Source organism: Vicia villosa, linkage group LG4, assembly GCF_029867415.1.
Source record: "Vicia villosa cultivar HV-30 ecotype Madison, WI linkage group LG4, Vvil1.0, whole genome shotgun sequence".
NCBI classification, from domain to species: Eukaryota; Viridiplantae; Streptophyta; class Magnoliopsida; order Fabales; family Fabaceae; genus Vicia; species Vicia villosa.
The window spans coordinates 191,977,910-192,122,088 of NC_081183.1; the positions used below are offsets into that span (position 1 = coordinate 191,977,910).

The 144,179-nt window shown below is 32.8% G+C and overlaps 12 protein-coding genes and 1 long non-coding RNA gene across 15 annotated transcripts; 10 read left to right on the forward strand and 3 right to left on the reverse strand.

The window, feature by feature from the left end:
* The first annotated feature begins 13,613 nt into the window (after positions 1–13,613).
* Positions 13,614–17,237, forward strand: LOC131594155 (abscisic acid 8'-hydroxylase CYP707A1-like). Its single transcript, XM_058866249.1, has 9 exons — positions 13,614–13,941; positions 14,132–14,468; positions 14,709–14,858; positions 14,942–15,196; positions 15,445–15,531; positions 15,750–15,828; positions 16,167–16,273; positions 16,358–16,476; positions 16,869–17,237. The coding sequence occupies exons 1-9, from the start codon at positions 13,742–13,744 to the stop codon at positions 16,969–16,971; spliced, it is 1,437 nt and encodes a 478-aa protein (XP_058722232.1). The 5' UTR covers positions 13,614–13,741; the 3' UTR covers positions 16,972–17,237.
* Positions 17,238–23,787: 6,550 nt separating this feature from the next.
* LOC131594156 (sterol carrier protein 2) lies at positions 23,788–25,072 on the forward strand. The gene is made up of 4 exons (XM_058866250.1): positions 23,788–24,131; positions 24,210–24,270; positions 24,583–24,685; positions 24,789–25,072. Exons 1-4 carry the CDS (start codon positions 24,003–24,005, stop codon positions 24,868–24,870), a joined length of 375 nt encoding a protein of 124 aa, XP_058722233.1. The 5' UTR covers positions 23,788–24,002; the 3' UTR covers positions 24,871–25,072.
* Positions 25,073–26,383: 1,311 nt separating this feature from the next.
* On the forward strand, positions 26,384–28,021 carry LOC131594158 (alpha-amylase-like). The gene is made up of 3 exons (XM_058866251.1): positions 26,384–26,540; positions 26,629–26,758; positions 26,862–28,021. Exons 1-3 carry the CDS (start codon positions 26,454–26,456, stop codon positions 27,920–27,922), a joined length of 1,278 nt encoding a protein of 425 aa, XP_058722234.1. The 5' UTR covers positions 26,384–26,453; the 3' UTR covers positions 27,923–28,021.
* Positions 28,022–31,958: 3,937 nt separating this feature from the next.
* On the reverse strand, positions 31,959–38,858 carry LOC131598599 (alpha-amylase-like). The gene is made up of 5 exons (XM_058871181.1): positions 38,770–38,858; positions 38,554–38,683; positions 38,305–38,466; positions 32,539–32,552; positions 31,959–32,472 (listed from the first exon to the last, which is right to left on the reverse strand). Exons 1-5 carry the CDS (start codon positions 38,848–38,850, stop codon positions 32,146–32,148), a joined length of 714 nt encoding a protein of 237 aa, XP_058727164.1. The 5' UTR covers positions 38,851–38,858; the 3' UTR covers positions 31,959–32,145.
* On the forward strand, positions 33,492–35,222 carry LOC131594159 (alpha-amylase-like). The gene is made up of 3 exons (XM_058866252.1): positions 33,492–33,635; positions 33,717–33,846; positions 33,950–35,222. Exons 1-3 carry the CDS (start codon positions 33,555–33,557, stop codon positions 35,005–35,007), a joined length of 1,269 nt encoding a protein of 422 aa, XP_058722235.1. The 5' UTR covers positions 33,492–33,554; the 3' UTR covers positions 35,008–35,222.
* A 5,860-nt stretch (positions 38,859–44,718) lies between the features above and the next one.
* On the forward strand, positions 44,719–46,163 carry LOC131596513 (alpha-amylase-like). Its single transcript, XM_058869180.1, has 2 exons — positions 44,719–45,277; positions 45,812–46,163. The coding sequence occupies exons 1-2, from the start codon at positions 44,816–44,818 to the stop codon at positions 46,061–46,063; spliced, it is 714 nt and encodes a 237-aa protein (XP_058725163.1). The 5' UTR covers positions 44,719–44,815; the 3' UTR covers positions 46,064–46,163.
* Positions 46,164–46,488: 325 nt separating this feature from the next.
* Positions 46,489–50,960, reverse strand: LOC131596512 (protein WEAK CHLOROPLAST MOVEMENT UNDER BLUE LIGHT 1-like). 2 transcript variants are annotated; one of them, XM_058869178.1, is made up of 5 exons: positions 50,816–50,960; positions 50,376–50,506; positions 49,427–49,908; positions 48,714–49,321; positions 46,489–48,602 (listed from the first exon to the last, which is right to left on the reverse strand). In XM_058869178.1, the coding sequence occupies exons 3-5, from the start codon at positions 49,878–49,880 to the stop codon at positions 46,755–46,757; spliced, it is 2,910 nt and encodes a 969-aa protein (XP_058725161.1). In that variant the 5' UTR covers positions 49,881–49,908; positions 50,376–50,506; positions 50,816–50,960; the 3' UTR covers positions 46,489–46,754. The 2 variants fall into 2 exon arrangements, with proteins under 2 accessions (XP_058725161.1, XP_058725162.1); XM_058869179.1 differs by lacking the exon at positions 50,376–50,506 and having other exon boundaries at positions 50,816–50,919.
* Positions 50,961–52,857: 1,897 nt separating this feature from the next.
* LOC131594160 (uncharacterized) lies at positions 52,858–53,606 on the forward strand. The gene is made up of 3 exons (XR_009281296.1): positions 52,858–53,020; positions 53,145–53,210; positions 53,477–53,606. It is a non-coding gene; the product is annotated as an uncharacterized LOC131594160 (long non-coding RNA).
* Positions 53,607–63,153: 9,547 nt separating this feature from the next.
* LOC131596514 (vacuolar protein-sorting-associated protein 11 homolog) lies at positions 63,154–69,067 on the forward strand. The gene is made up of 5 exons (XM_058869181.1): positions 63,154–63,672; positions 64,270–64,443; positions 64,586–64,909; positions 65,009–66,769; positions 68,138–69,067. The coding sequence occupies exons 1-5, from the start codon at positions 63,418–63,420 to the stop codon at positions 68,525–68,527; spliced, it is 2,904 nt and encodes a 967-aa protein (XP_058725164.1). The 5' UTR covers positions 63,154–63,417; the 3' UTR covers positions 68,528–69,067.
* Positions 69,068–69,211: 144 nt separating this feature from the next.
* On the forward strand, positions 69,212–71,071 carry LOC131596515 (hydroquinone glucosyltransferase-like). Its single transcript, XM_058869182.1, has one exon. It carries the CDS (start codon positions 69,571–69,573, stop codon positions 70,978–70,980), a length of 1,410 nt encoding a protein of 469 aa, XP_058725165.1. The 5' UTR covers positions 69,212–69,570; the 3' UTR covers positions 70,981–71,071.
* Positions 71,072–75,969: 4,898 nt separating this feature from the next.
* On the forward strand, positions 75,970–77,385 carry LOC131594161 (hydroquinone glucosyltransferase-like). The gene has a single exon (XM_058866254.1). The coding sequence runs from the start codon at positions 75,970–75,972 to the stop codon at positions 77,383–77,385; it is 1,416 nt and encodes a 471-aa protein (XP_058722237.1).
* A 1,638-nt stretch (positions 77,386–79,023) lies between these two features.
* Positions 79,024–79,392, forward strand: LOC131598600 (uncharacterized). Its single transcript, XM_058871182.1, has one exon. The coding sequence runs from the start codon at positions 79,024–79,026 to the stop codon at positions 79,390–79,392; it is 369 nt and encodes a 122-aa protein (XP_058727165.1).
* Positions 79,393–81,444: 2,052 nt separating this feature from the next.
* Positions 81,445–84,791, reverse strand: LOC131596516 (UDP-glucuronate:xylan alpha-glucuronosyltransferase 2). Of its 2 annotated transcripts, none has more exons than XM_058869183.1 (4): positions 84,428–84,791; positions 83,572–84,214; positions 82,329–82,809; positions 81,445–82,065 (listed from the first exon to the last, which is right to left on the reverse strand). In XM_058869183.1, the coding sequence occupies exons 1-4, from the start codon at positions 84,617–84,619 to the stop codon at positions 81,588–81,590; spliced, it is 1,794 nt and encodes a 597-aa protein (XP_058725166.1). In that variant the 5' UTR covers positions 84,620–84,791; the 3' UTR covers positions 81,445–81,587. The 2 variants fall into 2 exon arrangements, with proteins under 2 accessions (XP_058725166.1, XP_058725167.1); XM_058869184.1 differs by having other exon boundaries at positions 84,423–84,564.
* Positions 84,792–144,179: the final 59,388 nt, after the last annotated feature.

Genomic DNA, 144,179 nt, shown 5'->3' on the forward strand with positions numbered 1-144,179 from the left:
CGTTTTTATGTATTTTCAATACTTGTAACATATTTTTTAATTAAAATATATAAACTAGTTTTTAACTTCACCCAAAGAAAAATTCTTCATCCACTATTATTAATGTGTTGAGTTAATCACCATCCAGTCAAATCAATTAGAAAAAAATTAAAACTATATTAATCAAGTGTTGCATGTTTGTCAAAATTGAAATTACTTAATTATACTTTTGACCCCTTAACTTTTTTTATAATTTTATTTTTGTCTCTTATATAATAAACATTAATTTTAAATTTCTTAAAAACAATTAAATTAATCAAATTGATCTTTTATGAAGAAAAAAAAATCTTTAACCTACATTTATGTGACCATTAAGGTGGAAATAGGGCAAGCCAGATTACAAAGGTCTATAGTCTAACCTATTTAAGGTCAGTTCAGATTAGACCTATTTAATAAAAAGGTCAGACTTAAATTTTTTTAAAAGTCTATTTAATTAAATAGATCAGACTTAAATTATTAAAAAAGCATATGAAATATTATATATGTCAACCTATATTTTCATATATATTAAAAATAGGGTCTGATCTATATATGCATATATATTAGAAAAAGAAAAAGACTAAATAGACATACCTATATATATATACATATATATTAGAAAAATGCTAAATAGGTCCGACTATATATGCATATATTTGTCAGCCTATAAAACTTCTTAAATAATATGAATTATTTAGAAAAGTTTAATGAAAAACAGACTTTTAAATAAATTTTCAGGACATGTCATACTTTTTAAGAAAGTCAGATAAAAAACTATAAAATAATGTTTATTAGTCAAAATGAAAATATAACTTAAATTAAGGGATTAGAAGATTAATTAATCAAGCTAAAATAATAATGTGAATTTCACTTGACCCCAATTGAAGACATAATCATGAAAAAACTAGAACAACTTAGAAGACTTAGAGTTACTCCCATTTAATAGACAAAGTTGACATCTAAAGATACTCTGTCTTATTTATGCTAACCCTCCATTATAATGCATGTACTTCACCAAACACGTTGCATGTAACTTAACCCTACCAAAGAGCAGCGTGTCACCATTTCAGCAAAGTGTACTAATTACCATCTGCACTTTGAAGAAAAAAGTACACTTATATTTAGTTTTCTATTGAATAAATGAACATATTTTAAAATATAATTATATAATAATATTTGAAATATTAATTTATATTGAAAATAAGAGAGTTTTAAAAAGTATCAGAATTGGGGATGTACCCCTTAAATTCAAAAATAAATAAATATTTTTAAGATATTTAATTGATTATATAATATTTTGTAAATTTGAATATATTTTATTGCATTTAATTATTTTTAGTATTTAATAAAGCTTTTTATATTAACTTTTTTTTAATTATAATAGTTTTCCAACAATAATAGTTGATTTAAAGTTTCATATCTTAAATTATTTTCTTACAAACTTTTTTTATAGTATTTTTAAAATATATATAACGAAAAATATTTTATGTATTGTTGCATATACGGAATTGAACTGTAAATACACTAAACAAGTAATCAATAAAATCAAATTAGTATTCAATCCATATACAACATGACATTTTCTATTTAAATATTAATAAATAATTTATAAATATTTCATATTTTAAAACCAGTTTATACTATTCTGTTTCTATATATAAATTCTACTTGAATTTGTGTTAATTTGTCTTTAATATCTAGCAACATGACATTATTATATATAATTTGATTTCAAAAAATTATCTTTAATTATAATATATATTTTTCTGCAGTCCTAGAAAAAAGTTGGCTAAAAAACACAAATAGAAATAATAATCCTAAACTGTTTTAAAAACTGGACCGGACATCGTATATGTGAGGGTAATGGATTACTCGTTTATTAATCAAATCACTAGATCATTGGTCGAACTGCATGACTAAATCGGGTTAAACCGGATAATTCAGTTGAATAGACCGATCGTTATAACAAAATTATATAGGTGTAAAATCTGTCGAACCGAATAATTCAGTCTTAACAAAATATAACTAGCACATAATTTTTTTAAAATATCATATTATAAATAAATTCACAAGTTCATAATTTAAATTCAAATTTTAAACATAGGTATCAACATAATAAAGTAGTACAAAATTATAATGTATAATTGTAAACAAAGTTTAATCGCAACATAATCTAATTGAATTATTTCACTGATTTTTACGATTTACACTGATTTTGACCGGTTCATACCGATTCAATGATATTTCTGATCCAACATCTGTCCGATTTCCGATTCGACCGGTCCAGTCCAGTTTTTAAAAGTAAACATTCATTAAAAGAGAATAAAAGAAATAATTTAGAGAGTAAGGTCAAAATCCAAAGACAAAGGACAAAAGAACAATAATATAATATGTGAAGTATTAAATAAGTATATTTAACAATTATTAATATAGTTTATTGCAATATTTGACATTAAGTAAAATATTTGACATTGAAACACAAGTGAGTGTTTTGAGCTACTAGGCTTACTAAAGCAGCAAACATAAACCATATGATATTCAATGGTACTTTAAAAAGGAGGAGGATTCACTGTTGATTGAACCATCATTTTTTATCCTATCTTTTCTTACCAATTATAGCTACATATGTTTCAATAATCACAAGCTTTTGACCTTCAACAACAATGGTTGCAATTGAATTTTGATTTTCATAATGAATGAATCACATGTTGGTGGTGACTATCGACATTCAAAATTGTCCCACACATATGTTTCTACATATAGAATTCAGATCTGCTCCACTTTTTTTTTACTTTGATCTAGTCTATCACTTTAGTCAACATATGTTTTACACATGACTTAAAAAAATTTCAATCACCAACCCTACAACTTAAAGAAATAGTATTTATGTAAGAGACAATTCTTCATAAAAATAAATAAGTGGGTGTTTATTTCATTCTCTATTTTATTTTACTAATATTTACTATTTTATAAGATTATATATTTATTGTGTCACATTTATCATATATTTAATGTAAAATAAAATTATTATACATAAATACATATCACAAAATTTATTACATGAATAGTTTAAACTAAGAGTAAAATTAAAAGAAATTAATGTTTTGACTCATATGCACAATAAAAAAGTAGACGAAAAGTTCGTTTGAACGCTAGTAATATACAAATACTATATATAAAATACTTTTAAGTATCTCTTATATTAATATATATAAATAAAACTTATGTTTTATCTCATTCGAATAAAGGTTTTATCTCGTTTTTTAACTCCAAATTTCTACATTCTAAAATCTTTATTCTCTCTTGTATATGCTTCATCTATAATTTTATTTTCTGTTTTTTTTTATAAAATTTTCATGGGTCTTTTTCGAGGTCTTTCTACCATCATATGATGTAATTCTAGATCGATTTTTTATCGTGGAAATAGTAAATGTATAGTATAAAAATGAGTTGTTTTGTTCTGGAGGCGTCATGGTTAAGTGACCGTTTTGCATAATTTTGGGTAGTGTTGCAAAACGTCTTAAAGAGAGTGGTCTAGTTCGCGACTCAACCCGATAGTTTCTTAAGTGATAGTTTTTCAAAATCTTGAAACAACAATTTTTTAGACGTTTTCAAAATGTCATGGCTACAGAATAAATTATTGGTACTTCTACGACTGTTGTCTCTCACAAACCGTTCAAGTTTGAGGGAAGTCACTTCAAATGCTTGCAACAAAAGATGCGATTTTTCTTAACCCTTAAAAAGGTTGCCAAAGTTTTGAGCAATGGTATTTCTGTTGTTCCTTCTAGATCAGTCAAACAAACTAACAACAAGAAATATGTGGATTCAGATGTAACTATTAATTCTATTGAAATTGAATCTGCCACCCTGAATAAAGTGAAAGATTTACAGCTCAGGAAATAAATCACTATATGAAAAGAGAATGTGTATCTTTGTAAAAAAAAACACATTCTGAATGGACTCATTGATGATTTGAATGATTATTATAGTAACTACGAGACTGTCAAACAAATATGGGAAGCTCTAAAAAATAAGTATGACACCGAAGAAGCTGGAGCAAAGAAGTGTGATGTTATCCGCTTCCTCAAGTATCATATGGTTGATGAAAAGTCTGTGGAAGCTAAATGTCACTAACTTCAAAAGATATCTCACGAGATCATCAATGAAGGCATGCTCGTATATGTACAATTTCAAATTGTTGTTATTATTGACAAATTGTCCCTTGGTTGGAAAAAATTTAAAAGCTTGTTTCGTCACAAAATAAAAGAATTTTCGATTGAGAGTCTGATCACTCGTCTCCAAATTGAAAAAAAGAGTCTCATAGACAATATCATAAAGAAGAAGTCTTGGTTGGTTCTAACAACAAAAAGAAATTTGACACGGTTCTGAAGCTATTTGAAAAACCACTTAATAATCTGAACTATAATGATGCGAGTTGAATTAATAATGGGAACCCTTTTAGGGCCCCAATTGTTAGAAAACATCTACCACCTTAGAGAAATGACGCTCCTGTTTTCACTTACTTTAACTATGGAAAATAGGGTCATATAGCTAAGAGATGTAAGAACATGCCTAAACATGCTGCTAACTCTAATGCACAAGATAGTCTAGCCGATGGGCAATTTATTGTTATGATTACTAAAATCAACGTCATTGGTGGATCTGATGGATGACGGATAGACAATGGCGCCTCTCGTTGTGTCTGTTATAATTGTACTGTGTTCAAAACATACACAAATGCTAAAGATAAGAAAGTGTTGTTGAAGATGCTCACACCACAAATGTTGTTGGAATTGAAGACGTGGACCCGTTTGTTTTGACTTTTTTAAATGATTTTTATAATGTTGCATAATTTTGTGTAAAAAAAATTACAAAGAAACTTTTGATAAAAACTTTTAAAGAAATTTGGTTTAAATAATTATTTAAAATATTTTATTATTTTATTCAAACTTTTTTTAATATTAAAATTTTAAAAATTACTTAATTTCGAAGTTATTTCAACTAACTTTTCATAAAAATTATTTTTAAAATATATATTTTTTAAAATTACGATTTTTAATATGTTTTGATTTTCACTATATTTATGTTATAGAATGTCAAAATTAATCGTTCAATTTAGAAAAAGCGGTGTAAAATACTTTTATTAATTTTTTTTTTTAAAGATAAAAACAAACATGGTCTTAGTTTTAAAGTGGAAATTTTTATTTGGTTCAAAAGAATTTTAATAGAGTTTTTCTACTAGCATCATTTGTCAACAACACGCTTGGACCCACATGGATATAATATATGGAGCCTCGGAGATCTTAAGAATTCTGATCATAACTAGCTGGATGCCATTTCCTACTCAGCACCATTAAGATTCTATTTCACCAAAGTAATGTCCTTATCCAAACAAATACTCTTTTTATTTATCAAGGGGGAAGAAAAAAAACAAATAACTTTTTATACAAAAAATTTCAATTTCAAATATGATGTTGTTATTATATTATTTTAAAAGTGTGAGTAAGTTGTAGAAGATAAAAAAGTCTCATGATGACTGACTTTAAAATTCTAACATTTTTCAAAAATACAGTGTGTTTTTTCTGAAATATTTAAAAGGCAATTTTTAGTTTTTTAGTTTTTTTTGGGAGGTGAGAGGCACAAGAGAGAAAATAAGAATTTTTATAGAGAGAAATTTAGAGAGGTGAAAGGATGATTTCTTAGGATTACTTTTTTTAAAGAATTGAAGTTCTTTGGTGGTATCTTAAGGGTAGTGGGAAAAGAGAAATTTAAAGAAATAAATGAAGTAACTTTTATGATTCATTATTTTAGAATTGGAAGATTATTGGGTATTTAAGATGATTAAAAAAATACTGCTAAATATTTTTGGATATGTGTGATTTGTATACTAAGAGGGGTAGAAATTGAGAAATAGGGTAAAAAATAGAAGACATTTTTATGATTCTTGAAGACTATTTTCTTTAACTCATTTTGTAATTTTTTTTATCATCTCTCAAAGTAAAGTGAATTAAAGAGTTTAAGTGGATCGGTTTGATTGAATTAATAAATAAATTTTATGTATGTAGTCATCCTAGTATTTCTTCTTATTATTATTATTTTAGTTTTACTTGTATTGTTTGGGAGATTAATTAATTTTTTTTTAGAATTTTTATTTTGGTTGTAACTATTTTTGTCACACACATCAATGTTCTTTGTGTCGTTGAAACTTTTCAATTTCATACTAAGTGGTACTCAACTTGAGATAAAAGGGTTAAGTTTATAAGTTAGCATCATATGTTCTAAAAAAGATATCGAGAATTGTGTTGACCAAGTAACTCTAGACACAATAGACATAAATTGTTATATTTGAATTTTTAAAATATTGGTTGATAAAGACTTTGATTTTAAAAATGTTTATTTTATCATATAGAAGAAAGTAGAGAAGGAGCAACAAAATAAAACAAATAATTGAAAATGAAAATGTGGTGGGTAAAAATATCACACTAGAGAATTATTTTAGTTCGGCCTAAATCACTTGACCCACTCCAATTCTCAAGAGTTTTTCCTTGAGATTTCCATTAAAACAATTTGGAGTTTTTCACATGATCAAACTAAACAATCTTTCATAATAACTTAAGATTTTGTACAAGATCACTCCAAAAACCTTTGACAATCAAACATAGCTTTTACAAGGTTCAGCTCAGTAACCTTCACCTAAACTTTTCTTAAGGTTTAGCTTGCAACCTTCTAATCTATTACAAATATATTACAAGACAACTAAGTTTTTGAATAAATGCTTTTAGCATAACACCGGTACATAAACTCTTAGGTGAATCTTTCACTCTATTGGTATTAAGGCAACTCTAGTGAAAAAGAATTTTAGAAAAGAAAGAGAGACAAAATAATAGTAGAAAATTTTTATTCAGAAAAATGAAGTGTTTTGAAATGAGGATAAGTCTCCTTTATATAGGAAAAATGTGGCTAAAAGAGAAATTGATCCATGAGTCATTTTAATGAGTTAATTAATTAAACCTATGTATTAATCAATTAACCAAGTTAATATAAAAAAGTTTGAAGTTCTATGTCAATTAATCGGTTATTAGCCTCCTTAATCGATTAGAAGGTGTTACACTTTGATTTAATCGATTATGATAACATCTTAATCGGTTATACAATGTATTTTAGCTTCCTAATTGATTAAACAAGCTACTTACTAGTTCAACGCTTTCCTGAATTGGTTTTAAGAAATTTTATCAAAAGAGAGCAGGTTTGAATACATTTTTTATGTGTGTGCATTGCTTTAGTATCTCAATTAAACTTACAGAACTAAGAAAAAAACCTAAGCACGAAAAAAATTGAGCTTTCACACTCCCACCTCTTCAAGATCATAACTTTATAGCTTCAAGATTTTACATCTATAACTTCAAGATCTTAACTTCAACATTTTAATATATATCACATTTTCAAAGCTTCAAATATTCTTTAGATTGACTTTACTTTCTCCATCACTTTCAATAGGAACTTGATACATTTGATTGATAAGGCTTGTTATATATCTTTCTTGTCAAATTCCATCATCAAGAATCTTTGGAAGAGTTATCATGATCAAATCCATTTGATAGTTGTCACCATCACCTCAATTGGATAATTATCATTAATACAACCATTTGGCAGTTTCCATAATTGAAATTATTTTACGATAGTACATGCACAACACATAAAACCAAATTCTCCCTATTTTTGATGAGGACAATACATCTCTCATAAAGGTGATAAATTAGAAGAAATAGATAAAAAAATAGAGTGGTTAACTCATCTCATAAATAAATAAAAAGTAAAATCTACTCTTATGAGAGTATACCTTTCCCATTTCGCATTACTAAAAAGGAAGAATAAACAAACAACACATATGACCCAATAATTGCTCTTATAAAATAAATGAGTTATTTGATAACGACTTGTAAAAATAAACACAAAGAAGCACAATTAAGAAACATATGAGACCATTCTACTCCCACAATAGGCGACATACAACTTTGATGACCTTTTTTATCTTAATTTGTTTACTTAAAGCTTTAGACTTCTTTTTGCATTTTTCTTAAGTTAATCTATTTATAAATTCCTCCCTCTATTAATGAATTTGAAATAAAAAAGTATCAAAGTTCCTATATCATTCATAGACATTTCATATCAGAAAAATTCTTGCACAAGGACTCATTAGTAGCATTGCATATAATGTCGACATAAAGTTGCATAAGTAAAATGTCATGCTCGGTTTTTTAATAAAAAGTGTTGAACTAACCTTCCCTCTTTGAAAAACATTTTCAAGCAGAAATTTGCTCAAAAAATCATACCAAGCTCTAGAAATGTTTTCCAGTCCACTTAGTTCCTTTTTTCAGCTTGAAGACATGATTAGGAGAAGAGAAGTTTAGAAATCCGGGAGGTTGATCAACATACATTTCATCTTAATTGTGATTGTCAAGAATACATCATTTGCATCCATTTGGAAGAGTTTGAAAATTTAAAACGCAGGAAAAAGTTCAAAGTATCCTTATGGCCTCTAATCTAGCTAAATGAGCATAACTTTCATTGAAATCTATGTCTTCATGTAAATTGTATCCTTTCACAATGAATTTTTCTTTATTTCTTAAAACATTTCCATTTTTTTCAAACATATTACGAAAGATCCATTTGGTTCTATAACTATTTGTACCTGCTAAAATTACAAATGAATGATAACTTCTAGTGATTAAGGGTTATTAGAGGCTTTGAGTTTTGTTGTAATGTTGAGAGCTAGCTCGCGCAGGGGCGAGATTCTCAGTATGCGTGTAATTCTATAACGGAGTTAGGTTGTTCAACTCCACCATGATGATGTGATACTTATATGTGTATTGGGTCTGGATCTAAGGCTTCCTTAGAAATAACAACCATTTAGGGAATGGACATTTTATCTTCTGGCATTCAGAGGAGCATGATCCACCTCTTCCACAACTTCTTCCAAGTGGTTATACGGTGAGGACACGTCACTCCCCAATTCCCATGTTGGGAGACTTCTCGTAGAGGAAGGAGCGATATCCAATAAAAGGGCGACACATCTAATAAATAGGCAATTGATTTGATAAAGGGGAGACTGAGAATTCCTATATCAACTCATCTTTCATGGGAAAAGAACAATTTTCATCAATGAAAGCTTCATTGATGTCCTTTGGCTCAATTTGGGAAGCAAAAATCCATAAAGAGATTGTTGAGTTGTGACCCCTTTATAAATATCTAAAATAACATTCTGGATTAGGTGATCCTTTGTGGTATTCAATTCCTTAAGTAGATCATGATGGTCATTAATTGTTTCTTTTTTTAGTGATTTCTATTTGATTTTGGCATTTATCTTCCTCTTCATCTTTATCTTTAACTCTATCTTATAAGTTTTTTTCAAAATTCATGCATAATCAAACACTTTTAACTCTACCGATTTAGGGTTAGTTTCATCAAAGGTAACATGGACAGATTCTTCTATAGACAGAGTTATTTTATTAATAATTCTAAAAGCTTTACTAGAAGCAGAATATCCTAAGAGTAAACCTTCATCAACTTTAGTGCCAACATTTTAAAGATTATGCATCTCACTATTAAGAACAAAATATTTGCATCCAAACACATAAAGGTGAGAAATATTTGTCTTCCTTTATATAACTAATATGACGACTACTAATTTATAATTGGTCTTATCAATACACAATTAATTACATTGCAAGCAATGCTTACTCCATCATCCCAAAAGTACTTCGGAAGGTTAGTGTCATTGATTATCGTCCTCTCTAGCTCTTAAATAGATCTATTTTTCTGTTCCACTACTTCATTTTATTAGGGGGTTCGTGGAGCATAAAAAGTATGCTCAATTTAGTTTTCTCTACAATAATTATCAAATTCCATATTTTGAAATTCACCTTCGTGATCACTTTGGATATATGCAATATTTAAACATTTGTCATTTTGGATAACCTTGGATAATTTTCAATAGTCATCAAACATGCATCTTTCATGATATAAGAAAATTGTCCATGTATAGAGAGAGTGATCATATACAACTATAAAGACATAATAATTTCCACCAAAACTCATAGTTCTAGATGAGCCAAAAAGATCCATATGCAACATTTGTAAAGGCCTATTTGTCGAAATAATGATATTTTTTATTTAAATGAGGCATTGACTTGTTTACTCTTTTTTGCACGCATTGCATAATTCATGTTTTTCAAAATGCAAGTTTGGCAAACCGATTACTAAATCCTTGTTGACCAACTTATTTACATTATCCATTTGTATATGTGCTATTCTTTTATTTCATAGGCAAGATTCATCCTCATTACTCAAAAGACATACATCAATTGAAGAGATTTTATTAAAATTCATGGTGTAAATATTTTTGCTACTAGAGCTAGTAAAAGAAGTTTGATTTGATTTATATTTTACAACCCTGTATCTAGACAAATTAAAACTCACAATATTACTTTTGTCACAGTTGGATAACAATTAGAAAACTATCTCTTAAGCCAGCAACTAAAATGATACTCTCAATCGTTGGATCAAGACGCTTATCGATGGTATCATAGCCAATAATTCCTTTGGTGTTGTCACCTTAAGACACATGTCCTTTCATTTTTTGAGATAAATAAGAGAATAAAGACCTGTCTCCAGACATATGCTTTAAACAACTACTATAAAGGTATCATTTATCGTTTGTTATTGTAAAGCATTCCTGCATTAAAAGCTAAAGTCTTAACTCGAGGTACCAAAATCATCTCAGATCTTTTAAGGCTAGTTTAATGCATATTCTTTTTAGGTTTAAAACTAGGATCATAATTGCATAAATAAGAAGCATTGGATATATTTTCATTTTTATTTCATGATAATTTTTATATAAGTGACAAGGTGAATATATATTTTTACTATCAAAACTTTTCTTAATAAAGAAAAATAGAGAAATATGGTCATTTTTAATGAATAATTATATTTAATAACTTTGCATTTAGAGGTCTTATTTTCATGGCATATGTTGCTATAAATTTTAATATAATTTTTAAGTTCATACCCTTTACAAACTTTGTTATAAGAGACTCTTTGATTACCTAAAGAAGAGACAAATAAGGGGGGAAATGGTAGTGATTTGGGATGGGTTATATCGAGTTACCTCTAACACGAGAAAATGGACTTAACACCCCCCCCCCCCCCCCAAATCCTCTATGGGGACGCCATACCTTATTCTTCAATTAAATGATCATTATTTCTTTTAAAGATCATATATCAAATATACAATGTTCACCTCTATGTTGTCTTTTAATTTTGTTGTGTTTACGATTGGTATTAAACAAAAAAAATATCAAACTTGTTGTCTAGAGGAACAAGGACGAAGGCCATAACCACTATGATGGAAATAAAGAATGTTATCCGATGAATTAACCACCGTCATGAAGAAGATGTCTTTCAAAATGATCATCAAAAGTTTTAATTAAAAACGAGTAGAGCAAGGAAATCTTTGGATGAAAAAACCTTCGCGGGAAGATACATAAGAGAAACAAATAAACAAATATGACAACATTAAACAAAAAATAGAAACCACCAACAATAATTGTCTTGAGATATAATAGAAGGCCGAGACACAAGAGTCCAATACTACAAAACAACAACAAAATCAATAATTAAACTATTATACTATATCACTTTAACTAACAATCATATTCATGAGAAATGACAATAATATCATTCTCACACCTTTTATCTCTCAAAAAAGTTGATCCAACTAAGATAAATATATGTTCATAATCAAAGTTTTAACACGATATCATATTGTTTCGTTCTGGAACAAGAATTCTGGGTGTAGATCCTCGATGTGATGGTGCGAGCTGCTCCGATGTGGTGGTAGACTTACAAGATTAGCACTCTGATAATTAAGTCGGTTTTTGAATGAAAATTAGGTAAAGTGAATTATGCCTTCCTTTTATTAGGCATGAGGTCGGCCTAGAACACCTACCCCAAGGCTTGTTATGGCGTGGTGCATGAGAAGTCTTCTAAGGAGCCGAGTCTAATACATCTAACTATGTGATCATGTGTTGAGAAGTGGAAAAGGCTCTGAAACAACTTCATTAAATGTCCATCTCATCATTAAGACATTTCGCAGATTTCTTCGCATGTGGCCCTAGATCTATAGGTTAGGGCGTGATACTTCAGCCTAGAGCACTTTAGAAAAGGATAAAGTTGTAAAGGTTCTCACACTCAAAATAGATACTACCCCGTTGCTGCAATTGCACGGACTTAAAGTCGACGCGACACAATCCAGATTCGAAAAATAAATGAGTATCTTTCGCCACGCCCGACCCTAGGGGTAGGCAAACTTGGCCTTTGCCTAGGACCTCTTAATTTAATTTTCTTTTACGTATCATATTCAATAGTAACTTTTAGTGCTATCAATATCATTTAGTTATCATTGCTACTATTATTGATTTGTTCCCATATTTAATAAAGCGGTAATAAATAAATTTAAATATATTATACGCTGTTCAAATTTACTATACTGTATACATTAGTTTTACATCTGTTGTGCTCTAGTTCTTTTTCCTCTCCATTAAATATGTTAAGGTTTGTTAAAGAATATATTAAACTTCCGCCCATTAATTTATATAAATCATAAATCCATTAATGGTCAATAATTTATATAAACTTCTCACGCACGAATTTATAATTATTAATTTATATAAAAGTATAATCCATAAACAAAAATAATTCAATCAAATTACTGCCAACAAAATTATAAAAAATTTCAAAAATAATTTTGTATAACTATTTCTTATTTCTTATATAATAGACAAAAGAATCATTTCTATTTAAAAATTTATTTGAACAAAGTAATTCTTATTTATTACTATTAAAATATTAAATTTATTGATATTAAAAACAAAATTATTTCTATCATGAACAGTCATTAAAATATAATGACAAATACATCTACAAATTTTAAGAAAAATAACACATACACGCACCAATCAATATAATTGTTAAGAGCAGTGCAAATTCTAAATTTTCAACAATTAATCCTTCTTAATTATATAAAAAGACTTAATTACTTTTAAAATATGTTTAATTAAAAAACAAATTATTTAAAACCAACAATGCTGCAATAAATATTACATGAACTAATTTTATTGTCGGTTAAAATAAAATGTAAAACATTAATAAATAATTTTTCATCTTAAAATACTAAAAAAGTTAACTTTTAAACAATAATATTATTTTTATAATAATTATCATTATTATTTAAAAATTATTATAAAATTTATCTTAGGCTTCAAAATCTATTTGGCCGGCCCTGCTCTCAGCTTTATAGTTTCAAAAAAAATATTATAGTTAATTTTTTATATTATATACTTTATATATTATATATTTATACTATTATTGAATATTTAAAAAGAAATGAATACAAAATTTTAAGTCCTAAAGTTTTCAATTATCCCTCGTGCATCAACTCCATTCCTCGCTTCATATTTGCCACAAATGCTTTTAACAAACAATACTTCTACTTCCCACCAATTTTTAGATTTTTTTTATGTACATAGTAAACTAGAATTCAATTTTTCTTATCCAATATTCTCCAATCTTTCATGCTACATGATGCACCACTTCTTCTATATAACAACCCCTCTTCTCCCCTTTGTTTCGATGACTCCAAATTATTACTGGAGTTCAAAACCAAATGGATGAATCTTTCCCTTACATCATTCTCCTCTTTCTTCTTACTTTACTTACATTCAAGTTCTTTTCAAAACATAAAAATAGAGCAAATCAAACAAGTGCAAAACTTCCTCCAGGTTCAATGGGGTGGCCTTACATAGGACAAACCCTCCAATTCTACTCTCAAGATCCAAATGTTTTCTTCTTCACCAAACAAAAAAGGTGCTACATATTCTCTGCATCAGATAGACAGTCGCTGCAGAGTTTCTAACTCTGCCGTGACTGACCTTCTGATGCAGAGAATTCAAACACAAACACTCATTTTAAAATTTTTTTATTAAAATGTTTAAGCCTAAAACTCTCATTTTACTTGTGAATGTAACTAAAAAAACATTTTGGTTATTAATTTTAGGTATGGAGAAATATTCAAGACAAACATCCTAGGATGTCCATGTGTAATGTTGGCAAGTCCAGAAGCCGCACGTTTTGTATTAGTGACACAATCTCACTTATTTAAACCAACATATCCTAAGAGCAAAGAACGTTTGATTGGTCCTAGTGCTCTGTTTTTTCACCAAGGTGAGTATCATTTGCGTTTGAGGAAGCTTATTCAAAAGTCTCTCTCCCTCGATTCACTTCGCAACTTGGTTCCAAACATCGAAGCCCTAGCCATTTCCACCCTCAAATCATGGAGTGATGATGAAGATGAAGATGGACGCATAATTAACACGTTTAAGGAAATGAAAAAAGTACGTTATGTTTATCTTATATATATTTATAAAAAGTCGTATAGTTTTAAATTGCAATGTGATTTGATCGGAACTGACGATGAGACTACTACTGATTGGATTGATTATATATTATTTAATATTTATATTAAAATATTTTTTTTATTTTACTATAATTATTGTGATGTGGAATATGAAGTTTGGAACAATAAAGGGTCAATAATTAAAGGGTACTTCAATTTCAATATATATTTTTTGCAGTTTTCATTTGAAGTTGGAATTCTCAAAATATTTGGAAATCTAGAGCCAAGGTTGAGGGAAGAACTGAAGAAGAATTATTGGATTGTTAACAATGGTTACAATTCATTTCCAACTCAAATTCCTGGCACACAATACAAAAAAGCACTCATGGTAAGTAATTAATAATATTTCAAGAAATTTAATTGATATTTTTCTTAATTAATGTTATGTTTGTTAATTATTTTTTTGTGAAGGCAAGAAAGAGACTTGGAAGTATTTTAAAGGAAATAATAAGTGAGAGGAAGGAGAAGAAGTTGGTTGAAAATGAAAGAGATCTTTTGAGTTGTTTATTGAATTGGAAAAGTGAAAATGGAGAAATGTTAAGTGATGATGAAATTGGAGATAACATTATTGGAGTGCTTTTTGCTGCTCAAGATACTACAGCTACTGTCATGACTTGGGTGGTCAAGTACTTGCATGATGAACCCAAACTTCTTGAATGTGTTAAGGTACTATAAGATAAACTTTAATTTTAGTCCTTCTTTTTACGAGTTTTTGAGGTCGATCTATAATTGAAAATCGGAAGAATTTTTTTGGCAAAGTTGAATTTTTAAAGTGAGTTTTTGTCGTTGTTAAATTCGCGTCAATCAAGTCATTGTTTCAACCATTAAATCGAAAATAATTTAGTTTCAAAATATTTTGAAGCTTATTTATGTCAAAATTGATACTAAAATTTGTGGTAATGCTTGATTTGCAGGCTGAGCAGAAGGCAATTCACAAGCAAAATGATGGTAACCTACCTCTCAATTGGAATCAGATTAGAAATATGCCAATTACCAATAAGGTATATAAACTGATAATGCAAGTATCGTCTCTTTATAATGAATGTCTGAATTTCGATTAATAATCTCTGCAGTTATGTGTTGAGGATAACCTTATAAAATATATATCTGAAAACAAGTGCGTGAAGTATATTTTGTGATTATTGTGTTTATTAATATAAATTACATATTTTGATTTTGTTACAATTTGCAAGAACTGAATAATTATGAACTTCATCAGGTTTTGTTGGAGAGTATGAGAATGGCAAGTATAATATCATTTCCTTTTAGAGAAGCAGTAGCTGATGTAGAATACAAAGGTAAGAACAATACTTGCTATATTTGCAAAAATATTCTAAACTGGAATTATTTTTTGTTAAATTAGTGAACAATTTTTTTGTCAAATTATAAGATTATTGACTATTAAGTTTTTATAAGACCTGTGGTATAATTACGTATGAAAAAATTAATATTAACATTATTTAACTACGATTCAATTGTAATAGATATTTTATAAATATCTATTTAATCATGTTATAATCGGAAAAATGTATAGGTCTATGTTTGGTAACCTCTCTTAAACATCCTTAGGGACGGTTCTAATGATCATGCAGATGGAAAAAAATTATGACTCACTAACAATATTATGAAATTACAGGATTTCTAATACCAAAAGGGTGGAAAGCAATGCCATTGTTCAGAAATATTCATCACAATCCAGAATTTTTTCTAGAGCCTAAGAAATTCAATCCTTCAAGGTTTGAGGTATGAAGGAGTCAAAAATCTATATGATAAAAATTAAAATACTAAGAAACATGTAAATAAGTTTTTTTATTATTTTTCATATAGGTTTCACCAAAGCCAAATACTTTCATGCCATTTGGTAGTGGAGTACATGCTTGTCCTGGAAATGAACTTGCTAAGCTGGAGACCTTGATTATGATTCATCATTTGGTTACCAAGTTTAGGTATGGTTGATTATTCAAGGAAAAAGATAAAATGTTTAAAAGAAAAAGAAAAACAATTAATGGATTTATAATTATTATTATTAGCAACAAGAAAATCTATAAGTATTAATAATAATTTGGATGGTTCAAAGAAATATAATGAAACAGGTTTAAATATAATTTAATGGGTCATGCTAACCTGTGCCCTAAGGGCACATGTTAAGGATACTATAATTAGAAAAAGTCAAATATAATTAAAGTAATAAATTTATATTTAAAGTTTCGAGACATTGAATGCACATGTTTCAATAAAATATTTTTATAAATAGCTTATTAAAAAATAATCTAGGAAACATGTAACTGATGGTAGTAATTGTGATTAGTGAAAGATTAAAGTTTTGTTTTATGTATAGGTTGGAAGTGGTAGGATCACAATGTGGGATTGAATATGGCCCATTTCCACTGCCTTTGAATGGACTCCCAGCTAGGTGTTGGAGAGAATCTACCAGCAACTAGAAAAAGCATCAATCACATCATTGCTGAGAAACAATGCACTTTCAAAATACACAAATGAATCTCTTTTTTCCCCTTTCTATATTGAATATGTAATTTTTTTCATGGGTGGGCACTTCAATTTTTGCCCCTAGCTCTAAAGAAAGATTGGTAATGCCTATCATGAGAATTTGATAGCTATTGTTGAATATTGAGTCAAGAGCATTTTTTATTAAAGAAATACAATTTTAATCCAAGTATCAGGTTTTTGCATTTTAGTTAAATAACCATGATGATTTGATCGGATCAAATGATTCAAATTTAAGTTTAATATTTTAAATTATAAATAAAATATTAAAATCTATATTTTGTAGACCTTTAGGTCATAATCTGATAAACACCGATGTCTTGAATGTGTGAACTCATACTCTTCTTGAAGTCAGAATTCACTTTTGTAACGTAATTATATCAAAATACATTTATAGTAGGGACTCATATCAGTCGGTTATGGATGAGTTTGGGATAAATTAACTAAATCAAATTATTCAAGTTCAGAATAAAGGTTTCGAAATGAATATTGCAGTTTATATTTTTATTTGTTTATAAGTGAATACTAAAAAATCTATCTCTTTGGTTTCCTTAAAGTTCGAGGGATGACATAATCAGATTTTACTATAAAAGCACTCGTTTAACATGTTTTACTCTAATTCTAATTTATATGTTGCCGCCTTAAATTAGTACACGTCATTCATTGAGATGGATTACAAGACAGACAAAATCTTCAGTTATATCCTTGAACAGAATATTTTTTCTGCCCTTGCATTCTATCTTACATAATGATGTTGATGTTGTATTTTTGAAACAAATCTTTGTTAAAGAATGTTGAAAAAGTTCCTAATGCATTACTACAAATAACGATTTTGAAATTTCAGAAAAAACTCTTTCATATGGTATGATAAAAGTCATTTACTCCCAAAAGATGATTATCATTTCCTTTAAAAAGTTAAAAAAGGTATGAGGAAGATTAATTCTGACTCTACGGGTAAGGAAGTACAAGAGATGTTTGTCACACCAAGTAACCATTTCTAGTAGTTTCTCTCTTGGACAGAGATTTGACAATAGAAGTTGAAACTAAAGTTTACAATTGGAAGTATAGTAGTAGGACTGGTGGGCTTATCGTTGTCGGTATAAATTAGGTGAAGGTCGGTTGAGTAGACATGGTTGAATCTATAATGTTCAACACAACTACCTTCCTTTTCACAGTTTATTATCTGATCAATAAGTGATAGAGTAATGGTGATAAGAGATCCATTGACAAAAGACTGGATTACCTCAGCATCATTACTAGTTGGAGGCATTTAATCAAAACTCTTTAACGAGATTAATGTATATGGGACCTTGAAGAATGTTAAAGTAATCATTCAATTTTTGTTTGGAAATGGTTTTCCTTAGATAAAAACCTTTGTCTTTCAAGTCATCCAAATCAACAATCTATTCTTATATAATAAACAAAAGATTTTCATCCATTTTTGAAGAAAAGAAAAGACTTTGAAACTAGGTTTGAAGACACATAGAGTTGGAAATGAGACGTTGAAAATAGGTATATTGTTTAAATAGCTCAAAAGCCTCCTTAATAATCCAAAAGATATGTTACGTTTTGAAAATAACAAGCAGAATAATAAAGGAGTTATCCCTTCATGTACTCGGATAACATGATCATTTGATCAAAATTGAACTGTTCAAATTTAAGTTTTGTATTGGTAAAAAAATAGGTCTGCGTCCGGATGGCAATTTGGCTCATAATCTATGGGTATCCGCAAAAAATGTTTACAATGGGTAGGATAAAAACCTGTAAAATAGATATGGGTACGGACATGAATAATTTACACATTAAAATAAGCGGGTATGGGTGCAGACATGGGTATCTTACTACCCACCCTGCCTCATACCCGTACTACATATTTATATAATATCATTTATATAATTATATGAAATGCATGTTTATTAATATTTTAAAAATTATATCGCTATTAAACTATTACACATTTTAATAAAAGTGCTTATTTATTTCTTAACTCAACAATACTATTCATAATTTTTTTAACATTGTTAAAAAATTTAAAAGTATATGATATTTTGTAATTATTCGATTTAATTTTACTACAAACGCGGGTGAACGGGTACAGATGTTGAGGTACCCATAGGGTAAGAGTAGGAGTATGAACATTGGTGCCCACGCGGGCACGGGCTCGGGTACGATATTTTTTAAATTGCGGGTGTTGGGACATGTACCACAGTACCTTACCCAATCCATGTTTGTTGTCATCCCTATGCATGATGGACTTGAATCCTCTCATTCTATTTTCCTATTCATTTTTCTCCTTCCTCTCTCTCTCTCTCCTAATATCACTCTCTCTCTCTTTATTATTAAATATTTTTAATTTATAGAGAGTGTGAGATTAATAGAGAGATAGAGAGGAAAGAGATGAATGGAGAGAAATGAGAGGATCAAAAGTCGTGTGTGGTATATTTATAATGGTAGGGAATACTCATAGATCTTAGTAAATTTATAACAGTTTGAGGGTGGTTATGGCTTTGCCCGCGGCAAGGAGAGAACTAGTATGGTGGTGCTACAACATTTACGACACATGAGGTGAGCGGCTCTGTATGTAAGTGATGTGTGTAGGGTATTATGTAGTATTCTGCATAAGTTATGATTTTTCTCCTCTCTCGTTAGGGTAGAAGTATTTATAGAGGTCCTTGAGTCTACGGCTTAGAAAATCCTAAGAGGTGGTAACGTTTCCCCCTTGACTGAGGGAGGTTGCTGAGTACCTATTCTTCAGGAAGTCGTGATATGACCCAGTCTACATGACTAGTGGAGAGATAGTGGTACTGCTCACGTGTATATTCTAAGGGTGAGCACCCATTTTACGCAAAGGTAACACCTAAGCGTCACCCCATGGGGCGTAAATCATTATGTTGCCCCTATTTCAGGACTCTCACAAATATAACACTACACAATCCCTCTGGCTTCAGGGCTTGTAAAGAGCAAAGTATTTTAAGACTTCTTTCAGGTTTTGTCCTGCAGTTTAGAGCGAGCCTTTTGATAAGAGGCAGGATACATATTTTTAGATGTGGCCCCTTTAAATGGCAAGCAAGCCCCTTATCTTGGGGCGAGTCCCTCAGCTAAATGCGGCCTTTTTAATGGGAAGAAAGTCCTTCATTTTAGGGTGAGTCCCTCAGCAGAAGGCTACCTTTTTAATTGGAGGTGAGTCCCTCGGCTTAGGACAAGTCCCTCAGTTGAAGGCGTCCTTTTTAGTGGGAGGCGGGTCCCTCAACTTGGGAAGGGAGAATGTGGGAACAATCCCCCTCTACTGGGAGGTGAATCACCACTTCCATCTAAATACTTATGGTAATTAAACGTTATTGGGAGACGTGGAGTTTCACTTGATTGATTTAAAGACACCAGGATGCCACTCAATTGTGAAAACTTGAGGGCTTAATGAAGAGGACATGGGTAGAATTTAATGCAGCTAATGATGGTTTTTTTAGGGAACCCAAATTAATTCCTTCTTCTTACACGTGTCCCCGAGGTGTAGGAACTTTTCCACTTCTCACAGTAGTTACTTCCTTAAGTGAACACATTACTTACGCGTTTGGACTTCTTCAAAAGATTTGGTTCCTTGTTTGAGGAGACCTTGTTCCCTTTTTCCTTTCAGATTCCTTTTTTACTTCCTCAAGAAAAATACATTAGTCCTAGACAAAGCTCTAAAGCAAGAAAAAGGAAAGGGGATGGGGATGGCATTCACTCCTTCCTCTATGGCATAAATGATGTTATTCCTGTCCCTTTTCCCTATTCTTCTCACTTGGATTTAAAGATTAGAAGGAACACCAAATGTATTCATGTTCAGAACATAGTGTCTATGTATTCTAGATCTGTTATGATAAGCAGGTTTCGTGGGACATGATTTATTTCAATTTAAATTCAAATTTAAATCTTCATTTAAATCTGAATTAATCTTCTTCTAGGTGTCAAATAAATCACCTAAGCATATTGTTAAACTAATAGCAATAAAATCTGATCCAATCTTTAACTAGAGAATCTTCCAAAATGCAACAACAATGATCTATTGGGCAAGGCCCAAATGTTGTACCAACATGCTGGGATATCGTGTCCAACATGTGTCCCTTATGCACCTTCATACAACTTAACCAGCTAGATTTAATTTTCTACTAGAGTGATTTTCAAAAAATTCTAATCCACACAATCATATGCCTTCTCACAATCAATCTTATACATAAGAAATTCTAATTTTCCTTTCTTGATATGCAAGTAGTGAATAATCTCTTGAGCTATAAGAGAATTATATACAATACTTTGATTAGGGATAAAACTACTGTGAAGAAGACCAATGAGAGTTTTCAAATGGGATATAATACACCAAACCAAAACCTTAAAGACAAATTTATAGAGAACATTACATAAATTAATGGGTCTAAAATGACTGAGACTTTGAGATTCATTATTTTTTGAGACAGGAATGATAAGAGTCTCAACAAGATCACTCATATACAACCAAACTTGATTCTATAAGTTCTTTTTAATTGTCATATTTTATTTTTCATGTTTATTAAAAAAGTAAATAAAACATTCCATTAATTCAACTTAATAATTTCAAAATGTATCTGACATCTCAATTTTTATATTTAAATAATAAAATATTAAAAAAAATATTTTTTAATAAGTATTATTATTTTTCAAACAAGAATTATTTTCATCTATAATACTTTTCATTTTTTCATTATTTAAATTGATCTTTATCTCTTTATGTAATATAGTTTGGGTTAAATTTTAATAAAGTTGTAAAATTTATATTATATAAAACGTTAATAATGATAGTTTAAAAAATAATTTGTTTTTTTTAAAGGAACATTCGGTAAAGAACATAATAAGTATTTAAATAATAATCTTTTGGTAAGTTATATTTGAAAAGAAATAATAAAAGTTACTTCTAATAAAAGTTGTATGTTTTAGTGTCTTATGCAGGTCTGGTCTGGAGGAGTTTCAGCCAGGGCCGTCTTTGAGGGCGTGTAAGGTGGACTATCGCACAGGGCCTCAAATTTGTTACGATTAAATCGTAACTAAATAAAGCCTCATAAATCTTTGTCACTGTTAAAATGGTGATAAATAAGGCCTCTAATTATTTTGTCATGGTTGAATCATGACTAATCTACACAGGACCTCCAAAAAATTGAGACGGCCTTGGTTTCAGCCATTAGAGAAACGGTCTTAGAAGCAAGACCAAAGTTGGCAAGGAAGGAGTCATATGGTGGCGGTCTTTTGGTGTATTTGAAATCACAGGAATATAACACTTTTCAACGAAAAGGTTTGTTTGTAATATGCAGGATATGGTTTGAAAAATAAAATTAGAAGCATCGAAGTGGTTTATTAAAAAAGAAAATACAGTGTAAAATTATTTTACACTGTCAATAAATAAGAGCTATGCATCACAATAAATTTTATTTTTATTTTTAAAATATTGAAATGACACGATAAATATAAGAGTTTTTATTGACGGTATGTGTAAGATTATTTAAACTCTTATTATAAAAGATATTTTTCACTCAAACTGTAACCTTTTTTGAAATTCACACAACTCCTCTTAGTTGTTTCTCTTAAATTTAAGTTGGTTTAGAATTTCTTCTTTTTTCTATGTTGGTGGTTGTTTTATATGCGGGTAAGAACATCCCTTGTACTCTATATCAACAGAGCCGGCCCAACAAAACCTGTTATACTTGCCTTGTTTATATATTTTAAAAGGTGCTTGATAGATGTACTCTGATTGCACCATTTTGTATTCATAAGAGCTTGATATTTCATAAGCAAACTTGAACTGTAATGAACCACATGCCTATTATCCAAAGTTACACCACTCTTTTCAATATGTGCACCATTAGCTCTTCTGTGAATAAACTGAAAAACCATCTTGATCAACAACTATTTTGTTTTAAAACTTCTTTGGAAAGTACTTTAAACATTTTCCATTTTTAGATATTCCATTTAGATAATCCACATGGACCATGGGTCATGTGAGATTTTACCAAAGCTTCTTCGTTATCATAATTTTTCTCATCTCTTTCGAGATCAACATGAGTTTCTTTGTTATCATAATTTTTCTCATCTCTTTCGAGATCAACATGAGTTATCCTATGTCCATGAACACTACATATTTTTTTCTCTTTCTATTTGCATTTATATTATCTCATGTATTCTAATTTTATTTTTTATCTTTCATCTATACAATTTTAACTTGATTTTTTGAACAGTCTAGTTCGGCGAAATTGATTCGGTTATGCAATTATTTCAGTTTTTCGCAGTTGAAGCAATTTTATCCCAATTTTATAGACTTAAAAATTTGTTAATTCAAACTGAACCATATCAAATTACGGTTCGAAGTTAAACCAATTCAACCGACCGGTTCAATCTGATTTTTAAAACATTGCATTAAATAATAATAAAAAATTATCCAGATAAAATTTCCCTTAATAGTAAGCTATATATATTTTTTGGTATTAGTAATAACATGTTTAATAGTGAAAGTACTATTTTAATTACTATTATAAAAAATATTCATTTTTTAAATTTAATGTGAATAACTAATATATTTGATTTATATATTAAATTCTTAAATTATCCATCATTATACAATAAATTTAATATTTTATGTAATAGTAATAAAAGAGAGCTTAATAATATGATATTATGGATATTTAAGTGCGTGTCAGAGATGGTTGTTGAAACTCATTATTATCATTGTCATCGCTCAACGCCTAACACTTACCCCATTCATATCCGTATCGTGAAAGTAATGTCATTAAAACCGTTTCCAAAAATACTATTAAACAACTAATTATTTCCAATTAATTATTTCCATTTCCATAACACACACACCGTAACAGAAAAATCACAACCGATTATAAAAACACCAGTTACTGAAAAAGAAGCCATAGTTATCTCAATTCGGTAGATTTTGTTTTATTCAGAAGAAGAAGCCATGGCTGATTCATCCAACCTCAAATCTGAAGCCATTATCGACTTGATGAAGCAACATTTCAGCACCGATGCTGGCAAACAACTCGTCAAGAAAATTGGACTTGTTTACCAGTTTCAAATTGCTCCTAAGGTTTTTTAATTTTGAAATTTTGAAATTCTTTTCAATTTGACCTAATTTCTGAATTGTATTATTTTTGGGAATTTGTAGAAACTTGGAGTCGATGAAGTTTTCTATACTGTTGATCTCAAGAAAGGAGAGGTTACCAAAGGTTTGTTTCATTTTCAGTTCATTTATATGAAATTGTGGCTTCTTATGTCTATGTTTTAGGGTTTCTGCAATGGTAATTTTGACTGCTATTATGGATAATTGCAATCATAATGTCAAAATTTTATGGTTTCTGCAATTGCAATTTTGATTGATTATTGATAATTGCAACCATAATGTAGAGATTTTAGGGTATTATGCAATTGCAATTATGGATAATTGCAACCATACTGTAAAGATTTTAGTGTATTTGCAGCGAATTGGGCCCTTTGAATACGGTCAAAGTATGATTATTTGGGTCTGTGTTTGTATATAGGGGCATATGAAGGTGGAAAGCCAGATGCAACTTTTTGCTTTAAAGATGAAGACTTTGTTAAGCTTGCAATGGGAAAGCTGAATCCTCAGATGGCTTTCATGAGGTTCAACAAATTAATTAGAGATTTGTTTTCCTTTTTTTTACTGGCTTTATCTTTTCTTCTTTGTTTATCCATTCACTTGCTTTGCTTGTGTGTATGTTTACAGAGGTGCGATGAAGATTAAGGGAAGTTTGAGTGCCGCTCAGAAATTTACTCCCGATATCTTCCCAAAGCCTTCCAAGTTGTGAGCACTGAGCAGAGATGTCTGTTATAAAGCAATCAATAAAAATATATAACCCGAGGGGGGTATATCTATAGTTTAATACAACCAATTTCAAGAGAAAATAGTAATGGAAAATAGTGCTTTGGAAATCTTTCAAATGACTTTTATAATACTGTCTGTAATTGTATGTTTCAAGTTTTAAAGTAGTTGATCATTTATCATGTTAAGCTATCTTTTCCTTTGTTTCTGCCATCAATATATGGATCAATGCATCATGGAGCCTATTATTAAAGTTTATACTTGTGATTCTGTGAAAGCTTGTGAATGATCGATCAATTTTCAAACTATAATGCTGTTTCACAGCTGAAACATATTGCGGGGATTATAAAAACTAAACCTATCTGTCATGAGAATCTAACTTTGCATTTTGGTTTAGGAAATCTGATAATTGAAATAACCCTCTGTTCTGGTTTAACATAAGCAATGTCTATAACTGTAAACGGGTAATCATATTCTTGTGTTTGGATATGTTATCAAATGCGTCTCAACATTATTTACTTTAGTTTCAAATACATATTCAACATTACCAACTTTGCAGATACTAATACAAAGAACAATTTAATTGACGTTATATAACATTGGAGATCAGTCACTTTGAAATATTAAAACATGAGTAAATCATTGTGTTGGTTCTTTGATCTTTGAAAGTGACATGCACTGTCATAGTTGAAATTGTTCAACTAAGAAACATTAAACCTATTCCCATTTTGGTAAAGTTATATCGGCAAAATCTTCAATATTTTAATTGATTCTATATATTATCATGACGCTGCATGACACTTTCCACAATAGAAATCAGAATATACTCTTAAAATATTGATAAAATGAATGAATAGTTTGATGCAACATTACTGTTTTAAGAATGAAATCCAGTATTTTACTCCCAATCTTCCTTAATCAAAGCAACTTATGGAGCACGACACCTTTTAAAAGTACCATATCAGTTAAAAAAACATTCAAATTTTAAATGATAATACAATTTTTTTTTTTTTATGCATTTGTAGTGAAAAGACTACTTGACTACCTGACAAACTTTAAGCTCCCTAAATGTGAAACTATGACTCTCCTAGTTTTTGTTTCCCACTAGTTCCATACCTTAAACTATCCTTAGGATATTATCCATGATGATTTTCCAATGTCTTATCCGGACAAATATATCAGCAATTCAATCACACACAAAGAACCCCCTTATAGATATGGCTTTATGTATATTCTCATCAATATTTCACCAATTGTGAAATGACAAATGAGTATTACTTGAGTATATTTTTGAAATAAGAGTATTAAATAGAATTGAATTACTATATGATAATTTGGACGGAGGAAATAACTCCTATCCGTTTCTTGATTTTATTAGAATACTACAAATTATTATTATTATGATACTGTATTTATTTACTTCACGCAATAACCAGATTCTCTATAGAAGTTACAAAACCGCATACACACATAGTACATCAAAGTTCAAACACATTTGAACCAATGGATCCTCTATATAAGTGACACAACCATATACACACTTTGCTCAAACACAGCACATTTGAAGCAATGGATTCTCTTCCTTTCATCACTCTTTTCTTCTTCTTCTTCCTTTCATTTCTTCCTCTCTTAGCTTCTTCAACTTTGCTCTTTCAGGTATTTTTCCAACACAAAATATACATTTCATGAACAAACAATCTCATTGCATGTATGTATATATATATAATGAATGTTTTCTTGACAGGGATTCAACTGGGAATCAAGTGGAAAAGGAGGATGGTACAACTCTTTGAAGAACACAATTCCTGACTTAGCTAATGCCGGAATTACACATGTTTGGCTCCCTCCTCCTTCTCAAAGTGTTGGACCTCAAGGTTTCTTTCTACATTCTTCATTCATAATCAAATACTAATAGATACGTTATCATGAATCATGATCGATATTCATTATATAATATCGTTAATTGTTTGAATCTAGGGTATCTTCCTGGAAGGCTATATGATCTTGATGCATCAAAATATGGAACAAAGGATGAACTAAAGTCACTAATTTCCGCTCTCAACGATAAAGGAATCAAGTCTGTAGCTGATATAGTCATCAACCATAGAACCGCAGAGAGAAAAGACGATAGAGGAATTTATTGCATCTTCGAAGGCGGAACTCCAGATTCAAAGCTGGATTGGGGTCCATCTTTCATATGCAAAGGTGACACTACTTATTCAGATGGCAAAGGAAATGATGATACTGGAGAGGACTATCAAGCTGCACCTGACATTGATCATCTCAATCCACAAGTTCAAAAAGAGTTATCCGAATGGCTAAACTGGCTCAAAACTGAAATCGGATTTTCCGGTTGGAGATTCGATTTCGTCAAAGGTTATGCTCCTAGTATAACAAAAATTTACGTGGAGAACACTAAACCAGATTTTGCAGTTGGAGAGTATTGGAACTCACTTTCTAATGGTAATGATGGGAAGATTAACTATAATCAAGACGCGGCTAGAGGCGAACTTGCTAACTGGGTTGATGCTTCTGGCGGCGGTGTTGTTAATGCATTTGATTTTACCACCAAGGGAATTCTTCAAGCTGCTGTACAAGGTGAAGTATGGAGGTTAAAAGACTCAAGCGGAAAACCACCTGGATTGATCGGTATAAAACCCGAAAACGGTGTAACATTTATTGATAATCATGATACAGGTTCAACTCAGAGACTTTGGCCATTTCCTTCGGATAAAGTGATTCAGGGTTATGCATATATTCTAACACATCCTGGAACACCATCAATATTCTATGATCACTTCATTGATTGGGGTTTGAAGAATGAGATAACAAAATTGGCTGCAATTAGACAGAAGAATGGGATAAACGAGAAAAGCAGTGTGAACATTCTAGCTGCTGATGCCGACCTTTATGTAGCAAAGATAGATGACAAGATTATTGTGAAGTTAGGACCAAAGATGGACCTTGGAAATCTTGTCCCATCAAGTTTTAAGGTTGTTGCTTCTGGCAAAGACTATGCTGTTTTTGGGAGTGCATAAATGGAGGACAATGAATAATATTTGGTTTGTATTATAATACTGTATTTCTCTATAGAATATATCTTGTATGCAATGTAATGTACTTTACTGATTATGAATATAATATGATTTAGAAAAAATACAGTTTTCGTTCCTTAATTTTGTCTCGGGGTTCATTATGATCGCTTAACTTCTAAAAAATTTATTTTGATCATTTTACTCTGCAAACTTACATTCCTTTCCGTTTATTCCGTTAGTCAAAGTCAATCTATAACACCATCTGGCGTTGTTGATGTAGAATTCCACGTGGGTTACCGACGGAAAAATCCATCACTTGAATTTTTTCTGGATTTTGACTAATAATCTTCATCTTCTTTCTCAATTTCGCTTGCATACTTTTAATAGTTTAGAACCTATGCAATATTTTCCAAGTACTAAATGTTATGTTCAATGCAGATTCACATGTTTAAGTTAAAATCAACAACTAAAAGAGTGAATCATGTAGCCGTGGAGAAACTTAAAGTTTTCTTCTTCTTTAATTGCAGTTTTATGCGACAAGTTTAAATTAATTAAAATTAAATAATGAACTTTTATTCCTCTGAGTTCCACACCACCCCACCCTGTGGCGCAAGCTCGAACCCCCTTCGGCATCACCCCCAACTTCTCACCGAGAAACTGTTCCACGTTTTCCTTTCCCTTTTCATGTTGACACAGAGCTGTAAGCTATCTTCCATGGAAGACAACAAAGTTTCAATTTTTTTCTGATTGGGTATAAACAGAGCAAACACTCGGTGAAGCAATGCGCAGAGATCGCGTTTCTCACACAACCCCGATTCCGCCTCCTTTTCCTAGTTCTAAAGCCCAGATTATGCATAGAGAGAAATTAAAACGTGTTATGGGTATGTATGCTTTCCTTAATTGAATATTAATAAAATCATAATGCTTTGTTTAATTGATTATGAAGATAGAAATTAAAATGGATTATAGTGTTGTATATTTCCTTTAATTGATTATAATAAAGTTAATATGCTATATGGGTTAAAGGAAATACAAATTTTTTAGGTTTGAAAATTGAAGAATTTTGTGGATTTGATGAATTTTTTGAGTAATTTTCTAGGTTGTTTAATGAGTGTATTTGTTAGGTCGAGGAAAATAGAATTTATGGAAGATCAAATCTGGAAAAAAAACCCACCGATTACACAGAAAAAAAATGCCAATTCATATGCCACATGTGCCACGTTAGTAGATTCTAAGGTCTGTTTGCAGTAAATAGACGGAAAGGACGTGCTCTGTTTTTTAGACTTAAGGGATTGAATTGAACTTTTTAAAATTAAGGGATCATAATTGACACCGAGGCAAAGTTAAGGGACGAAAAAGATATTTTCACTAATATTTACTATGTTACCACTCTTTCCCTCCAAGTATTTGCTTGTCAATAGAAACATCTTTCTTGAAACTATTGCATAACTGTGGAACCCAAGAGGTAATTCACCAGTTGAATGGATAGATGATAACACTCATTCCCTCTAAGTGTTTGCTTCTCAAATCTTTCATGAAACTATTGCATAACTAGTGGAACCCAAGAGGTAATTCACCAATTGAATGGATAGATGATAACTCTTACATTTCTTTATCAACATCCATATTTGCAAGAAAAACATGAAAATTAAGTTGATATGAACATATTGATAAAATATGTATTTTTTTAAAGTATACTGATATATAAGTTTCACATCGACTATAACATGTAATGAATTATATATATATATATATATATATATATATATATATATATATATATATATATATATATATATATATATATATAACAATATTCATAGGGTTATTCTCACACGGTTGATCTCAATATCTTACATTTACCCGTCCTAACATCATGTTGTCCAATAGGTGTGTCTTCACATGCATGTTCCTAGCACTAAAACGCATCCTGCTTTAGGTTCAGGGCACCTTACAATATGGTTTGCATCTCTATCTTCCTCTCATTGAAAAATTTGTTTCCTACACAGATGCTGATTGGGGTGGATGTTCCGGCACTCGTCGATCTACTTCGAATTATTGTGTTTTTTTTAGTGACAACCTAATTTCATGGTCTTCCAAAAGACAACTCGGGCTTTCTCATTCCAATACAATGCTGTTACCTTAAGAAAATTCTTAGAGGCAAAACAAGACACGTGTCCTCATCAGAGGACTCCCTCATTCTAACAGGAAACCTGCACAAAAGTACAACAAAGCAAAAGTCGACAGTAGATGATGTCGAAATGGTTAGGAGTCGAAGCAAGAACAGAAGTCGAACCTGGAGGTTCCATACTTAGCAGTTTTTTAGATGAAGCGTTCGATAGTGGGACGCGGCATCGACATAAGACGGTTATCAGAAAAAATGAAGCGCGAGAGTTCAAAATTCAAAGTTTGAAATATTAAGGAAACAGTTACCAGACCAGAATCGTGTGCCAAGGGCGCCAAAACACAAAGAAAGATCCTGTGAGGCGGTTGCTGATAATTTAAATCTTAGCCGTAGATTGTACTAGGAGGTTACTTCATGTAAAGCCTATAAATAGGCCAGGATAATGTAGAAAAGTGTGTTCACTATTACAATCAAACTGTTTGCTTACACTATGCCCATTTTCCTCCCTTCAGGAAACAAGAGTTGCTAAGAGTTCTGATGTATGTGAATCACCATCTTTAATTTCAATGCAATCCTTTTACTTGTTAATCATATGCTTCGGAGCTTTCATTTGTATTGTGCTTTTCAATCAATATTTGTTCTGTCTTTTAATCATTGCTTCAACCAAGTAAACTGAAACTGGTTGTTGTCATCAGAAAACTACCCTTGAGTCGACACTATCTGGTGGTCACGAGTCACCCCCAGAAGGTCAGGGTCGGAGTAGTCACAATATCACCAAGTCTAAGTCTAAGTTCGCCCCGTCGGTCACGAGTCACCTGTCGGTCCACACTAGCAGTTAGTGTGGAAAAACATTGTATTTGTTACCAGCCTTAGAAAACGTTTCTTAGGCAAACACTTTGACGAAACAGATACAATCCCGAAGAAATTTAGCACGTGGTCTTAAGATCAACTGGTCGATCTTGCAAGTAACCCAGTTTCAAGACTTTGGGAGGACCAGCGGTTGTTTACCAATTTCCACAGTAAACAAGTGCAGAGGCTAATGTGGTTTCATAATCATATTGGCTCTGCAACCTTCTCTTAGAGTTGCATTTTTCTATTTTTCAGGCTACTCTTGTGTACTGTGACAATGTTAGTCCTATCTGCCTATCCCGCAATCTTATCCAGCCTCACCGTACAACCTCCCGCTTCGACTACGGGGGATGTGATAGAATATGTATTTATTTGTTAAAGTATACTTATATATAAATTTCACATCGACTATCGACTATAACATATAATTTATTTGTAAATCTCTCTATATAATAAAGTCTTCACATAGCTATTCTCACACTTTAATCTCAATATCTCTCAATATCTTACATGATATAATTTTAGTTGGATAAAGTCAATTTTAAAGTTTCCATTAATTTTTTTTATTGAAGTCCTGATAATTCAAATGCATTGTGGAAGCTTTTGAGTTTGTTTCATAGAAAACAACTTATGAGAAAAGCACTTTTGGAAGTCTGGAAATTCAGAGTTGCGAAGGGAAAATCGATTACCCCTATTTGAAAAATTGATTTCCTGAGACTAGAAGTATTTTATTTTTAGATTTTCAGTTGTGGAAATTGATTTCCTGCGCCGCGATAATTTGTTTTTCAGCTGTTTTATGGGCCGGTTTGGTTCCAAGTTCTCTCATGTAATATGGTCAATGTTAATGCCATTTACACTATTTTTCCTCAATTAGTCTCTCTCACTCATTATCTCAATATTCTTCATCTTCTCTAATTCTTCACATTTCTCCATTGATTCACCTACGCTTTGTGCTTCTTCCAACAATTTCAACTTCATTCCATTGATTCACCTACGCTTTGTGCTTCTTCCAACAATTTCAACTTCATTTCTTACAATTATAAAATAAAACTCGTACCAGTTGAATTGACATTTACAGTAAGAACTAGTAGTAACATAGTGAATATTACATTCTTGAACAAATAAAACATACATCATACAAGATTTTTTTTCTTAAACACACATGATTATCTTATACAAGTACTTAGAGTTAAGAATTAAAATGATACACATAATTTATAATAAACACCAAACACTATTATTTGTCTTCAATTTATTCACTCCAAACAGCATAGTCTTTACCAGAAGCAACAACATGGAAGTTTGATGGAACAAGATTACCAAGGTCCATCTTTGGTCCTATCTTCACAATAACCTTGTTGTCTATCTTTGCTACATAAACATCTGCATCAGCAGCTAGAATGTTCACACTGCTTTTCATGTTTATCCCATTCTTCTGTCTTATTGCAGCCAATTTCGTTATCTCATCCTTCAAACCCCAATCAATGAAATGATCATAGAATATTGATGGTGTTCCAGGATGTGTTAGAATATATGCATAACCCTGAATCACTGTAAACTGGTAATCATATTCTTGTGTCTGGATATGTTCTCAAATGCGTCTCAACATTATTTACTTTAGTTTCAAATACATATTCAACATTACCAACTTTGCAGATGCTAATACAAAGAACAATTTAATTGACGTTATATAACATTGGAGATCAATCACTTTGAAATATTAAAACATGAGTAAATCATTGTGTTGGTTCTTTGATCTTTGAAAGTGACATGCACTGTCATAGTTGAAATTGTTCAACTAAGAAACATTAAACCTAATCCCATTTTGGTAAAGTTATATCGGCAAAGTCTTCAATATTTTAATTGATTCTATATATTATCATGACACTGCATGACACTTTCCACAATAGAAATCAGAGTATACTCTTAAAATATTGATAAAATGAACGAATAGTTTGATGCAACATTACTGTTTTAAGAATGAAATCCAGTATTTTACTCCCAATCTTCCTTAATCAAAGCAACTTATGGAGCACGACACCCTTTAAAAGCACCATATCAGTTAAAAAAACATTCAAATTTTAAATGATAATACAATTTTTTTTTTTTTTTTGTATGCATTTGTAGTGAAAAGACTACTTGACTACCTGACAAACTTTAAGCCCTCTAAATGTGAAACTATGACTCTCCTAGTATTTGTTTCCCACTAGTTCCATACCTTAAACTATCCTTAGGATATTATCCATGATGATTTTCCAATGTCTTATCCGGACAAATATATCAGCAATTCAATCATACACAAAGAACCCCCTTATAGATATGGCTTTATGTATATTCTCATCAATATTTCACCAATTGTGAAATGACAAATGAGTATTACTTGAGTATATTTTTGAAATAAGAGTATTAAATAGAATTGAATTACTATATGATAATTTGGACGGAGGAAATAACTCCTATCCGTTTCTTGATTTTATTAGAATACTACAAATTATTGTTATGATACTGTATTTATTTACTTCACGCAATAACCAGATTCTCTATAGAAGTTACAAAACCGCATACACACATAGTAAATCAAACACATTTGAACCAATGGATCCTCTATATAAGAGACACAACCACATACACATTTTGCTCAAACACAACACATTTGAAGCAATGGATTCTCTTCCTTTCATCACTCTCTTCTCCTTCCTTTCATTTATTCCTCTCTTAGCTTCTTCTACCTTACTCTTTCAGGTATTTTTCCAACACAAAATATACATTTCATAAACAAACAATCTCATTGCATGTATGTACATAATGAATTTTTTCTTACAGGGATTCAACTGGGAATCAAGTAGCAAAGGAGGATGGTACAACTCTTTGAAGAATACAATTCCTGATTTAGCTAATGCCGGAATCACACATGTTTGGCTCCCTCCTCCTTCTCAAAGTGTTGGACCTCAAGGTTTCTTTCTACATTCTTCATTCATAATCAAATATTAATACATACGTTATCATGAATCATGATCGATATTCATTATATAATATCGTTAATTGTTTGAATCTAGGGTATCTTCCTGGAAGGCTATACGATCTTGATGCATCAAAATATGGAACAAAGGATGAACTCAAGTCACTAATTTCCGCTCTCAACGATAAAGGAATCAAGTCTGTAGCAGACATAGTCATCAACCATAGAACAGCCGAGAGAAAAGACGATAGAGGAATTTATTGCATCTTCGAAGGTGGAACTCCAGATTCAAAGCTTGATTGGGGTCCATCTTTCATATGCAAAGGTGACACCACTTATTCTGATGGCAAAGGAAACGATGATACCGGAGAGGACTATCAAGCTGCACCTGACATTGATCATCTCAATCCACAAGTACAAAAAGAGTTATCCGAATGGCTGAACTGGCTCAAAACCGAAATTGGATTTTCCGGATGGAGATTCGATTTCGTCAAAGGTTATGCTCCTAGCATAACGAAAATTTACGTGGAGAACACTAAACCAGATTTTGCAGTTGGAGAGTATTGGAACTCACTTTCCAATGGTAATGATGGGAAGATTAACTATAATCAAGACGCGGCTAGAAGCGAACTTGCTAACTGGGTTGATACTTCTGGCGGCGGTGTTGTTAATGCATTCGATTTTACCACCAAAGGGATTCTTCAAGCTGCTGTAGAAGGTGAACTATGGAGGTTGAAAGACTCAAACGGAAAACCACCTGGATTGATCGGTATAAAACCCGAAAACGGTGTAACGTTTATTGATAATCATGATACAGGTTCAACTCAGAGACTTTGGCCATTTCCTTCTGATAAAGTGATTCAGGGTTATGCATATATTCTAACACATCCTGGAACACCATCAATATTCTATGATCATTTCATTGATTGGGGTTTGAAGGATGAGATAACAAAATTGGCTGCAATAAGACAGAAGAATGGGATAAACGAGAAAAGCAGTGTGAACATTCTAGCTGCTGATGCCGATGTTTATGTAGCAAAGATAGACAACAAGGTTATTGTGAAGATAGGACCAAAGATGGATCTTGGAAATCTTGTTCCATCAAATTTCCATGTTGCTGCTTCTGGCAAAGATTATGCTGTTTGGAGTGAATAAATTGAAGACAAATAATAGTGTTTGGTGTTTATTATAAATTATGTGTATCATTTTACTTCTTAACTCTAAGTACTTGTATAAGATAATCATGTGTGCTTAAGAAAAAAAATCTTGTATGATGTATGCTTTATTTGTTCAAGAATGTAATATTCACTATGTTACTACTAGTTCTTACTGTAAGTGTCAATTCAACTGTTACGAGTTTTATTTTATAATTGTATGAAATGAAGTTGAAATTGTTGGAACTCGCACAAAGCTTGTAGGTGAATTAATGGAAAAAAATGGAGAATTAGAGAAGATGGAGAATATTGAGATAATGAGTGAGAGAGAGTAATTGAGGAAAAATAGTGTAAATGGCATTAATATTGACCATATTACATGAGAGAGAACTTGGAACCAAACCGGCCCATAAAACAGTTGAAAAACAAATTATCGCGGCGAAGGAAATCGATTTTCAGAACTGAAAATCTAAAAATAAAACACTTCGAGTTTCAGGAAATCAATTTTTCAAATAGGGGTAATCGATTTTCCCTTCGCAACTCTGAATTTCCAGACTTCCAAAAGTGCTTTTCTCATGAGTTGTTTTCTACGAAACGGACTCAAAAGCTTCCACAATGCATTTGAATTATCAAGGACTTTAATAGAAATTTCTTAATGGAAACTTTAAAATTAACTTTATCCAACTAAAATTATATCATGTAACATATTGAGAGATATTGAGATTAAAGTGTGAGAATAGCTCTGTGAAGACTTTATTATATAGAGAGAATTACAAATAAATTATATGTTATAGTCGATAGTCGATGTGAAATTTATATACAAGTATACTTTAACAAATAAATACATATTCTATCACATCTCCTGTAGTCGAAGCGGGAGTTTGACGAATGCTTACACTGGTCCGTAAATAATCAAAGAGAATTTTAGGGAGACCTTTGGTGAAGATATAAGGAGTCTGATGTTGAAAAGGAACATGAAGAACGCTGGCTTGACCACGAGCGACCTTCTCCCAAACAAAGTGAATGTTCATCTCAAAGTGTTTTGTACGGTGGGGCTGGATAGGATTGCGGGATAGGTAGATAGGACTAACATTGTCACAATACACGAGAGTAGTCTGAAAAATTGAAAAATATAACTCTAAGAGAAGGTTGCAGAGCCAATATGATTATGAAACCACATTAGCCTCTGCACTGTACTGGAATGAGAAAGCGTAAGTTGTCTTTTGGAAGACCACGAAATTAGGTTGTCACCAAGAAAAACACATTAATTCGAAGTAGATCGACGAGTGTCGGAACATCTACCCCAATCAGCATCTGTGTAGGAAACAAATTTCTTGATGAGAGGAAGATAGAGATGCAAACCATATTGTAAGGTGCCCTGAACCTAAAGGAGGATGCGTTTTAGTGCAAGGAACATGCATGTGAAGACACATCTGTTGGACAACATGATGTTAGGATGAATAAATGTAAGATATTGAGATCAACCATATGAGAATAGCCCTATGGAGATTAGTATATATATATATATATATATATATATATATATATATATATATATATATATATATATATATATATATAATTCATTACATGTTATAGTGGATGTGAAACAATATGTTGATATCAACTTAATTCTCATGTTTTTCTTGCAAATATGGATGTTGTTGATAAAGAAATGTAAGAGTTATCATCTATCCATTCAATTGGTGAATTACCTCTTGGGTTCCACTAGTTATGCAATAGTTTCATGAAAGATGTTCTATTGACAAGCAAACACTTAGAGGGAATGAGTGTTATCATCTATCCATTCAATTGGTGAATTACCTCTTGGGTTCCACTAGTTATGCAATAGTTTTATGAAAGATGTTTCTATTGACAAGCAAACACTTGGAGGGAAAGAGTGGTAACATAGTAAATATTAGTGAAAATATTTTTTTTTCGTCCTTTAATTTTGCCTCGATGTCAATTATGGTCCTTTAATTTTAAAAAGTTCAATTCAATCCCTTAAGTTTAAAAAACAGAGCACGTTCTTTCCGTCTATTTACTACAAACAGACCTTAGGATCTGTAGACGTGGCACATGTGGCATATGAGTTGGCATTTTCTCTTTAACATCTTTTTCTTTCGGTTGGTTTTTTTTTTCATATTTGATCTTCCATAAATTCTATTTTCTTCAACCCAACCAAGATACTAATACAACAACCTAGAAAATTACTCAAAAAAAATCATTAAATCCACAATATTCTTCAATTTTCAAACCCAAAAAAATTGTATTTCCTTTAACCCATATAGCATATTAACTTGAAGATCCATTTTGATCCCTCACAAATATTACACGAGTCATTTTGGTCCTTCAGAATAAAATAGATCCAATTTAATCCCTTATAAAATTTAACCGGGTCATATAAGTCCTTATATTAATATTTTTTTCAAACCGGTTTTTTCATAGTTTTAAACCGTGACTAGATTGCCACGTTGGATTTTATTTTATTTTCATTTTTAAAATTTTTATTTTTAATTTCATTTTTAAACAATTATAAATTAATAATATAAAAAAGCCAAAATTGTTTCTTATAAGGAGTTGAACTCAGACCCATGTGGTTAATCTTAAACAATTCTAAATTTAAAATACAAAATACAAAATTTGTATCAATATGGTCTCGAACCTAAGTCTCTTCAGATTAAATGATATTCAATTTAATAAAATATAAATTGATTTATCTATTTGTAAATGATAGTCACTTTACTAACAATAGAAATTGATTTGTCTAATTGTTATTGGTAGTCACTTTACTAACCGTAGAAATTGATTTGTCTAGTTGTAAATGATAATCACTTTACTGACAATAGAAATTGATTTGTCTTGTTGTAAATGATAGTCACTTAACTAACGATAGAAATTGATTTGTCTAGTTGTAAAGTGAAAATCATTTACCTTGAAGGAACTTGGATTTGAGACCTCATAGATAAAAATTTATGTATAAAATTTGTTAATATTAGTAGAAATCATGAAAATTACTTATTTAAAAATTACTTTATAAGAAATAATTTTGGCTTTTTTTTATATTAGTCATTGATAATTGTTTAAAAATGAAATTAAAAATAAAAATTAATTTAATATTTAAAAAATAAAAAATAAAAAAATCTAACGTATCAGTCCAGTCACGGTTTAAAAGTGTGAAAAGAACCGGTTTAGAGGTAGGAAAAAACCGATTTGAGAAAAATATTAGCAGAATGACTAATATGATTCGGTTAAATTTTGTAAGAGATTAAGTTGGGTCAATTTTTTTGTGAGGGACTAATTCCTCTATCATCTTTTCTCTCGGCTGTTCTATGGTTGATGACTATATCAGCTACAGACTTGATTCCTTTATCGCTGAGAGCGGCAATCAGTGACTTGAGTTCATCCTTTGTTCCATATTTTGATGCATCAAGATCATATAGCCTTCCAGGAAGATACCCTAGATTCAACAATAATAAATAACAATCATATGTATATCATATATATTAATATTTGATTATTATGAATGAAGAATGTAGAAAGAAACCTTGAGGTCCAACACTTTGAGAAGGAGGAGGGAGCCAAACATGTGTAATTCCGGCATTAGCTAAGTCAGGAATTGTGTTCTTCAAAGAGTTGTACCATCCTCCTTTGCTACTTGATTCCCAGTTGAATCCCTGTCAAAAAAGAAACATTCATTATATGCAAACATGCAATGAGATTGTTTATTTATGAAATGTATATTTGGGTTGGAAAAGTGTACCTGAAAGAGTAAGGTAGAAGAAGCTAAGAGAGGAAGAAATGAAAGGAAGAAGAAAAGAGTGATGAAAGGAAGAGAATCCATTGCTTCAAATGTGCTGTAGAAGGGTGTATGAGGTTATGTAACTTATATAGAGGATTTCATCTCGGTATTGCATGAAGTAAACAAACAAACAAAAAAAAAAAGAAACAAATACTAGGTTCATTAATGTATGTACATTTTTACTTACGTGTCGTTCTAACCATGTCCCATTTTTTTTTAAAAAACTTTTATTATACCTTTTTAATTATTATATTTTTTTTTCATTTCTTATGGGAAAATAGTTTTTTTTTAATTTCTTATTTTATTTTTTAACTCTCAAACTTTCTAATTATATATATTTTTTAATGTTTACTTTATTAAAACAACTTTTTAACATCTTTTATATAAAATATATATTTTTAGTTTTTTCTTAACAAAAACAAAAACAAAAATATGATTTTTAATTTTATCTGATCTCTTTAATTCTTACATTTTCTATTTTCTTATTGCTCTCTTTTAACTTTTATATAAATGGGTCAACATTTGAACATCTTTTAGTATAAAATATTCTATCTATTTTTTTTGACAAAAATAATGTGAAAAATTGGATTGAAACAATATCACGCCAAACACTATTATAATTTTATAATATAATTACCATAGTTAAATTTCAATATTATAATATAATATAACATTTATTTATATATATATCATGTAAAAAATATCTCTCTTAAAAAAAAAGAATAAAAGCAATATTAAGAGAAAGACTATTAAAAATTTATAATATTTTTATGTGTAATTTTCATAATTAAATTGTATGGTTATATTATTAAGTCTTATATATATACCCCTGTTAACAAATATTTTTCCATACACTTTTGTATAATTTCTTTTAGTAAATATAAACTTGTTTTTGTATAATTTCTTTTATATTGTATATCATTTAAATAATGTTTTTATTTTCATTAAAGCATTAGATTTGTTTTGTTACTTCTGAATTGAATTGTTCTAAGTTGTTCGTGACACCCACAAAACATAATCAAGAGATTCATGTGTTTTTTGTTTATCTTTGTTAAATTTTATCCTACAGAATATATCAAGTACACAAGGTTCACAAAACTCCAGTTTTTCGACCTTGTCGCCACATAGTAAATTTTGTTACGACAATTCGGTACGGCCTATTTTATTGACGTGGCCAAGTCTCTTATGTCATAGTTCAATCTTCAACACGAGTTTTATTGATTCCACATCGTTGAATTACTTACAACCTCGGCCTCAAAGGTATATAGGCCTTGCCTCTTGATGTCTCTCAAGACTTCCTTCGACCCCTTCATTACCCTTAGGATACTTTGCTCTCCTTTGAAAATATATTCTTTCTTGTCGAATTCACCAAGAGAAATCAAATTTTTCTTAAGATCAGCTACATACCTAATATCATCAGCCAACAACTTTCTCCGGAGTCATGTGCCAAGTGTAACCTGAGTCCATATTTCATTCCTTACTAGAATTTTTGCTATAAACCACTAGTACATCAGATGATTCATAATCATCTTGAACAATGGTCGCATTGTCATTGTCCTTGTCATCGCCATAACTCTTCAATATGTCAAGACACACTTTTCTGGTATGATTTTCCTTCTTACAATGTTAACATCGAATAACAGAAATATCACCACTATAAGACTTTTGTGGACCTTTACCATTCTTATTCTCAAACTTACCATCCTTGTTCAAGAATTTTCCTTTTACAGAAAATCTTTCACAGACGGAAGATGGCTTCGGCTCCTTTCTTTCGTTCAAATCTTTCGAGTACAAGGTTGATTGAACTTCTTCAAAGGTTAGGGACTCTCTTACATACAAGATTTCTTTAATTAAAGTAATCATGAGATCTGATAAGTGGTTTTTGCATCGTTTTTATTGTTAGTTTCACTTGGTTATTTTGTTACTTTTATCCGTTTTTCCTCGTTTTAGGCTTTGGTATTACTTCTTCTGTTGTTTCAGGTCCTAATATTAATTCTGGAAGTAAAGGGAATCGAATCGGATAAAATGTGAAGAAAATGTAAAAGTCGTATTTTTCCCATACAAAAACCAGGAAGCTGTTACGGCCACCCGTAACACCCATTACGAGCCGTAACAGCATCACGCCCTAGATCTCCCTTTTGAAGCTCTCAGGCCAAAAATCCATAGGCTTGTTACGGCGGGTACCCGTGATGGCTATTACGGGCTGTAACAGGCAGGAAAACTATTTTTGATTGTTTCCTTTTTCGGTTTGATTTGCTTCTCATTTGAGACCTTTGCACCGAGTTTATCCTATTTTTAATGGGAATTAATCTGAGATATTTCCTAATGTAATGATTATTGATCACAAATATTTATTTCCATGTTTCAAATAGGAAATAAAATCTCATAAGTTGTAAGGACAAAGAATCCAACTTTTATCGTATTTTTATTTTCACGCTCTGTAACTCAAGTCTCCATTGGAGCATTGGATCAAGATTTTATATATTCGAGTTTTATTTATCATTTCTTTACTATTATTTATCATGTTGTATTCTATTAAAAAAAATTGTATGTTCTATTCCTGTCCATGAGTGAGTAGTCCTTTAGGGGCTAAGGGTCATGAGACCAAATTCATGGCTATTTATATGATCGGTCTGAATATGATACGAGAATTAACACACGTTTATTCTTAAAACTTGAGATTTATTTTATTCAACCCTTGTTATGAAAGTAAAAGATTTCTCAGGTATTGATCGCGATCCGAAAGGACTTGTATCAATACCCAACAACAAGTTTTTAGATGACAGAGTTTGATGACGCGAAAGTGCTCAAACGAAGTTGAGAAACTTCTCATCTTAAAAGTTGTATCAAAATAATGATCACTGATCAACGCTTCTGCACGAGCGAAAGACGACGATCATTTTGTTCTTTAGAGATAGGAGAATGCGCTAGCGAAAGCATGCATTGTCCACAATAATCTATTTTTTATAATTCACGTAGAAATTCTCGTATTAAAACAAAAGTGATCATACAGAGATGCTTGAGTAAGGAATCGTGAACCTAAGCCCTGATTGTCTCATTATAATTTCAATTAAGCTATTTTCTAAAAGTGATTTTCAAATAAGTTGTTTTAACTTAAGTACTTTTTCACTTAAGTTGCCCCTAAAATACCAAATTTCGATCCCTCTAGATATACAAAGATATAACAGAGTTCAGTACTCAACCGTTGGTCCTTGTGGTTCGATGATCTTTTACTACTCTAACATTTTGTCGTACACTTGCGATGTGTCAAGATCTCTATAAAGAACAAAGCAACAACAAATCTTGATCTTCATCACTGATGGTAACCTCAATATTCTCCAGATCAAGAATCAGCTTATTGAACATATCTAGTTGTTCAGTCAAGACTTTGTCTTTACTCATCTTGAATGAAAACAGAGCTTGTTTCAGGTGGAGACGATTAACCAAAGATTTAGTCATGTACAAACCTCCGAGTTTTATCCACACACCTGCCGCAATTTTCTCCTTCAAAACTGTCGGAGAACCTTATAACCAAGGCTCAATACGGTGGCGCTGTGGGATTTTTCTATCATCTTGTCTTCTCCTTCTCTGTCAGGGTGTTGAAACACTTTTACAGGGTAAGTATTTGCTTTATCATTTCCACATGGATTGATGTGATATTACCGCTGTTCTACAGTTAATAATATTTTGAGTAAGGGTTTTGGAAAAGTTTTGGTAACGGAAAGTAACGATTGCATGAAAATTAGTTAAAGACGGTAAAAAGTAGAGTTTTGAATGATTTGAGAAAAACGTGTCAAGATTAGGTCTCATTAACCTATTTCATATATATTTGATTGATCAAGCGTATGAACTTATTAATGATCAATATAATCACGTATCCTTTCAATAACGTTTATCTCTAAAGAGATATCGTGAGTATTATCATATCAACCACTAAATGATCTCTCATGCCAACAATCAACATGATAATCTTTAAAGCTTGATACAAGTGATTATCAACTCACAAATCTATCTCTAGAGTTTGTTCATTGACAAATGAATATCTTTTAGGTCATGGTTTGAAACATATCTATCAATAGTGATTCAAATCAACAAATATAACATAAACAACAATATATTCATCGTATATTAATCATCAACCAGGTTCATACACAAAAGATCAAAAGAAATACATAATCTACAAGTTAACTACCTCTAATCTTGACACAAGAGAGATTTAGCTCTCCATAGACATGGTAACTTCAAGAACAAGGAAAAAGAGAAGATGATCAAGCATCAACGATGATTTCTCGACTATTAGTGCGAAACCGGCTTCGATTCTTCGATTTTTATCTTCAACAGTATTTTTCTCTGATATTTCTCTCCCAAAAGTAGGTGAAGTGTCCCCAAAATATCATATTTGAAATATATATAGTGCTAAAAAAGTCGCAGACCGCGCTTAGCTCGCTCTTACGCACTAAGCGCGCGCCCACTTGAAATTCTTAAACCGCCATAACGCGCTAAGCGCGCCAAACTGGGGCATAGCGCCAAAATCTCTGTCCAACCTGTTATGCTCGCACTATGAGCGCGCTAAGCCCGCCCTGTAGCATGTTGTTTTTCACCTTATTTTGCTTGAAATCCATTTTTAGGCCAATCCATGCTCCAAGCTTCCACAAAACACCTAAACCTGAAATTTCTTACCAAAAATTGATTATATACAAATGATTTACTCGATTAAATTCTTGTACGACAATTGACACTAAAACAAGGGAATTTTTCAAGAATTTGCATAAAATAGAATTGAAAAGCACAAATTACTAAACTAAATATTAACACATTTTGGTACCTAACATAGGGCATCATCCATCTTTTCTGATCCTTTCAACACTTCTAATGAGCCCTGTTGAACAAGAAGGGCTTGCATATTCAAGCGTCATAGACTGAAATCATTCACTCTAGTGAATTTCTCAATCTCATAATTTGTTGATGGAATCTTCTCCTCCACGCTCACCACACCAGTTTGTTGTAACGAGTGCTATCAAGAAAAATTATAACTATGAGAAAGATTGTGTTTCTTAAACAAACACGAGAAAACTTTTTAGTTTCACGAAATAGAGAAAAGAGGAAAGAAGAAGAAATCAATATTGATTATAACTGTTTTACTATTCACTTTCTCAATTAAACTTAAAAGATTACAAGTGAATAATAACAAACCAATGTTCTCTCAACAACCTCAGACCCCGTCTATTTATATACTACTAATCTAACTTAAACAATTTTGGACCAAAAGACAAACTCAATCCGACACTTGTATGCTTGGTAAATAATAAAAATGACATTTTAGTTAATACGAAAAATTGAAAAATGTTAAATATAAATACGGGTGACGGGACAAAATTTCAATTTTATGTGTTTATTGGATTTTAATTTATACTTAACTTTTTAGAAGTAACTTTTTCAAAAAAGTTGTAATAATTAGTATATATATATATATATATATATTAGGACAGGAATATTATTAATATTTTAAAATTAAGTAGGGATGCATTTAAATTTATCTAAGTATGCAAGAAAAGCGCTTTTAAATTTCTCTAATTTTCACTATCAGATACCACGAAATTACATACTCTAATTAACATTCCTTGAACCTAATCTAAGATAGATATATCTAGTAGGATCTATATGCTTACTAGTCAAACTTTCTCTTCAGACTTAGATAAAGACTTCAGCTTAGTCATAAAATTACAGTATCACTGAAAATTACAATTTTGTATTTTTCTAATTTTTATACCGCACAAGTAAATGTACTATTTTATCAAAAATAACCAGTAGCTTTTATATTTTTTTTATGACAAACTATATATAATATGTTATATAAATTATGACTTATCATTGAAATTTTGTAACTAACTATTATACGTATAGCTTTTGTAACTAACTATTATATCTAATACCAGGCGAGGATTGGAAAGGTGCACCTGACATCGATCACACAAATCCAAAAGTACAACAAGAATTATCAGATTGGATGAACTGGTTGAAAACAGAAGTTGGTTTTGTAGGATGGAGACTAGACATGGTTGTCGGATATGCTCCAAGGTTTGCAAAAACCTATGTGGAGAAAACATCACCTGATTTCACGGTTGGAGAGCTTTATCGAGGCGTCGAATTGGGTTCAGATGGGAAACCATTGGCTAACCAAGACGTGCACCGCGAAACTTTGGTTAATTGGGTAAAAGATGCCTGTGGTGTTGTAACTACTTTTGATTTTACAACTAAAATGATTTTAGGTGCTGCTGTTGAAGGTGAGCTTTGGAGGATGAAAGATGGTAATGGAAAACCACCAGGGATGATTGGAATAATGCCATCAAATGCTGTTACTTTTGTGGATAATCATGATACTGGTTCTCAAAAATTATGGCCATTTCCATCTGATAAAGTTATGTTGGGTTATGTTTACATTCTTACTCATCCTGGTCACCCTACAATTGTAAGTAACATACATAAACCACATTTCTCTACTTCTTTATTGAGAAGATTATATAGTTGAATATTGTATTGTTCGTAGATGACTCATAGGAAGAGGGGCACGGGACGGGAGAGCCGAGTTAGGGTAGCACGAGGTTCCCTCCCATTTGTTTGTTGTGGGGAGCAACTAGGGGAGGCAATAGTCCTCTACGATGGGTTAGGTTTTGAGAGTATGCTCCTCTCAAAGTTTATACAGAGATTTGTTCTGACTTTAAACGGACCCTCGCAATTGGACGGCGGTATTGGTCCTCTTAGATTAGTCCGTCTCAAGGCCAAATACCAGGATTTAAAAAAAAAGTATTGTAATACTCAAATCCTAATTGATTCAACTAATAATACACAACTACAGCTACTATGTAGTCGTAGATGTAGATATGTTCGGCCGAGCTGTGTAAACCAATATTGTGTTCATTGATTGTTATTTGAGTTTCTATTTTGTTTTTTTGTTACTATTTGATATTTTAACAGTTGAATATTGTTTTGTTGGTGCATGCAGTTCTATGATCACTACATAGAATGGGGACTAATGGATCCTATAAAGAAATTGACAACAATAAGGAAGAGGAATGGAATTACAGCTACAAGCAGTGTGAATATTTTGGCTGCTGAAGGTGATCTCTATATGGCCAAAATTGATGATAAGATTATTGTTAAGATTGGACCTAAATTGGATCTTGGAAACCTTCTTCCATCAAATGCAGTGGTAGCTACTAGTGGACAAGATTATGCTGTGTGGGAAATTAAGTGAAACATATACTACTGAATACTGATTATAGATTAAATATATGTATTTTAACAATAATTTGGCATTGATATTGCCATTGTATAAGAACCAAAAATAAATTCATGTGAACTATATATACAAATGAATATGCATAGATAGTATATTGAAAAAACCAAATCTTTGATAGATTTTAGATACAGTCTGATTTTAGTTTATAAAAGTGATATTTCTCACTTTACAAATCGGTTTTGTCAGATAAACACGGTTTTGTAAGATAAACGTAAGCTCAACCCTGACTAACTAAAATCCATAAGACCAGTAACTATCAGGTTTCTGCTATCGAGTCACACGGATCCTTAGCCTGAGGGAGGTGTCCTAAGTTAAATAAAAGATGACCTGAACATGTGTCAATTTATAAGTATGGAACATCTTATGAAAATTCATAATACTTGAAATATCAAACTCAAAAAGTACCTTTAATCAGGTATAATTTCACACAGATCTTTACAGAAGCCAAAACGGCTATACACAATACAGAAACATTCTTTTTCTTTTTTCTTTTTTTTTTTGTTCTTTTCTCACCAAGGTTGATGAACTTAATGGAAAACCATTCACAATACTGCAAAATCACTAACATATACAAGTATGGACTGTATGGTATACTCTTTCAATACATAACAATGCATTGTAGTTTCTCAAAAAGAAGTGATTACCCTTAATGAGTTGAATGTGATTTTCTTCTTGCAAAGAACATAAAAACCCGCGGAAAAAACGACTTTTTCTTCTTCTTTCCGTTTTTCCCATCCGGCGAAGATCCATTTTCATTGTTCGCACGAACATAAGACTTTTGACTTGAAAAGTGATGTCCATGAGAAATATTTCCCCTATTATTTTGTTCGAGTTTACCACTATGGCTTGTGTTCGGGTTTACTGCTTTTTGGACTGTTTCGCCGGCTTTTCTTCGTTGCCCGTGTTCGGCTCTCCACTTTCTTAATTCTTGTTCTGCATCTAATTTTCCTTCCCTTGCCTTCTCGGCTTTCCCCATTGCAATCTTCAAAGATTCTCTTCTAGCAGCCATTTCTTTGTTCACTTCATTCAACTTCTCCAAGGTTTTCGATTCGTTCTCCTTAGCTATATCAATCTCAGAATTCGCGGTCGCAACTCTCACATTGGCTTCTTCTTCTGCTTCATGAGCTTGTTTGGTAAGATTATAGTACTCCTCGACCGATAGTTTCACACCGTTCGATGAATCCACTTCTTTTTTGTTGTTGCTTCTAGCCGATTCGCTCTCTTGCAATGTTTTAATTGCTTTTATCGCCAACCTTTCAGAAGCTCTTGCAGCTTCGATCTCTTTTTGAGCTGCAAGTAATCTACTATTCATGGTACTTGCACTCGCCTTGGCTTGTTCGGCTTCCTCCTTTATTCTTCTAAGCCCTTCGCGAGCTTCTTCGGCAAGCAAGTTGGCCTTATTAGCCTCTTCGGCCGCTTCTTTTAGTTTCTTCGGCATTTCAAGGATTGTCTCTCTGCCTTCTTTTTCCTTCATATGAACGAAACTGATTTCCGTTTTGGTTTTGTTCAGCTCGGCTTCAATAGACGCGACTGTAACGGAAGCCATTCCTTCTCTTTGCCTAATCAACGCGAGCGACAATTTCTCTTGTTCGAGTTCTGATCTTAACGATGTTGCAGCCACCTTTAAGTAATTTACCTTAGAAGTAGCTTTCTCTATGTTAAGCTTTACTTCCTCAAGTTCCTTTTTAGCCGATGCAATTGCTTCTTGTATTTCGTTGTGTGATTTTTTGTCCTGTTCCGCTTTCGAGACTCCTTCTTCATTGCCGCATTCTTGGTTTGACTTTGATTCCATATACGCATTTAATTCGGATTTCAAATCGAGAAGCAGCGTAGAAGCTTTACTCAGCTTAGATTTAAGATCCTCGGCCGACAAAATTTTCTGGTTGAGTTTTTCTAATTCTTGCTCTTCTTGTTTAAGTTCCTTCTCCCAATTGAGTAAATCTTGATCTCTTGCCATGACGGTTCCTATTCGGTGTTCTTCTGCTTCCATATGCGCAGAATGTGCGGTTTCCAAAGACTCTTTTGTGGCAATCAGCTCGATTGTCAAATCTTCTACCGACCTTTCTACTTGCTTTGACGCAGCAACAGCCTCTTCGGCTCTGTTAATAGCTTCACCTTTTTCATCAACTAAGGAAGCGTATTCCACACGCAATGCATCAAGCTCTTCTTTCACCGATGAAAACTCGGTAATGGCAGCCGTATACCTGGCTTTCGCGACCTCAAGCTGCGCCTTGGCTGCCACACTGGAATCTTCGGCAATACCTTGCTCCATCTCTTCCACTCTAAGCTTTGCGAGTTCCGAGTCTTGTCTTGCTTGATGCTCTTCGGTCTGTGCTCTCTCTAGGTTGAGTTTTAGTTCTTCTATTAGTCTTTTTGTAGTGTCAAGCTCCTGAAGTGCTTGAACTTTTTCTTGTTCAGCCGCCTCCGATATTTTCCTGTACTCCGGAATCTCGTCGTGTGCTTTTTCAAGCTCTTGTTCAACTTGCTTGCGCCGCTGTAATCAGAGGACAATAAAGCAATCGAAATTGAAACAGCGAAAAAAGTGTTTCTTCATGAAGAAGTTATGTATTAAGGAGATTCTCTAGCACGATATAAAAACAAATACCTCGACGGTCACCATTCTATGAGCCTTCCAATCGACGATTCCTCCGAATTTAGAAACAGCTTCTTTAACAGATTCGAATGGAGATGCTGTATCAATTATACCTCTTTTTTCCTCGATTTTCTTCTCGTTTGTAGGTGAGTCAACACCTTCACCAGCAACATCCGAAACCTTGACTTCATTGAAATTTACATTTAGTTCTTTGCTATCATTCTGCAACTCTATTTTTTCAGACGACGAAGCCGATGGTTCAATCTGATTATCAACGACGCTGACAGTAGAATCACCATCCTTCTTCATCTTCACTAAATCTTCTAAAGATCCAGATCCATGTTCACTCTGATTATTGACAACACTGACAGTAGAATTGCCGTCCTTCTCCGTGTTCACTATATCTTCTAAAGATCCGGATCCATGTTCAATCTGATTATCGACAACACTGACAGTAGAATCACCATCCTTCTCCGTGTTCACTATATCTTCTAAAGATCCTGATTCGGATTCTGCAACTACAGGTTCTTGATGACTTTCTTCTGCTACATGAACTTCAGAATTTGAGGTTGAAACTAAGTTTTCTTGAGGTGCGTCAATAACTCCGTCTCGAGGTGAATCTGTTAGAATTTATTCAATAATTAATCGCAAACAAAACATGTTCAATACAAATATTATAACTATAACTATAATCACACTCTAGCGCAGAATTCAAATAAACAAACCTATAGGTTCAATCGGAAACTCTTTTGTTATAGAAGAGGATGTTGAGGGCTCCGTAATAAGATTATCAACGTTGTCGCCGCTAGCAGTAACAGTTGAACCACCGTCTTGTTGTCTGTTATTGATATCTGCAGCTATAGTTCCTTGGTGGATGTGTTCCATTTCTTGTGAGGTTGAAGTTGAATTATCTGTTGTAAGATATTCATCTTGTTTTATAGGTTGATCAACGGAAACATTCGTTGAGTTCGATTCTACTTCAGGGAAATCGGTCACAGCTGGAGAATGAGTGATATCATGTTCCGGTATTTTGTTATCACCGAGTGAGTCGATGGAAGCTTCAATGGAAGATTGATTATCGATCGGAGCTATAATATCAGTATTTTCTTGAGAGGTTTCGGCTTGAGGAGTTTGTTCAGCATTTCTTGAGGAGGTTGGTTTGTTTTCAACTTCCTCCATTGATTAAAAACTGATCCACCACAGGTTTCTAAAAGGCAAATGAAAACGAAAATCAATTTACGAAGAAATTGAAAGCAAAGTCGACATAAGCAACATGATTTTTCGGAGAACACTCAATTAGTATTTAGTATCCGAATTTAAAAAAAAAATGCATATAGCAAGTCGCAAAGTGAAAATTCTTTCTTGAACGAATCGAAGCAACAAAGTCTGTATCTAAATGGATTGGGTCAGCCAGGTCAACACGCAGACGAAGTGATAATAACCACTAAAAAGTCACGTACAATCGTGAGAGTCGCCGTTCAAAACCCTATTGATGATCAACATAACATATTAATATTTGTTTTTGACAGAAAATTCTATGGTTCCTAATGAAAAAAATTAAGCTAAAATAGAATAACAAATATGAACAAGAACATCATAAAGACTAAAATTTCTATAATTTGATACATATATCATAACATAAACATTGAGAAAACCAAATTAAAATTTTCTTACCTAAAATTAATCAGACAAATAAATTGACCCTTTATGCAATCTTTCAATTCTTAACCATAATAGGTTAACCGTTGACATTTTTCTTGTTGCAGGGAAAGTTCACCAGGAAGAAGATTTTACTCAAATTTCTTCTGAAAAACTCAAAAAATTGCTAGAGAATTATGAAACTATATGAGAAATAATAAAATCAAACTCTAGCTATGATTAATAAAAATTAAACACTAATCCAAACTTTGCAAACCAGAAAAAAATTATGAAAATAATATAATTATGAAAATTTTGCAACATGGACATGCAAAGAATGGATAGGGAAGGAATTGAGAAAAAAAAACAGAGAATTAAAAAAGATTAAGCAAAACTTGGTGCTAACAAAAAGAAGCACAAAAGAAAAGAGAAAAAAAATGAAATAATAACAAAAGAAGGAAAAGAAAGAAACATACCCTGATTAAGGAGAAACTAAAATTGATGAATGAAAGTTAGGAGAAAATATTGATCAGTGATAATTTGGAAATTAAAATTAGAATGAATTGAAGGAGGAAAAATTATGGAACTAAATTTAGAAAAATATGAAGAAAAAAAAGAGAAAGAGTCATTGTGGACCCTACTACCAAGTTGTCACATAATGTTGAAAATTGTGTTTTACTTTTCTTATAATAAGAAAAATATATTATTTTAATTTTTTATTAGAATTATAAAAAACTAAAGTTGGTTTTGTCTTTGTGTTATTTAACCAAAATCTCAAAGTTGGTTTTGTGCCATTACTTCACGTTTTACACCTTTTGTTCTTTTTTTTCTTTTTAAGAAATAATTAAATAGAGGAATATTAAATGACAAATTATTAGTTTAAATATGTTTTTTGTTTTTAAAAGTTTAACTATTTTGTTTTTTATCATGTTAAAAAAATATCACTCTTTAGATTTCGACAACTTTCCATATGCAATCACAATTTATTCCAACTGTGGTTGATTTAGTAATAAAGATTATTTTTGAATAGACTTGTTCTATGAACATTTTTTTCATACACCCTAGTTTTTCTTCTTAATAAATATTGAAGTTTATGAATATCTATCATATGTCATATCATAGTTGTTGGAATTTCAGTGGTTTGCACTTTGCATATCATAATTTATGATGGCTCTTTTTTCAATGTTTTTCATGATTGACTAATTATATTTTATTCTTTCGCTTTAAATAGGGGTGGACAAGAAAGCTTCAACCGACCGAACCCGGTCCGGCCCGTGTCTTTTTTTAGCTATTGGGTCGGTTCGGGTCGTCGGGTCATCGGATGGTTAAAAAGGGTTGGGATGGTTTACTTAAGTCGGAAACGGATGGCATTCGTGGGCCCGTCGGAATCCGAATCCGACCGAATCCAATGATGCTTTTATGGGCCTTCTACTCTAACCTTATTCCAACCCAGTTTAAGCCCATGTTCAACTTTTCTACTTAACCTTGTGATCTTTGTTAAACCCTAAATTTCAGTCTTCCTATGCAATCTGCGCCGCACTCCATTTGCACGGTTCCTAGTCCAGATCTTCTTCACTGTATTTCTGTTTTGGTGTTATGTAATCCACATATTTCATCGTCTGTTAATTTTTCGACTTCACGCCTCTATATCTTTTTTTCACCAATGATTTTTAATGTTATCTCAGATATTCAAAAGGTTAGATTTTTTCTGTGATTTCTACTCTTTTGTGTGTTTAAAGTCTACTGGATTCATAAAGCTAAGTAGTTTTGTGTACGTCTTTTTCCTTCTTGCAGATATGACCAACTTCTAGGGCATGAACGTACTCATGGAGTTTATCCAAAAGGAATGTTATAATGTAATTTCTTAATCTCATAGATATATTATGTTATGGCTTGATTTGTTTTTGTAACATGTGTTTTTATCTTTTATCAGTGTAAAATATGTTTCTTGTGTTTTTTTCCCTAACTGTAACTTAATTTTTTCAAAAACAGAAGCAGGGATTTTGAAGCGGATCTGAAGGTATGTGAAGCGGATCTGAAGGTTATGTTTGATTTTGATGATTTACTCATGATACAGATGATATACTGATGATATCTGTTGTGGATTATGTGTTACTGATGAAATACTCTTGTTACATTAAGAATTTTTAGGTATGTTATTATTGTTCATTGTATTTATGAAGTTGAATACTCCAACATGGGTGTTTAAGTTTATGATTTTGATATAGGGATTTGGTTTTGTTGGTGTTTGTGTTTTTGTGAGTTTGGCAGTGAGGATGAGGTAAGGATTTACACTACTGAGATTGTATCTACTGTTTCATATCTTCACAGCAAAGGCATTGTGCATTGGGATCTTAAACCTGAAAACATACTCATGTATTCTCATGGCCATGTAAACTAGTCTTTGATCTATGTTGTACATTTTGATTGTGAAAATTTTGTATCTGCCAATGTGTTGTTGTTGACTTGGTGTTGGTAATCAGTTCAGTAACCTTCATTGTGACTGATCTTATGTTTGTTAAAATTACAGGTAATGTTAACTGATTTTGGAATGTTGAAAGAGATTGAGGAATCTGAGAGATCTAACTCTATGTTACATAAAGCATAGTTTTGTTGGGTTTTTATTTTCATATGTTGAAACACAGTCCAGAATCCATGTATAAAGCAAGCATTTGATCACGGTAGGAAACATTATTTTGTTTCTCATGATAACTTTTGTAGATTGTTTTTACAATGTTACTTTGTTTCTCATAATTTCTTTTTTAGATTATTTTCAATGTTACTGATAACTTAATCTTATTACAGGAATCAATTCACCTATTATTGATGAAGATACACCTGTTATTGATGACCTATTAACTTTTAGCCAAGGTAAATACTTATATTTGACAATAGGCTGAGATATTAACCAGGCAAAATTGAAAGTCTTTTATTTAATTTCTTATTATAGATAGAAAATCTCTTTTATTTAATTTCTTATTATAAATCTGTGAGCTTATTAGAAAATCTCTTTTATACATGCTATTTTATTCAAAATTGTTATAATAAAACTAGAGATATAAATATTTATTTTTTCTCTGTGAATCCATGCTATATTTTCTATATTTATAATCTCATTAATTTTGGCTTTACTTCAGATAACACACGTATTGGAGGAGGAAGCAGGATTTCAAAATGGAGAGAATCTCATTAATTTTGGCTTTATGACAGATAACACATATTGGGACAACATGATTTATCTGATTTTAAACCTTAATCAATTTGGATGCTTGGATTTTATTGGTTATGGATCAAATTAAAGTAATTGATTGGATGCAACTAAATTAAAATAACTTTATTAAATGATTTAAATGAATTCAAGTAATTCAATATTAAATGATTAAATAAGTCCAAATAATCTTAATAATAATAAAATAAGCCAATTATTTAACTAAATTTTAAATTAAAAAACATTTAAACTTATCATTCCATTATTAAATTTAAATTAATGATGGTTGATGTTTATCTGGGCTTTATACCAAAACGACCAAATTCAAAAAAAAAAAAAGGTATCAAGCTATTTTTAAAACCTGGGCTTGAATTTTAAACCGGCCCAATTAATTGCTATATCCGAAAAAAACCGATATATGTAACCGAACCGACTCCATCCGAACCCGAAATAACCCAAATATGAATCGGTCGGGAATTGGGCCTATAAGCATCACCCGTGGGTTAGACCGGTTTGGGGGTTTGGGCCTGAACCCGAACCGGCCCGAACCGATGTCCAGCCCTAGCTTTAATATGTCAAATAATTTTTTAATTTATATTAAATATTTTAGGTTTGATTTTGCTGGTGCACAACATAATAAGATGAACAAGATGATGATAGAACAAGAGAAAAAATTGTAACTAACTTTTATTCAATTGAAAAACGGTTACAAAAATGATTCTACACTATTATCACACTACTAACAATTACAAAGTAAAAGCAATATATATTCTAAATTCATATTACGCCAAACTAACTAAAGTCCAACTCAAGACCCATTCAGAGCTACTAATCATCCCTTAATTCACATAGAGAGCTAAAACCAACAACACCAATTTCATCACTCAAATTGATGAAGTGTTCAGTCCTTACAGCTTTCGTCAGAACGTATGCAAGTTGCTTCTGGGTGCTCCAGTGCACAACTTCCAGCACTCTATTCTGGACTTGATTCCTCATAAAATGGAACTTTGTGTCAATATGTTTGCTTCTCCCATGCAACATTGGGTTCTTGGCAAGGCTTATGACAGATTTGTTATCAATCATAAACTTCACAGGCTTCATCACCCTGATCTTCAAATCCTGCAACAAATTCGACAATCAAACAGCTTGACACGTAGACAAAGCACCTGCAATATATTCAGCTTCACAAGTTGACAACGGAACCACTGGTTGCTTCTTGGAGCACCAAGAAATGAGACTTCCCAGATATTTAAAAAAAATTTGCAAAAGTACCTCTTCTGTCAACTCTATCACCACACCAATCAGAGTTTTAGTAACACATAAGTTATGACTCACATTCAGCTCTAGAAAGGACAAAACTCCAAACTTCAGGGTCCCCTCAATATACCTCAGAATCCTAATATCAGCTTAGTAATGTGACCACTTCGATTTGTTCATAAACCTACTCACCAATCCAAGAGGGTAAGAGATGCAAGGTCTCGTATTATAGAGATATCTTAGCGAACCTACCAACTGTTTAAAAGTTGTAGCATTTACATCATCACCCTCATCATCAGAATCCAACTCGTGATTCGTCTCAGCAGGTGTGATTGCATACTTGAAATTTGTCAGCTCGAACCTCTTCCGAAGCTCAAGTTCATACTTCAGCTGATGCAGAATGATACCCTTCTCAAAGTACAAAATCTCGATCCTTAGAAAGTATACCATCTTTCTTAGGTCAGTCATCTCAAATTCATTCATCATCACCTTTTTGAACTTGACTATCTCATCTTAACAGCTCCCTGGCAGCAATATGTCATCAACATAAAGACACACTAGAATCATATTGCCTCCAGATTCTGGACCACATCTAGAGTCTGGATCACTTCCAGAATCTCCATATGAGCCACCTTCAGAATCGCCTTCAAACTTTGATTTGCCTTCAGAATCTTCTTCATCTTGAGAGTCTCTTTCATACTATGACTCATCTTCAAAACCTCCTTTAGATTCAAACTCAACTTCAGAGTCTTCTTCAGGTTCTGACTCAACTTCAAAATCTTCAGATTCTAAACCTTTTTCAGAAGTTACCTCGGGTGTTAACACTACACCAGATTTGAATTGATAATTGCTCTAATCCCATGCTTCTGACTTGTTCACAATGACGTCTCTGTTGACTTCAGCTCCAGAGTTATCTTCTGATTTTGACTCATATTCAGAATCACAATCGTCTTCAGATTTAGAGTCAACTTATGATTCTGACTCATATTTAAAGTCTCTTTCTGATGTAGGAGGATTGTGCATATTTAAGCAATTTTAATTTTAATATTTAAGCAATTTCTGTTTTATTTGTTTTATTTAATTTTGTTTTGGACTAAAAGCCCATAAGGCCCAATAGGGTTTATTTATTTTCTGTATTTAAAGACCTTTGGCATGGCCATAAGGATTATCTCTTTTATTATAATAGAATCTAAAGTTTTCTTTATTCCTGGTGGACTCTAGAGCTTATCTATAGGGTTTGCGCTTGCAACCCTGTTTTCATTCAAGGTTTAGCGCTTGCTATTCCTTTGGGCGGCTTCCGACTGCTTCAGTTGGCATCAGAGCAGGTTTTCTCCTGTTCTTTTCATAGCTTGATAACTATGGCAGATCAACCGGTGACCAAAGTAGATCTTGATGGAATTACCACGGCTTTTACCGTGGCTCTAACTACTTTGACTGAACAGATGGCGAATTTAGCAAATCAAGCGAACAACGCCAACAACAATGGGAATCGATGAAGAGACAGGAGAGAAGAGACGATTAGGGTTCTACGGGGTGGAAACTGTGTCGAAGATTCGAGTTCTGATGAGGAAAAAACTTACGATGAAGAGGTTAATCGTGGGAATCTACAGAACATCCATGACTATCGAGTGAAGGCTAATATTCCATTGTTCTACGGAACTATGGGAGTGGAGGAGTTTCTTGATTGGCAGATTGACGTCGACAGGTTCTTCGACGTTATGGGTGTCCCTGAGAACAAGCAAGTCAAGATGGTTGTGATCAGGCTTAAAAGTATTGCAGCTGTCTAGTGGGATAAACTTGTTGTTCAAAGGCAGAGACAAAGGAAGAGGTCAGTCAAAACATGGAGAAGAATGAAACAATTGATGCTGGAGCGGTTACCGGAGGATTATGAGCATATTATTTATAATATGTACATCGAGTGTATTCAGGGCAAGAGAACCGTGACTGAATACACAGCTGAGTTCCTGCGGTTTTCTAAGCACAATGAATTGGGAGAATCAGAAAGCCAGAAAGTGGCTCGATACATCAGTGGCCTAAAGGGATCCTTGCAGGAGAAGATGGGTTTATAGACTGTATGGACCGTAGCTGAAGCATCCAGTTTGGCTTTGAAGGCAGAATTGATGGAGAAATCCCCTCGAAATTTCTCGTCTATTGAAAGGTACTCACCCCAAAGTAACTGTGAATCAGCAGGTGACAAGGAAAAGAATGCAACACCCCAGGATTCCAACCTTGGGAATAAGGGGGCTAGCAGCTCTAGCAGTGTGCAACAGGGTAAAGCACCAATTTAGAGGCTGAATAATCCATATGCTAGACCCGCTATAGACACATGTTATCGTTGTAACGGAAGAGGCCACAAATCGGATGTTTGTCCAACAAGGAGAGTCGCTGCTGTTGTGGAAGAAAGGGAGGAAGATGAAGAAAGAAAAGATCCTACAGTTAAGGAGGATGAGTATGCCGATGTTGAGTTTGCGGTGGAAGAATCTGATGAGAGGGTAAATTTTATGTTGCAGCGAATATTACTAGCATCCAAAGACGAAGGGCAGCGCAAGAATTTGTTCAAGACACGTTGTTCTATCAAGAACAAAGTGTGTAATCTAATTGTGGATAGTGGCAACATGGAGAATCTGGTGTCTAAAAAATTGGTAGATTATTTGAAGTTGTCCACAAAACCACATGAGAAGCCATACAACCTCGGTTGGGTAAGTAATGGCTCCCAAGTTCGAGTAACACTAACCTGCAGAGTTCCTATCTCCATCGGAAAACATTATAGAGAAGAGGTACTTTGTTATGTTCTTGATATGGATGTTTGTCATATTTTACTTGGTAGGCCTTGGCAGTTTGATAATGATATCACTTATCGAGGACGAGATAATGTGATGATGTTTACATGGGGCACACATAAAATTGCAATGGCTCCTGTTTTGCACTTTGATAAGAATCCAAGAGGAAAGAATTCTAGATTCTTGATGATGACGCAGAGTGAAAAGGAGCTTGATGAGGTTGTAAAAGAAATTGAATATTTCTGTCCAGTGGTGATCAAAGGGCTGATGAATGCTATAAAGGAGGAAACAACAATTTCAGAAGAACTGCTAGGGATCCTAAAGGGTTTCAAGGAGTTAACCGCAGATGAGCTGGCAAACGAATTGCCTCCTATGCGAGATAAACACATGGAAGTTAAAGTTTTCAATGTGAGAGAAGATGTGATGGCATTTCGGCGTAAGGAGAGGTTTTCAGTGGGTACTTACAATTATAGCAAGCTGCCAGATGAAGTTCTTTATCAAGAAGAGAACTCGCGGTCGAGTTCTTCAGAAGTGAAGGAGATTGATGTAGGAAGATTGTGCATATTTAAGCAATTTTAATTTTAATATTTAAGCAATTTCTGTTTTATTTGTTTTATTTAATTTTGTTTTGGATTAAAGGCCCATAAGGCCCAATAGGGTTGATTTGTTTTCTGTATTTAAAGACCTTTGGCATGGCCATAAGGATTATCTCTTTTATTATAATAGAATCCAAAGTTTTCTTTATTCTTGGTGGACTCCAGAGCTTATCTATAGGGTTTGCGCTTGCAACCCTGTTTTCATTCAAGGTTTGGCGCTTGCTATTCCTTTGGGCGGCTTCCGACTGCGTCACTATTAAAAGCTTTGTTTGGAGATTTAGTATCAAGTTGTCGATTCAGTTCATTAGCTCAGCCTATGTAAAAGCTCAATTTGGTTTGTGGTGAGTCGGTGTAAAACCCTGATTTGGTTCGAGATTAGCCTAGTGTAAAATCTCAAATTAGTTCGTGGTCAACCCGTATAAAACCCTGATTCGATTCGAAGGATAATTAGTTCAAAACCCCACCTTGGTTTAAGCTTTGAGACTAACCGCTTAAACCTTTGTTTATATTTAAAAGGAAGACTAATCGCTTCAGTCCATTATTCGTTGATTGGTTGTAAGTTAACTTGAAATTTCATTTTTCTTGTATAAGGTGGTTCGTGAGCTTAACCTTTTAAAAGCTCATATGCATTACTAATTACTCTCAAGATCAAGTCTTGGGGAGAGAATTATGTTATTTCATTTAGACCGAACCTCTAAAATTTATGATGTCTTCAATGTTCCCTTATTTTTCGCACATTTTATGTACATTGATTTTCCACTACTATTTCAAACATTTTATTAAAAATGTTGTTGTACTCTGAAAATGAAAATACTTTTGTTTTAAACTATCATTTTTCAAATTTCAACAATTCACCCCTATTATGGTGGAGTCACATGTCTAACAATTTTTCCAACTACATCTGACGATCTCCTTGTCTTATATACATGTCTAAATTGAAGTATAACCTGGTTTTAAGTTCCATTTTCCCTTAGGTGTCCTTCTAGGTTAGTCGTTAAAAAAATACCAGGTTGAAAATTACAAAGAGTAAAAGAAACTTATTTCATAGGAACTGGCTGGACTTGAGAAGACCCCACCATCCTGTTGATAAACTAACTTTGAGTAACAATGTATGTCTGACCTTAAGGATATGTTTGAATTGATGTAATGTGACAGAATGAAATGAAGTGGTATATCAGATTCTATTGTTTGCATATGTAAATAATGGATGAAGAAGAATAGACAGTGATGGAATCCATTCCATCAAATCCTTTTTATTTTCATTCCACCTAATTTGGGGTGCATGCAATGGATTTAGCTAATTTGTTCTATTTCCTTCCGTCAAATTGTAAAAAAAAAAAACACAACCAATAGATAGAATCCCGATTAAATTCCGCTTTACCATGTTTCATTCCGCCCCGCTCCGTTCTAGTTCATCAATCCTAACACACCTAATTACTTTAAACTGCTTACATAGTAGATGTAACAATACTGTCATCTAAATTGCCTTATTTGATATCAACCCCCTAACTTGTTGCCTCATTAAGAATAATAAATCTTACAATGTCACAAAATTGTTGAGAGACGTAATACATGATAAGATGTATCCCATGTCAAAATGATATATAATGAAATCATTATTCTATTTAATAATTTAACCTTAGAATAATGCTATTCTAACACTACATTCTACATCCAAATACTCGCATTAAGCACTGTTCATTTTTTATATATTTTAAATAAAATAATAATATTTATAAATAAAATAGTTTATGTTTAAAAATATTTGTTAACACAAATATAAAGTTTACCATTTACCAATTTTATTATTGCATTAATAAAAAAAGTATGATGTTAATCAAATATTTTACTTATAACTTATTAACCAAATTTAGTACTTCATTAACTAATAAATTAAATAATATTAACCAAATTGTGACATTAAAATATGAAATCTAATAATCAGTCTTTACACTCTATTGACTAATTTTATTTGTTATATTCCATATATTTTATAATTTAATATTAGAATTTGGTTAATAGAGTATAATGATGATTATTACACTTCATATGAAATAAAATAAGTTTTGAAATAGGTTAAGTTTTTTCTGAAATCTTGATATCCGTCCGACCTTGTGACCGACTAATCTAAGAGGATCAATCCGACCGTCTACTTTACCGATGTCTCATTTAAAACCAGAATAAAAGTATAAAACTATATATAGTGTAATACCCCGTATTAAATTAAATGCTCTAATGTTATTAATTGACACTGAGGTTTTATCAATTGGTACATTAGAGATACTTTTGGACATTAAGTTAGTAGTGTTAACTTAAAGATATTTCCTTATATCTTTTCCTTTTTGGTTTTCTTCTTCATTTTTTGCAACAAAAGAGAAGTTAGAGAGAAGAAGTAGAGAGAAGGAGGAGCAAGAAGAGAAAGGAGAAGAAAGCTTGGATCTTCATCATTTCTCCGCCGAATCGACTCATCTTCGACATCAACGACTCATAATCGAGGTGGGTTCTAGTTAGAAACTTATAGATTTGATTGTGGATGAGAAATCATAAGTTTGGATATTAGGGATTTCATAGAGAAAACTAGGTCTTGGACAAAATTCATCAATGTTCATGAATAAGTGCTTATAATCCATAAATATATCATCTATAGGTTGTATCTATGCTTTAATATGATCTGGAACAGGTTAGGATAGTTTTAGATGGTTTTGAACCATGGATTTTTGTGTGTGAAGCAGAGCTGAGAACTCAGTTCTCGCGCGCTTCGCGGCGAGAACGGGGCTGCGCGGCGCGAACTATGCAGGTTTTTAGGGGTTTTGATTCTGCCTTCAGTACGCGGCGCGTACAGGGGTTCGCGGCACGAACATTTTGGGAATCCTTAGAGACTTGCCACTGCCAGAGGTTGGCGGCGCAAACATCAGTTAGAGGCGCGAACATTGTTGAAATTATGAGGGTTTGCTTCTGCCAGAGGGTTCGCGGCGCGACCTAGCTGTTTCGATCGTAACTTTTGAACCGTAACTCTGTTTTAATCGCCGTTCGAAGCAGTAGTAGGCTAGAAGCGTGTACTTTCTAGTAGTGTAGGTTTTGGGAACAAAAGGAGAATTGTTTAATCGAGAGTCAGGAATTTGCTTGATTACTTGGGTTGGTTTTCGTTCGGAACCATGAGAACGTTATGCTTTTGGTATGATGCTTGTGTACTCTATAATTGTTGGTTGAGTTCTATTGCAGGTGGATTGGTAAACCTTTGTTATATATATATATATCAGAGAGGTTTGAATAACTTCATTGTTATGTAAATAAAGGTTAAGTGAGGAAACTAGGAATTGTTAGGTTGTGTAGCTTAACAAAGAAACCTAGGATGAGATCACCATTGTATGATGTATTAATCAGAACCGTTGTATTTTCTTTATTTCTTTATTTTTCTTTTGAATGCTAACATGCATTCTTCGTGCAGAGAGGCACTGTGCAGAGAGGCACAAATAATCTTGGCAGGTTTGATTCCCGCTTTTGTGTACGAATGGAACCTACGGGTAGAGACTTGTGATGGTGTACGGGCCATGTGAAGTGACGATTCATGGGGAAAGGCTCATGAGTCCGAATCCATTTCGTATGTCAAGATTTTCCAAAGGATCCATGACTCGTGCCACCTCCTAGACGTAGAAAGGGGACGGGAATATGGGGATGCCTTGGTATTGGTTTCCGATTAGTAATCTTGTGTTTGAGTTGTTGAACTCTAAGTATGATTCCATATAATGTTAGTGTGAGAACTCAAGGTCTAGTTTCTTTTATGACTTGAGACTTATAGATTAGAACCTTGTAAAGCCGAGAGGATCCATAGGATAGGGAACTCACTGAGATATTTTATCTCACCCCATTATATATTGATTTCAGGTACTACAGGTTCCGCGAAGGGTAAGGAGAAAGCAGTTTGATTTCCTTATTCCTTATGCTTATTTTGGACATGGCGAAGCTTCCGTTGTGGATTTTCTTTTGTGATCATTGTTGATCTAGTTCTTAGTATTTACTTTTGAACATCTTGTATGTATTATGCCGTTGTTAGAACTTTGTATTTTGGGCATTAATATGTATAATGTGTTGACTAGGAACTTATAAGTATTTTCAATACCAAATACTCGGATTCATGTATATGTATATGCTTTGATGTATGTATTTATATATGGGTGTTACATATAGATTAATCCAACACAAAATTGTTAGCACTTAAAAAGATTTAAACTCAAAAGAACCTTAAGAGAAGAAGAGTACTGTTAGAAATTCAGTATGATAATCCTGGATAACTTCAAAGAATCGTGTTCGTACACTTTCCGAACAAAGTATTTCGACCCTATTCTTGCCTAGGTTCACGAAATCTTTGTGGGGATAATTCTCGAAGAGCAATCTGTTTCTGACAATAGAGAACAAATCAGGAATGTAGAGAGGAAGTATTATTTTCCGTGTAACCAAAATCGAGGCCAAATGACTCCTTATATAGGAGATCAATAACAGAAACCGAAAAGACACAACTGTTCAGAAAAAACGGTCATGTCTATTGGGAAAGTGTACAACTGTTCAGAAAATTTTTCGAACGGGGCGCTACCCCGCACCCCGCCAGGGGCTCTGCCCATTGGACCCCGACGGGGCGATGCCCCGCACCCCTATAGTAAATCACATTACTACCAAAATACATTGATGATAGTAAAATCACCAAGTATCTCTCAAAATATAAAACTAAATCTAAAATTAAGTCAGAAGTCGACCTGCCTAACATATTTTTATCTCTATTTAGGGATGAGTCAAGATGGATTGCCCTTCATTGAATCAAATTCATTACTTATTTCATTTTGGTTAATTAATATTTTCTCCGATATATGAATGCATTACATAACATCAAGAGTCACTCCGGTTTTCAATAGAACCGGTCCAACCGGCCGGTCTAGTTCGGTTCCAAAACACTAATAGTGTTTGTCTAATTTCAGGGGCAAAAGTGGAAACAAACTTTCTCCATCTTCTTTCTTCGCAAATTTCCGAGGAAAATCGAGTGTTTCTCTTCCCTACTTCTCTCGCAGCTGGTTCTCTCTTATGCATTCCTCTCATACCAAACACACCCTTTTCTCGCAAATTTGAGACTGCTTCAACAATCGCATGTAAATTCGGCAAAACAATTACGCGTGAAGATTTCTGACATGACATGATCGAAACCCCATTTTTGTGAAGAATTCGATTCCGATCGATCGTGAATCGCGATGTATCAGTGGCGGAAGTTCGAATTCTTCGAGGAGAAGTACGTCGCAAAATGCATGATTCCAGAGGAACAACAAGAAGATGACACCAATGAGAAAGTAAAAAAGGAGAGGAAAATTGAGTGCTGTTCGAGTGGAAGGGGTAAGGTGGTAACTGGTTTTGATGATGGCACCGTTTGCTTGTTCGATCGAGGACTCAAGTTCAATTATAGTTTTCAACCTCACTCTTCTTCGGTTCTGTTTCTTCAACAGCTCAAGGTTCTTTCAGTTTTTCAATTTTTTTTTTGGGGGAAATTGGGTATGTACGTGGGTTTTGTTTAGTTGTAAAAAGTAGAAATCAAAACGATAGTGCTAGACTTTGATTGATTGCTTCAGTTTTGGAATTGTTTTGGGTATTTGATTTTGATTGGTTATTTTTACTTGTTTTAATTTGAGTATCTGTTGATTGTTTCATTTTTTTTCCTGAGAATATTGCTTCATTTATTAGAATCATCCAAAATCCCATTTTTCATTGTTGGTATTGTGCAAATTGGTGAAAGAATCCTGAGGTTTAGTACCAGGACCGTCTTTGAGGGCGTGCAGAGCACATGCCCACAATTTGTCAAAGTTATGGCTAAATAGGGTCTTTTTAAATATTTACAGCGTTAAATTGGTTAAATTGCAGCTAACTTATGCAAGGCCTACAAAAACATGAGACGACTCTGTGTAGTACCATATATATGTATGTGTGTGTGCCTACATGAGTGCCTATGTTTTGGTTTAAAAGAAAGGATTGATGTTCTTTTGTAGTTTAAATGTTTTCCAGCATCTTGATTTGAACTTAAAATAGTGTGTTTTTGTTTGTTGATTAACCAGCAACGCAACTTCCTGGTAACGGTTGGGGAGGATGAACAGCTTGCTGCCCAGCAATCACCTCTGTGCCTGAAGGTTTTTGACTTAGATAAGATGCAATCTGAAAGTACGAGCACGGCGAGTCCGGATTGTGTTGGGATATTGCGGATATTCACTAATCAGTTTCCCGAGGCAAAGGTAATGACTCTACTATGCATTCTTGTTACTCTTTATCTTTAGAGAAATTATATCCGTATGATAATGATAAATCTGGTTAGTAACATAGTTTGATTATTTCTAACCTTCTTTCTAATGACCTTGGAACTACGGCGTACTGCAGATTACATCTTTTATTGTCTTAGAGGAAGTGCCTCCTATACTACTTATAGCGATTGGCTTAGACAATGGTTCTATTTACTGCATTAAAGGAGATATTGCACGGGAGCGTATCACCCGTTTCAAGCTTCAAGTGGAAAACCATTCAGACAAAACTCTTTCCTCGGTCACTGGTCTTGGGTTTAAGGTTGATGGTCAATCACTTCAGTTGTTTGCGGCAACCCCAAATTCTGTGAGCTTGTTTTCATTGCATGATCAACCACCAAGGAGGCAAACCCTTGATCAGATTGGGTGTGGTATAAACAGCGTTGCAATGAGTGACCGTTCTGTATGCAGCCTTTGTTCCCATCTCTCAGTATATTTTTATATATTATTGTATGCATATCCTTGCTGAATGCTGAATGTATATGTATATTAACATTAACAGGAGTTTATAATTGGTCGGCCAGAGGCAGTATATTTTTATGAAGTTGATGGGCGTGGTCCTTGTTGGGCTTTTGAAGGAGAAAAGAAATTGGTAGGATGGTTCCGCGGATACCTCTTGTGTGTTATTGCAGATCAAAGAACAGGAAAGCATACTTTCAATATCTATGACCTGAAGAATCGTTTAATAGCCCACAGTGCACTGGTTAAAGAAGTTTCACATATGCTCTATGAATGGGGTAACATCATACTCATAATGAAGGACAAATCAGCTTTATCTATTGGGGAAAAGGATATGGAAAGCAAGTTAGACATGTTATTCAAGAAAAACCTATATACAGTAGCAATTAATCTTGTTCAGACTCAACAAGCAGATGCTGCAGCTACTTCTGAAGTTCTGAGAAAATACGGTGATCACCTATACAGCAAGCAAGACTATGATGAGGCAATGTCCCAGTATATACATACTATTGGTCACCTTGAACCTTCTTATGTGATACAGAAGTTTCTGGATGCTCAAAGAATCTACAACCTCACAAATTACTTGGAAAAGCTACATGAGAAGGGTCTTGCTTCTAAAGATCACACCACACTTCTATTAAACTGTTACACCAAATTGAAAGATGTTGAAAAATTAAACCTATTTATCAAAAGTGAAGATAGCATTGGGGAACTTAAGTTCGATGTGGAAACAGCAATCAGGGTTTGCCGTGCTGCCAATTACCATGAGCATGCAATGTATGTTGCAAAGAAAGCAGGGAGGCATGAATGGTACTTGAAGATCTTGCTTGAAGATCTTGGTAATTATGAAGAGGCTTTGGAATATATTTCTAGTCTGGAATCAAGTCAAGCAGGGATGACAATAAAGGAGTATGGTAAAATTCTGATAGAGCACAAGCCACTGGAGACAATTGAGATTCTCATTAGGCTTTGCACAGATGAGGGTGACAAAAGAGGACAGTCAAATGGTGTGTATGTGTCTATGTTGCCATCTCCTGTTGATTTTCTCAGCATCTTCGTTCATTACCCTCATTCCCTTATGGATTTTCTTGAAAAATATACAAACAAGGTGCAGGACTCACCTGCTCAGGTGGAGATTAACAATACCCTCTTAGAGTTGTATATATCCAATGAATTGAACTTTCCTTCAGTATCACAATCTAACGAGGGTTCAGATTTCCTTAATGGAGCATCAGGAAAACTTTCGAATTCAAGTGCCCAAACCAATGGAACTATTGCTGATCACAAAAGTTCAGACAAGGATAAGGGTCGTCGTGAAAGGCGTAAAAAGGGTCTACACATGCTTAAGAGCGCATGGCCGCCAGAGACAGAACACCCGCTTTATGATGTTGATTTAGCCATTATATTATGTGAAATGAATGCATTCAGAGATGGGCTCTTGTATTTGTATGAAAAGATGAAACTCTATAAGGAAGTAATCACTTGCTATATGCAAGCGCACGATCACGAGGGATTAATTGCGTGCTGCAAAAGACTGGGTGATTCAGTTAAAGGAGGGGATCCATCTCTTTGGGAAGATGTACTAAAATATTTTGGTGAGCTTGGAGAAGATTGCTCCAAAGAAGTAAAAGAAGTTTTGAATTACATTGAGAGAGATGATATTTTGCCCCCCATAATTGTCCTTCAAACTCTATCAAAAAATCCCTGCCTCACACTTTCTGTGATCAAAGATTACATTGCACGGAAGCTTGAGCAGGAATCAAAGATGATTGAAGAGGACCGACAAGCTATTGATAAATATCAGGTTGGATTTTTTTTTCTTAAGCACGTGGTTTGATCTTAACTTTATTTAATAGCTTAGGTATTTGTCTCATAGTGGATTCGGCAATTTTGACAGAAGTGTGGTGCTTTCTTTACAATAGACACCGATAGCCGATAAGATTATGGTTTAGTTATGAAGAAGTCCAGCAGGAATGTTAACTTGAAAATTGAAATGGTGCTTCATCAAAAGCACTGATTTTGAAAAGTTATTAACCAAAAATAACTAGAGGCATTTTAGAATTGTGACTAACATGAATGATCCAAAATCATATGGATAGTACCTTCGACATTTATCACTGTTGTTTTGAAATTGTTTCTTATCCTTGTATATCTTAAAGACAAAATATACATTTTAAAATTGTATATTGAAACTTGGATTCTGGTCTTCCTAGATATGCAATGCTGTCTAGTCCATCTCCTATCCTAGAAAGGTCTAGCCCTCACGCTATCTCTAACTCCTAATGCTGTCTGTCCTTGTCTATTAAATTCCTTTCTTGAAATTCAGATGTAGTCTGACGTTGGTTTTAATCCTTGTCTTGTTGTTGTGACTAAGTTATATTTTTAGTTTATTCTCTTTTAGTAAGCTTTAGCTCTAGAGAAAGTACTAGGTCTAGAATAGACGAAAAATATTTCTTAATACCAATATGGCATTTTAGAATAGTTTATGTTATCATAGTGATCTCTTAGGGATGGTTTCCCTATTCTCTTATTTGTTCCTTATTTAATTAGGATTAAGAGTCTACTATAAAAATACACAGCAAGTGTTTGATCTTTTGTAACTCAGGCAGCTTGGATTCCATCACATATCTCACATAATCACATTTTTCTCTTCCCTAAACTCTTTCTGATACTGTTGGATCATTTCCTCGTAATTGAATATGAATAGGATTTTGGATATTGAACAAAAAGTGGAGATTTTGGAATTTTTCATACTTAAGCGAAGGAATGCAAAACACTTAGTTCAAAATTAGAGCATTGACCATTTGGTGGTTCTGGCCATTTATTGTGAAGCAGACACATGTGTTCTGCTATAGTCTGCATCTCCATATGTTATAAAGCAAGCCAGATGTTTATAATTCGCGCGAACGGAAGTTGTCACTATTTTCTCTTTTAGGGATGCAGATTAGTGTTTAGGGATGATAAATTTGTAAACACAAGATATAGTCTTATTAGAAGCGATAATCTCTTTTAACTAATTTGTTAGTAAATATTTCTTAAATAATCTTAATATATCTTTCAAACTATCCTTGCCTAATGCAAGTTGGCCGTGCTAATTGTACTATCTTAGTTATTTACTATTTTTCCTATAAACAGCATGGAAGGATTTTTATAAAGTATTCTCTCCGTGCAGGAAGACACCCAGACAATGAGGAAGGAGATTCAAGATCTCAGGACAAATGCAAGGATTTTTCAGCTTAGCAAGTGCACGGCATGCACTTTTACCCTAGATCTTCCCGCTGTGCATTTCATGTGCATGCACTCATTCCATTTGCGGTGCCTTGGTGATAATGAAAAAGAATGCCCCGAGTGTGCCCCAGAATATAGGTCTGTCTTAGAAATGAAAAGAAATTTAGAGACAAATTCTAAGGATCAGGACAGGTTTTTCCAGCAAGTTAAGAGCTCCAAAGATGGGTTTTCTGTCATTGCTGAATATTTTGGAAAAGGGATTATCAGCAAAACAAGCAATGGATCCACTTCAGGTCTTAGATCTGGAAATGCATCATCCAGCAGTGGCTTCTGAGGTTTACTATATATGCCACTTCCTTTCAGCTTTTTGCTACATTCATACTAAAAAGTTGGTTCCTAAATGTTGGATGAGTCTGAATATTTTTAAGGGTTTTTCGACTTCTCCACTATTGTTGCTTATTATCCAGTTCCATAATCTTGAGTTTATATTTTTTCTCGTAATGTGCTGGGTGTTATATGTTATATATATCACCCACGAATGGCTCGGCTCATTCATCAAGAGAAGTTATGCCAGAGTATCAAATTTTTCGAGAGGATATGAAGGTACTTGTTGTGTGGATCTGCACAGAAGAATTTCATGACAGCCTCTCCTTGAAGGGATTATAAGATAAATATTAAAGGCGATGTTGTTGTTAGGTTTGTTGGGTCCAAATTCAAATGATACTTTTCTTTTCCTTGTTTTTAAGTGTGTATTATTCTTGACAGATTTAAATCATGCAGATAAGGTTTTAATTTATATTCTTCCATAGGCCATGAGAAATAATAACCATTTGAGCTCTGTTTGTGTTAGTCAATTGATTTTGGTTTTTATTGATTTGGTATCCAATTCTTTATTATGTTAAAAGTTACATTACTTGCATTATATTCCTCTAGAAAGATAAGACAACCCTTATATTACAAATTGGTTTTGTAATACTGAGTTAAGTGCATCTCAAATTCTAATTCTAAGATAGTTCCGTAGTCTATTCTAAACCTATTGCTGGGTTTCCCACATTGCTATGCTTCATGTTCATTGGGATTCGAGCATTTGAATTGCCTTGTGAAGGGATAGATTTACTCTCACATTGTCTAGAGAAACATGACATTTTAAGTGTTTATAAAATTTTGTCAGCTCTATCCATAAAAGCCAATATTGTAAGATTGAGTGGGGTCCAACTCAGTCAATTAATCAACCTCTTAAAATTATGACACGTATCATTATATCCATATTATACAAACAAACGCAAGCTGAGCTGTAGTTGTTGTTTTTCTTTTCACAACTCACAGAACAAAAGATACCATCTACCTTGTGCACTGTGAACTTAACCACAAATTTTGATGGAGAAAACAGTTCACATTGCCATTGTTCCAGGTCCTTGGTACAGCCATTTAGTCTCTATTCTTCAATTCTCCAAGCTGCTTGTTCAACTCCATCCAGATTTCCATGTCACATGTATCATTCCCACACTTGGCTCACCTTCAACTGCCTCAAAGTCATTCCTTCAAACTCTTCCATCAAACATCAACTACACATTTCTTCCACCTGTGAATCCCAAGGACCTGCCACAAGGATCTACCTTAGAAAGCAAAATCCAGCTCACAGTGACACTCTCTCTACCATCTTTACATCAGGCTTTGAACTCCTTAACTTTAAGGACCCCCCCTGTGGCACTGGTGGTTGATTCTCTATCCGCCGAAGCTCTAGATTTGGCTAAGGAATTCAACATGCTGTCCTATGTTTACTTTCCTCCAGCAGCCACTGCTTTAGCTACTTACTTTCATTTGCTCAAATTGGATAAGGAAACATCATGTGAGTACAGAGATCTGCCAGATGCTATTCAAGTACCCGGCTGTGTACCAATTCATGGTCGGGATCTCTTCGATCAAGCTCAAGATAGATCAAGTCAGTCATACAAATTCTTACTCCAACGTCTAAACAGATTCTTCTCTGCTAATGGGATACTTATTAATAGCTTCCTAGAAATTGAAAAAGGTCCTATAGAAGCATTGACAGAAGAAGGAAGTGGCAACCCTGCTGTCTATCCTATTGGACCCATTATCCAAACAAGAACAGAATCTGATTATAATAGCAATGGCATGGAATGTTTGACATGGTTAGATAAACAACAACCTTGTTCAGTTTTGTATGTTTCTTTTGGGAGCGGTGGTACACTTTCACAGGAACAAATTGTAGAACTATCTTTAGGTTTGGAATTGAGTAATCATAAATTCTTATGGGTTTTCAGAGCACCAAGTAGTTCAGCTAGTGATGCATATCTTTCAGCAGAGAATGATATCGACCCTTTGCTTTTTTTACCATCTGGGTTCTTGGAGAGAACCAAGGAGCAAGGAAAGGTTATTCCATCATGGGCACCCCAGATTCAAATCCTTAGTCACAAATCAGTTGGTGGGTTCTTGAGTCACTGTGGTTGGAATTCAATTCTTGAGAGTGTGATGCAGGGTGTGCCACTAATCACATGGCCTCTGTTTGGGGAACAGAGAATGAATGCTGTTTTGCTGAGTGAGGGTCTAAAAGTGGGACTGAGGCCAAAAGTTCATGAAAATGGCCTTGTGGAAATGGTTGAAGTTTCTGAGTTGATCAAGCGTCTCATGGAAAGAGAAGAAGGCGATAAATTACGCAAAAGGATTAATGAATTGAAAGAGGCTGCTAATTCTGCACTTAAAGAAGATGGATCATCTACAAAAACCATTGCTCAATTAACACATAAGTTGAGAAATTTGGCATAGGAAACCAAGTTTTATCATAGGATCTTTTGGTTAGGGAGTAATCATTGTGCTGCTGTAGTAATTTATATTCTAAATACTTACATTATCATCATCTCATTCTTATGCCATTTATCATCATCACATTCTTTACCTAAAAAAAAAACATGATTTCAATGAATCAAAAGTTAATCTATTTACACATAAATAATCTGCAAGAAAAAGCTCTTCACATGAAGTCATAAAATATATGAAGAGTAAGGAAAATAAATGAAGAAAAAAAAGGAAAACAAATATGAATTTGTACAACAATCTAATCTATCAGAAGAGATCCCGATTTTCTAGGATCGGTAACATTAATCTTCCAACGATAATCAAGTGATCCTATCTTCCTAGATCTTCTTTCCCAATTCAACTCAGTCCTACGCTGTCTTGTCAACCTACAAAAACCTTATAACTTGTCCATTCCATCATGAAATTTCCACCAACGTTGGTGTGCTACATCACTAGCATAAACCCTTTGATCCTCCTCATCCCAATTACAATCATAGTCTCAATAACAATTTCATGGCTTCAAAAGCAAGGTAGTTATCGTAAACGAGAATTTCAACGCCGTTACTGCTAGAAAAGAACTTGTTGGTTTTTTATTCTCTCCGTGCCATTTTGGAGAATCCAGAGATATTACGTTCAAGATGTGCACTAGTATGACATATTTCTCTGGGAGGAGTTGAAACTTCCTTTGTCGGCAAAACCTTTAATGATGGTGCTGACCATGGAGTGTGGGGTTTTGTTGGACGTCCTCAGGGGAAAATGGAGAGGATGGTAATAAAGAAGTTGTGATCCAAATTAGTTTGAACCCCACGGTGAGTTGTGCTTGTTAAAAAGTACAAAAGTGCGTGGTATCACTACGCAGATAGGGGATAATTAAAGGCCTTTGTAGTTTAAAGGTGGTTAAGGCTTTCTCACGGTGGTGAGAGATCCTGTTTGGCGATGATGTTTGGCTATGGAGGGAGCAGACTGACGTTAGGTGAGAAGCTCTATGCTTAAGCGTGTATACTAAGGGTATAATGATCTCTCTCCTCCCTTGAGGGGGAAAGGTATTTATATAGGCTCATAGGCCTAGGGTTTTTTTGGGAAGGATAACCATCTCTGACAGAAACATGTCTTTTCTCACGTTTCCCTTGATTGGGCGAGAAGGAGGCACTTAGGCTGAGGAAGTTCTTAGTAGTGGACGACTTATGGGCGTCACCCCTCTTGAGGATGATCACTACCGCGCTGTTACTAGGTTTTTTACAAATATATCACTACACTCTTCCACTGCTCCTTTTCCTTAAGAAGGTCACCAGGCTTGAGCAGGTTCCCTCGTCCAGCGGCAGCCAGGGTCAGCATGGAAGCCCGGCAAAACAAATGATATGTTGTCTTGACCATAAATTCCATCTTTCCTGTATAAAAAAGATTTTGGACATAGGAAACATCCTGCTCCAATAAGGACTTGTGCACTTCTTGCAAAGTCCGAGGGATCTTAGAGGATAAAACATTTGAAACCTTGGCAAACACAACGTCAGGAACCTCCAGGGAAATCCTAGCGGACCGAGAATCAGAAAAGTCTTCATCCTTTTTCCATCACTCTCAATGAAAGGATATTTGTCTCGACCCCTTTTATTGGAGCTGTCAGCCAAAATTCCTCATCGAGGAAACAAATGCACTTAACTGCACTCAAATGGTCTAGGTAGATGTGCCACACCCTAGCCTGAGCACCTAGAGTCACATGTAAGGTGGTCATTGAAACGTTTCAAGGATTTGACAAGCATTTAATATAGATGCCCCCAGAACCTCTTCATTGCCCAACACGGGAATAAAGATATAAAATTGTCTGACCTAATTTTGAAGACTTCCCACGACTCTCGACATAACAAGCCTGTGGGAAATTGTTTTGAACCAAGGAAAAGACCTAAGATAGGGTTGGGAAAACCCAATCTTTTCACCCTATAAATACTTTTATTTCGCGCCAAAATAGATATGAGATTCATTTTTTCAAAACTATTTCTCCCCTCCACTTATCTCACTAACTAACTTTAGCGTTAGAGTGCTAATCTTGCAGGTCCACCTCTTCCACCACGTCGGAGTCGCAAAAGCCATCATCACCGGGACATGTATCCTTGATTTTAGTACTAGTTCTAGTTACAGAGATAGATAGATAGATAGATAGAGAGAGATGTGTCAGCTCATTAAATTAATCAACCTCTTAATTTTTTTGGCACATATCATACCTAAAGTTGTCAAATGGGCCGCCCGATCCAACTCGCTTCGGCCCGGTGGGCTAAAATATATAAATGGGTTGAAGTGGATAGACCCGATTACTTCATGGACAATAAAAAACGAGTCAAACTCAATTTCTAATGGGCCATGCGACCCATTGGGCCAACCCGACCTGACTCTTATTTCAATATTACAGTTTTAAATTTATAAAACGGGATGTAATGAACACAAGTTACATAACATAACTAGACAGTAATCATAAATTTAGTTAAGTGATATTTAAAATATTCATCAAATCAACATTCATATATATGAATATCACAAAAACATCTATGTAAAAGTAGAGAGTAACTTAATATTATCTTCAATACATATCAAACTTCTCTCTTCATCTTATAATCAATTATTTGATAACATCATCTTGAAAACATATCTCCATTCTCTTTGACTTTTATTTTTCAATTGAAACCACACTTATGCAATTATATTCCATCTCAATCTTTTTCACGAAAATGAACTAAAATTATTTTTAATGGAACAGTTCGAAGCCCGCTTGGCTGGCCTGGCCAGACCCATGAAAATATAGGCCAGGTTGGTTGGGGCAAAAAGATAGGGTAGTGTTTTTAAAGATTTTTTGTGACTCGACCCGCGTTAAAATATATAGCTCGTGTGTCGGCCCGATGAGTTGGACTCATTTTAAATTTTCTAATCATACCGGATATACGTATCGTATTCGTGGTACTTATATTTTTTAAATTATTTTGTTTTGAGTAAAATTTATAATTTTCTCATATATTAATATAATATATTTATGTATTTCGATTTATTTGATAAGACAAGGGCTAGAAATGAGTCAAGTCGAGTCGAACTCGCCTCATTTCGGCTCGACTCTTAAGAATTGGTTCAGCTAAATTCTCGGTTCGAGTTCGACACAATTTATTTTTAAGCTCGAATTTGACTCGTTATAAGTTGACGAACAAAATGCTTCAACTCGTTATGTTCAGCTCGCTTTCTTCACGAACTTAAAAGCTATTTTTAAAGTCTATTTTTTATATATATTTAACATTTTAAATTAATATTCTTTTAAAAAAAATTGAAATAAAATAAAAATTATAAGATTGAAATTTAACTGTCTAAAAAATCTACTAATTCAAGAACTGCATAATTTTCAAGGGATACATTTGAAAGTCTAATTCAAAAACTACTCAATTAGAATTTAAATTTGTTTAAAAAATCCACAACCTCATCTAAATATTTAGGAACCTTACAAATTTAATTCAATAATACACCAAAAACTACTAAAAATTTGATACTTTCCTATCATAAAATGATTACACCACTTGCAACCTTCATTACACATGTTATTTAAGCAAATGCCATTATGTTTCTAAAAAGGATGACTCTAAATCGAGTAAGGATCCTCTCCATTTCTCAAAAGAAATGGAGGTGTCCATTACTATAGTTTTCAAGAAAATAAATAATATAAATGCACGTATTTTTAAAAGTGGTGACATTAATTACACATTTATACACCAAAACTATAGTAATGGACACCTCCATTTCTTCTGAGAAATGGAGAGGATCCTTACTCCTCTAAATCAGCTTTACTGCCATAATTAATACGGAAGGGACAACTAGCAAAATGCAAGATGATATTTTTCAAACGAATTAAACTCGTATATATAAACTCCAACACATAAAGACCATGACACGCTATGTTACACCATCATGGTTTTTATCAACAATATATCACAAAACAAATTATATCACAAAAAGATTACATGATTAAATTAATGAAAATGACTTTTCCTTTGTCACTTTTTCCATTTCTTTTGTAAAATTTTATTCATCTTGAACAATTTTATCTAACACTTACTTGATTTGAAACATCTCAGTGAGATATAAGTTAGCAGTTAGATATTTACTACCAGAAATAATATTTATAACTACATTGAATATTTTTAGCAATTTGGAAAATTTTTCCAATCATTATCATCTGAAAGAATTGTATAGCTTGATTCTCGATCTTAAAACGAGAGAAGACTTCTTTGAACTGCATTGCAACTGACAATATTTGATAGATGGAGTTTCAATGAGTAGAGAAATCAAGAATTGATTTTTTACCCCCAAGCTTTACTTGTTGAACTATTTTTCAAAAAATTTGCAACCTTAATTCAGACTGATTGATGAACTCCACACTCTCACGCACATTTTTAATTAATTTCTGCTATTTTTCAATACTATATTGGACAAGCAACTTTAGTATATGTGCACAACAAATTTAGCTCTATTGATAAATGTTGTTGAATCCTGATTGATATTTATCGTAGATATAGAAATTTAATGATATTTAAAACAAAATTAAAAAAGTGTATTATTATAAGTGAAACCAAGAAAAAAAATACTAAAGGTATTTTTTAGAAAAGTGAATAAATAGTGTATTATTATTTAAATTTTTATGGTACTTATTTTGTTGTCAATTGAATAATTTATTTTTATATTAAATCTTTGCACGTGCAAATCAGATTGAGATGCACCCATATTTCTGTTGTGATTCTAATGTGTACTTACCAGATCTTTATGCGTGCGTCACAGTATATACCCGTACGTTGATTTTTAGTACCACTACTATGCGTGTTTCTCGTGCATGCTATAGTTAGAGAAGCTTCATTTGTTGTTTTTCTTTTCACATTTCACAGAACAAAAGCAAGCATTCATCAACCTGCTGCATTGTGAACTTTTCCACAAACTTTCATGGAGAAAACATTTCACATTGCCATTGTTCCAGGTCCTTGGTACAGCCACTTAGTTTCTATTCTTCAATTCTCCAAGCTACTTGTTCAACTCCATCCAGACTTTCATGTCACATGCATCATTCCCACACTTGGCTCACCCTCAACTGCCTCAAACTCATTCCTTCAAACTCTTCCATCAAACATCAACTACACTTTTCTCCCACCTGTGAATCCCAACGACCTGCCACAAGAATCTACCTTAGAAAGCAAACTTTACCTCACAGTGAAACTCTCTCTCCCATCTATACACCAGGCTTTGAACTCGTTAACTTTAAGGACTCCCCATGTTGCACTGGTGGTTGATTCTATATGTACTCAAGCACTAGATTTTGCTAAGGAGTTCAACATGTTGTCCTATGTTTACTTCCCTCCTTCAGCTACTGCTCTAGCTACCTACTTCCATTTGCTCAAATTGGATGAGGAAACATCATGTGAGTACAGAGATTTGCATGAACCTATTCAAGTACCTGGTTGTGTACCAATTCATGGTCGTGATCTTGTTTCTCAAGCTCAAGATAGATCAAATCAATCTTACAGATTCTTACTCCAACGTGTTGAAAAATTCTGTTCTGTTGATGGGATACTTATCAATACCTTCCTAGAATTTGAAAAAGGTCCCATAGAAGCATTGACAGAAGAAGGAACTTGGAACTCTAAGGTGTATCCTGTTGGACCGATTATCCAAACAAGAATAGAATCGGATGATAATCGTCATGGCGGAATTGAATATCTGACATGGTTAGATAAACAAGAACCTTGTTCCGTTTTGTATATTTCTTTTGGGAGTGGTGGTACACTTTCACAGGAACAAATTGTTGAGCTTTCTTTGGGCTTGGAATTGAGTGATCATAAATTTTTATGGGTTTTCAGACCACCAAGTAGTTCAGCTAGTGATGCATATCTTTCAGTAGAGGATGATATCGACACGTCGCGGTTTTTACCGTCCGGGTTTTTGGAGAGAACTAAGGAGCAAGGAATGGTTATTCCATCATGGGCACCGCAGGTTCGAATCCTTAGTCATGGGTCAGTGGGTGGGTTCTTGAGTCACTGTGGTTGGAATTCAATTCTTGAGAGTGTGGTGCATGGCGTGCCACTAATTGCATGGCCACTGTTTGCTGAACAGAGAATGAATGCAGTTTTGCTGAGTGAGGGTCTGAAAGTGGGACTGAGGCCAAAAGTTCGTGAAGATGGCATTGTCGAAAAGGTGGAAATTTCTGAGTTGATCAAGTGTCTCATGGAAGGCGAAGAATGCGAGAAATTACGCAGATTAAGGATCAATGAATTGAAAGAGGCTGCTAATTCTGCTCTTAAAGAAGATGGATCGTCTACAAAGACCATTTCTCAGTTAGCACATAAGTTGAGAAATTTGGCATAGGAAACCAAGTTTTATAGAATCTTTTGGTTAGGGAGTAATCATTGTATTGTGTTGAGTATGACTAGTCCATATTATTAAGAATAAGTAACTGGGGTTGATGGAGGCTTTATAGTTATTATTGAAAGTTGAGTATAGTATTATATATATTGTTGGTAACAATGTAAACCTTATGAACTCTAATTATTAGAAAAAAATAAAGAAAATTATAGCTGCAATGTAGTTGCAGAGGTATGTTAGAAGATGTAATTTATGGTTTCAGCAAGTTTATGTTTGACAATGTTGTGTTCTATAGAGTCGAAGCAATTGGAGTCGACATAGTTAAGATAGTTGATTAGAGTTAGCTGTATTAGACAGAGTCAAATACAACATATAGTTGTTGTGTCGAAATGTCATTTGTATGTTTTGGATTTTGGTTGCCTATAAATAGGCGTGTTATAATATAAATATACAACAATTTCACTTTAATAAAATTTCCTTTTCGGTATAATCTCCTCTCTCTATCTCTCTCTTTTCTTTCTTCTTCTTCCTGGAACCCTAAGTGTTCCAACAAATTGGTATCGATGAGCTCGGGTTGCGATCCACTGAGATTATGAAATGGCAAATAGAAACACAACGCCAACGCAATTTTTCAGAGAATCTATTGGTTTTCAAAGGTGAGAACTACGAGAAGTGGGTTGCGTAAATGAAGATCATCTTCAGATTTCAGGATGTAGCTGAAATCCTGAATGATGGAGTGCCAACATTAAAAGAAAATGATGGAGTGCCAACATTAAAAGAAAATGCAGATGATGTTTAGAAAGTTGCACACAAGGATTAAAGAAAGACAGATGGAAGAACTTTATTCTTGATTCATCAGTATGCGGATCTTAATGTGTTTGAGAAGATCATTTAAGAGGAATCATCCAAAGGAGTGAGAAAAGTTGAAGAACTTGTACGGTGGGGATGAAAAATGAAAAGGATGAAGTTGCAGACGCTGAGAAAGCAGTTTGAGACAACACAAATGAAATAAGATGAACCCGTTGTTGATTTTTCTCAAGAGTAGTGTTACTCACGAACCAGACAAAGTCGTGCGGTGAATCAAATAACGATTTTCAGAAGATTGTGAAAGTGTTGAGATATATGACTACACACTTTGATTACATGGCAGTGTCTATTGAAGAATCCAAAAACCTAGCTGAGATGAAGTTGGAAGAACTTCAAGCTTCATTAAAGGCTCATGAGATGAGGCTGAAGCAGAGAAACTCAGAAAGGGAGAAGGTGGCTGAACAGGCACTACAAGCAAGATTCATCAAGAAGTTTGGAAAATAAAAGGCGAAGCAAAGAAAGAATCTTGCTAATGATGAGAAGTCTAGTAAGAACTCAAAGAATCACGACGATTCAACCAAGAAAGGCACGCGCAACAAGTATTTAGGGAAGAAAGTTGATATGAAGGAGGTGCAGAGTTACAACTGTGTAGGATTTGGGTGTTATGCTCGAGACTGTCAAAGAAAGAAGAAAGCAAGAGCAAAAGATAATGATGAAGTGCAATATGTACATGTTGGAGATAGTGACTTTAACGATGTGATACCCATGACCAATACTGAATCAAACAATGAATAAGCCAATATGTGGTATCTGAGTTCATGATGCAATAATCACATGACTGGTAATAAAAACGGGTTCATCAAGTTACACAAATCAGTTAAGAAAGTTCTCAAGTTTGCACACCGCATGCATGTTACATCAGGTGGAAAAGGAAACATATTTGTGGTTAGAAAGGATGATCGAAAAGCTAGTAACACTAATGTGTTGCATGTACCTTCGATGACATGTAACTTGATAAGCATAAGTCAACTACTTACAAAAGGGTACAACATGAAGCTAGAAAAGAATAAGAAGAAGGTGTATGACGGGGACAGGAAAATGATTTTGAAAGCAACATTGGCAGACAACAAGACCTTCAAAGTAGAGATCAACACAGTTGATCACAAATGTCTTGCTTTTACTGCAGAAGAAGACAAAAACTGACTATGGCATCACATGTATGGACATCTAAACTTCATAAGTTTAGGTATGCTTAACCTGAAGAAGTGTAAGAATAAGATTTGGTTCTGCATCTGTGCTGAAGCGGTAAAGCGGCAAGCAAAAAGTAATAGGTTTATTATTACCAGGTGATATAAGTTATATCGTATCGTAGTCCAGAGAGATTGGTAGAGAAAAACTGTCGTTCAACTATCTCACGTTCTAAGTTTCATGATTGGGTACGGAAAGTAAATGCGGAAAAAGTAAATAAAAGCAAATAAACAATCTATTGTAGCTTAAGAGAATTCATTCTGGAATCGTATTTCTACTTAACCCGTCGAATACTTAAATATGAAGATCTATCTCTCAACACTCACAATACGCATCAAAATCACCAGACATCATTCAAGAAGCCACATCAGTGTCCATTTTTGCAACACCAACGAAAGCCCAATCGTATCATTCACATCAACGATTTCTCCACCGAAAAAAACAACACAGAGGCATTAAAATCAATACCTATTGTGATTATTAGTCCCAAATCTATTTCTACAATTCAGAAACTAATAGTTATCATTCCTAATCAAGATATATGATGTCTATTTCTACAACAACACAAATCCGAAGCATTTAAGCAAAAAATCAAGAACAACAACAATGATGATTTGTAAAGCGAATATATAAACGATCCCAAGATCAACAAATATACATACAAGAGAGGAAAAAAATACATACAAACCCCACCATTGGAATGGGTCACGGGGAAGAAGAAGAACAAGCGGAAACTTCTCGTGTTGTCGGCACAATTGGAGACCACCCGAGCTCAATCGACATGATGAGACACCTAATAGTGTTGCTTGAACCTCTAAACTACAAAGAATAGATCAGAGCTCAACTTTGTCAAAGAAGAGATGATAAAAGACCTAAAAAATATGTTCTAAGCTATTTATACAAAACTGAAAATTGCAGATCGCGCTAAGCACGAAATAGCGCGCTTACCACAGTGTCCTTTATTTTTCTTAAACCTCCAGAGCGCGCTTAGCGCCAAAAACCCACGCCAAGCACGGTACCTACTGCCAGACTGGTAACAAAATCTCCTACTAAGCACGGTATAGCGCGCGTAGCACGCTCAACAAAACAACAAAATTTTATTTTCTTAAAACGCGTTCGCAGCCGTGTCTTCGACACTTTATTCCTCTAAGCTTCGAATACACAGAAATACCTACAAAAAGACAACAAAACTATCAAAGGGTACGTATTTACACGAAACTGTAACAAAACACAAACGATGCAAATACACAAAAACGGGGAATTATTCAAACGATATTAACAAAAAGTCTCGATAAGTGCCACTATTTACATACACAAAATAACTATATTTTGGCACCTATCAATCTGAACTTTAGTTTTAATGATAACAATAGGTGATATCTTAGAGAACAATTTTGTACCCTAATAGTTTCTGTGTAGTGTGCAACCTTTGCCTACAGGTTCTAACTCTGATAGTATGGCGTGTGACGTCATCAATTTCTGGAATCAACACACTTTGACCATGAATAGTTACAACGTGTGCTTTACAAAGACAAGTCAAGTTTTGAAACCCTTTTTGACTATGCTTCTGGTAGACCACTCATCAATTAGCTTCTAACTATGACTCTGATAAAAGAGAGTTTTTTAAGATTTTCAAGCTCTTACATTTTGACACTAGATCTAAAGACAAGGTTCTAGAGAACAAGTTCTGAAGATTCTGAAGACTTTGACTCATCATTTGATCTTTCTAAACCTGCTTCACCAACTTACATTTTGAAGCCTCTAAAGATTAGAATATAAGATCAAAGGTTTTGCGTGAGACAAACAGTACATGGTATAAATCAGATATTCTTTCCATTACGCATGTTTTGTAGCGTAAAGACTGTACATAGTACAATCTTCCAACTTTCATTGTCTTTTAGTTTCATTTCTTTTTAATCTTTTTAATCTTGTTGTTCTAACACATTTTGATTTAATTTCTAAATACTTGCATTATTATCATCATATTCTTTAACAAAAACATGATTATAATGAATCAAAAGTTAATCTATATTCACACATAAATAATCTACATGAAAAAGCTCTTCACATGAAGTCTTAAGATATATGAAACTTAAGGAAAAGTAATGAAGAAAAAAAGGGAAGAAAAAAATATGAATGTGTACAACAATCTAATCCATCAAAAGAGATCCAGATTTTCTAGGATCAGTAACATTAATCTTCCAATGATAATCAAGTGATCCTATCTTCATAGATCTTCTTCTTTCCCAATTCAACTCAGTCCTACGTTGTCTTGTCAACCTACAAAAACCTTGTAACTTCTTGTCCATTCCATCATGAAATTTCCACCAACGTTGGTGTGCCACATCACTAGCATAAACCCTTTGATCCTCCACATCCCAATTACAATCATAGTCTCTATAACAATTCCATGGCTTCAAACCAAGGTAGTGAATTGCATATAGTTTTGGAGGATCAGAACCAAATAAACCATTTTTCACACTTGCTTCAACTGTTGTGTTTGACCAAAAATTCTTCAAATAGTTTACCCTCCTTGGAAGCCTATGCCACCATACAAATATCTCATTTAGAAATCCTTGGTCACCTCCGTTGTACGATACGATATCATATCGTCGACTCATAAGCACGCTAAACCAAAATAAACATAAAGCCAAATTATTTTCGAATAAAAGGAGAAACGATATCATATCGTCCACTCATGAGCACACTAAACCAAAATAAAATTAAATCAGATTATTTTCATATAAAAAGAGTAACGGCACAGTTTACTGCAAGTTTACCTTCTATTTATGTATAAACTTTATTATATTGAAATAGAATAAATTTCTCTTGATAAAAAAAAACTATATCTAACTAGTCTAAATTTTTTATTGAAGTAACATAAAAAATACCTGAATGTACAATTGGAGGGCTCAATAACCATGATCCCGGAGTTGAAAATCGATTGATCATTACCGGTTGCGGTCATTTGAGGAAAGTTGAAGAGAATATCAAGATTACGAAGCACGACAATATCCGAATCTATGAAGATGATTTTCTCATAATCAGTAAGTTGCCACAACCGAAACTTACTATAATTATATTCATTGTAAGTTCCATTTTCGGCTCGCGGGTTTCGAATTCGGGTGATGGTTCGAATCTTCCAACCGGCCGCAGCCAATGCATGGCGTTTGCGGGCGGAGATGGAGTTGTCGATGAGGAGTATAAGGTCGCGTTTGGTTCCGGATTTTAGAAGGCTTTGTGCTAGTGTTATTGCACCACAAACGTAGCTTTCTGAAGAGTGTAGAACTGTTGCATAGGCTTCATGTTTTGCTCTTGTTTTGCTTTTTACAGTTTGTTCCATTTTGGATATGTCGTATACTTTGTCTATCCCTGTAAAATCAACACTATTTTCATTTTATTATTTACCATAAACAAAAATGTTACGATGTATATGGTTAAGAATTTATATCAAAAATTTATATCAAACATATGTAAAATTTATTAGATACTATTATTATGCAAAACATTTGAAAGCTACTTATAAAATGTGTCAATTGTCTAGAAAACTTTATAAAATGTATACTTTAATCTAAATATATTACATCAAAGAGTTGAAAAAGTAACTTTGATTGTAATGAAGGTAAAGGGTTCCTTAAAAAACAATATTTAGGGGAGACAAGAATGTTGAACTAATATCAACATGCTTATGGTGATGATACAATAAGTACCTAACTAGCATAACCAGTCAATTTATAGTGGTTGGTTAGGGTCATGCAAGATAATGTAGTGGTTAACATGTCTACCACTTTTGAATTATAAATTAAATATATTCATCTTAGTCACAAAAAAAAAAAAACATGAAAAGAGCGTTTATAACTCAAGCAACGCTTATAATTCAATCGATAGAGCGTCTCTTTCCTAAAAAAAAAGTCATAGGTTTGACTCCTATTCATCGGCGTTTAATATTTAATTTTTCTAAAATTTTACATTTTTTTAAAATATTTTTTGCTTTGTAAACTTTTTAATTATAGCCTAACTAAAAATAATAATTTAATAATCATTACTCACTATTAGTTCTACCAAATTTAAGCAAATTTTGCAAAATAAAAAAAATTAAATTTTGTGAGAAATATAAGAATAAAAATTACATACCTTGTTCCCATAGAGGCAAAGCCAAGTTACATGACCCAATAGGCAAACTAACTTTTTGCTCCAATTTCTTTACATCAACTTCATATAACCACCAATCATCTTCATGTTTAACCAAATCATCACATCTAAAAATCTCCAACATTGGTCTACATTTACTCCAAAACAAAACCCTACTCTTCAATTTCCAATCTTTCTTTCCCTTTTTCACAATCATATTTGCCACAATAAGATGAACTTGCAACCTCAAAACTTCTCTCCCCCACCCTTCTAATGGATACTTGCATGGTAACTTTGCAACTATTAAATCCATTTTATCATATGCTTCGAATTCCGGCATAGGTATTTCGGGACATGTTGGAACGTCGCTTTCTTCTTCTTCATCAATCCATTCGGGAAATAAATCTGTCCAATTGAAAAATTGTGATACTTTGTCGAAATTAATTGGTATTGTTTCTCCATGTGTGCTCCATTCACTTAAGTCATCATCTTCATTCATGTTCACCATTCCGATTTTCATTCCCTTACCGATTTTTTCTCCTAAAAAAATCGGTACTTCTATCTTAGTCCCATTTTTCTTTGTACTCAATGATTTTGCTTTTGGCAATTCTTCTAATATAGCCTTCATTTTTATGCTATTTTCTTCCTACATGTTTGAAGATCACAAAAATAAGCAAGATTTATTCATATATTAAGGTGACATTTAATGAACAAAATAAACATAAATGAGATATATTCCATATTTGGTAACATTAAATAGAACAAAACTTAAACAAAGAGTGTTAGATTACCTAAGAAAAACCAAAAAACTAGAAGAAAAAGAAGAGAAAGGGATGCCATTAGAATAGGCTCACCTTACCTTATGATGGCATTCTCTCAATGAACATCTAACAAGTGAAGCAGCATTTTCGAAATAGATCGAAGACGAAGGACGAAGAAGAAGAGTTGCATAAACAATCAAGAAGATGGAAAGGCAGAACAAATTGAATCTAACAACCAAGGCTTTGGATGGTGCTGTCTTCACCAACTTATGAAGAGATGAAACATCCATCTTTAAAGAGGAAATGTTATAGGAGAAAAATAACAGTCTCTAAAGTGTAGGGGACTATACTATATATGTAAATGAATCTCTCTTTCATAAATTTGGATGTATTAGTAGCTGAATATTATGATTAGCTTAAGTAGCAAGGATTAGGAAATAGTTGTTGGATAATTATGAGTGAACCTCAAAGAATGAGTGGCCATTTATGTAGCTCCATTTGTCATTTTCTAGTTGATTAGACAATTTTGGAGATGGGAGAAAAATGGAATTGCTTTACTTATATTTCAGGTTATCTATACCTACAATTTCTAGACGGAATTAAAAAAGTTATAATATCTGTCACAAAATATAATTTGCCTCTAAAACAAGATATTTTGTTTTTGGTACAAACATGAATTTGTACTTATATAATGTTAGATATATTATAAGTTATTAGATATATTTAATTATTTATTAATATATTATAATTTTGACCCTATATTTTAGCTCACTCAGAATAATTTTATGAAGTTTAAACAATTTTTGTCACCCTTCTATAATTTTTTCAGGTTCATGCTAACCAGGATCTCTAGGAGTATTGATTAAGAATGTCAAATAAAAAATATTTTATGTTTAATGCATTGAATACACATAATAATTTAAAAAAAAATAATTATTTTTATTTTGAATGTATTGAATACATATATTAATAAGAAAAATTTATCTTTTTAATCTCTTAACTAATGTCCTGGAGCACTTGTTAGCATTTTTTTTATTCAACATTAATAATGTGTTTATTTTTTTAATGACTTGAAATTTATAAAATGTGACAATTTATTTAGTGAAATTTATAATATAAGTGACACATTTATTTAAAAAATGTATCATTAATTTTGATGATAAAGAATAAAGAATTGATTCAACAAATAAGATAAAATAGAAGGAAAGTTATTAAACGAGAGAATATTATATCATTTATGTTAGATTTGTCTCTTAATAATTTCATGACCATAGGAGAGGGATAGAGTAGTAAAACAGCAATTGCAATGATGGAATGAGGCAAATAAATATATAAAAGAAAGAAAAATATGTTGAGAGTAGTTATGGAGGCTCACCAACACCAACCAATTGGTTGTCCTGTCAATTTCCTACGTGTAAATAAAGATGAAGGGTTATTTATTTGTTTGGGAACTATGAAGTTCCACCAATTCATGATGTTTAATCATAAACTCGTTTTGGCATCATATAAAAAATATATGTATTGGTTGCACGTCAATAAATATTGTGATAATTCGCCAAATAGTATCATATATAGAATATATTTTATATTGCACGAGAAATGTACATCTATAAGAAGTTGGTAGAGTATCACAATTCATGTCCCCACGTTTTATCTTTGACTATGAGACTAACTTGCTTGGTGGGATAAGGATGGTAAAGCGAGTCGGATTAGCTAAATATATTTTTTTATATAAATTAAAATTTTAAATTCACACCCTCTAATATAATCGTCATGTCCCATTATTACTTTTTAAACTTTTGTGAACACATATATTAACTTTTTATTTTTAGAGTGAAGATTCATTTTAATCTTTTAAAAATTATAAACCCTAAATTAATATCCATAAAAATTTGATTTAATCTCTTATAAAATTTAATCGGGCTATATTAGACCATCTGTTAATATTTTTTTCAAATCTTTTTTTTCTACTTTTAAACAGTGACTAGACTGCTACTTTTAAACAGTGACTAACTACTTGAATTTTATTTTTTTATTTCATTTTTTTAATACTAAATTTATTTTAAAACAATTTAATTTTAAAAATATAAAAAAAAAAGTCAAAAGTGGTTCTTATTAGATAGAATTGAACTCAAAAGTTTTAAGTCAAATTGTATGCTTTTACCACTAAGTCAATGTACATCGATGATAGACAATTCTCATGATTTACAGTGATATTAAACTCAAAACCTTTTATCTTACATTTTTATCTACAAAGTTCAATAATATGTTTATATAAGACGATTTGTCATGTTTAACAAGTAACTTGTCATTTTAAAAACAAAACCATCGTTAGTTTTAGAGAAATTATCTAAATTTAAAATAGAGGGACAAAAACTTTTTAAATTTATAATAAGGGAATCAATTTTGTGAATCAAATAAAATAGAAGAACCAAAACTGTAATTAAGTCTATTTGAAATAAGTAAATATTCATTCATATTATTTGAAATAAGGAAATAAATAAATGTTTAATCTGAGTTATTAAGTTAAATATTTATCATTAAAAATTTTAAGTGAAATTTTTTCTGCATAACTTCCACGTCATATTCAAGAAAAGTTTCTGAACAATCTAACTTATATATCATTTGAGTTGATCATTGGAAGAGAAGACCATTCAACTTCGTACAAATCTTTTATTCAAATTTTGTTTTGTTCACTAAGTGTAGGTGATCATTGTATTTAAGTGAAAGTGGTGTATTTTCTCTTGTGTGTTATAAAATCAAAAGGTGGTATGTCTTTGTGATTTGTGTTGAATAATTAAGAGAGTCAAATAGATCGACTGTAACATATCTGACATAGTGAAATCTCTCACAGAGTGTGAGTAGACTAGAGTACTCTTGTTTGAAAAGGAAAAACAGGATATATCTTGGTGTTTTTATTTTTCTACATTTATTTTCAGCGTTTTAACATTTATAATAGTTCCGAAAAAATAAGAACAATATTGCTGACATTCATAATTAAGGAAAAATTCACTAATGCTAGTTAATCTAATTCATTCAAATAAATTAAGTATTTAAAAAATTAAAAATAAAATTCAACTTGGCGGTCCAATTATTGTTTAGATGTAGAAAAAAATCGGTTTGAAAAAATATTAACAGGAAAATTAATATGGTCCGGTTAAATTTTGCAAGAGATTAAATTAGATCCGTCTTTTTGTGGATGATTAATTTAGGTTTTATAGTTTTTGTAAGAGACCGAAATGGGTCTTCACTCTTATTATTATTATTATTATTATTATTATTATTATTATTATTATTATTATTATTATTATTATTATTTAGGCTAAAAGGCCGAGAGCTCGTGGGTCCATCACCCGTCCTCGTTTTTGCGGGACAAATTAAAGTTTTAAGTCTCCGTCCTACACAATATTAACTCTGCTTCGTTTAGTTTTTTTTTCAAGTTTTTGCTTGGCAGATTTAAATAGGATAAACATGAAGGTTAATTTGTCACTTCTAGATGGGGCAAATATATGAGGCTTAATTATTCAAGTTTTTGAAAATTGTGACATATACTTTTGTATAATAATTAGGATTTTATATGTTTAATATTTTAAATAACGCATTGATGTATTACAAAGTGAATCAATGCGTTCACGATCCAAAATCCCAAAAAGGATAGTGAATCAATTGTGAAAATTTTACTTCAACTATAAAGAAAGGACAAATAAAATGGAAAAAATTCAAAATACTGGTAAATCAATTATCACAATCTTTCTTCATATATAAAGAAAAGGAAATTTTTAAAAAGGTGGTGAATCAATTATGACATGTGGGTTTTAGCATGAACAATCATTAAACTTGTTTATGATACACTAGTTTACTATTAACCATTAGATCAAGTAAGAATAACAATTTTGCTATATGTCGAGAAACATTGGAGTATATATAAATGATTTTGAATAAGGATTGTTTGTCTCTTGATTTCGTTTAATTCTTTAATTATTTATATCTATATATAAATAGATGCTCATAATTATCACTTATTGGTTCAATTGGAGTTGTTCATGGTATGATTTAGTTAGAAAACAAAACAAAACCAAATTGAATTGAATTATAAAAAAATATCACTAAAAAATAAAACCGAACAATTCATTTATTTAAAATCGAACTAACCTATATCAAATTATTAATTTAGTATATATTCAAAATTTTAAATTGTTTTTTTCAAATTGAATTTGCTAATTTAGACCCACTTATTTTTATAAAGGTATATTTTAGAAAGGATTAACTAAAAAATAGTTAAATGCACCTTGAGGTGCGTATTGTTAAAACAGACCTTCATAAAAATAAGTAGGTGTATTTTAGCAAACTCCACATGAGTTTACTAAAATACACCCACTTATTTTTATGAATGTGTGTTTCAGCAAGCTTTAACTAAAAAAATGCTTAAATGCACCCTAAGGTGCATGTTGCTAAAATAGACCTTCATAAAATCAAATGCGTCTACGTTAGCAAACCCATATATATATATATATATACATATATATATATATATATATATATATATATATATATATATATATATATATATATATATATATATATAACTTTTTAAACTTATTTTTAATATGTTTCATTTTTTGTATTGGTTTAGTTAACTTATTTATTATTTGGTTTGTCACTAAAAATGTTTGGGCAACACAAAGTTGATTCACTAATCAAACATAATAATTTAATTAGGCAAGACAACAAAACCTATATTCGCAGGTATTCACCCGAACACACTCCGAAGTTGATAGGGAAAATCCATTTTGACTGAGTTAGAGTTTTCTCCGATTACAAAATATGGAGACGGGTCGGGTAATGGAGACACTAGTACCCACCCCGAACCCGCTCCATTTATTTTATTGTGTATATTATTATATATTTTTGATAATTTAGAATATTAAATATGTGGGCAAAGTTTTGTTGATTTGTATTTATTATTTCAAATATTTGAAATGTATGTATGAATTTTTTTTGAAATTATTTCATATTATTATTTGTAAAGTAATTTAATTTTGAAAAAAAATAAGTATTTTTATTAAAAAAATTGATTTCACTAAATGAATGGTGGCGGGGTAGGGATACTCGAACCCGTTTGGGTCGGGTTTGAGTTTTAATTCTCCATCCCCGTTTAGGTTTGGGGCGGAGAACGTGAATTGTTTGGAGATTCGGATTTGGGTTTAGGAGAGGTAATAATCGTCTCCGACCCGCCCCGTTGTCATCCCTAAATTCAATTGTTTTAACTTCAATTTAATTTGGTCTAATGTTTTTTTAAAACAGTCATAATCCCAATTATGCCATAAAATAGAAAACTACTCGTTTGAAACCTTGTCTTGGCATATGGCCGGTTGAATGCCTTTTTCTCTCTTGTCGATTCAATTAATGCAACATTCATTTTAACTCTTTTAATTTCTTCAATGATCCTCTTGTTGTTTTTTTAATCAAAATTCTTAGTTAACTTTCAAGTTCAAGTTCCTTCTACCTTCATGTTTTCTTCTTTCTGATGACATTCTCTGAGCCAATTTCCAATTTCCTATTTTCTTCACGTTCTTTATATTTTTTAAGAATATTATGGTCTTTTTCTCTCACAACCAAAGTTTTCATAGAAAATTCTTCCTTTTAGCAAGAAAATGTCACTCTCAGTCCTCGTGCAAGTGATGTGACCTTTAGAGCTTTCTCTCTTTAACTTGATGAATTCAGGCATCCTTCATGATGACAGTCTCCATTACGTGATTTCTATGAGAAAATTCGAATGAATTCGAAAGAATATGGACCAAAAGTCATGTCAAAGTGTAAAGAATTGAGCAAAAAGTCAAAACTAGAAGATATAAAGAGTTAGTGACAATGTGAAGAAAAAGAGATGAAAACGTGCAATTCGCTTTTAGAATCTGGCACACGCGATTCATTCCATTGTCGCACGATGAGGCTTACACCGCGCCGCGATCTGAATTATTGTGGCACGATGACACGCGTTTCGCTGACACACTATATTCTATTTCAAGGCACAATTGGTTATTTTTTTAGAGTTCTGAATTTTAGAGAAAAACTGACAGTTAGGGACATTTAAGGGGCGATTTTGGAGTACATTGGAGTCATTGGAGAGAAATTCTTCCATAGATTTTTATTATGAACACTTCTCAACTCATGGCATTTGTTAATTTTTCAATGAGTAACTAAGTTTCTCTAGATTAGATCTTTTTGAGATGAACCTTATTATTAGTCTGTTGAATCATATGGTTGTTTGAGATTTATTGAGTACTTTTATTATTATAATATCATTTAAATTGTTCTTGTATTTAATTCTTTTTGTCGCTTACGAGCGTACGAACTGATCTAGATACTTAGGGATATCTGATTGGTAGTCTATTTACCTGATCTATGCAATTTATTCAACTTTGTAATTAACTTGGGATAGGTAATTAGAAGTTGTTGCTTATGAATTAGCGCGCTTATAATTCCTAATTTAACTTTGAATTGGCATAAGAAATTATGGCATAATCGTATAAATTAGTGAGCTGCACACCAAGGAATTGAGTTTAGAGATTAAGTTAATTCGCAGTGAGATAATAGTTTAATGGAAACTCATTAAATACACAATTCATCAACAGGTAAAAATAAGGGAATTCAATAATAAAGACCTAATCTCTTTTCTCATCTTGAATTTTATTATTTTAATTTCTCCTTTTAGAACCACTTTTCTAACAACCCCCCCCCCCCATTTAATTTCTTAAATTTGCACATAAATCTCTTGTTAAATCACAATCATCATGGAGATAATCTTTTTTATTATTACCTCGATATTATCCGTACATTTTTTAAGAGGTCATCAAGTTTCTGGTGCCGTTGCCAGGAATTGTTGATTTCAATAAGGCAATTAAGTGTGACGCTTTTAGTTTGTTTTTAGTTTTTAATTGTTGCAAATTATATTTTATTTCTAAATTTTATTTTGTTATTAATTTTAGTTTTATTTTTACTTTTGTTTTATTTTATTTGGTGTGGTGCTACTAAGATATTTCTTGTTTGTTTGTTTGGGCGAGGTACCGAAGAAGTAAAAAGAGAAGCACTTCAAGCGAACGAAGAAGTAAAAGAAAAGAAAATAGAGATGGTCGTTCCACCACATAGAGGGACTATTGTAGAAAGACCAATTTCAGATGCATTTGTTTAGGATTTCAACCGGCTAATCCGGAAACCATTGACATTAAAAATTATGTGCTTACAAGTTTGAAGGAGAATTCGTTCAACAAGCAAGCAATCCGAGATCCTTAGGAGCATCTCACTAAATTCTACGAGACTCACTCAACATTCAACTTAAACATGTCATCACTGGCGTACCCTTTCCCAACAAAAATATCATTCTTAGTGATGGTGTACAAATTTTCCCCTATAGTTTGACTAAACTCTGCCTTATTTAAAAGGAAACCAGGAACAAGATTCTTTCTAATCTCAGGAACATGTCTGGCGTCCTTCAATATTAAAGTCTTTATGGAGATGAAATTCAGCTCCATGTCTCCAATTCTAGCAATATTAGTGGTGTGGACATCTCCCAAAAACACTTTCTTATCTTTAGTATTTGTATATGTTTTAAACCTAACACATTCATAACGGACATAACGAGAGACCCTAGTGTCTGTCCACAAACCATCAGATCCATCAACCATATTGATTTCAATGATCATGCGATAAATTTCCTGTTATTGAGTTTAACATGTGCATTAGGGGCAACACCAGGTTTAAGCCTGCTTCTACATCTCTTAGTCATATGACTTAGTTTTCCACAGTTGAAACAAAGGGAAACCAACGTTATTTCTTTAAGGTGGTGGTTGTTTCCTATTTGGTGCAATTGGGGCCATAAAAGGGTTCTCATTCTTAATTAGGTTCACAATATTGCGATTCTAATTCTTTAATGATTTGCCATATGGCTTTAGAATCGCACCGAAATTCTTTTTGTTGTTTAAAACAACCCAGACTTTTCTTTTGAATCACATCTCTGAGATTCTTCTTCAATTTAAAGGTGGATAATCATACTCTCAAAAATATATTCTTTTGTTTTATAGGGAAACAAAATTTTGAAATTTTTCTAACTAGGGGAAATTTGTCAATAACAAAAGCAATTTGAAATTGTTCATCTAAATACATACCTTTAGTGATGATCTCATGAGCAATCTTTTGAAGTTCGTGTCTTTGGGTCTCCACGAACCTTTTATGTACCATCTAATACTTCACGTAGCTAAAATCATTCTTCTGTTCTCCAGCTTCTTCAATGTCATACTTGTTTTTCAGAGCCTCATAAACCTGTTTTGAAGTATAACAATTACTGTAATAGTTATACAAATCATTTGCGATGCCATTCAACATGTTATAGTCATTCTCTTTCTATAAGGAGATTGTCGTTACCGCGAAAAAACAACAAAGTCTCCACTGAATTTTATTTATCCCTATAAGGGAAAGGAGATATCCTGCAAACCTCAGACAGGGAGGTCTCGCAACCAAGAGATGGTTACAGAAGTCGATTACGCGAGGGGAAGGTATTTGCACCCCTCGCGTCTGTAGTACTCTATAGGATCCACTCATGTTGTTTCTAATCAAAAGGTGTGTTCTCTAATGCTTACTTGCTAAGGGAACATGCAATATCAATAAAGGGAACTCGCCCAGATTATTCGAATTTGGTGTCTACGCATCCCTAACATGCAATAGGGAAATCAGAGTTTCGTAGTTCTCTCCTACGGTTTCTTTATTGTTTGTTTGTGTTTTTTTAATGGATGACGTTAACGTTCGCACTCTAACATTAGGCACAGTCTTTGATGCGATCGAGTGGAAATAACTTGCCTTAAGAGAAAAAATACCGACGAGGCAAAATAGTTTGTTGGTGTTTTATTGGGAGAATACTCAAGTGGTCCTCTTAAGCAAGAGGTACTTCAGTATTTCAGTGGTCCTTTTAGGAAAGAGGTACTGAGGGCTTATCCTTTACTTACGAAAGTGTTAGAATTGGGTTAAGTGTTTTTGAATTTGATTAAGAAAGTGACTTTAGTTTTATCATGAACAAAGGAAGAGGGAATTTCTAAGTCCTAATGTTGTCATACACATCTACCTAATGTCATTTAGGGTTTTGTGTATAAGGGAAACTATGCCTATTGTTATCATGGTATATTCATTCTAAAATCTAATGGGACCGTGCAAATGGAAGTCAACAAAATTGTGTCAAAAATCATACAAACAACAAGCATCAAATCAACCACAATTCATACCAAAACTTAACAAGAAACATTAGCCTAAAAATATACAAAATAGTGCAAAAATGATTTGCTAAATGACCTAAACTATTAAAGTATTTTTATTAAAAATATTTTATGGGAAAATCTTCCAATTAATTTGCAAGAAAGTATCTAAAACAAATCCTAAAAAATATATTCAACGATACAAAACTTATAGTGTTTTATTATTAAGATTTTCTAAAGAAAATTAAAATAAAGTCTAAAGGATAAAACTAAAGAAACAAGTCAGGGGTGTAAATTGCATTCATGGAGTATGGTTTATGCGCTCAGGGCCCAAACAATTGCTGGCCCAAAGTCTCTTTTATCATTGAATTTTGCTTGCCCAAAAAGAGGTGGTGCGATGGGCCTTCAGGGGTGAGAAAGCAGAAAATTCATGCTAAGCCCAAGGCTCTTATCAATCCAATACAATTTAGATTTTTTCATTTATCATTCATCAAAAAAAGAAATAATAAGAATAATAAAAAAAAGGGCTTAAATGTACTTTTGGTCCCTCTATTTTCATGTTTTTTAAGTTTTAGTCCCTCCATTTTAAAACCCGGATTTTTGATCCTCTATTTTAGTTTATTTGGGATTTTCATGCCCCCTCCAATTTTACATACGTGGCACCCTTATTAATGACGTGTCATTGCTACAGTAATAATCCAGTTCAATAAGACCTACTGACGTGATGTTATTGTGATTGTGTCACTAATTAATAAGGGCGCGATGTATGCAAAATTGGTGCAAATTTGGAAGGGACCATAAAAATCCCAAGTAAACTAAAGTAGAGGGACCAAAATTCCGGGTTTTAAAATGGGGAATTAAAACTTAAAAAACATGAAAATACGGGGACCAAAAATGCATTTAAACCTAAAAAAAATAAAGAAAATTAGAGCAAACGGTGCGTTCAGGTGCTTGACTCTTCCACCTCAAATCAAATTCAGATTTCTCCCTTTCTCATGGTATCTCTCACTCTCGTTCTTCTCAAAGTCAACGGTGGCCGAAAGTCGCTCCGTCGTGCCGGAAGCAGCGTAGGTTGGCCAAGACCCAAATTGAACCCACCATCCTACTCCTCTACGCATCCTCTCTCACAATCCTCTACGAAAAATCACCCCAAAACCCTAGGAATGCATTGAATCATAAAAGGGGAATAAAACCCTAAATGCTAGAATTAGTGGTGTTAGAACAAATGTGGATTAATGCTAGAAGGAGTTGTAAACAGTTATGGTTAATTGAAGTAGTTTGAAAGTGAGTTGAACGTTAGGTTAGTTGCAGTTGTGGTTGGCGGCACTGTTAGAAATTAGGTAATTGAGTGAAACCTTTGTCTTGACAATTGAACACCCCTTGCGTTTCGGTTTGAACCTTTCCCATTCTGCATTTTTCTGCTTTTTTTATGTCCCTTTGAATATGTTTTAGAAGTTGAGTGTATAATGGTTCCCGTTCTTTTCATTGGATTTTTCTGTGATGCAGATTAGTATATGAATCTGTTTGTGATGTTTGAATTGAGGCTTTGGTTTTGACTTGAATTTCCATCATGAGGAATGAGTGAATTTGTTTGTATTACAACCAGAATGATTTCGTTTTGGGTTTGGCTTGAACTGGACCGACACGGTTTATTAGCTTTTTATTGATGTAGATTTTGTATGAATTTGTATGCAGGGCTGAATGTTTTTTGTTTCTATTGTACTTTGTTTCTATTGTACTGGTTTTGAAATTAATAGGAAATGATGACTCTGCTAGAACTTGTTGTGGTGTGGTTTTTTTGATGGCATGTGAACTTGTAGGGAATGGTTTTATGCTTAAATGATGAATGTGTATATTGGGATATTCTATGATTTGTTTTGGTTTATGAATGTTTGGATTGGAAATTGATGTTGCATCTGTTTGTACAATTGGAGGTCTGTTTTTTTTGAATGAGTGTTTGTATGGCTAGTGAACAAGTTCTAGTGTCGGGTTAATGCAAGGTTTATGGTTTGAACTTTGGTGTATATTATGGAGGTTTTAGAAGATGCAGATGGCAAAAGCAAGATGAAACTTGGATAAAATTATGGTGGGAAGGCTTGATGATTAAAAGATTGAAGACTCAACTTGTGAAATAGGTCTAGGTAGTCAGGTTGACTTTGGTCAACTGTTTGACTAGAAGTCAACACTGGACTAAAAGTCAACCCTAGGTAAAAGAAGAGTATTTTGTGTAATTTTCAATGTGTAATGCCCTTGTGATGTAATCTTTGACATTTTGTAATGTAATTGACTTTAAGATGCAATTTTGACCCTTTAATATCTCTTTGACTTTTTGACTTTTCTTGTACTTCAAGTATCATGAATCTAATCCTTGTGCTCTTGAATGAATAATAAATCTAATCACAACCTTGATCAATGAGTCCACATGAACCAAGATTCGTTCGACTGTTACACAAAACCTTCAAATGCCTCTTCATGATGTGTATTCAAATGATTGGCCAAATGACCTATGGTATGAGAACCCCAACTGTATCAGGTGCTATAAGTACATGAGTCTGCTAACCTCAATGCATAGATGAAACTCTAATTATTTGACGAATGTAAGGAAATAAATCCCAATTCAGAAACACAGTGAAATGGCATCTTAATCCTTATCCATAAGAACTCAATGTCCAAGTTTACAACTTTTGAATGGAGCCCAATAGACTGACTTGAATCACAAGTAATAATGAAATCACACACCACCTGGGATGACCACATCAACAGAAGATCTTGGGGAGAAGTCCCTGAGAAAAGTATATTAGGTTTAGACATTGAAACTCTCCCTGAATCAACCCTGTCCCTAGAAGGCATAAGAATATGAAAGTAAGAAGGGATAGATTGCTGTTTCAAGGAGCCCAAAATATCATCAATTGATTTCTTCTTCCTGGCCCGAACAAAGGTTTGCGTCCCCTCTAAGCCCACATTCCCACGATCCATAGAGAAAGAAGATATTGGATCCGAGCCCACCGCATTAAGGCCCACATCCAATTGGACGTGGTTCACCATAGACTTTTCAACACTTTTAAGAAACCCATGGCCCACCGCTTTTGACCTATGTTCCATCCATTTTGGAATAGTACATCTGTCAGATTCAACATTAAATGTCGACACCACAATGTCACCCTCACAACCATCAGTCAACCCCATATCTTCCCCTAGTGTCACGCCCCCTGCCACAATTTGCTGCTGTTCCAAAACTTTCGGCCCACTCTCCTTGGGAAGTAAAACTACCGCCTCCACTGAATCCGGATTTTCAGAATACTTGGACAAAGAACTTTCCCCAACCTTTTCCCCACTATCAAACCCTCCCATACTTCCTTCATCACCGGATGCATCCTCATCATCAGAAACAATCTCCTCCGAGCTATCATCATCGTTGCTCCATTTTGGAACCTCAATCCGCTTTGGGCCATGCATATCCTCTACCAATTTGATATTAAAGATGTTGTTGTCGATCTCCACATTAAAATTTTCATTTAAATCTGAAGTGTATTTTGTCCTGACTAAGATACGAGCTACATCCATCCTTTTATGATTCCTCGTTTCTTCATCCAAACGTATCAACTTACCCACCGAACAAGTTATGAAATCAAAAAATTTGAATGACCATGCATGACACGGCACACCATAACATCTGATCCAAGTTAAACGTTCATTATCCACCGCGTCAGGAGACCAAGGTCGAATCTCTGAAAACCATTTACTTATCCACTCTTTATCTTCCGATACAATGGCAGGAATTTCACCATCATCATCTTCCTCTAGTAGGCACAAATTCGTCCCTAAGGGGGTGACTTTAATCCCGAAATAGCCTTCACTATTGAATGCTTCTTGAACATGATAAGTCGACCCTGGCTCCTCCATGTTGAATTGTAGGTGGGCAAACTTTAACTTTTGTTTTGGCTTAATCTCCCATACCCTAGCCGCACCACCCCTGAACTGTTTCATTCCCTCCTTTTGCAATACCTGAGAATTCTTAGGGTTATCCACCACCTGAGCATATGATCGATCTTCAGTTATTATATTTCCAAGACTAGGTCTAACCACCCTCACATTGTTTGTGCCACCTCCCCTATACCGATCCTTCAGCATCTTTTGTGGGAAAACTCCTATCCTCCCAGCTGCCCCCTTACCTCGTTGAAACTTAGGAAAATTTGCATGTAGTTTCTTGCCTCTGATAAAGATGTTATCCAGCTTAACACCTAGCAACGACTCGTCCTCCACCTTACGGAATCTCACGAACCCAAATCGCTTCCCATACTTGTCCCTCCGTGGCGGTATCACCACTTCAACCACCAAAGCAAACTCCTTAAAAATGTCAAACATTTCCTTAGCACCATATTCTTCTGGAAATGCCGAAAAGAAATATGACGATATCACTTCATCCTTAAGAGCACTCTTGCCTTTTCTTGAATCCCACCTCGCATCCAGAGTCGTATTCACAAATCCTCGCCTTCCTTTAACTCTTTGCCATCCACCATCGCCATCCTTACCCCCACCACTCTCTCTCACCACACACACACACACTCTCTCCTCTTTCTCACTCATCTATTTAGTTTTTTTATGTTATTATCCAATAACTCAAAGAGGAGACAAAGTTTACTCACTATTCACATAAAAGAAAAAAATTCAATTCATTTCAAACTTATGAGGTTACAAAATAGTTTTCTATCGTTAAAATTCTCCCAAACCTAAATGACCATAAACATCACTTTATATGCTATGATTGAATTACATAATATTACTAGTGCAAGAAAGCAAATATAAATCAAATTTCAAGAAAATGGCTTACAGCAGCGCTTTCTATTCATTGGCTTATAGCAGCACTTTTCAAGAAAATGGCTTATAGCAACGCTTTCTTGTCGTTGGCTTACAGCAGCGTTTTTCATGAAGCGCTTTCTAAATTTCACCTATAGCCGCGCTTTCTGAGAGCGCTTTCGTATGTGTTGCTTCTAACAGCGTTTAGCAGCGATTTCCAAAAGTGCTTTCTAAAGTCAGCCTTTAGCAGCGCTTTTTTTCCAGATTTTATTTTTTATTTTTATAAAAACTTATAGCAGCGGTTTTGGAAAAAAGCGTTGTCTTTATAGTGCTGCTAAAAACCAATTTTGTTGTAGTGCACATAACAACTATTGACCATGGTCTCGACCTTACACAGGGATTTAAATATGGTTGGTGAAAAGTGGCAGGGCGAGACATCTCGTGTTGGGTGAAGCTCACCCTCAATAAATTAAAGGCGGGATGAGGGAGGAAAGTGCCTAGAGCTCATGGACCATCACTATGGAATAATACTTCTTTTAACGTAGTGGAGTTCTTTGAGCGACTTCTCTCTCTTTCAAAAATTTTACCTTGTAACTATCAATCACATCTCGACAAGTCTTTCGCCTACTTAATGAACCTTATATAGGTTAAAATGTTGTAGTGTCTCTTGGTGGAGAGAGCCCAGCGGAAGAAATATTTTTGGACAATCTGAGAATTGCAGTCCAAGATGAACTTCATCATAGGAAGCGTTCAAGAACGTCAAAAAAATGCTAGAGCGATGACAAAGGAACGAGATGATTTGAGGACTTGTGCTAACAACGTGGTTGCAAAAGCCATGACCCGCGTTGCGGGAGGAAAATGCCTTGAGAGATCACTCGAGGAAGATCTCAACCCCGTAAAAGGTATGAAGGAAGAGGCCTCATAACTTGAGAATTAAATTGCGGCTGCCTCTAACCAGTATTTTGAGAGGGCTAAGTAACAAATGGCTTTTTCCCGCCCAAACCTTGACTTGATTCAGATTGATCTAATCAAAGTGGTTCGAGATGGCAGGCAAGTGGATGATGAGTAGATCCCCGTGCTTTTGATCCCTTTTTGTAATTTCCCCCTATGCTTAGTTTGCTTTGGATCATCCTTCGTCATTAACAAATCATAGTTTAAGAATAATATCCTAATATTAGGATATCCTAATATTCTAATATTAGGATATACTAATGTTCTTTGATATCCTAATTTCTATGTGGATATTATTCTAATATTATGAAGATAAATATACTAATATTAGGATATCAAAGAACATTAGTATATTTATATAAAAATAAATATACTAATATTCTAAATATCTTAAAATTGAACATTAGTATATTTATCTTCATATAAGAATAAAGACAGACATTATCCATAAAGATATTTTATTCTATATTATTTATCATTAAATAATGTTCTACGCAAAAATTATCTTCATATAAGAATCTAAATATCCTAAAATACTTGATAACTATAGAGCATATATGATTTTGATCACTCACGTTTTTTCCAAAAATATCATATATGCGTTTCAAAAATTAAACTAATGAAAACTCGAAACCTGTAAAGGACGTTATTCGTTTCCATATTCGATATGGATGACCCTAGGCACTTTACTGTTCAATGAGATAATTCAGGATCTAACCAAGATTTTTCTTTAGATCTTCTCTTAGGTCACAAAAATAAATGTTGTGTTGAAAATTTTTATTTTATATTTTTGAACTTATTAAATCCCAATCTAAGAAATTGAACATATCACTTTTAATATTAGTTTTTTAAATTTTAAGCAATAGTGTAATTTTTATAAGTATTAAGATATTTTTTATTATTTATAATAAAATGTGTTTGATTCAATTTTAGAAGAAAAAAATGAAGGAGATAAATCTCTAGAAATTACACTTTTTGCTTCTCTCAATTTGAAGAGAATTGGAGAGGAGGGGAGAAAAATAAGTTTACATATTTAATAAATGAATATATTTATTAAAATATATTTATTTTTATTTTAGTATTCTAAAATTATTATTTTTTGTGATTCATCTTCTCTTTTGTATAATTTTTATCTATTAATTTCATCATTTTATTATAATTATTCACAGCTTTAGATTATTTTTTTGCTTAATATAATTTATAATCATTGAGTTTTTTACTTTTTAAAATAATATTTATTTTTATATTTATTTATGTTATTTTTTCTCTAGTTTTGTTATGAATTCTATTATATTTTATTTTATATAAAATTTTAAACCATTCATTTTGTATCGAGAGTTATAAAACAGATGAAGTGTACTTAATTTTTTTTAACATTATATGATAAGTTATAACTTTTTTATCACTCAATAATACAAATTGTATTTCCAAAAAAATATTTGTAATTTTTTTACCTTTAAATATCATATCAGTTATATATAGATTCGTAAAGATAAAAATTTAAATTATCAATAAAATTCATTCTCTCATAAACTAAATACATTTCAATCAAAATTCTTACTTTTCATTCTTCTCTTTTGAACTAAACATATATATAATTAAAAAAAAAATTCATTCTCTCTTTCCTTTATTAAAATTCTTCCCCTCTCTTTCCCTCCCTTAAACTAAAATTAACCACAACCCAACCATTGTTGCTTCTATTTAAACCCTCATCCTGGCAGTTGAAAAATCATATTCATTCATTTCATCCCCATATATACATACACTTGAGAGTGAAATGATGAATCGTGTATGCAAATCAGTGCATCCTTATAAGACAAACAATAAGTTCGTGTCTCAAGATAAACTCGATGCCGAAAATAGGATAGTGAAAATGTTAGAAGAAGCAGATATCAATAAGAATGGTCGTTTAACAAAGGATGAGATCGAGAAAGCTCTAAAAAGTTTAGGTTCCTACTTCCCTGGATGGAAAGCAAACCGTTGTCTCAAGAAGCTTGATGCCAATAATGATGGCCAAATTAGTGGTGATGAAATTGACTATTTGGTTGATTATCTTCTTAATCAAGGTTTTGGAAAGAAATTAACTAATTAGAGGTGCCTCGCTTTGGGTTTCACATCTGAATAATCATATTTATGTACTTGTGTTTAACTATATGTAGTTTTTGTTATGTTTTTATAATATACATAATCATGTATAAATAAGACTCAAGAATTGGAGATAAGCCATTCTAAGAGGTTTATCTAATGATAACAAAATATGTTATAAATTTATATAATTTGTAAGTTGTACTTTGTAAACTATTTTTAAAATATTAAGAATATAAATTTATATTATAAAATACTATGATTTTTTTTACATATAAACTATAATCTTTTAAATATATTTTACCACATTTTTTCACATTCCTCTTTCCATTTTATATTTTGAAGAAATTTTTGCTTTTTATTTTTTATTCCTTCAAAAGGAATCTTCTTAACTTTAAACCACTGGTTTCTAAATCTTAGCAATCACTTTATAAAAAATAAAATAAAATAGAAAACTAGAATATATACTTAGAATATATATGGAAGATAACACCATTTGTAGAACCTAACTTAAAAGAGCTCGAATAGAGAAAGGGAAAGGAACCAATTTACCGTTTAAGAAAAGTGTTGTGGAGTGAAAATAGGATGTAACATTTGCTTTAATTTATCAGAGTTAAGTTAATTTCAAATCAATTTCACTTGACCTAAAGTCAAATTACACGTTAAGAATAAAATATAATCTCTGATCTTTATTTTTACTATATTCATCTTGAATTTTGAACTGACTTAAACGTTGGATTGCTAACCATATAGGTTCATCCTGCGCCACCGTAAAGGAGATAGGAGTCACCCTTCAAGATCTCCAATTCACCAACTACATCCATTTCTAGTTCCCTAAAGGAATAGTGGTTCTGTATGTAGAAATTGACGTCTGATTCCTATGATTTCCACAAAAATTAAGTTCGCTTCACAACAATATTGAGTGAGCATGGAAGTTCTAGATCCGAATCCTCACAATTTCAGGTCTAAATCTTCAATTTACTATATCGTAATCTTCTTAGGTCTTCGAATCAAGAGCGAACCGACTTTTGAATTTTCATATTTTCCACAAATTCACAATCATTTTCCATCTTTATTGTACGTGACTTTTTCAGACATCTGAATCATGAATCCCTCAGAAGTGAAGGCAAAGATCTATCACAACAAATTTAACTGATCATCTTCTCAGCTGCGATTTCTCTGAAATCCAAATCTCCGCTCTCTTGAAAACTTTGCAAAGTGACAAAAGGAAGGATTTGCGATTCAGATATATAGGGTTGCTCCAAGGTACGATGGCTATGTCGATGAAGATCGCATCGGGATTTCGCGATCCATCCCCCGATCTAATGTTTCCCATACTTATGATTCATACCCGGGTATCTACCGTGGCGACCTAGAAGATACTACAAGTTCATAGTTAACACCTTCCACGGATCAACTTTTGAGGGGCCTTCTATAGGAGGAAAGACTCACGAATTCCCTTATACAAGGAAATGATTGTTGACCTTCGACTAAAATATTACAAGACGATAGATATGTTTCTCTAAAATATTACTAAGAGTGAAGTGGCCAAGCTTCCTTCTCAACTGCAGATTGAAGCAACTAGTCTCCTTTTCACGAATACAAACCTTGTATTGGTTAGTCTTAAAGTTCCACAAATATGAGTTCAATAATCTTGGCTTTAATAGGATAAACCACAACCTCTTAGATTTTAACCCAGTTGATCTCAAACCTAGAAAGATTTTATCATAGGCTAATCTTCAACTAATATTGGTTTTAACCGGCTACCCAAGAACCAAAGGAAGATTTTTATAATGGCTAATCTTCAACCAAAATAGGAAATGATCAAGCAATATTCAACCAAAGATTTTATCGAGTTTAACTTCTAACAACAAATAATCCTTAAATGGATAGTATTCAATCATGGTTCATATAAACGATATACTGGGTGAACTTTTACAATTCTATCCTTCTAGAATTACACAAATAACCTCACTCACAAAGAGACTTTCTTCAGAAAAGCATATGGCTATAACATCTAGTAAGATAAAGTAAAAATAAAACTTAGAGATAGAGAGATGGAGTTAGAGGAGGTAGTGTCAAGACACATTTATGTATGATTTAAAATGAGAAATTAGGCCTCTATTTATAGGCTAGAGGTGCACCCAAAACACAAATTTCATTCAATAATTTTTACCGTTAATTAATCAGATTAAAATGTTAATCAATAATATTTCAAAAATAGTTGATTATAAGTTCTTAAAATAGAAATTTAAGATATATAGTTGTTACACATCATTAAGACGTTGTTTGAATGACTTGAGGCGTAATTTTGAATGGGTCTAAATTTTCCCTCTAGCCATTTCCACAGCTCCTAAGTCATTTGGTACAACTTCAAGACATTTTTAAAAATGTTTTCTCTTTGATAAAGATACTTGAAAAAAGTTTTAGTGTGTGCGTGTGTGCTTATAACCATATACTTTTACAAAAAAACCATTTTGATTACATAAGTTTACCCACTTACTAATTAGGGAGATTAACTCCTATTCTACAACCCATTTCTCAGATATTATTTTATATGCTTACACTGCTTGAGATTACTTAAGGCTTTAGATATTTTTCAATTTAGTTTGCCTGCTTGAGACTATGAAAGAAATTGCCAAGTCTGAATTGTAATAATCTTAAAAATAAGAACATGAAAGTTGGATTGTAAAATTTTAATTATATAATTTTTTAAGTAGTTTTAATTTACATAATATAATATGAAATGAAGCGTAATGTTTGAATTTAATAAAAATTTGCGTAAATGTTTAATTTTAGTTATTTAATTTGTCATGGCTGAAAATGTATTGTAAAATAATTTTAATAAATAATAATATCAAAAATTAAAAATTAAAAATATTTTATTTTAAAAGTAAAATTAATATTTATAAAATAAAATTTAAAATAAAAGAAATTTATTTATATAAGTTTTAGTAACACCTACGAGTCATAGGTATAATTTTAACTATTTATAAAACTAGGATAACATATGGTGACAGTCGAAGTAACTGTAGGTAAAATTTTATCTATAGCGAGAAGTTATAGTGACATTCAATTTAATGTCACATCACGCTCCCTTATAATTGACGTCAAAGGGGAGTGTATTACTAAAAGTTTTTTAGACTTTTACTTACAAATATTTGGCTTCGAGTGACAATCTATGAATGTCACGAAAGGTCAAATTTCGTGTAGGGAAAGAATAAATTATTGATGCTGAAAATTAAAACAAGTAACCTTTCACGTTTGTATTTAAGGACCGTGATAAACTATATTTTAATAAAATATTTAAAAAAAATGAAAATCAATTATTACTACGGTTATTTAGAAGACCGTAGTAATATCGTGTTATCAAATATAAATTTTGTAAGCGTATCTTTTACAACATTTAATCAAGAAAAAATGTGGTGTGCCTTTCAATTTTACCTCTTGGCCTTTGGCCCGAGATTAAAAGTCACGACTTTTTACTACACATTTTATAATCTTATCTTCCAAAGCGAAGTAAAATATCTTTTTCAGAGTCAATGTTTAAAAAACCATTTTTTTTAATACTAGTGTAATATTTTTGTTAGGATCAGTTTGGAATTTGAAATATGTTAGAACATATTATTATTATTATTATTATTATTATTATTATTATTATTATTATTATTATTATTATTATTATTATTATTATTATTATTATGATTATTATTATTATTATTATTATTAATTGTTTGGTTCTTTACCTTATCCACACTACAACAGAACCACTCCTTCTATTTAAACCCTCCTCATGGCATGGCAGTTCAAAAATCATACTCATTCATTTTTCATCCCCAAATAAACACTTGAGAGTGAGAACATGTATAGTGCATACAAATCAGTGCATCCTTATTACGAAAAATCTAAGTTCGTGCCTCAAGATAAAGTCGATGCCGAAAATAGGATAGTGAAAATGCTAGAAGAAGCAGATATGAATAAGGATGGTCGTTTAACAAAGGATGAGATCGAGAAAGCTCTAAAAAGTTTAGGTTCCTACTTCCCTGGATGGAGAGCACAACGTTGTCTCAAGAAACTTGATGCCAACAATGATGGCCAAATTAGTGGTTATGAAATTGACTATTTGGTTGATTATCTTCTTAATCGAGGTTTTGGAAAGAAATAAAAGAAATGAACTAATCGAGGGTTTAAAGTCTAAATTACCATATTTATGTACTTGTGTTTAACTATGTGTAGTTTATGTAATGTTTTTATAATGTTATATGATCATGTATAAATAAGACTCAAGAATTGGAGATAAGCAATTCTAAGAGGTTGATTGATATACTGATAAAAAAATATGTTATAAATTTATATATTTGTAAGTAAGTTGGAGTACTGTTATACTCTTTTGAAGAAGATAAATATTTTTAAAAAAATTGAGACTATAAATTTATATTATAAAATAAACTATAATCTTTTAATAAATACAGTTTACCACATTTTTTCACATCTCTCTTTCCATTTACTAATATTTTGAAGAAATGTTTGCTTTTTCTTTTTTATTCCTTCAAATGGAATCTTCTTAACTTTAAACCACTGGTTTCTAAATCTTAGACATCACTTTATAAAAATAAGGAACATAAAATTAGAATAAAGAAAATAACATTATTTGTTGAACCTACTCCACCCGTCTCATAAAAAAGTGTTTTATTTGACCATTGTGCAATTTTTAAGAAAATGATTAGATATGTTGACTTTAATGATGAAACTAATATTATTTATTAGAATACCTCTAATAATAATGATAGTTAATAGAGTAGTTGAATAAAGTGAAAGTTAATAATTAAAGGTATAGTGAAAAATAATAATAAAAGTGGACCACTTAGAGCGTTTACATCGGGCCATGTAAGCACCGATGGGAAAAGTGGGCCACTTAAGGCGTTTACTGTAACGCCCGGAAATTCGATTATTCGCTTAATCTAGACGTTCGGAGTGTTTAGTGAAGTTTTCGTATTTTGAGACGATTTAGTCGGTATTAGTTCGGGATAGCGGATTGATATTTAATCAAGAGTTTTGATATTTTCAGTATTAGAAATATTATTGGAATAATATTTGAAGTTTTGGGAATTTTCTGAGTAATTAAGATTAGACCGGAAATATGATATATTGGTCGAATTTGGATTGTCGGTGTTATTTTAAAAAGCGTATTTGAATTTATTAAGTTAAAATTTGGGTTTTAGTCGGACGGTCGAAGAATAATATTATTTACAAGTCGGAATTTATTATATTGTTGAAATATTAATAAAAGTGATATTTTGATTTAATTGAAGTTATTTATCTTATTGGGCCTAAATTGATTTTGGAGGATATTAAATAAAGAAGAGTTGTTAACCACTAAACTCAAATTGGATTTTATATTAGGGTTTTAGAGAATTGGAAAGAGGAGAGTGGTCATAATGAAGAGAACAGGAATAGAGGAGAAAGAGACAAGACTATGGAGAAGAAGAAGGGGCTTGAAGATTTTTTATCCATGGTGTCAATTGAAGATGTAATTGGAGACCCATTAAATTGATTCCATTAATAAGATAAGGGTGGGGTTCGAATCTTATAACCGGGAACATGATAGATGATATGTGGGATGGGATTTATAGATTTTGCCTTGGTTGTTGCATTTTGATTGTTGTGGTTTGATCCCGAATTTTGGTTGATAATCCATGAATTGTTTGCATAAAAGTTGATATGTGTTGTAATTTAATCCCATATGTTGCTATTACTATGTGATGATTCGTACTGGTCTGTAATGAAATTGGATGTGAAAAATTAGTGATATTGGTGTGAGCAGAATGCTGTTAGCGCAAAAAACCCTCCTGTTACGTTCAGTTCGCGGCGCCAATATTGGACGAGACGTGAACTGGGATCACGGCAGCGCGTACTGTGTTGTTTTCAGAATTATTTTTCTAGTTTTGGGAGTTCTGTCCCGTACTGATTAGTTGATCGAATCAAGTCTTAGTAGGATGTCTTGAGTAAATAATGTTCACTAATGGTAAGAGAATTAGTTTAACTAAGTGTAGTCATATGTTACTAGAATTAACTAAGATAAGTAATTGAAATAGTAGTAAGATTATTAATCAAGTGATAATTGTAAATACAAGGTCACATTCACAAAGAAGTTTTTGATCCATGGCAAACTCCACAAGCAAACAAACAACAAGGCTTAAGCAAAAGAAACTCCACAAGAAAACAAACAACAAGGCTTAAGCAAAAGAACTCAAGGAAATGCTAGGTTGGCTATTCAAGACAAATCAGGTCGACCTGCAATATATCTAGGTCGACTCAAAACTAAGAAAACAAGAAAGATTCAGAAATACCACAAGTAGGTCGACCTACCCACACTCCCAGGTCGACCTAAACTGAAGAGCTTTTCTCATATCACTGTTAGGTCGACCCACTCACATCCACAGGTCGACCTAATCTGAAGAAATCTCCAAAAAAGTTGAATTAACTGATTCTAGGTCGACCTAACCTACAAATGGGTCGACCCAACTGGCAACAAGTTCATTTTGACTCATTTTTACCTCTGTTAGGTCGACCTAAGCACCAAGGTAGGTCGACCTATCTGCTAAAAACCTCCCAAATCATGTGTTCACTCTGCTCCATCATACCAGCAAACATATATATTGTCCAAGGTTAAATTATTAAATGCAACACCAACGACTGAAAGATACACAAAGGCTTCTCATCTTCGTTCTTCGTCATCTCCAACACAATTACACATAATCATTCTTGCGTTGAGGGTTAGTGATCGAGTTCGATAACGTCCATGGAACGGAATTGAAGATTCCTAGTGGGTGAAGATTTGTGGGGTTTTTGGTGAATAAAATCCGAGGGTTTTGTCCTCCAAGATAGGTGTTTCTTGGGGGTTTTTATCAAGAGGTTTCATCGAGGATCCATCTGAGTGTGAAGATTGAAGAACAAGGGTTCAAGGCAATTCAAGACACTGCAGAAAAGGGATCAAGTGAAGCTCTTGGATCACCTTGATCTGGCTCAAGATTAAGGGGGAAGAAGATTCAAAGGATCGACAAATTCGGTTTATTGTTTATCGCTTTGTTTTCTTCTTTGTATAAACTGCTTTCAACATTAATGGAAGATTTCCCAATTTCAATTTGGAATTGGGGGCAGACGTAGTCGTAGCGAGGACGATCGACGAACTGCCTGAACAAATATCGTGTTCTTGTCGCTTTTATCTTTTCATTTACGTTCTGTTCATATTTGGTCATAATTGCAAAATTGATTAACAATTCAAGTGTTAAAATTGTGAATTAAAGTTCTGCATAAACATCACAATTCACCACATCTTGAATCATCATTAATTTGAACAGTATCACCAGGTGTTTGTCTTTTTGCTTATTCCATTATTACTGCATTGCAAACCAAAGTTTGTCAATTTAGAAGTTAATTGATTTTCAGTTGTGAAACGTATTGATTCGATAACATATGACTTCATCGTTAATCTCAATTATCTTGTGGTTTTGTCTCATATACGACCCTTGCAATAACGGTCCGGAATAGACGCAAGTCGATTCAGAACCGCTTTCGCTTTAGTTCGAAATAATTCCGAAAAACTCTGTGAGATCTATTCACCCCCCCTCTAGATCCGCAGGCCAGCGTCTAACAAGTGGCATCAAGAGCTCTGGTTTATTCCGTGCTACGTGAAACACTTATTGGAAAGATGGCTTCCGGACCTAAAGGGGCTCACAATAGAGCTCCAGTTTTCAACGGTGAAAACTATGGCTATTGGAAGGATTGTATGTGTGTCCACATCAATGCAATTGATAGGAACATCTGGACAGCTATTGTCAATGGTCCCTTTCAGATCACCATGACAAATGCAGCTGGTGCAGTTGTTCCAAAACCAGAAAATACTTGGGATGCTGAAGATGAAAAGAGATATGCATACGATTGGAAAGCGAGAAACATTCTAATCTCAGCTCTAGGAGTTGATGAATACTATCGCGTTTCCCATTGTAGATCCGCTAAGGCTATGTGGGACACATTGCAAGTTGCCCACGAGGGAACGGATGATGTCAAACTAGCTAGGATCAATACGTTAACTCAAGAGTTCGAACTGTTCCACATGGAAGATGGTGAATCCATCGAAAACATGCAGAAGAGATTCGTTCACCTGAAAAATCGGTTAAATTCTCTTGATAGACCTGTTTCCAATGCAGTTGCTACTAACAAAATCTTAAGATGCTTGAACAGGGAATGGCAACCCAAGGTTACAGCAATAAAGGAAGCAAATGATCTAAACACCTTAGACATTACCACTCTCTTTGGTAAACTAGAGGAACATGAACAACACCTTAAATGCCTTGACATGCATGAGAAAAGGGCAAAGAAAGAAAAGAACATGGAGAAAGAGGTAGAGAAGAAGTCAATAGCTCTAAAGGCTTCAAGCTCCAAGACCTCAAGACAAGAGCTAGAGGATAGTGATACAAGTGATGACGAAGACTCCGATGATGAGGAAATGGGACTGTTTGTGCGAAGATACAACAAATATCTAAAGAAAAATGGAGCAAAACATTCTGACAAAGGCTTGATCAACTATAGAAAGCAATCAAACAAGTTCAAACAAGATGACAACAACAAAGGAAAAATCAAAGGCCCTTGCTTTAATTGTGGGAAAGCCGGTCACTACAAACCGGATTGTCCATACCTTAAGAAGGAAAAAGAGAAGAACCAAAGCAAAGGTCATAACAAATCTAAAAGAGCCTACATAGCATGGGAAAGTGATTCATCTAGTGAAAGCTCATCAAGCGATGAAGAAGAATCAGCAAACTTATGCCTTATGGCTCATCAACACAAGAAAAAGAAAGCTGTAAGTCATCTTAAACCTGAACTCATAGATAAGGTATCTCATTCTCAACTAAAACTTGCTTTTGAAGAATTACATAGAGATGCAATTGAAGCTTTCAAACTTTTGGCCTCAAATAAGAAAATCTTTTCATATCTTGAATCAAAAGTTGAGAAAATCGAAAAGGATATGGAAGCTTTAAAACAATCTATGCTAGACATTCAAAAGGATAAAGTTGAAATAGATCCTACATCATGGTTTGGTTGTGAGACATGTCACATTTGGCAAAAAGAAGTAAGAGATCTAAAAGTCAAGTTAGACAAGGCTCTACAACCAAAAGTGACCTTTGCGGTTGATCCAAATAAGTTCAAAAGATCGTATACTCCTTTATATAGTAAATACACTTTTGTACCAAAAGTATCAACTAGCAAAACAGCATATTCTCATCATATTACCTGTCATTATTGTTGCAAAAAGGGTCATACCATTGAAAAATGCAAATTTAGGAGGATTTTAGTTCCTAAAGGAGTATTTCAATGGTTGCCTAAGTGCAACAACTTCTGTACTCACCACTTAGGACCCAATGAAGATTGGGGACCTTCCATTCTAAATTAATTTTGCAGGAAAAGTGTCTTGACATCGCCGAAAGGTGGTGGTTCCTTGATAGCTGATGCTCAAGACACATAAAGGGAGACATATCACTTTTGGTATGTCATCTATGAAGAACTATTCTTGGCAAAGGAAATGTAGGTGACCTGGCCACCACTAATGTATAAGATACATCACAAATACAAGTTGACCCGAAAAACACAAAGGACGCATTACTTGATGTGCAATTGGCAAATTGCATTGCATGGAAATTTAAACCTATTCTAAGCAGAATAATGTTTGGGACCCTATCCCGCATCCGGGAGAACATCAAGTAATCGATACTAGATGAGTTTTTCGCAAAATCAAGCAATCAAGTCATGAAACATTCTATCAAGACAATTCATCATCAAACCTAGGAGTATGGCACACTGACAAGAGGATTCCACATAATGATGACAAAACACCTACACATTGAGAAAGCGGTAACATGTTTATTGTTCACTTCCAAAAAATTTATTGATACTATAATATGCTATCAATTAACATGCTTATAGTGACTTCATACATATATCTCTCTTGCTCATGTATGCGTTTCATCTTTAATCATAGCATATGACATTCTAAACATACAAGCAAGTATCTAGACGTAAATACATCTCATATAGAGCATTTTCACAAATTTTGGGAATTTAGGTCGACCTAGTCTGCCTTTGAGTCGACCTAACAGAAGTCATTTTTCAACATACCAGCCAAAATGCCCAGTTACGTCGACCTACCCTCCTTTTAGGTCGACCTAATCTGCAATTTTTTAAAGGCTTCTCTGTTAGGTCGACCCATCCCTAAATTAGGTCGACCTACTGCTTCAAAAATTCCCAAATTTAGGTCTGTTGGTCAACCCGACCCATCCCCATTCATTCATAATCATTTCTCTTTTCATTCCCACTCATTCTCATATCATTGTGTACGGCCAACCCTAATTCTTCAAACTCAAAGGTTGTCAAAAATCATCCCTCTCACACAAATCATCAGCAAGAATGCCTCCAAAATCAAGAAAGGGAAAGGAAATAGCATTTGGATCATCCTCTCAACCGGTAAGTGCTGTAGCCCTTGTTCATCCTGATTACAAAGAAAATTTTGAAAAATGGCAAATGAAGAGGAAGGTAGTCAAGCAATATATCTTTAATCAACATGTTGCTAAGCACATGCACATTCCTGATGTTGTCAGTCTTGTTCAGCATCAAAATGTTCACCCCCTTTTGGAATGTGCCACACCGTACTGTGAAAACACTGTTAGGGCTTTCTATGCAGGGTTCACAAGAGAGGAAGGTTGTAATTTTAGGTTTAAGATGGGGTCGAGATCCCATATTGTTGACAAACGAGCCTGGATAAGTATCTTTGGTCTTACACTTTTGGGAGATGAAGTTCGTATAGAAGACGGTGACCTTCCGACCAACTATGATCATGTCGCCTACATGAAATCTATTCTCAAAGACCCTGCCGTCTTTGACAAGCAAAATGAATCCATCACAGCCGGTCACCTAAAAAGAGATCCTAGGCTCCTCAACTGGATTATCTCAAGAGTCATTCGATCACGAGCAGGCGGATTCTCAAGAATTGAACGAAATGAGGTTGTGTTAATGTACCTGATTCAAAACAGGACACGTGTGCACTGGCCACACTTTCTAACTGCCAAGTTTGAAGAGGTAAAGCAGAAGACTACTGCTCTATGCTATGGCTCAATCATTCAAACCATCGTGAACCATTTCGGCATGAAACTCGATGGATTGTCCTACATTCACATGAAACAGAATCAAGACTTCTCCCAAACAACCTTAACCCTCATGGGATACCATTGGGATCCAAATAAGAAAACCTACTATCTCATTCAAAAGGGAACCAGAAAAATCATCTACAACTATGATGATCCTACGGAATTTGGTCACATTGCAGGGAATGAAGAAGAAGGAAATGATCAAGAAATAGAAAATGATGAGGATCACACCATGGAAGATGTAGCTCATGACACGGACTCAAATTGGCAATATGTACCTCCTAAAGAGGAAGAAATTCCTTGGGGATACACGGCTCCACCTCCGCCGGATCAGTCCAACATCATCTCCATGCTTGAAAATATGCAACTCCTTCAGCAACAACACTTCGACACACAGCAGCTTCAGTTCCAGAACATGCAACAACTTCAACAAGATCGATATGACGAACAACAACGTCAATATCAATCACTATACAGCCTGATTCAAGACCACAAAAATGACTTTGAGACGTTTGCATCAAACTCTACTCTAAGACAGAATCAGCTTGAGGAGACTGCACTGAATCGTCATGCAAATAAAAGTCAAAGCTTCAATACTCTAAACCACTCCGTGCTTGATCTGTTGGAACAAGTTGAAGAAGATCGTCCTTAAACATTTCAAAGAGGAAGAGGAAGACGGGGAATGCGTTAGGATGCATATCTTTTCATTCCATCATATCATCACATCTCATTCCATCATTGTCATGAATATTTGCTAAAGATTTCTAAGTACTTAGTTTAGTTTTCTTTTAAATTTGTCTGAATATTATGTGTGCTTGGTTGTAACATTAAAAGTTTTTTTTGGATATTATGTCACCTCTACTTGCTTCTGCCTTATCTATTTTATACTATCTCTTGCCTCTATTACTCGTGCATTTTTTTTGATGTTGTCAAAGGGGGAGATAGATGATGAGAGTATGGGGGAGCTCAGTTATGGATGCTGAGAGTATGGGGGAGCAATCACTACCTGTTCTGCTAGAGATGTCACTGATTGTTTGCCATCATGAGATGTCATTGAGTGTTTGCCATCATCAAAAAGGGGGAGAATGTAAATACAAGGTCACATTCACAAAGAAGTTTTTGATCCATGGCAAACTCCACAAGCAAACAAACAACAAGGCTTAAGCAAAAGAAACTCCACAAGCAAACAAACAATAAGGCTTAAGCAAAATAACTCAAGGAAATGCTAGGTTGGCTATTCAAGACAAGTCGACCTGCAATATATCTAGGTCGACTCAAAACTAAGAAAACAAGAAAGATTCAGAAATACCACAAGTAGGTCGACCTACCCACACTCCCAGGTCGACCTAAACTGAAGAGCTTTTCTCATATCACTGTTAGGTCGACCCACTCACATCCACAGGTCGACCTAATCTGAAGAAATCTCCAAAAAAGCTGAATTAACTGATTCTAGGTCGACCTAACCTACAAATGGGTCGACCCAACTGGCAACGAGTTCATTTTGACTCATTTTTACCTCTATTAGGTCGACCTAAGCACCAAGGTAGGTCGACCTATCTGCTAAAAACCTCCCAAATCATGTGTTCACTCTGCTCCATCATACCAGCAAACATATATATTGTCCAAGGTTCAATTATTAAATGCAACACCAACGACTGAAAGATACACAAAAGCTTCTCATCTTCGTTCTTCGTCATTTCCAACACAATTACACATAATCATTCTTGCGTTGAGGGTTAGTGATCGAGTTCGATAACGTCCATGGAACGGAATTGAAGATTCCTAGTGGGTGAAGATTTGTGGGGTTTTTGGTGAATAAAATCCGAGGGTTTTGTCCTCCAAGATAGGTGTTTCTTGGGGGTTTTTATTAAGAGGTTTCATCGAGGATCCATCTGAGTGTGAAGATTGAAGAACAAGGGTTCAAGGCAATTCAAGACACTGCAGAAAAGGGATCAAGTGAAGCTCTTGGATCACCTTGATCTGGCTCAAGATTAAGGGGGAAGAAGATTCAAAGGATCGACAAATTCGGTTTATTGTTTATCGCTTTGTTTTCTTCTTTGTATAAACTGCTTTCAACATTAATGGAAGATTTCCCAATTTCAATTTGGAATTGGGGGCAGACGTAGTCGTAGCGAGGACGATCGACGAACTGCCTGAACAAATATCGTGTTCTTGTCGCTTTTATCTTTTCATTTACGTTCTGTTCATATTTGGTCATAATTGCAAAATTGATTAACGATTCAAGTGTTAAAATTGTGAATTAAAGTTCTGCATAAACATCACAATTCACCACATCTTGAATCATCATCAATTTGAACAGTATCACCAAGTGTTTGTGTTTTTGCTTATTCCATTATTACTACATTGCAAACCAATGTTTGTCAATTTAGAAGTTAATTGATTTTCAGTTGTGAAACGTATTGATTCGATAACATATCACTTCATCGTTAATCTCAATTATCTTGTGGTTTTGTCACATATACGACCCTTGCAATAACGGTCCGGAATAGACGCAAGTCGATTCAGAACCGCTTTCGCTTTAGTTCGAAATAATTCCGAAAAACTCTGTGAGATCTATTCACCCCCCCTCTAGATCCGCAGGCCAGCGTCTAACAATAATATAGTTATATGATGCTTGACTAAATTAAGTAGGTTCATTTGGATTATGTAGCTTATATGAGTACCGGCAGCAGCAGAGCAATAGGAGAAGTAGCAGAAGCAATTAGTAGTAATAACAGATGATAAAATAATACCGATTAACCGAATAGTTGAATTAAGTGGTATAATTAGTTATCTGGAATTTGATGAAAATTTACGTGGTAACTAAGTTTAATTAGTAGATTTACGTCGTGGTGTTATTTTGTTGAAATTGTGATATTTTACGAATCGACCGAAATTGTGTTTGATTTAAATATTCTTTATAAATAAATGTTGGTTTTGTGATGGAAATTGACACAAAATTTAGGAATAGAATATAATGGAATTTGAATTAATATAGTGTGACATTAATCGGTTGATTAAATTAAATAGTAGAATTAATTTCAATAATTCTAATTAATTGGAATATACTTAGACTTGGATAAATTATTCGGTTTTTCGATAAATTACGGTATCTTGAGAATTTGACCGTAATCGTGATTTGGTTGAATATTTATGTTGAGAATAATATATTGTTATGCTAATGATGTTGTCTTGATAAATAATATTATGTCTAATTGAATTAGTTGATAATTGGAAGTTGATTCGGTTTACTTGATAAATTAGCATGTTGAGATTATCTTACGAATTGATCGGAAATTGTGGTTTTGATTTGGATGACTTTGTTAATATGTGAAATTGAGTAATTGTGTCGATGTGCCGAAACGTGATGATAATTGTAATAATCTTGATGATATGCGAATTGTATATTTGTGACGATTTTGTTAATACACGAAGTTGTATGTTTGTTGTGATATGTCGAATCATGAGGATATATATGTAATGACTTATTTACATGCGAAGTTGTATAATTGCGATGATGTGTCGAAACATGACGATGTTTTGTGATGATTTGTAATACGTGATGTTGTATATATTTGTGATGATGATTTTGTGACTGAGTGAAGATGAAATATTATGATGACGTGAATTACCTCGTATAGATGGTAATTGATTGTGATATAGGTTTATGCCTCGTGACGATATGTGATTGCGATGAGTATGCTGTATTGTCTTGTTTGTCGAGTCACATTTCATATGCATACTTTGTGACGACCTGGATTGGCAAACTAGAGACGAAGGCTTGTGCCTTGTGCCTCTGAATTGGGCAATTGGTGACGGAGGTTGAAGCTCCGATTGGTACCACATGCATATGCACAGTTGAGTCGCATTTGAGTCGTTATCCGTTGTTGTTAGTTGGAGTGGTTGATTGTGCATTGCGATGCTTATAGGACGATATAGATGCTTCTACATTGACTTGTTGAAAATGCTTATCTATTGGTAATGACGCTTATATGTTGACTTGTTGAAGATGCCTATACGATGATATTGATGATTATATGTTGACTTATTGAAGATGCCTATGTGTTGACTTGTTGATGATGCTTATATGCTGACCTGTCGAATATGTTTATATGTTGATATCATGACTATTCATTGATGATGTTCTTTGTGTTGTTTATGTTAATGTTGTGTGAGGCGGCGATTCATTTATATTCTTTACCTAATATATGATTTATCATGATCCTATTTATATAGTTTGATATCTCACCCTTTCTGCTGATATTTCCCCTACCATGGGAAATGGGCAGGTACTCAAGTATAGCTATGAAAGTTTGTTGCTTCATCGAGTCCTGTTGGTGTGTCGCTCTGATACGTAGCACTCAGGGGGTTTTTTATATTGTTGTTCTATGTTGTTAATGTTTTAGTTGTTGTTATTATAACCGTTGAAGCCAAGTTAAATAATATGAAGTACTTATTATACTTCCAAGTTGTTTGAGTTGAATAAAGCTGATGGTTGATTGTTAATTCGAATGCTATGTATCATCGTTGAATGAAATATAAGTTGAAGTTCTAAGTTGATATGTGATACTCCAATGTGTTGTTTGAAATTTTTAAATACTCTGATATTTTTTCCGCATTATAATTTCGGGTAGAATTTGGGTTGTTACATTTACATCGGGCCATGTATGCACCGAGGGGAAAAGTGATGGCTGTTACATCGGCCCAATGAATAAACCGATGGGAAAAGTCACTTTTTCCACTAAAACCCTAATCCCCTTTCCAACCCAAAACATATTTCTTTTCTTCTTTCTCATCTCGCGCCGTCCCCTTTCTCTTAGAACCTCTCTCATTACTCATTCTTCTCAATCTTTCATCACTCGTTGCCGAACTGGACCCACACCTCTGCTGTTCCATGCCACAGACACCACTCCGAGTCGCCGTCCTACTCAGTGGAGGCGTCGACAGCAGCGTTGCTCTCCGGTTACGCCATGCAGCTGGTCATTCCTGCACCGCTTTCTATCTCAAGATATGGTTCCAAGTATGTTTTCCATATTTTTGCTTCCATTAAACGTTTATTCGAAAATCCCGCAAATTAGAATGGATTTGATATCGTTTCTTTGGTGATTTTATGTAGGAAGATTTTGAGAACTTCTGGTCGGAATGTCCCTGGGAAGATGACATGAAGTATGCTAAAGACGTTTGCAATCAGGTTGAAGTACCATTAGAAGTTGTTCATTTGACAGATGCAAGTGTTAATTTTTATGGTACAGTGGCTGTTGTTGTTTTGTACCTTGTTTATCTTGTTCTAAAACTATCGTGGTGCTTTCATTCATTAGCATGAGCTTATAAGTAATATTCTTTCTTTTGCCTTATAAAAAAATATAGTTCAACGTTTGACACTGTAATTATATGTCATGAAAAATAGAATGAAGGGACTGTCCAGAATGAATAAATAGAATAAAGGGAAAAACGTGGTATGCAAGACTCCTTAAGCTACTATTTGTTCCTCTAACTTCAATTGACAGCATCTTACTAAATTGATATAACTAGACTTTTAAATTAATAATGGATGTGTTCTATTTGAAATATCGCCGCAAAGCTACGGGGAATTCGATTCTGCCTCGTAGTTGACTTATTACTTGTTTATCAGGTTTCTTACATCATTGAAGAGTATCGGTGTGGTCAAACTCCGAACCCAGATGTTCTTTGCAATACAAGAATAAAATTTGGTATGATTGATTGTAGTTTACTTTGTGTTCTTTTTCTCTTCATGTTTATCAATCAAATCAAATGCTTTTTTTGTTAGGTGCGTTTTTTGATGCAATTGGTGGTATGGGTTTTCACTATGTTGCCTCTGGTATTAGTTTAATATAGAGATTGAATTTTTATTGTGTTTGATTTGATGATGTTGATTATAGGACCAAGAGGGAATCCACACAGAGAAATGACAGTGGCTCTTGCAGTTGGAGGAGTAGCAGGTCTTGGATTCTTGATTGTTTGTTTGATGTTTCTAAAGTCACTATTGAAGAAAAGTTGGTTGAAGAACGTAAGGCGTTGGAACAATCTTTTATGGAGACACTTAAGTCTATGGGTTTGTCTCAAAGCACAGATAATACTAAATGCATTGAAAAAATGGAAGTAGTTGAAGGAAGCGGAAAAGGAAGTTGTTCAGCGGCAAAAGGAAGCACAAAAGATGTGGAAGTTGACGATGTTGAGATACTGTTACTCATGGTTGTGAAAATGGATGACCAACACGTAAGTACGCATTTTCTTTTTTATTACTTTCAATATCTATTAATAGGTTATATCTCTCATCACTTAGAATCTAATGTTTATTTTAAAATTATTCAGTTATATTGATCGTGTATGTATTGATAATTCCACATCAGAAGTGTATGGATTTAAGCACATAATTAACACAAGAAGATTTGTATGATTTGCGACTCCGTTGGGCAATATAAAGAATAACTTTATGTTTCTCGTGGATGCATGTTGGTTTTTCAAGTGCGCGAAAGGACTTAAATGGTTGGATATTTGTTGTGTTGTTATTTTGTAGTAGTAAACCGTGTGTAAACCTTTCTTATCATTTTGTACACTTGTGTATCCTAGATTAATACTTTAGTATATTTTGATGAATATATATATATATATATATATATATATATATATATATATATATATATATATATATATATATATATATATTCATCATAGCTATTTGGTGCAATTAAATGTGCTCTGTGTGCTGTGGGAAAAAAATGCAAAATAGCGACCTAACTTTGGTCTGTGTGGTATTTGAATCTTATATGGAAAATTGGGTACAAAATAAATTACAGGTTAATATAGGAAAAACAGCCATTATATGCTTAAAATCAGAAAACATTTAACATCGGGCATTATGAAAATCGATGTAAAAGCCAATCTATTACATCGGCAAAGTTGAAAACCGATGTAAAAACAATCTATTAAATCGGTCATAGTGGACAACCAATGTAAAATATGACTTATATTTTTTTTAATAAAACAATTGCATTATTTTTCACATCAGACATTTGAACTCAACTGATGTGGTATGTTAATTTTTTACATCGGGTCTTGCCCGATGTAAAATGTCTCAGACTTATTACATCATCTGGCTTTACATCGGGCCCAGGACCGATGTAAAATGTACTTTTTGCCCGATGTAAAAAGTATTTTCTGCACTAGTGTATGTTTTTATCGAATTTTTTCAAATTGTTGGTAATGCCTACAATATATTGGTTTTTCTAAAATTTCCTATAAGATTAAAAATTTGGTTATAGAATTTTTTTTTAAATATGGTATATGTTAGGGTGTTATTTTTACTTTTTGGTATTTTATTAATGCTTAGTGAGGAGAAGGGAAAGATGACAAAATCATACCTAAATTGACATCGAGACCTATTGCACAAAGTTTCGATGGAGATATTGGAGACAATTAATAACAATCTAGAATAAGTATAGCAATTTCCACCAGTTCTAACTGTAGGAGGATTGATAAGTCTTATGGACCACGTACTCTCCAGCATAAAGGAGATATAGTTAGTCGCTATAGAGATCATAATGATGAGCCATACCCTTTTGAATGTATAAATTTTTAATTAATACCATTCAAAATTCCGTGTTTTACTAATTTTTTAGAGTAGTATTTTTAGTAAAAATTGTAAGTTTTTAGAGAAATAAATAATGACAATGATATTTTAAGCATTATTGAAATATGTAGATGTCGGTAAATTTCTCTAAAAATGTTGTAGTTAGATGAATTTGAAGAAAGGTTGGATGGAAATACAAAGTGTCGGTAGAAAGATAATAGACATCCAACCAAGAAGGTTTAAAATGGAAAGCATACGCAATTAGAGGTTTCAAATAACTCCTATTATTTACAACTCTCAATTTGTTTGCCTTAAAAAATGCTATTAATTTGTGGATTGAGAGATTTCTCAAGCTCATAATAAACTTGGTAAATAATGATTCGATCTAACCAATTTATTTATAAAAAAAAAATCAAACCCAAAACACATCTTATACTAATAATTTTGAGATGATCATTATACATATTATATTTGATCTCTTTATTTATACATTCATGTAACTTCATAAAAACATAACATAAACTACATCACAAAATTTTAGTGGTTAATTGTGATTTTAGCAAACCCACTAGGATACCAAATATGGAGATACAAGATAATATAGCCACACACACAAACATAAATATGGTATGTAATTTATATGTGAAAGTACTGATCGAAGGGATGCATCGTCATTTCATTCACTTCTTTCCAAAACCTTGATCAATGAGATAATTAACCAAATTGTCAATATCCTCATCACTAAGTTGGCCATCATTATTCTCATCAAATTTCCACAGACAAAGGCTTGCTCTCCATCCAGGGAAGTAGGAACCTAAATCATTCAGAGCTTTCTTGATCTCATTGTTGACAAATGTCAGCGGATGCATATTGGAAATAAAATTTGAATAGAAAATTATCAGTGTATTTTCCATTGAGCATTTGTGGCTGTGCCAGCATATATTTATATTACAAAAGATCTCGTTAGGCTATGAAAAGAGCATGTAAGCTGAACTAAACCTAGTGCTAATTGGGCTTGGACAATAATGTTTAAGATGAGCCTAAATTTATGATTTAACACCCCCCCTAAAACTGGAGTGGATGTTGTACAATCCTAGTTTTGCAACAAGAATGTTATAGGGACCAGAGTGTAGTGGTTTTGTGAATAAGTCAGCGATTTGGTTTTCTGAGTTGATGGGCATAAGGTGTATTGTTTTTGACTGGAGTTTGTCGCGAACGAGATGGCAGTCCATTTCGATGTGCTTTGTGCGTTCATGGAACACCGGATTGGTCGCAATGTGGATGGCGCTTTGATTATCGCAATATATGTTGACAGGTTGAGGATGGGATATTTGAAGATCTTGCAGGAGGTACAGAAGCCATTGAGCTTCACACGAGGTGTTGGCTAATGCGCGGTACTCTGCTTCGGAGGATGATCGAGATACGACAAGCTGTTTCTTTGTTTTCCAGCTGATAACGTTGCTGCCGAGGAAGAATGTGAATCCTGTAGTTGACCGTCTTGTGCGAGGGCAAGCTCCCCAATCTGAATCCGTGAATCCAGTGAGGACAAGTGTGGAGTCTGAACGGAAGAACAGGCCAAGAGAAGGAGCATTCTTTAGGTACCGGACGACACGTTGGGCTGCCTGTAGATGTGTTGCAGTGGGGGCTGCCATGTGTTGACTGAGCCTGCAAACAGCAAAGACAATATCAGGTCTTGAGTGAGTTAAGTAAAGGAGCTTACCTATGAGTGTTCTGTATTGTGTGGGATCCGGCAGGGTATTTTCAGTGAGGTCATCAATTTTGTGTGAAGGATCCATTGGAGTTGAGGCCGGTTTTGCCCCTAGAAGACCTGTGTTTTCAAGTAGATCTAGGCAGTATTTACGTTGGCAGAGGGCTATGCCTTTTGACAATCTTGCAATTTCAAAACCCAGGAAATACTTTAGGAAACCTAGATCTTTTATGTTGAATTTTGTATCTAGCAGTTGCTTTATGTGGTTGATGTGAGGCAAATTGTTTCCTGCAAGCATGAGGTCATCGACATACACAATAATAGCAGTAAAAAGAGAGTCAGATTTAAAAGTAAATAGGGAATAATCAGATTTTGACTGTGTGAAGCCTATGTGGACAAGAGTTTGAGTGAGTTTGTGATTCCATTGTCGACTTGCTTGTTTTAGCCCATAAATGGATTTTTTGAGTTTGCAAACCATGTTTTTGTCAGCAGTTAATCCTGGTGGGCATTTCATGTATACTTCTTCCTCAAGTTCACCATGAAGGAAGGCTGTATTGATGTCTAGTTGGTGAACATGCCAGTGGTGTACAGAGGCAATGGACAGCAACAATCTAATTGTGGTCATCTTGATAACAGGGCTGAAGGTTTCTAAATAATCAAGACCATGTGTTTGGTTGAAACCTTTGGCAACAACTCTCGCTTTGTATCTCTCGATGGTGCCATTGGGATGATATTTCAGTTTAAAAATCCACTTACAGCCGATGGCCCGTTTATTGTGTGGTAGTGTAGTTAGTTCCCATGTATTGGTATCATTGAGAGATTGAAGCTCCTTTTGGATAGCTTGTTGCCAATTAGGGTCAAGCATAGCAATGGCATAACTGTTAGGTTCTTTGATATAGGAAATTTTTAAATTAAAAAGTTGGTGAGCAGAGGATAAATTACCATAATCTAAAAAATTACCAATAGGGTAAGGAGTGTTACCTGTGGCAGTGGATGGTGGAGAATTAGACAAACCTGTGAGGAGAGAGCAGTGATAATCTCTGAGATAAGATGGAGGTTTAGGAATTCTCGATGATTGTCTGGTGGCAGTGGGAGGGGGAGGTGGAGTTGGAGAGTTTGTATGTGCAGTGTTGTTAGGAGGATCAATGGAAGTGGGTGTGTTGGGGGGAATTGTTGTGATAGGAGTAGTAGTTTCTGGTGTAGATGTGAATTGATCAAAAGTGTCATCAAAATTTGGATGATGGATTGGTTTTGTAGTGTTTGTAACAGAGGTGGCATTTTTGGTGAAGGGGAATATAGTTTCATGATGAACCACATCACGAGATATGAAGATAGATTTATTGTAAATATCATAAAGAATGCAGCCTTTTACACCAGTTTTAAAACCAAGAAAAATGCACTTTCGAGATCGAGAATCAAGTTTAGTTCTTTTAACAGGAAGAGTGCAAGAATATGCAAGTGAACCAAACACTTTGATAGATAAATAGTCAGGAAGTTTGTTATGCATGATGTAGAAAGGAGAATCATTATGTAACAATTTATTAGGTAAGCGATTTATGATATGAACAGCATAATTTAAAGCATAAGACCAAAAAACCTTAGGAGTATGGGATTGAAACATGATAGCCCGAGTTACCCCAAGGAGATGCTGATGTTTTCGTTCAACTATTCCATTCTGTTGGGGTGTATAGACACATGAGGTCTGATGCATTATGCCCAGAGATTGGTAGAGGGATTTTAAGGTAAATTCTGGGCCATTATCAGACCTTATGGTCTTAATTGTTTTACTAAATTGTGTCAGTATCATTTTAACAAAGGAAGGGATTAACAAAGATGTTTCTGACTTATTTTTCATTAGAAATATCCAACAATATCTACTGTGATCATCAATGACAGTTAAAAAATATTTATGCCCTAAAGTAGAAGTTGTGGAAATAGGACCCCAAATGTCCATGTGAATTAAATCGAAGCAATTATCAGTTTTAGTATAACTGTTAGGAAAGGGTATGCGTTTTTGTTTTGCATAAAAACAGGTATCACAAGGCAATTTAGACTGAGATAAATGTTGTAAAGGAAAAACTTTATTAATTTGTTGTAAAGTTTCATAAGAAGGATGTCCAAACCGACTGTGCCAGAGAGAGACATTATTTAACATGTGATTATGGGGAAGGGGAACATGATTAGGGGTTTGAACATTTTGTTCAGTAGGTAAAATGAGAGAGTATAGGCCGTGGTGTATCCTAGCTGCACCAATCTTCATCAGGGTATGGGTCCCCTGTATGAGACAGTGAGTGGCAGTAAATTGAAGGGTACAATCTAGAGATTTACATAGTCTAGATACAGATATGATGTTGGTAAAAAAACTAGGTATATATAGCACATTTTGAAGGTGTAGAGCTGTGGAAAAACATATGGATCCAGATTGATTAGTGGTGATCATGTTGCCATTGGGAAGTTTTATATGAATGGGATTTATTTCATGTAAAGAGTAAAACAAAGATTTAGAATGGCATACATGATCGGTGGCGCCTGTGTCAAGCAGCCAATCAGTGGATCTAATGTTATTAGTAGATAGAATGGTAGGTAATGTACTTGATGTAGAAGATTGAAGGTGTTGAACTGAGTTTGTGGAGGATGACATTGTTTGTTGTAGGAGAGCAAGTAATGCCTTTTGTTGGTCTCCTGTTAGCACAGAGTGAGAGCTTGATTGGCCATTGTCATCATTGCTTTCTTGTGGTTCTTCTTCAGAGGAAACATTAGCTATATGAGGCTTCTTTAAGTAGGGAGGTAATCCATGCTTTTTGAAGCAAACTTCGATTGTGTGGCCGGGTTTATTGCAGTGGGAACAAATCTTCAAGCCTTTGGTTTTGTTTTGAGAGTTGTTTCTGCTTTGATTTTCAGGTGAACGACCTTTGTTGTAGGGCTTAGAAATGTTAGCCACCACTTCGTCTTCTTCAATGGGTTGAGCCATTTGTCTCTCTTGTTGAATGAGAAGGGAAAAGACTTTGTTAACAGGTGGTAAGGGTGACATGAGCATGATTTGGCCACGAACAGGGGCATAGCAATCGTTCAAACCTTTGAGGAATCTTATGACATAGTCATTATCACGATAGGATTTGATAGTAGTAGTGAGTGTGCAGGTACATACAGGGTTGCAGCTACATTGGGGAATAGGGCGTAGATTGTCGAATTCTTGCCAGAGTTTCTTTAATGTGGTGAAGTATTGGGTGATATTCTGATTACCTTGTCGCTGAGCATATATTTCTTCTTGGAGATCAGAAATGCGAAAAATGTCGCCTTGATGATAGCGTTCTTGTAACTCGTCCCAGATTTCTTTGGCGGAATCCATCCATAACACACTCTCCGAAATTTCTTTTTCGATAGAGTTTGTGATCCAAGCCATAACCATATTGTTACATCGATCCCAAGCCAGATATTTTGAATCATTGGAGTGAGGGCGGAGCAGAGTGCCATCGATGAAGCCTAGTTTGTTCTTGGATCGAAGAGCAAGTTTCAAGGATCGGGACCAAGAATGAAAGTTATTGTTGTTGAGGGAGGGAGTGACGATGGAAAGGCCGGGATTATCACTGGGGTGCATAAAGAATGGGTCAAACATGTCTGTTTGATAGTTTCTGTTGTTGTTACCATGGCTGGATTTAGGGTTGCTGCGATCGGTGGTCTTTGGGGTGGGAGTTTCATCGTCCGACTCCATGAGAGATGAAGGCGACGCAAGGTGGAAAAGGAAAGGAGAAAGAAAACAGAACAAGAACGAGGATAGCAAGAAAACAAGCAAGAAGATGAAGGAATCACAGGGTAATGGTGATGAACAAGAAGGAATCCATGTGAAATGAACAGAGGCGGATAAGAGAAACAGAGAAGATGTGATAAGATCACGAGAACGAGTGAAAAAAATCAGAGTAATCTACTCTTCTGATACCATGTTGACAAATGTCAGCGGATGCATATTGGAAATAAAATTTGAATAGAAAATTATCAGTGTATTTTTCATTGAGCATTTGTGGCTGTGCCAGCATATATTTATATTACAAAAGATCTCTTTAGGCTATGAAAAGAGCATGTAAGCTGAACTAAACCTAGTGCTAATTGGGCTTGGACAATAATGTTTAAGATGGGCCTAAATTTATGATTTAACACTCATCATGTGTATAACAACCATCCTTATTCATATCTGCTTTTTCTAACATTTTCCTTATTTTTTTTCCGGCCTTGACATCAGGTTTCAGCTGAAGGACGTGCGGCATATTGAGATGATAATTATTGATGTTTTAAGTTCTGACTCTCAAGTGTATTGAGGGAGTATGTAATGAATGAGTATGGTTTCAAGAGTTATGTGAGGGGTTAAATAGAAGGCATAGTGGGTAGGTTGTAGTGGAGTCAGATATTTTTTATTTAATTAATGATAAATTGTTGAATAAAAAAATAAAATAAAAACAATTAGACAACAAACCTAAGCAATAAAAAAATATATATAAATTGTACATGCTCAACTGATTTTTCAAAAATATTTTGTAAATATAAATTGAAAATGAATTACACCAAGTATTATAATCGATTAAACTTTTTTCTATTAATTAATTTATCTGCACATGCATTTGACTTTTTAAAATTATAAAATGTCTTTAATTTTAAGAAACTATGTCTAAAATATCTTTAATTTAAAGAAACTATGTCTAAATTTATTTCTGTCAAAAGTAAGGTTAATAAAAAGAATTTAATTGATATACATCGACAATACGATTAATCGTGACCGTTAAATTTTATATTAAATTTAATTTTAATTTTAATTAACTATAAAGTAATATCTATAAATAATTGTGATGCACTGTATAATGTGTAAAGAAATTTACATTGACAGTATAAAACAATTAATTTTTAATAAAAAACTATTCTAGTAGGTTTTTTTCTTTTGATAAGTAATTATTCTAGTAGGTTTTACTTCAAAGAAAAATTTGATATATTAAGTAATTTTGTAAGGGAAAGGATAAAATGACACGAAGGTGTCAAAGTTTAATTTGATACTAAATTTTAACCGTTAAGAAAATTGATCAAACGGTCAATTAAATAACCTATTTATATGATCGTTGGATTAATTTTTTAACGATTGAGATTTGGTATCAAATTAAACTTTGACACATTTGTGTCATTTGATTCTGTCCTATTTTATAAGGGAACGTTCTACTTCAATATTAATTATGTGTAAGAATATCATATTATTGTGCCATCGATTTCAATTCCCAGCAGTTTATTTATTCACTTTAAAAGGTGAAATTATAAATATTAAATAATAAATAATAATAATCGAGATTCCAAATCTAGACATTGGCATAATTGGAAATGGATGCAGTCAATGTTAAGCCAATTTTAGCCATTCAAATAGATCACATTTACCCACTATTATGGAATATAAAAACTAATAACTTCAGCAACTTGGTTTCATAAAGGTTATTGAAAAACGGCTCTTTTTAATATAGGTTCTTGAAAAGCCTATATATGCTCGACAGACATCAAGAGCATATTAGGATATATTTTTTTAGAAGTTCTCAAATAGAGATATGATTTGTGTGTGAGTAATGTGAATCACGTGTCATATTGGTGTTCATGAGTATCAAGCCTTTTAGGTGATAATTTTTACAATTATGCATATTTAAAAGTTAGTATATTTTCATAAATGGTCTGTGCTCAACGGATGTGGTAACCACTGCTCATTTTAATGGCAATTTGAATCTTCAAATTTCTTTTCAAAATATTGAAGAAAAAAATATGATTGAAATTGGTTGCGTTAATAATATTTTCACCTCTGTAATATAGGCAAAATTCGCTTTAGCCTCTGGTAATATTTTTTTTTAGTTTCCTCCTTGTAATATTTTTTTGTTTGCATTACCCCTTAAGCGTGTAATTTAAACACCAAATCAGGGGAAAAATCAAACAAAAAAATAGAAAATTTCTTTACCCACCTCCCTATCTTCTTGGTCACCTCTGGCGAAAAACCCAAAATACCCCCACTTCGGAAATGCATTTCCGAAACGCTTTTTTTTTTTTCAAAATTTGTCTTGTTTCGGAAATGCATCTTCGAAAACACCTTTTTTCGTGTTTTCGGAAGTGCATTTCCGAAAACACCCCCTTTTTTAAGTTTTCGGAGATGCATTTCCGAAAACATTTTTGTTTGGGAGGGGTGTCTTCGGAGATGCATATCCGAAATATTCCAAGACCAAATTGGTCTTGGAATGTTTCGGATATACACTTCCGATAAAATGAAGGTGAATCAATAAAATCAAGGTGAATCAAAATTTCCTAAACAATTTTAAAGTTAAAAATTATTTTACTAACTTATATAAATCAAAAACATTTTAATTTCATAAGTAAATTTTGAATTATATAGAATTAAATATAAAATTTGTTCATTAAATAAAATCAAGACAAAATCTTTTTTTAATTTTTTTAAACTAAATAAAAAATTATAACTAATTTTTAATTATGAATCATAATAGAAATATATAAATATATAATAATAAGTATTAATTTTGTAAGGGAAATATATAAATATATAATCTATAAATATATAAATATATAATAATAATTATTAATTTTGTAAGGGAAATATATAAATATATAATATATAAATATATAATAATTATTATATAATATATAAATATATAATAATTATTATAAATTAAAACACTCATTTTTTTAATTTTTATAATTATTATATAAATATATAAATATATTTATAATTAATATATAATAATTATTATATAAATATATAAATATATTTATAATTAATATATAATAATTATTATATTAATATATAATAATTATTATATAAATATATAAATTAAAACACTCATTTTTTAAATTTTTTTTGTAAATACATAATAATTATTTTAAATATATAAATATATAAATAAAAAATTATAACTCATTTTGTAAGTGAAATTATTTTAGTTTTTTAAATTAAAATTATTTTATATTTTAAAATATGAATTAGAATAGAAATATATAATAATTATTATTCATAACTCATAAATTATATCAAAATATATAATTATTATTATTTATTACTCATAAATTATATCAAATTTATGATATATGAATTAATTAATATCCTAAAATTAGTTTTTGGGATTTTTAGATTTTTTTTTTCGGAGATGCATCTCCAAATTAATCAAAATCTCAATTTTTGGGATTTTTTCAGAAATGCACTTCCGAAGTCTGGAAAAATTTAGAAAAAAAAATATTTCGGAAATGCATTTCCGAAGCAGGGGTAAAGTGGGGTTTTCGCTGGGGTGACCCCATCGGGAGGTGGGTAAAGAAAAAATCAAAAAATATTAAAGGGGATAAACTTAACACTTAGGGGACAAAAGACATAATATTTTTATATTTTAAGGGGGTGTTCGGAATTTTTTTTTCAATTTGGGTTAAATATACAAAACCCCTGTAAACTTTACAATTTGGGTTAAATATACAAAACCCCCTTGTGAATTTTTTTTTTTTCAAACACTCCCTAGAAATATAAAAATACTATGTCTTTTGCCTCCTAAATGTAAAGTTTACCCCCTTAATATTAAATACAAATTGGGAACTACTAAGAACCAAAATTTGTATTACATCAAAATCAAAATGGCATCAAAATAACGTAAAAATGTAAGATGATTTTCAAAAATAAATATATTTAAAAACTTAAAGAATACTCGCAATAGATTTATATTTTCTCCAAAAAGTTTAGCAACACAGCGCCACTATTTACTTATGTTTCTAAAGATTTTTGTAAAATTCTATCACACAGTTTCACCTGAATTTGACATTCTCACATAGTATTTAACTTGACCATAATATTCCAAAATCATAAATTAAAAATTTTCACAAACAAATTGACATATTTTGGATTTTTTTAAAAACAGAGTTTGCTGGGAAAATGCTGAATTTTTATAAATAGCATTTTCCTTTGAACTTAAAAGTTTTAACCAAATATTTTGCTATAATAATGGATGTTGCACATAAAAGGTGCATTTTTACTAGTTTTTTAGAATTAATTTGTATCAATATATATGGGATTATACCAGATTTTTAAGAATACCCGCTATAAATAAATTTTTATAAATTTTTATCTTATTTTTTTATGGTATTATCTTAATTTGTATCAATATAATGCGAATTGTATTTTTTGTATTATTAAAATGTCCAGATAAGGTGAAGAGGTGTCGGATAAATTTCTCCATAGATGCTAGTAGTTATATGAATTTGAAGAAAGTTTGGATGGAAGTCCAAAGTGTCAGTAGAAACATAACAGACATCCAATTAAGGAGGTTCAAAATGGAAAGCCATTTAAAAAAGGCTAGACATTAGCAATTATGTAATTCAATTGGAATTAGAGGTCTCAAAAAACTCCTATATTTTACGACTCTCAACTTTTTTTTTCCTTAAAAAATCCTATTAAGTTGTGGATTGAGAAGTATCCCATAATAAACTTTGTAAATAATGATGCGATCTAATCAAAATTAATTAAAAAAAAAAAGGCTAAATTACAGTTTTGGTCCCCCTGTTTTAGGTTTTTCACGATTTTGGTCCCCCTATTTTCTTTTTAAACAGTTTTGGTCCCCATCCCAATTTTGTCCATGAACAGTGTCTGAACAGTACATGTCTGTACATGAACAGTACATGTCTGTACATGAACAGTTAATGTCCGTACATGAATAGTTGCATCAAAATTGGGATGGGGACCAAAACTGTTTAAAAAGAAAATAGGGAGACCAAAATCGTGGAAAACTCAAAACAGAGTGACCAAAACTGTAATTTAGCCTAAAAAAACTGTAATCCAAAACCCATGTTTAACTAATCATTTTGAGATGACCATTATACATATTATATTTGATCTCTTTATTTATACATTCATGTAACTTCATAAAAACATAACATAAACTACATAACACAATTTTAGTGGTTAATTGTGATACCAAATATGGAGATAGAAGATAATATAGCCACACACACAAACATAAATATGGTAGGTAATTTAAATGTGAAAGTACTGATCGAAGGGATGCATAGTTATTTCTTTCACTTCTTTCCAAAACCTTGGCCAATAAGATAATTAACCAAATCGTCAATTTCATGATCACTAATTTGGCCATCATTGTCAGCATCAAGTTTCTTGATACAACGGTCTGCTCTCCATCCAGGTATGTAGGAGCCTAAATCTTTTAGAGCTTTCTTGATCTCACCCTTTGTATAACAACCATCTTTATTCACATCTGCTTCTCTCAGTATTTGCATTATTTTGTTTCCAGCTTCGATTTGTTCTGGAGTCATCGGCTTGCTTTGAATCCAGGGGGCGTGCGGCATATTGGGATGATAATTGTTGATTTATTATGTTCTCACTCTCAACTGTATTGAGGGAGTATGTAATGAATTAGTATGGTTTCAAGACTTCTGTAATAGGGGTTAAATAGAAGGCATAATGGGTAGGTTGTAGTGGAGTCAGATTTTTTATTTATTTATGGTCAACTAATTTATTTAATATTATTCAATAAAAAATAAAAAGAATGAGAAAAAAAAAACCTAAACAAAAATAATAGTTCTACGTGCTCAACTAATTTTTCAATATTTTATTTATTCATTTTAAAAGGTGAAATTATAAATATAAAATTATTAAATAAATAAATAAATAACTCAATCGAGATTCCAATGTAGACATTGTCATAATTGGAATATGGATGCAGTCAATGTTAAGCCAATTTTAGCCATTCAAACATAAAGATAAACCAATTCAAGATTCTTTCATTGAATAAATCATGTTTACCCACTATTATGGAATATAAAAACTGATAATTTCTTCAACTTGGTTACATATAGGTTATTGAAAAGCCTATATATGTTCGAGAGATATCAAGAGCATATTAGGATATATTTCTTATAAGTTCTCAAATAGAGATATGATTTGTGTGTAGGGGTAATATGAATCACGTGTCATATTGGTGTTCATGAGCATCAAGCCTATTAGGTAAGGCTGTTCGCGGTTCGATTTGGATCGGTTTTAAGATAAAAATTCATCCGATCCAAAAATAAATTTATTTGCGCTTTGGTTCAGTTTTGGATGATATGTTAAAAAAATCCAATATGATCCGATCCAATTTAATGCGGATTAATTTGGATCAGTTTTTGAATATCCAAATTACAAATTATATTTTTATTAATATTATAAAAATACTAATAAATCATAGATTTGATATAATATATATCATATAGTATATTGAAAGTTAATATTATAAAATGAAAATGATCGATTATAGTTGAAATAAATGAAATAATAAAAATAAATAGATTAAACTAAGCTAATAGATAAGATAAAAAATTAATTATCATATAATAATAAATATATGTAACATATCATACTAATAAAAAATAAAAAGTACAAAATACATATACATGCGGTTCGGTTTGGTTTAGATCGATTTTGAAAAATTAATCCGAAATGTGATCTGAACCGTGCGGTTCTCACAAAATGGCATCCAAACACATCCAATAAATTTCGAGTTTTTGCGGTTTTCGGTTTTTTTGGATCGGTTTGCGGTTTTTATTTGGATTGGTTTGGATTTGAACACCCCTACTATTAGGTGATAATTTTGAGAATTATGCTTATTTAAAAGTTATAATATATTGGTCTTCACATGAGCTCGATTCCCAACTTTGAAAATTTTATTATTTTCAAAATAAGATTTGCGCGCTCCATTATTTCTGTTATTTGAGAAAGTGAGGTAATAAATTAACATTATTACCTTAGTTTAAAATAATCAAAGAATTTTTTTTTATATTTTGGTTTGAACTTATATCACACAACTATATTTTGATCATTTTTTAAACAGAAATATTATTATAGAAGGATATTTTGGTCATTTCTGAAACAAATACTTTGTACATGTTGTCCAATTCTCAAACTGAATCGTTATACCCAAAATATTCATTATTTACATCATTTGCAAAGCCAAAATAGCACATGCACACATAGTAATTTTACAACAAATTAAAATAAAAATGCAATAACCATTTGCAAATGATAAACCAACAAAAATAATAACCAAAATGCAAAGTTTGTAGATCATCTAAAAATTCTCTTCTTTGATTTGTCACTGGTGTTGTTAAGTACCTATAATTTGAACCAAATTTAAAATCAATTAAGATCATCAACAATAATTTTAAATTTTTAATAAAAAGAATATAAAAAAAAAATTAGAAAAAATATATTACTAAGTGATATAAAAAATTTACTTACTAGCTTTTCCATATCCCCTCTTAATGATCACGATGAATAGCATGTACACCATCATCGAAATCATTTTATTCTGATAAGAGACATATAGGTGTTGCAATGAGAGTTTCAAAATTAAAATCTTGATTTTTATCACTATCAGAAATATATCTTCCTTGAAGAACAATTGACCATCTTGTGTCAGAATGATCGGTGACATTAAAAGCTTGTTTTGCTTATGATGTCATGATGATGTTGGACTTGAGTTCCCTTCTATGTGGAGAAAAACATGAATATTAATAGCCCATTTGTCTCACTTATTTAAGTGGAGAGTGTCAATTTAGGGAAAAGAGAGATATAGAGAAAATAAGAATTCAAAAGAGAGAAAAGAGATGAGAAACTCATTCCCATTTTTTCTGCACCAGTCTCACCAAATCGATGATCCCCGATTCATTCACCTTCTGGTCGAGTTGAAATTTTATGGGCACATTCATAACTCATGTTTCTAACTTTTGACTGTTCATAACTTCAAAACAAGTTCTGAGCTGAGAGATATGTGACTCGCATTGGAGCTGCAGAATTGAGTTATTTTCAGTTTTTTGATTCTTATTTGTAAGTTAGTTTTGTTTTGTGATTTGCGGTTATTAGCACTTGTTTGTGAATCACTCTAAGACTCTTGTACCCTCAATTGATAATAGTGGAGCTATTTCTTTGATCTGGACGACTCGTGGTTTTTACTCTCAAATTGAGGATTTTCCACGTTAAAAATATCGGTGTTCTTTTATGCATTAATTTTGTCGTCTTATATTTTTTGTTGATCCTCAAAGTTCTTACAATCGTGGGGAATTTTATATCCGTTGTGTATTGGTATGTTATTGTGTCTTAAATTCCCATCAAATGAATGGTTCATTCTCATAAGTCACATTTCAAAGATAAAGTCATGTGAATCCTAATTCATTGGTTCTACACTAGTGCTAATGTCAATCCACTTGCACTTAAATAAAAGCAATTTAAAAGTAACATAATTAATCTCCATAATCTCCTTAATGACCCCAATGTACACTCTAGATGTCATTACAATACTTTTATCTTTTGAACTAAAGAAGAACATAGATTGAGCTTCAACCATAACCCCACTATTTTGCACGGTACTATGATAATACTTTGATTTTGTATAGAATGAATAGTTGGTAATGTCGTTTGTACTCCAAGTTATTACATTAAACCAATTTATGAAAATTTTGTTATGTTTTGTCAACAACATTTTTCACTCATCCGGGGGAAATTATCCTTTATAAGCCTTTTGTGAATGATCAAGGTCATGTTGAACTTCACTAAGGTTATTCTAATTATACAAATTTGTTTTAAGAACTACATCTCAGTCAAATGTCTTAACTTTAAACATTGAATACCTCTATCATCATATCTTCCTTCACGACGAGAATCGGGAATTCCTATAAAATCCGCTTTTGACAAAGAGTTTGTAGTTTCTTTTATTTTAATTACGTTGTTTATTTTTGAAATAAGCAGTATTTTGATACCTTTACATTATGAATATCATAACTTGAGTTACGAGAATCTGATTGATGCGTTCGAATATGTCTTAGAAAGCTAAGAGAAAAAGCTACACGTTTCATGTTGATGTCAGAAATCAATTTGGAGTGCAGAAGATTAAAATTATAAGTTTTCGTTCTAGACATAATAAAAATAAGTTAGTTAATTTTGGGTCAACTTATGTTTTCTTTGGGTCGATACTCTTATAGCCCAATTATTATTATTAAGCTAATCTTAACATGGGGGAAAGTTGGACATATTTTATATTAATTAGAGAAAGCATTAGGATTACATGGCCGACTAAAATCCAAAGTTAATCTACTCTTTCAGAATTTCATCAAGACTTTGAGGTTATTATATTATCCAGTTTTTATTCATTTCCTTTAAATTTTCTTTATGTGGCTTTGTTGCTTATTTTGAGTTTCATAGAATATGGTTGATTAAATTTTTTCAATACATGTTCCTTAACTTTGCGTTTTAACTTAACTTATTCGTTAACTTCGCTTGATCTTTAACCGTCAAGCTCATGTTCCTTAAATAATGTGTCACACACGAGTAAATAATGTGTCACTTTGTTATACTACACTTTATTTACTCGTTTTTTACTCGTGTGTAACAACGAATCAACATATTCGATAATTGGTAGATTATTGGCACATTCACCATGTATGTTACACCTGTACCATGTTCAAAACGTACATGGTCGTTGAAGATAAAAAATACGTTGTTGAGAGATCTTCACACCAATAAGGTTGCTGAAACTAAAAAATGTGGAGCTTAATTTCCATCCTAGAAAGACCTTAATTCTCAAAGATTTTAGACATGCTTCAGAAATAAGGAAAATTTGTCTGTCTAAAAATGGTATTTTTAGATCATATAGAGCATATATTTACATCATTCTAAAAATGATTTTTTTAAGAAATGGTACGCCATAATGGCATGTTAAGGCGTAACATTGATATGAATAAAATACTAAATTTGATTTATAAATATATAATTTTAATATTTGGCATGCTAGACTTTGTCATGTGAGCAAACACGTTATCTCAAACTTATCTTTTATTAATTCTTAAAAATGTAGTTTTGATAATCAAGTTAAAAAACTTAAAAACAAAAAGTCACAAAATTAGTTATTTAAGAATATGGCCCTTTACAGTTTATAAACTCTGATACATGTAAATTTGATGGAACTTCAACTAGATTTAAAAAGTCATATTTTATAAATTTTATTGATGATTGTTGTGACACCATAAACCCCAGATTCTTTTTTTTTATAGCATGATTTGCAAAATATTTATTTAATATAATAAAATAGGGTATCACATTAATTCAATTAACATAAATATTCTCATATATGAATAGTTGATTAAAAAATAAAACCAAACATAATAATTTGAAACACATGAATCCCAACCACGGTGTCAAAATACAAGAGTCTTATTACATACCAAATGTACTAGCAGATCACTTGACAAGTCAACATACCTAAACACAAAATAAAACTAACAAAGTGGTCTAATACACCTTCCTCAATAAAAGTACTGCATTGTGAATATTACTTAGTATCAACCTGGAGATATCCCGCACATGATTCACATTATACAAACATAGAAAAGGGGTGAGAATACATTCTACAAGTATAAGATAATATAAAAGTAAAGAGTAACATAACACATAACATACAATACTACGACATTACACTAATTTATACACTACTACATAGCCACATAAAACATTACCCTAATCTATACAATATTACACAGAATCATACGACATTACACAATGTATACATGAATGCTTATGCAATTCACTTCATCATCTATTCTAATGCATGTGGTATCAGTCATTGAACTCATAATATATTTTAGAAATACGTGTTAAATACATTACATACCCCACACTCTTCTTGAGTTCTATAGTTTTGGAGCACATATGAGCTACGTCTCCTACTACAACCTTATCCCTAAAATAAGTAGTTTAGGAGTACATTAGAGCTACGCACATACTACAACACTCTTGCTAAACTCTAATCAATAAGTACATATGAGCTACATTTGTACTGCAACACTCTCTCTAGACTCAATAATCTAGAAGTCTCTCTCTCTCTCTCTCTCTCTCTCTCTCTCTCTCTCTCTCTCTCTCTCTCTCTCTCTCTCTCTCTCTCTCTCTCTCTCTCTCTCTCTCTCTCTCTCTCTCTCTCTCCTCTCTCTCTCTCTCTCTCTCTCTCTCTCTCTCTCTCTCTCTCTCTCTCTCCTCTCTCTCTCTCTCTCCTCTCTCTCTCTCTCTCTCTCTCTCTCTCTCTCTCTCTCTCTCTCTCTCTCTCTCTCTCTCCACCTAAATGCCTTATTTTTTATTTTTTCTTGTATTTATCCACTAATCCTTATCTCTTCAACTTCTTTCCTTCATTATTTCCATTTAACATTTAAATTAATAACACAAATATATTGTCATTTATAATAATATTAATAATATTATTATTTTTTAAATTATAGTAATGAAGCTAATAATAATATTAATAAAGATAATAAAATCATAAAAAAACACTAATAATTGAAATAATAATAATAAAATAATGTTCAAATTATTTTTGGAGTGGTAAAACTTTTATGACTATCATTATATATATCTAATGAAAAAATAAAGGTGATGTTATGAAACTATACAAAACAATATAGAGATCAAAGAGAGAAAAATAAGAGAGAAAACAATATTGTATTATCTTCTTCTAAATATAATTTACATTGTAATGTTTTTCTTTTTTTATAGGACCCAAAGGAGATGGAAAATCACATCTATTAAAGAGGGAATAGGAAGATAAAAAATTAGAAAAAGGATAGACATTCACTATTAAAAATATTCATAATAGGTGAAACCTTTAAGATGTTTCATAATGATATACACATTGAATATAACTTCAACATGTTTAATGAGTTTAATAAACTATTGAAAAAATTCCTATAGAGATTTACTTTGTCTTTAATTAGGCCTCCCGCCAAAAGATGGTGGAATTTGTTCCATGGATTAGTCACTTCTATAGATGGAGATCGTGTTTGCAAAACAAACAAAAAATGAATTGTACAACAACATGAAAATAATTATGAAGGCATTGTTCGATATTCTCCTAAAATGAATTTTAAAGTTGAAATGAAGAATTTAAAATTAACTATATTTGTTGTTTTAACATACTGCATTCGAATTATTCATCCCATTGATGAGGTAGTTATTATTGAGTGTTTGTTATTTTATGAATAGAGCTCTAAAATTTAAGAGCAATGTCTAACATTAATAAATCTTCAAGAAAATAAAACCTAACTTGTCATGTCTTATAACATAGGGTATTATGGTTTATTTTAATCAAAAGCGAGTTAAACTCGCTAATAAAGTCAACGAATGTGTATTCACAGAGTATGGATTAAATATCAAAGTGCAAATTGTTTATGAATTGAATGCCAGAGTGGCCATGAGGTTAAAAAGTGTTGGCTTTCATAATAATATATTCCCTTTCAAATTAAGAAATAATGGCACATCAATACTAGTTATTTTATCGTGGTCATTAACACACAAGTAGGAATACAACTACAAACAAGTAAGGGAACTAGAGTTAGCTTAATATTATAGGATAGTCTGACAAACCTCTATGAGGTTATGCTTTCCTTGGATTCATACTTATACACTTTCCTATTGAATGCAAACAAATTAGTTGTTAATGAATTTTGAAAAAAGAAACTAAAACTTGATTGAAGGTTGAGAAAGGCATGGCACTCCTTGTAACGACCGTTTTTATTTGGTAATTATGTGTTAATTATGTGCTTATGTGATAATTGTGTTATTTATTGAGTATTATTAGTAAATAGCATAAGTTAATAAGTGTTCTGAGTTATTGGACCTAAGTCGGTATTAGTAATTGAGAGATGCTAAATAGAGCCCATTAGTAATTTGAGGTTTAGTGAGGGTTTAACAAAACAAGAGAATTGAAGGGAATTGAGAATTAGAGCTCATTTGGCAAAATTGTGAAAGAAGAGAAGAGAGAAGAGAAGAGGAGAAGCTAGATTTTGAAGATAGAGTTGGCTTCAATCCAAAACCCAAGGTAAGGGTGGGGTTCTTTCATCCTAAAGGGATGTATGATGATGTTTAGGGTGGGTTAGATTGTATGTAGGAACCATGGATTGAATGTTGTAGAATATTAGGGTTTTATGATGAAATTGCATGAATTTTTGGTTGAAAACATGTTTTTATTGACGGTTGATGATGAATGATGTTAGATGCTGTGATTATATGTGTTTAATATTGTTGATTGGGGTGAGTTTTGGGTGGTGGAAGTGTGGTTACGCAGTGCTGTGTGGTTCTGTTATTTTCTGCATAATCGCACGTCCGCTAAGCGGCCCTGACTCGCTAAGCGGATGCTGAGTGAAAATTGAAAAATGCACGAGCTCGCTAAGCGGAGCTGGTTCGCTAAGCGGAGGTGCGGAAATTGAAAGTTTCTGGATTTAGTTGGGGGAAGCGCGCTTCAAGCTGGCTTGTGGAAAGTTGAACTTCATCAAGCGCGCTGGAGGGTCGCTAAGCGGACTCTGCTGTGTAAAACTTTTTGTAACTTTGAAATGATGTATCTTTTGATCTGTAACTCCTTTTTAAGTGTCGTTTGAACCTCCGTGAAGCTTTAATTGATGTATTTCTAATGGATATGATTTGAAAACCTTTGGAAACCTTTTTGAAGCTTTCTTTAAATGAAATTTTTTGATGTTGTGATTGTTGTTGTGAAGTGATGTATTGTTGTATGATGTTACAACATAGTGACGTGATTGTGAAGTGATGTATTATTGTATGATGTTACAACATAGTGAAGTGATTGTGAAGTGATAAATTACTATAAAAGTAATGATGTTTGGTCAATGTCTGGGATGTGTTGTAAAGGTTGTGTTTGTGTGGATGTTGCATTCATTGAGTCACATCCATTGCATAAAGCGACGGTGACCTTAATGGAAAAAGAGACGGTGGCCTGAATGGAAAATAGCGACGGTGTGTCCAATGGAAAATTTTGAATTGCATAAGTCGAGTTTTACATAAGTACCACATGTATTTGCATAAGTCGAGTCGCATTTGAATTACATTTAAATTGCATTGATTTGTGTTTGAATTATTGAGATGATGAGATGTTTGATGTGACGTGATGAAGAGATTTATTGTAATGCATTGATATTATAATTGTGGATGAAGTATGTTGTCATAATTGATTATTGACATTGCTTCCGTTTTGCAAGTTGTTTAGTGATGATAGTTGTTGTAAGATGTTATGTGGTGAGAAGTGGTGATATATGTATGATCTATACCATGCTTTGAATATTATCATATGTTTCTTTATAATGAATGATATCTCACCCCTTCTGTTTGAATGTTATCCTTTGTTGGTAACGTGCAGGTAACGACGTGGAGTAGCCGTTATCTTATAGCTCGAGTCGGTGTGTCTATGCTCTGATACGTAGCACTCGGATGACGTTTATTTGTTTTGATTTTGTTGTTATTCCTTGCTGGATTTTGTTGTTGTTCTCTTCATTTTGAGACATGCTGGATATTTTTTCCATGTTGGCAAAGATGTTATGAGTTGGATTATGTTGGTATTGAATTCTGCTGCGATGTTATAAAGTTGTTTGGATTTAAATGACTAATGATGTGTGATTTTCCTCTGTTATACGTGTTATGTATCTTTATATATGAGCTTGCGTGAGATTTTCTTAAGTTGATATATGTGACGCCTCAAATGTGATGTTTGTTTTTGAGATTTTGTACTATGATTTTCCTATTAAATTGTGGGGTAGATTTGGAGTGTTACACGCCTTGTAGACAATTTTTTTTAGATATACATAAAAAGTAGATTTGTTTGAGGTCTTCTCACTGATAACGAGGATAACATTCATTAGGATACTCATTTAACTATAATATATTCATAAATTAAAAGTACGCTAAATGTGTCTTTACAATGTTTTTCTGAACGGTGACTTGGATGAAGACATCTAATTAGAGTAATTCAAAATAAAGGATAAAGTACCAACGTTTATTTTCACTCGTCCTATCCTCTTTTCTACTATGACGCAAGTGTCATTATACAATGGTACAATCAAGCACCTTCATGCAAGTTGTAATGAGGATATTCCAACTTTACCCTCCAACATTATTCTCATATATAAAGAGGTCTTGGAAGTTTGAAAAGAGGAGGCAACGAAGAATTGAGAACGAAAAACAAAGAAACTACACAAAGAAGAAAATTTTTTTTTTATCAAAGCTTTATCTCTTTCATTCTTTGTTAGAAAATCTTGTTTGTATTAAAAACGTGTGTGTATCAGCTTTTTAGAAGCAACTTTGTAAACACAATTTTGTATTTTCAACCTTTGGTTAATTTCTTTGAGAAGTATTTGAGAGTTCATAATTTGAGTTTTTCAATTAATATTTTGATTAGTAGATTAAGTCCTTATCGAAAAGGAGAAATCACCTTGGTAGGTGGACTGGAGGTAATTTTGTTAACCGTGAACGAAGATAAAATCCTTTTGTCTTTTATCATCATTATATTCTTGTGTTTCTTTGAACCTTCAAGAAATTCGTATGAGAAAATTATACTTTGCTACTCAAACTTGAATACACTCAATCCAACACAGATAATTCAATGTTCACATATTAAGAAATGGCCACATTCTAATCCTAACGGTATTGTTGATGATGTTATTTTGGCAGGCACAACCTTATTAAAGTTTGATCATATCAAATAAATTCTTCCCAATGCTTTCAAAATAAAGGACCTAGGAACCTTGAAATATTTTCTTGTCCTCGAGGTGGCCCATTCAAAGGAGGAGAACTCTCATCCCACAAAGAAAGTATTGTTTAGATTTGCTAAAGGACACAACATTGCTTGTATAAAAACATAGTTGACATACCTCTCACTTCCTCAATCAAATTGTATCAAGACAAAAGTAAGCCTTTTAAATATGTTACTACATATAGGAAGCTTATTGGCAAACTGTTGTAATTGAACAATACTAGACCCGGCATATCACTTACACCACAACAACTGAGTTAGTTTCTCCAAAGTCCAAGCCAAATACATTACCATGCAACATGCAAGGTTATAGAATATTTAAAAGGAAATCCTGGTAGAGGTTTAATGTTTCTTAGAACTTCAAATGTACAAATCTTCGGGTATTATGATCAAGACTGGACATGATGTATTGATTCAAGGAGTTCTACATTAGGATATTATTTTTTCATAGGATCATCTGTTGTGTCTTGGAAAGAAAAGAAGCAATAAACCATAGTCAAATCTTCATATGAATTAGAGTACAAAGCTCTTGGACCAGTCACTTAGTCACTTGTGAGATAATATTTTTACTTTATATTTTGAAGGATCTCAACATCACATGTAGCAAACCTCCTATTATATATTAAGAAATTCGAAATTCCACACATATAGCCTTGAATTCTATTTTTCCTGAAAGGAAAATCATCTTGAGACTGATTGCCATCTTGTGAGAGAGAAGATCAAGCAAGGTGTCCTAAAGTTTCTGTCAATAACTTCACAAGAGCAATTGGTTGATTTTGCTCATAAAACCTTTGACCACAAGCAAGTTTCAAAACTTCATTTCCAAGCTTGCAAGCTTAGATATCTACCATACTTAAGCTTGAGGGAGGATGTTGAAATATTGAAGGTCATTATGTTAAAAATAGCTTAAATATTGATTAGTTTAAGCTTGTGTAACCACTTTCCTACTTCAGAAAGTTTTTCAAAAGTTAGTTAGATTAACTTTTTGTTTTAGGAAAGTAGTTGAATATGCTTTCTTGAGCTTGTTAAAGGCTATTAATTCAGCTAGAAGGTTCTCTTATAAACTATATAAACTTGCATCATGTAACATATTGGAATTTCAAGCACAATAATAAAGTTTGGATGCTTCAGTATTAGGGGTGCTCATGGACGGATAATTAACCTAATCAATTCATATCTAAATTAATAATCATTTACTATAACCAGATATAAAACCGATCCATAAAAATAGATATATTTTTACATAACCGATTATAAAATCGATTTATCCATAACCACATTTTATGACCGATTCTAAAGTTATAAAATCGATTTTTTACGAGTTTAGAGATAAAATTGACTTTTTTCGTATTTAAAAAAAAATCTAACTTTTTGTATTTATGAAAATGATTTTTTCGTATTTAAAAAAAATCGATTTTTTGTAGTTTTGAAAAATACTGACTTTTTATATTTCCAAAAAAAAAAGATCAATTAAAAGCGATTTTTACTATTTTCATAAAAACTAGATTTTTTCGTATTTTTAGGAAAAAACTCGATTATTTATATTTCTTAAAAAAATTTATTTTTCATATTTTCGAAAAAACTAGATTTTTTTTCGTATTTTTTAAAAAACTTGTTTTTAGAAATAAAATTAATTTTTTGTATTATCGGAAAAAACCAACTTCATCGTTTTTTTTTAAATTATTCATATTTGTAAAGAAATTGGATTTTCAGAAAATATTTTAATTTAGTTTTTATTTTGGATATGGATTTGGTTAAAATCATATTTATAAAATGTCAAAAATATAGATTTGGTTAATAACCATACTAAAATTAGCCGATTTTTTATAACCGAAATTAGATATGAATATGAATAATTTATATAGCCGGTTAATTTGAACACCCCTATTCAATATTCATCTCTTTCTTTTTTTTCATCTATGAGCCTCAAGCTCCTTCCATGGAGTCTTTCCTTTTTCTTCTAAGAGCTTCAAGCTCCTTCCATGGAGCTCTTAGATTCTTAATAGTATTTTTTTGGTGGCAAAAACTGTAAGTTTTAAAAGAAGTAAATAATGAGAGTGATATTTTTGACATCATTTAAATATGTGGGGGTGTTTTTTTTTTTTTTAATAAGCAATTTGTATGTGGGGGTGTTAAGTTCAGGTGAAGTCGATCCGATAAATTTCTCCAAAGATGCTAGTAAGTTATATGAATTTGAGGAAAGTTTGGATTAAAGTATAAATTGTTGGCAGAAAGATAATAGATATTCAACCAAGTTATATTTGATCTCTTTATTTATACATTCATGTAACATCATAAAAACATAACATAAACTACATAACACAATTTTAGTGGTTAATTGTGATTTTACAGACTAACTTAGGATACCAAATATGGAGATACAATATTATATAGTTTCAAAGGGATGCATATAGTTATTTCTTTTACTTCTTTCCAAAACCTTGGTCAAGAAGATAATCAATTAAATTGTCAATTTCCTCACCGCTAATTTGGCCATCATTGTCAGCATCAAGTTTCTTGAGACAAACATTTGCTCTCCATCCAGGGATGTAGGAACCTAAATCTTTTAGAGCCTTCTTGATCTCACCTTTGGTATAACGACCATCTTTATTCACATCTGCATCTATCAGTATTTGCATTATTTTGTTTCCAGCATCCC

Coding starts and splice junctions, on each gene's coding strand:
- LOC131594161 (XM_058866254.1), top strand. CDS start 75,970: ATGGAGAAAACATTTCACATTGCCATTGTTCCAGGTCCTTGGTACAGC.
- LOC131594156 (XM_058866250.1), top strand. CDS start 24,003: ATGGCTGATTCATCCAACCTCAAATCTGAAGCCATTATCGACTTGATG. Junction 24,132..24,209: donor AGTTTCAAATTGCTCCTAAG/GTTTTTTAATTT, acceptor GGGAATTTGTAG/AAACTTGGAGTCGATGAAGT. Junction 24,271..24,582: donor GAAAGGAGAGGTTACCAAAG/GTTTGTTTCATT, acceptor GTTTGTATATAG/GGGCATATGAAGGTGGAAAG.
- LOC131596512 (XM_058869178.1), bottom strand. CDS start 49,880: ATGGAGGAAGTTGAAAACAAACCAACCTCCTCAAGAAATGCTGAACAA. Junction 49,322..49,426: donor GTTTCCGATTGAACCTATAG/GTTTGTTTATTT, acceptor AAATTCTAACAG/ATTCACCTCGAGACGGAGTT. Junction 48,603..48,713: donor ATAGAATGGTGACCGTCGAG/GTATTTGTTTTT, acceptor CTCTGATTACAG/CGGCGCAAGCAAGTTGAACA.
- LOC131596513 (XM_058869180.1), top strand. CDS start 44,816: ATGAACTGGTTGAAAACAGAAGTTGGTTTTGTAGGATGGAGACTAGAC. Junction 45,278..45,811: donor ATCCTGGTCACCCTACAATT/GTAAGTAACATA, acceptor TGGTGCATGCAG/TTCTATGATCACTACATAGA.
- LOC131594159 (XM_058866252.1), top strand. CDS start 33,555: ATGGATTCTCTTCCTTTCATCACTCTCTTCTCCTTCCTTTCATTTATT. Junction 33,636..33,716: donor CTTCTACCTTACTCTTTCAG/GTATTTTTCCAA, acceptor TTTTTCTTACAG/GGATTCAACTGGGAATCAAG. Junction 33,847..33,949: donor TCAAAGTGTTGGACCTCAAG/GTTTCTTTCTAC, acceptor GTTTGAATCTAG/GGTATCTTCCTGGAAGGCTA.
- LOC131596515 (XM_058869182.1), top strand. CDS start 69,571: ATGGAGAAAACAGTTCACATTGCCATTGTTCCAGGTCCTTGGTACAGC.
- LOC131594158 (XM_058866251.1), top strand. CDS start 26,454: ATGGATTCTCTTCCTTTCATCACTCTTTTCTTCTTCTTCTTCCTTTCA. Junction 26,541..26,628: donor CTTCAACTTTGCTCTTTCAG/GTATTTTTCCAA, acceptor TTTTCTTGACAG/GGATTCAACTGGGAATCAAG. Junction 26,759..26,861: donor TCAAAGTGTTGGACCTCAAG/GTTTCTTTCTAC, acceptor GTTTGAATCTAG/GGTATCTTCCTGGAAGGCTA.
- LOC131596514 (XM_058869181.1), top strand. CDS start 63,418: ATGTATCAGTGGCGGAAGTTCGAATTCTTCGAGGAGAAGTACGTCGCA. Junction 63,673..64,269: donor TGTTTCTTCAACAGCTCAAG/GTTCTTTCAGTT, acceptor TTGATTAACCAG/CAACGCAACTTCCTGGTAAC. Junction 64,910..65,008: donor TTGCAATGAGTGACCGTTCT/GTATGCAGCCTT, acceptor TAACATTAACAG/GAGTTTATAATTGGTCGGCC.
- LOC131594155 (XM_058866249.1), top strand. CDS start 13,742: ATGGATGAATCTTTCCCTTACATCATTCTCCTCTTTCTTCTTACTTTA. Junction 13,942..14,131: donor TTCTTCACCAAACAAAAAAG/GTGCTACATATT, acceptor TATTAATTTTAG/GTATGGAGAAATATTCAAGA. Junction 14,469..14,708: donor CGTTTAAGGAAATGAAAAAA/GTACGTTATGTT, acceptor TATTTTTTGCAG/TTTTCATTTGAAGTTGGAAT.
- LOC131596516 (XM_058869183.1), bottom strand. CDS start 84,619: ATGGATGTTTCATCTCTTCATAAGTTGGTGAAGACAGCACCATCCAAA. Junction 84,215..84,427: donor TGAGAGAATGCCATCATAAG/GTAAGGTGAGCC, acceptor TCAAACATGTAG/GAAGAAAATAGCATAAAAAT. Junction 82,066..82,328: donor CCCTCCAATTGTACATTCAG/GTATTTTTTATG, acceptor ATTTTGGTTTAG/CGTGCTTATGAGTCGACGAT.
- LOC131598600 (XM_058871182.1), top strand. CDS start 79,024: ATGACTGGTAATAAAAACGGGTTCATCAAGTTACACAAATCAGTTAAG.
- LOC131598599 (XM_058871181.1), bottom strand. CDS start 38,850: ATGGATTCTCTTCCTTTCATCACTCTTTTCTTCTTCCTTTCATTTCTT. Junction 38,684..38,769: donor CTTCTACCTTACTCTTTCAG/GTACACTTTTCC, acceptor CTTTTTTGACAG/GGATTCAACTGGGAATCAAG. Junction 38,467..38,553: donor TCAAAGTGTTGGACCTCAAG/GTTTCTTTCTAC, acceptor TGTTGAATCTAG/GGTATCTTCCTGGAAGGCTA.